General features: G+C 34.8%; 1 protein-coding gene and 2 long non-coding RNA genes across 3 annotated transcripts; 1 reads left to right on the top strand and 2 right to left on the bottom strand.

Moving 5' to 3' along the window:
* Positions 1 to 7,728: 7,728 nt before the first annotated feature.
* On the bottom strand, positions 7,729 to 14,995 carry LOC149779762 (uncharacterized). Its single transcript, XR_016415427.1, has 3 exons — positions 14,895 to 14,995; positions 10,548 to 10,629; positions 7,729 to 8,707 (listed from the first exon to the last, which is right to left on the bottom strand). It is a non-coding gene; the product is annotated as an uncharacterized LOC149779762 (long non-coding RNA).
* A 102-nt stretch (positions 14,996 to 15,097) lies between these two features.
* On the top strand, positions 15,098 to 67,315 carry LOC149779761 (uncharacterized). The gene is made up of 3 exons (XR_016415710.1): positions 15,098 to 15,181; positions 46,278 to 46,397; positions 67,000 to 67,315. It is a non-coding gene; the product is annotated as an uncharacterized LOC149779761 (long non-coding RNA).
* On the bottom strand, positions 56,036 to 79,439 carry LOC149779760 (uncharacterized). Its single transcript, XM_089940618.1, has 5 exons — positions 79,346 to 79,439; positions 75,244 to 75,297; positions 73,510 to 73,575; positions 72,861 to 72,947; positions 56,036 to 59,249 (listed from the first exon to the last, which is right to left on the bottom strand). Exons 1-5 carry the CDS (start codon positions 79,386 to 79,388, stop codon positions 58,234 to 58,236), a joined length of 1,266 nt encoding a protein of 421 aa, XP_089796744.1. The 5' UTR covers positions 79,389 to 79,439; the 3' UTR covers positions 56,036 to 58,233.
* Positions 79,440 to 121,896: the final 42,457 nt, after the last annotated feature.

Below are 121,896 nucleotides of genomic sequence, written 5' to 3'. Positions count from 1 at the left end.
GAACGACCCATCGGTGCAAGTTTGTCAATTAATTTAAGTAAAAGTTAGTTTTGCTGTGTTTATATTACAATTTAGGACATATTGCGTGACACAGTCAAGTTAAGCAAGAAAGTTATTATCAAGTATATCTCTGAATTAATAGTGTCCGGTAGTAAAAAAGAATTGATGCGATATTTGGGCATAGCAGGATATTATCGGAAATTTTTATCCAATTTTTCTATTAACTCTGAACCCCTGAACAATTTTATAAGAAATGAAAGTTACATTGGTACGACACTTGTCAGAATGCCTTTGATAAATTAATGATCATACGTAAGAGTGCAGCAGTTCTTCCAGCTGCAAATTTCAGTCAATTATTTAAATGTCTATTGATGCAGCTGGTGTTGGGGTTGGCGGAGTATTGATTCAAGAAGAAAAAATGTTCTGAATTATCCAGTGTGCTATTTTTCTAAAACAATTAAACAAGCACCAGATACATTCTTCTATAATTGAGAAGCAATGTCTGACTTTGATATCAGATTTGCAACGTTTTGAAGTGTACAGTAGTTCAGCTCCTTTAAAATAAAAAACAAAAATCGAAGATCGTTAAGGTACAGTTTGATTTTGCAGGAATACGACATTGACATTAGGCACATCAAGGGAAAAAATAATTTGATTGCAGATACACTTTTACGTGAATTGAAGTACTATATAGCTTAATTTTGTATAATATTTTTTGTAATTCATAAGACGAATTCCTGTTTAATTTTAGTTATTATAGGCGTATTATATTTATATTTGACTAATATGTAAAAGAAGACCTTTGGTATAGAATTTTCTTTTTCTTTATGATTTGAGTTCTTTTGTCAGAATGAAAAAGGAGAAGTTTTTTTATTTGCAATAGTTTATAAACTTGTTTTCGTATTTTTCGGCTTCTTCTCCTTCTCCGTGGTAACTATTGATGTATGATCATGAATCAAGAGCTGGACTTAGTAACATTTGTTTATTGTAGGTACAGAAGAACCCGACGTTTTGTGTTATCCAAGTAAGGATGACACCATACAGCTGTTGACATGGAATCAACTTTAAATCAACAAAACATGAACAGAGAGACTTAAACATTGACAAAGCAACTGCTACTATCACTAATTGATACATATATCGCCTTAGGCTTTTATATATCGCCTTAAGCTTTTATATCGGTGCGACTCGAATATCCTATTTTGTATATTCTGTACTTTGCAATGCCGTTAGAAGTCAGCTAATTAAGCTCAACCCTATGTTTTAGACGCAGGTAATTAAACCTTCAGTTAGGGCTTTTTTGGGGTGGGTGGGTTATTATTGTTATAAAGGCAAGAAAAACATGTTTAGAACTGAAATAAATAACAAACGAAACGTTAATTATTAAGTCCCTCAAGTCATTGTAATGGTACTCTTTCAACTAGTGCAAAATTATCAGATTTGGGTAAAATATGCATACATTCAACGTTATAAACCACTTTGAGTCCTGCAAAAGATTAATCATTTCTTTTATCCAATGTTTATTATTGACCAATGCATGATACAAATCTTCTCTAACGACTGTTTGTTTCATTACACTCCTTACTACAATGAAGCCACCTTTGTAATGTTCCCCAAGTGACAGCAACTAAATATTAATCCCCATTGGATTTACTTGTTAGAAAACAAAACGTTACAAACTAAGTTTGTTTCGTTTGAATATTTCTATTTTAATAGTGGAATAATAAAACCCATAAATGCCTGCATAAAATTAAAGTCAAAATATCTTCTATGCATACCGGTTTAAAATTTACAACTTATTTTAGTTTTAATTTCTTTCAATTGTATTCTTAGAAATAAATGGATGTCCTGGAAACCAAGCACATTACCATCATCTCGATACTCAAGTTTTGAATGAAGGACTTGACCTCTTTCAATTTCAGGTCAAGTTCTCAATCGCTGTCTTCATACGTTCGGTCATATTTGGCCAGAAATGAAGGTGATAGTCCGTTACTGTGGAATGTTAATGTCCAATTTTGTCAGGTGAATGAAATTATTTTAATTTCTTTTTCTTAACAACGAATTAAAAGATCATGACACGGTATGGAAACATAAAAGTACTGACAATTATTCAATAGCATCCTCACTGTTAATTCGCTTTTTGAGAGAAGTAAACAGGTCAATAAATACATGCATGAACAAGTCTTCTACATATATGGTATCTTCCTTGTTATCGTCAATCTGCTTCATCACTATTTAAATGTAGTAGTTCTTTCTGATTCACAACTGATCATGTATTATTACCATAGTCTCTTCATGTGTCTAGATCTACTGTCATCGTGCACAGTTTTACTTATTTTCCGGGATAATTCCTATTATCTGTATAAGGTAATTTCAAAGGATTCCCTAAACATGTAGCACGATTGCTGTGCATGTTGAACCACTTGTTCAATGATTCATCTAGTACATAACCATTTAAATTATGAAAAAGATGATGTACCAATAACATGGAATGTGGCGATGTGCTAACAGCATTGACATATTACCATAATACAATCCAAAATATCGTTGAATGAATTCACAATAATCCCCAAAATAGCGACTTCGTCCGAAACTAAAAGAGAACTTTAAAATTCCAGTTAATTATAAGAATTATTACCCTTCAGATGTCAAGGTAATAATGAGCCATTTGAAGTATAAGCCATTAATCTATGTGTGCGTTATTTGGATTTGTATCGTAGCTCTAACGGTTGTTCAGTCATATCTCTATGATGTCTGCAGTATGGCAGTTTATAGTGATGTCTATCACTGCGGCATCATGCATCAGACATGTAGCATCATGTCCCAACCAGTCACGTTATCCTGACACCAGGCCGACCAGTCCTTACTCGAACCTCTAAATGCTAAGCGCCAAGCGAGGCAGCTGCTAATACCATTTGTTATAAGTCTTTGGCATGACTCGGTTGGGGTTTGTCCTCGAGACCTCCCGCACCCGAGGGGGACGCTCTTACCACTTAAGCCAACGGAGCGGTCTAACGCGATTAGTAAAAAATTTACGAAATAATAACAGAACCATGATGAAGGTCAACTTTTCTTTTTAAAATAGTCTAAGTTGTCAGCAAGATTACGAATTTCCAATTGAAAAACCAATGTCCTAAACTGATATGAAAATTTAGTATATAATCATAGGCAAATGTTTGCAATATATCACGTTTATGAAATATATGTCATTAGTCTGTTTTGGCCCTTAACTCAACTACTGACCAAGGTCAGTCATACAATATACCATATCATCATTGAGAAAAGCAAACACATAATACTAATTAAATAAACACAATAATATTTAATTTGCATTGTGTGATTGACATTTATCCATACTTAAAGGTAGGAGTTGGGCCTACATGTTAAATGGCACGTAGAATAAACTTGTTTAAAAGTTTGAGTCCTGGATACAGCTTTGGTTCTGACCTTAAAAGTAATATCAACACATTTTGATTACAGTTGGATGGAAATTTTCATTAGGATGGCAGAGTAGTAGGGATCTGCATAAGATTATTTATAACTTACACCTTTATGGAAATGCACTTTTACCCTCATCCTGGTTCTCAAAATGTGTTTTCGGTTTTTATATTAGGGTTGACTATATTGGAATTAATTATTCCTACCTTAACATCCTAAGTTAATTCTGTATTAATGTTGTGTTTAGTTTTTAATTTGGGAGGTTTTATTTATTTAGTTATTGGAATTTATTCGGAACACCATTGGAATTCTTCCGGAATTCTATACTGTTGGACTTGTGATAGAACCTTTAGGACAATTTGCGTTTAACACACAACAATAAAAGTTGTTTTTAAATTTTCCCTTTTTATCCATGGAAAATAAATTGCTCGTTGGATTATACAACACGTGATGGTTTTCACACTTATCTGTTGCTTAGTTTACGACCATCGAGTCGCAACGGAAGTCAACCTTTCTCATGTATTCATTGATGCATATGGATTGTCAGCTAGTTACTTAGCTAACCAATTACTTAGTTAGCTTGTAGATCCTGATTATGTCGTTTGGTCTGAGCTAATCATTTGATGAGCTACTAAACCAACGTTTGGGTTATGCATATTAAATAGCTGATTTAATAATGTAAAATAATAAAGATCGCTGACTGGCCAAACATAATTACCTTTTACAGTAAACTTAATCATTGAGAAGAATGATATTTATAGTAAATTTGCTTGAGCCTAAAATCATTTGCACTACTGGAAGAAAATGGGGAGATCTCATCTACATCGCATTATTATGGTGGGTACCTGCTATGGTTTTTTGTTGTTGTTGCAAAATGGCTAAATCATCATATCATTTTCAGCAGTTTTTAAAGTTTCGTTTTTCATTAGATAGATCTTTCATAACATACATATTCATTTACGACATGGAAAGCAAAATGAATCGGAAACATCAAACACCTACAGTGATTTGTTTGATGTTCCCAACTTCTTTAAAAAGGAATGAATGGGGCGGGTGAGGCTGTTGGTGAGACAGAAAGATTGAAGAGTGCTAAAAAACAAATGACTCGCACCAGTGTCTGCTACCAACCAGCTGTCACGCCAATTACTAATAAAACGTCTTTCCTTTTGCCTGTGCGTTAGGACCAAACACATAAGGTACAATCCGGCTACTTTTGAAAAGAAACAAGGATAACTCAGCGTGGTACCTTATAAGTATGGGATCCATATGGAAATACGTTAACAAGGCTATAAACGAAACTATATTCAGTAATAGAAAAGCCCTCTTGAAATATAAAAAGAAGGAACCCATCTGTCTTATGTCCATAGACGTTACTTTCCACCCAGATGTCCCAAGCATACCGCAGATGTTCGAGAAGCATTGGTTTAGAAAGTTTGTGGCATATCTGTCATGAAGTTCATATGGTTGTGGGCCGTTTACATAAAATTCTAGAAGAACATTCTAAGACGTGCCAAAGTAACTTCGAAAAAGACCATAGCTTCAGGAGCGTATCCGAATCTGTACGGCAGAAGTGAGTTTTACTATCAAACTAAAGTTAAGAATGTAAAGTATATCCAGAATCTGTGTCATTCAATATGCTTCCGGGACAGTTGATTTCAGAAAAGGAATGACTGACCATAAAAGCCTTATTCAAAACAAATTCAACTCGAAATTCCCATCCGCAACAACTCAACTGATATTCAGTAGAGTTTCTCCAGATGCAACATATTGAGTCTAACTCCGAGCGCGGAGAACTGAAACACACACGTCAGGAACAATACTTGATAATGCAACAGGAAACTTACCGGAAATTCGGCTTATATGAAAATATCTTATATTCCCAATGTAATCGTATCATATTTTCCCATGACATCAGATTATCGCAATATTTATCCAAACTAAAATTCCATAACTGTTTATACGAATTATTATTATTATTATTATTATTATTATTATTATTATTATTAATCACGTGTTTAGTATCAATCTACAACATTCTTATGACATATTTCCTTTACTATGTCCTGTACAGAAAACTAAATATTTTGTAGATGTTCAATATGTGGTCTAATCGCTCATTTTCGTCAGGTGCGGTTTTCTTCTGATGTCCTCGGCCAGGAAGTAAGTCGAAACAATTTGGTTATACGTACGATTAAAACTAGCGTTACATTGATCACCCTATCCTTTGGTTATTGTTATAAACTTTGCTAATCTGATAGCAAGATATGTAGCTTACTCATATGAAGAAGACAGTTTTCAACGGTTTCTTATTTATTGGTTCTATTATTTAAGTCATAGAAGTTTATTACACTGTTTATTCAAATACGTAAAATAGATCTGGTTTGTTATATGTTGCTTTGATTGTTTGTTTTGGGAGTTAAAGTTGTTTAAGTCCCTTTTCAAGAGCTTGATTGACTCGAAATGTTGAGAAAATGCCTTGTGATCACACTGTCCCGACATCTGGGCAAGTTCAAAATTACCAGGTATTTGCCCGTAGTCCTCCCCCCACCTTAAAATAAAATTAAAAAATAGAAAAAGGAGAGAGATGTTGTTGGTGCGGCTGGGGTGGGTGTAACGATCAGTTAATAATTGTTTATGTTATGCAAGGTTTGTACTCTGTTATCTCGCCACAATACAAATATATGAAACATTATTTAGAGTTTTTATGTACTGCATTAAACTATAACTGTTCGCAGTTTCTATCATCAATCGATCATTCATTTTACATAATATATGGCCTGTCTGAGATGTCCGCCTTGTGGCCATTGCCAAGGTCAGCTTCGGATTCGAATAAGCTAATTTGCTGAGTCCCTCAAAGGGAGATCACCTGTGAATGAATATTAATCCTTATTACACAACTGGACATAGTACACAATTAATTTTACTATATGTTCTCTACATTTGTTTCTCAGTACTGACCTTTCCACTGTGTGACAATCAATGCAAATCATATGTTAATCTAAAATACCTTCAAAGATGACTTCACGGTGAAGTTCTTGTCAAAGGTTGACCTGCTCTTTTTTTAGATCATTGACTCTCAACATAACAGCATGTAACCAGAACACGTATTTCACTTCCGGATCATCACCAAGGCTTTATTACTCACTGTGCACTGTCGCCAAAATACATACAGACAACAACACCCTGAGCTCATATTATCAAGAATAAACAGTTACCTTTAAATCCCTACCAAAACTGCATAAATAAAACTCTTCTATCACCATCAAAATGAGAGAGGAAAAACTGTTCTAAAAATAGACTAGAACTACATTCGTGGGTACTGAATTGGAAGTATTAATTGTGATGTAATTCCAACTTGTCTGTCTTTTATATCAAATATTCAATGTAATTTGCTAATCACGGTGAGATTTGCTGAACTTGTAGAACTTTAGGAGATTTTGAGTTTTAAAAATAATGAAACTAAATTTCATTGTTTTAATTTAGGGAAAATAATTGATTACTGACCAAAAATGTCAGATTTCTTCTGTTTTAAGGACAGATATAAAATTAAAACTTATGAGTACAGAGAGGATAAATTGGATTTCAGATTATCAAACGAGTATATTTGGTGTTCACTGGTGTAAAACAGGATGCAAGTAATAAAAACTAGAATATTTATTGCTGTATCCGATCTCATATCTTGGATAAGGAATATGTACATTGAGCTTTATTTGCATTTTCATGTCACATTCAAGATACATAGAATGTATTCATGTTTATACTGTCATGCATTCTACATTCCAAATACATATTCTTGTTAGGCATAAAAGATGTTTTTTTATATTTTGGCAATAAAATTAACTATACTTTCCGTGGAATGCTGCAATAACATTTACGAAGAAGGTACAATTGTATATGTACATTGTGCCCGACCCTTTATTTTCTATGCCTTCAGAAATTAATTTTGAGCAAAATATTTCAAACTAAATCGCATGTTCCACATACACACATACATGAAGACACACACACACCGTTCGCCAATAGTACTTACTCGAACACTCAGTTAATAACTATCGATGTTAAGTATGCTAGACAATTATTTGAAAATGTATTTGGAAATAAAGGCTTTGAGCATCTGACATTTGAAACTATGGCAGGGAAACGATGGACATGAGCCAAGGGTGAATCCCACTTGTTGATATATATCCTAAGGAATGAGGATAACACATAATTGTAAATTTTACGACGTTACGAAAGTAAATATCATGCTTTCTACAAGTCTGTGCTCGTGTGCGTCTGATTTTCCGTGTTTATCCTAGTGTTAGTATGATCTCCTGTCTTTTCTGTGTTTAAACGTTCTTTAACTATACAAAGTTTGCGTCTGAAGTACTTTTAACAGCATTTAAAGAGTCTTCGATGACACCTTTCACTCTTATAGAGACATATTTCACTTACGATCCAATATATCATGCACACAACTGTATAGACATATATCCACACTTTGATTTCCTGAATCATGTGGACAATTTTAAATATTACAATACCAGTTGAAGACAATACGACGAAGACAAACCTCCAACAAAACCTTTTCTTCCGCTTACTGTGATATTCATCGCACCTTCTTTTATGTTTATATTCACGACATGACCAAAGCAAAAGGATTAATATAGTGAAGAAATAAACAACTACAGTCGTAATTTCAACTATGATAACGTTGTCAGGACTTAATAAATTATCGTGTGCTGTCGAGATATCGTCGGTTACGAGCATAAGGGCAACAAAAGATAAACGGATAGCTTGCCAGATAACTAGAAAAATCAGTGATGTAAAGAACTCAAATATAGCACGAACCTGATGACTCACTTGCGTCCCAGTTACCGATCCTCTGCAAAAGTGCTCACAATTGTTATAACATACGCAGTAGCTTTTTTGACTTTCTATTAATGTTCTTGCCTGAATAATAACATTTTGACCAGAGTATTTTGGATGTTTATATGTAATCTTATAGATTTTTTGATTCTTAAATTTAAAATTTCATTGGAACCTCCAGCTCTTGTGCAGCACGTTCTAACCCTACGGTAATGTAACAAAGGGACTTGAGCTTGCCCATTTCCTAGGTCTTTAACTTTGTCAACATTTATCTCATCATCATGTGCGGTGCCAATAATCGCATGGTGGGAGAAGAAATATCGAACACAGCAAATATCCAGGGGATACGTGATGTGGTCTCCCTCTTCTAAATCACTAACGCTATTAACCACACTTTCTTGCTTCACACAAGGACATGTCCCTGAAAAATTCAAATTATATATATATGGAATATAAATTTTCGAGAAATACTGTGTATTATTGTTTTCTTCACTGTTCTATCCGATGCAAGTTTTATAGGCAAAATAACTCCCTTCATAGTACATCCGAAAAACAAGTTCAGCATGTAATCTTTGTTTGTGTACCCTGATCATTAGAGAGTGTCTGAATAATGTTATGTATAATTATTTGATATTATGTGTTGGATTTATTTCATGATTATATGATAAGTATATCTTAACTGTGTGATTGATCTTGGTCAATAATCAAGCTTAGTTCTTACCTGACTAATGTATTGTTATTTTGTAAACAATGTAGTACATAGCTAATATCTCTGGATGACTTTAGATCATATATTAAGATGATTATTAACTGGAGGCAAGCATTTTTGCAGATGTTAAGTTCAAGGTCTAGATTTCTTTAGAGATTAAGAATGTTCTAGAAGCAAGATAGTTACGAATTAGATGGGAAAACCATCTTCATCCGTACTATGTTATTGTGTCTTACCTTTATCTTTTTTCCTATGATGTTTACGTCAGACTTACTCGATTCGATATTAACATCCGAAGTGGAATCAGTCTTATTGTGATGTAAGTTTTAATTTTAGAGGATAAATTTGTTTTCATTATTTACTGGAATTACAGATTGTTCAATATTTTCGGACTATATCACTATTTTGGGATTATTTTAAATTTATTCGAGAATATTTTGGACTATCGTATTATGATAAATCAAGACGGTCGACAAATTAGCACATTCGGAGCTAGTGACGCATCAGCACATTCAAAACTGGAATTCATTCGGAATATTCTATACTTTTGGGCTTGTGATAGAACTTGTTTGACTGCTTGGAAATCTATTCACAATACTGAAAGTTCTTTATAAATTTTCACTTTGTATTCTAGAGTTACAAATTATTTGTTGAAGTTTACAAAACTTCTTTTTGTTTTTGTTCTTCTGCGTTACTTAGATTAAGACCCTATAATCGTTAAAAATACACGCAATTGTAGATTTTGGTTATACTTAGTTTAAATAGATTCATATATAGTGTTAGCATGCACTGAAAATAAGATTTAGTCGACACATATTTAACTTAGTATTGGCCCTCTTCCTTACACATATTGAAATATCTATTCTGTACTCATCATAATAATGTATCTCACAGACCCACAGTCTGCACAACAGGTGCCCACATTACACTTCTATCACTGTAAGTTAGCCTACTTGGAATATTCTGATAGTTGGTAAAATAGCACCGAAGTATAATGTGACTATTTTCTCTTATTTCTCTGCGTTCATTTGCAGAAGGCAAAACATTTAATTTGTTGCTTAGATTTGAGTACAGGAATATTATGCAACACAGACTTTTCATATTGGATATTGATTCGTGTAGGCGTGGAGTCATGTAGGTGTGGAGTCGTGTAGGCTTGTAATCGTGTAGGCGTGGACTCGTGTAGGCGTGGAGTTGTGTAGACGTGGAGTCGTGTAGGCTTGTAATCGTGTAGGCGTGGACTCGTGTAGGCGTGGAGTCGTGTAGACGTGGAGTCGTGTAGGCTTGTCATCATGTAGGCGTGGAGTCGTGTAGGCGTGTAATCATGTAGGCGTGGAATCGTGTAGGTGTCGAGTTGGATGCACAATGCTCTAAATCTCTTTTATAAACGATACAGTTTGATGATTAGGATGATATTTTGTTTATTAATGGTCGGTCTAAACTCTACGTTAGCGATACCTGTCGCAACGGACAACTACTTCTTGCCCTACCATTTGGTAACTGTTTTCGAACACTGAATACACACCGTATCTGCCTGGAAGCGGATTAATACCTGATATTAGCGGTTGCTGATTTTCCTGGTCCATTGAAGCAATGAGTTTTACAAGCAAACAACGTGTTAGTCTTGATGTTCGCTGCAAAATAATAAATACAATGTCTCGAGTTTTTTCATTAGCCTTTTCATGCAAGTTGCATTGTAATTGACATAACCAGTTATGTAGATGTAATAGTAAGGAATAGTACGATGGGAAACACGGGTCATAAAAAAATAAACACACACTCAGTTTTATACAATTAAACAAATAATATGTAAAATATAGGATATTAAGCTCACCGGTAAAATTATATTTTAACACTCAAGTGCAGATGAATGCATTTTCACAATATTTGTATCCGAGAATATGGGTAAATGGAAGAGAAAAAATAAAGTTAAAGTTAAAATGTATTCTTTTATTACACTCCTTACTTACCACTCACGCGCAATTCCTGCTATGGCATTATTCAATACTTTCTAGTTAAATAAGTACAGTTACTCCAATAGCATATACAACACTAATTTAAAATGGAAAAAGAAGAACAATACCATCGACTTCAGGAAACATTAATTTTAAAAATCCAAATATTTTCAATTCACGAACATAATCGTTGCAAAATAAAACCGATCTTCTTCTGAAAAGTGTTTGTTCGATTTAAATCTTACTATTGAAATAAATGCTAACATTCTGGTACTGAAAGCATGCGGCACAAAATATTTAAAATTCTTGATGGAAACTAAATGATGGAGAAAAATGTATTTTGTGACAGAAAGGTAATAGTTTTAGAAAATCATAAATGTAACAATGCCAATACTTGTGGTATCAAGTGAAATATGTTTTTTTTTCAAAGTCTAGATGGGAAAAATGTATGACCAAAGTTGGTTATGAGAGAAAATTTGCAGATAATTAGATTGGATCCAAGCACAATAACATGGTTATAAGCAACACTAAACCTGGCAGCAATAAAATAAAACTGAGCAGTAGAAGGAAGGTTTAAATAAAACAGAGAGTGGGGTATCGTGAAACAAAAATACAATTAAACCGTACTCGGTGTATGAAGACGCTGTTTTTGAATCATTAATCAAAGTGGCAAAGGTTGACGTTTTTCAAAATCATCGATTCGTTTTAAAGGCTCTGTGAAATGTTGAAAAATGTGTAAAATAAACGATCCAAATGTAGACGGATGCTTTCTTTGATTGTTTACAGTACCAACAGATAGTATGACATGTGTAGAATTTTAACAAAATGATTTGATGTCATTTTTAAATGGCACAGAAAATTATTATTTAAGACAGGTTTGCTAAGATCTTGAAAGTACAGTTGCTTACACATAAGTCAATCAATTGTGGGAATATTTTAAACAAAACGCAAGGAACATAGAACATACTAAACTAGGAGCGCATGTTGAACTGAAAATTTTAGATAGATATTAAATGATTTGAAGTTAAATAAACCAATGATGAATGCCTCCATATTCAATAATTTATACAAAGGAATGGTCGAAACTAATATTCACTGTCTTAACAATACGCTTAAGGACTTATAACCATTTGAGACAAAGGAATAAATTTAAGCAAGGAGAAAAGATTCATATAAAACAGACTTGCAGATTCACTTAAGCGAACTATAAACCTTTAAAGATTTTTCATTGGTAACAATCATGATTTGCTTGAACATTTAAAGGATATCGGGTTATACCTGTAAACACTTTTGGTCAAAAGATTGACTTTGTATTCTGTAAAGGTGTATGGTGATTTGATGCCCAGTCTTACGACGAAACCATCACAACTTGGAGACAACGTTGAGTGCAGAGAACAATAGATATTGACGTAATCATCAAAGGTAAAATATTTCAATTTAGTGAACGTTTAATGTACATTATGCATGCAAAGTCTGGACAGCAAATAACGGAAAGCACTAGGTGGATGATTGATGTGAAACAGTACGTAGATAAGAATCAGCCAACCAGAAGAATCCTATCTATAGATTTTCCTGAACGAATTAATACATTATACACGTGCATAAATGTTTTATAAAATGATCTATGTAATGAGGTAATAACATACGAAATAAAGGCGAAATCTATATTTCATCCAGCAAGGATCTGATAGTAGATCAGCTTATGAAGCATTCAAAATATAATGAAAATGGCAATTAGATGTATAGATAGTGTATCTTCATGACAAAATTTCTAGAACAGAAGGAAAAATGATGACAAATTCGTTGAGATTAGGCATTCGGAATATTGAAACGTGCACTATTTTGGACATCAGGAGATATACGAGCAAGAATATATTGCTCGTTCGGATAGATCTATGAAATATATCTACTACCAAAAGCGTAGATGCCTTAAAATTTGTGTCATTCAAACAACTCGAACATATTAATGATTTGTGATATTACAGTTCAGTCTTCAAATATTTTATATTCTTACGACTATTGGGCAAAGAAAGAAATTTTAAAGTTCCGTGACAACTTCGATTCGTTCTGAAAAATCTTTTTGAAATACTACTAACTTGCCCCAGAATATTTTTGCCGTGCAAATGAACTAGCTCATGATGCAGGGTATGATGTGAAGAATTGAACTGTTGACAGATCATTACATTTTATTGCAAAAGGCGAATAGAGTCAGAAGTGGTATTAGCATGGTCTCACATCGGCATGGTCAATCATATCACCGATACAATTCATACATGTATATATCAAAGTCCTTCGCTGTGTGTATAGGAAACAGTAACCTAAATAACTCGGCTATGCGCCAATTCATGCTCGTAAAAACTTCAGATGGATAAGTAAATTAACAAATTAGATCGGTAGAGAAGAATTTGTTAAGTAACCTCGATATTAATGATACTTTTTAGATATCGAAACATCTGCGCGACACTTTCAAAGATCAGTTCTTTGCTACAGATTTATTAATTCGACAGTAAATGGCATATCTCCAAAAAAAAAGAAATTGATAGCTGATAGCAAGTAAAAGAGGCCTTATCTACCTAGTTGAAGGTATACGTTACACACTAAGTATATATATATATATATATATATATATATATATATATATATATATATATATATATATATATATATATATATATATATATATATGATACATTACACACTAAGTATATATTTATGATATATTACACCATAAGTATAGAAATATGATGCATTTAACAATAAGTATAGGTACATTACACACTAAGTATATATATATATATATATATATATATATATATATATATATATATATATATATATATATATATATATATATGAGAAATAATAGGAAAGTTAAGCGCTGCTTATGAAAGCTGGATCAAAAACTTATATAGACATGAGTTATTTTATAAGAACTGGAACGTTGGCTAAAGATATGCACTGACCTGAGTACCTGCTTGAGACATAAAGCCTCCAATTATTTTAAAACTTATGAAAAATAATGTTTAGAAAGAAGATGGAAAACTATATATAGAATTGCAACAATGTAACTATGACCAAACTAAAACACATTTTCTAAGTTTAAAAATATATCATTTGTCAATGGAATACGTATTTGAAAATGACATGGTGACAGTCAGTCTGAAAAACAAAGAGATCAAAATAACCAAACTTAGTTTGGCATTGTTACAGTTACCTAAATTGTTGATACACACATTTCATTACATCAAGTTAAAGAATCAAATGCGGTGGACAGAAAACATTGACTTACACCAACACAGAAAGCTTATTCCATGTTCAAGAAACGCTTGTTAGTGCGTAACAAACATAAAATACCTAACCGTTGTGCTTAAACATGACCATGGCGTTTTCTCCTTGTTTGCACGGTAAACCTATATCCACAACAGAGCTAACACAGTGTTCTTGTTTGTATAATAATAAGCAATTCAACTTGGATGGAGAAATTGTTGTGAACTTAATGAGTGCGTTTATAAATTGTAATTTGTCACTGTACAAAAGAATTTTTTTTTAATAAGGCCAAGCTCCTGCTTAATTTAATACATTAAATATAAAAATGGGGACCATCACAACCTTTTCAAAATCTTCTACGCGGTGGTAAGATTATATTTAAAGTTTAAGCGTAGTTAATACATATGCAAAGGAACTGTATCGGAACAAGAGCGAAATGAAAGGAAGGAAAATATATTATACTGTGGGTTAATACCCTATGAAATGACAAAAACTAAATAAACTGAGCTATGTTTTTTAACACAAGATTAAAGAAAAAGACTTCGACAAATAGTTTTGTTGCACATTTAGGTGACCCATTCCATAGTTACTAGATTACAAAAAGTCAAAATCATAGAGTGATTCGAATTTAACGACTGTCAAGTATTAGTAAGTACAGGAAACTATGATACACCTACCTCCCTTTTGCGGCTAAATTTGGACTTCAGTAGGGTACAATGCAGAGGATTTCAAATAGTCCTAATAAACACCATGAAGCTGATATACTAGTGGCCATAACCATAAAGAATTTAGAAAATTTGGGGACGGTCTGTACCTGGTCATAAGTAGATAATACCAGCATGTCGTTACAAGTAATGACCTATTTGCTTTGAAAGCTCTTGGCAGTCGGCGATAACATCGAGCAGGGCAAACTTTATTTACTTTTAACGTGACTGCTCAATAACCACTCGCTTTTGAAGGACACGTAAGTATATCATAAATGCAAGTCGTTCAAAAAAGCAAAATACATTCTACTGAAAGAAAAAGTATAAAAGAAAGCTCATATAAGTGAAATCTGGAAAAATGAGATAACAGATTTTTATAATATTTCCTGTTATGTATATTTACTCACGGGATAGTTGGTCTGGAATAACATACTATTTTCTTTGTTTTTCTTCATATTTGTTGCAGTATTTATATACATTTACTGTATGATGCCATAATTATCAATAAAGCATTACATCCCTTCTACTGGCTGCCAGTTGTTGGGCGAATAGGTCGTACGGAGAACTTATTTCTTCTAATGATGTATGCTTATATGTTTTGGTAACCGGGGTCTATACTTTTTCCGCAGTTAGTTTTTCAACTGGATTGTATGCAAATGTGACATTTACTATTTCGCTATTATATAATAAATACCCTCGGGAAACCTCCATGACCTACATAGATCAGTGTCATTTGCAGTTGTTGTGAAATTTACGGTTGACACTGCACCTGCAATCGTCACAGATTGAGACAATTACTGTTTAATGTATACAGCAACTAAGGTAAATATTGTTAATATTTACAATATTCCCCCACAGTTATTCTGTTCTAGAGATTGTGGTAATTACATACATTATTTTACTGAGATCAATAGTTTCTCCAGTATGTTCGCTTTGATTTGTGTGGTCTAACTGTGCAGACGCCCGTTCGTCCGTGCAATTTTCATCTTCAATACCCTACGAGTAGAATTAGCGTATATATTCCTCTATCTACCCAATGCATAACTATCTAGCTGTTTGAATGTCTGCTTATGCATATATTTGCAGTTTGTCCCATTACATTTATGCTTAACAGTGTAGTGTCAAATATTTTTATGTTTGGTGTATTAATTGCCGCAAAAGTGCAAATAACCACTTTTGTCTTCATTCAAGCCTGAATATACGTTCAGAAATCGATAGAGTTCATCAAATATTAATTGCTGTTTGAACATGATCGATTCAGTCCTAAATGGTACATTTTATAGTGTAATGAAATTTTTTAAAGCACACAATAAAGCAATGATATACTTGTAACATCAAAAGATTTATATCGGATTAAAAAATGTGTATCGAAACTGTGACATTTTCGAATGAGACGACCGGAAAGACACTAGCGATATTTCACTATGATCGGCTGTACGTTGTTTGGAAAATCTGCCGTTTGGGTTTAGACTCGTTAATCCTCAAGATTTAAAGTTCAAGAACAACGAGCTGATATTGAACCATTTTATCTGATGGATAGTTATTTTATAATACCACTTACTGATTATATTTCGATGTATGTATTATACCACCTATGGAGTATGTCACTTATAGATTATATATCACGTACTGATTACAAAACCAGGTCAATGAGATGTTGTGTTGTTACCTTTTCGATATTGCTTTTGTACTTCTAGTTAAATAAAGGCTCTGTAAACGCACACACACACACACACACACCACTTAGCGCATTTGAGCCCAAACCGATGACGAACGGATTCAACGTCTATCTTCATGGTTATCTGTGTAAACACCTAATAGACATAATATGTGTATACTCTTGACGTGATTGCATGGCCTCTAGAAAGTTTGTAAAGTTCATGTTTGTTTCTATTGCACAGAAGTGTTGATGAATATGAGAGGACACAAATAAATTATATCAATTATATACACTTGACTTTTAAGTTTGAGGATATGTTTTGTGTTTATTTTGATGTTTTTGTTTATTATAAAAAAAGTCTTTCCGTTTGCCAGTTGATTGGTTGATTACAGCTATGCTGCCATATTTCAACACCTTTACAGTTATTTGTAGGACGTTAAGGCAGTTGAGACATAACAGGTATCGCTGAGATTCGGACACATGACTTCTCCCTCCAGAAATCACGTACGCATAACATAGGTGTTAATGATCCAAACAAGCCAAGCTAAATTTTGATCTATATGTTACTTTTCAAATTTAGAAGTTTATGGTATATATTATTGTAGCAAGACAAATATTTTCAGACACATCATCTTAGTTTAATTTGGAAAGATGGGGAATATTGTTTTTGTTTCTTCCTACAATTTGTCCTTGTGTATTTACACAGTTGAACTGGATAAAGGAATCTTTTACCCTACTTGTCATATGTTCGAACGTTTTGGTATAATAACGCAAGCCATGATGAAATTGATATGCAATCTATGAGTGGAAGTCGAGGGTAGAATTTGATAAAAATCATATTGACACTTCTCTCAAACAAGGTTATGTTTCAGTGGTGATCTGACAAGGAACATGTTTACACTGGGTTGGTGGTTTGGGAGACCTTGCCTATTTTCGTCACACATGCTTGAGGGTCAGCTATTGAGTCGTGAAGTATTTACTAGAGAAAGATGAAGGACAAAAGGTTAGCTGTGTTTATTCCTACTGCACTGTTTTGTCTCGCGTTTTTGTTCATATTTCTGGTTTACTAATATTTGGTCAGTAAACATGGTTGGTAAAAGTGACAAAAATCATATCCCGAGAAAATAAAATGTGCTGTTTCAATCCATTAAATGGCAGCTTCATCGTTTTTTTCCCTATATTTCTTCTTTTATACTACTACTACTACTATACTACTTTATGTATAGAATGCAGCTCATTTAGTCAAGAACTACTCTCCCCTGAGTTCTTTTAAGATAATGGTATAGTAATCAGCATAACAACGATAACAATTACACATGTTAGTAAGTCCATAGTATTATGAATACTGGAGCTTTTCATAAACTTCATGATATCATAAATGCCGCAGATTGTACACGCAGTTGAGCTTGTTCCACAGAAATGTATCAGAGTAATGGAATCTGTTCTTAAATTGCACTGATCATGGTTTTGGTTAATTAAGCTTTCCAGGCGATGTTGATCTCAACAGGTAATATGTGGAATAATACCTGAATAAATCCTGTATAAGGGTTTTAAGGTGAAGTTGAAACCATACACAAACAAACAAACAACCCCCACCCCACCCCACACTAAAACCCTTAAGTAGTTTCCACACACAAACTATCAGACTATCAGATTTAAACAAACTATTTGTAGTCCAACATACTATCCATCACATCACTTTTACCATCCCACACCGATACACAAACACAAAGAAACAAACACACCAAACAGAGATAAAACAGCCATTGTTTTCGATGGCAATTACGAAAGAGTATCTTTTCTAGGCATGTCAGACTCCATGAAAGAGGCATATGGTTTTCCCTATATTCCTCCAGATCACCAGTTCTTCCACCATCTTCTTATGGGACTAGGAAGTTTACCTTCCCCTTCTGTTTCACCTTAGGTATCCAATCAGGATCACCCATCTTTCTGAATTTCGCCTGAAACTTCATTCATCCAGCAATAACATTTTTGATAGCTTCCAGTTTCTGTTTGTTCTCTTCTTCTTTTTTTTCCTTAGTCTATGTAGTCCTAATTGTCTCCACATCGCTTCTCATTCGGCTTAGACTACACCACTGAGCCTCTGATTGATCGAGTAGTTCCCAGTGTCCACCAGGATGCCTACTGCTTCTTGTAACGTTTATGTCATTCTATTCACTTGCTGGATGGACGATAAATGATACGACTGACGAGTGCGTCGCTTATTATTCAGGCACGAACGTGAAGGAAAACTTTCTTCACACAAAATACGTGTCACATAAAAGAGCAAAACATCGTATTGCGTGGACTTTCAAATAACTATATGTACAATTTCTTTATGTACAAAAACACTATAATCTACACAAAAACATACAGGAGAAAAGAAAACTATCCATACACCAAACCTAAATAAAATCCACACTATCACCCAAATGAAGTTAGTTTTTATAGATACACCACTAACACCTACATACAATCACATTATTTAATATGGAAAGAGATCTTTGTTTGCGACAGACATACACAAACGTATGCATGCACAATTTGCGGAAAAATGAGTCTTCTACCGTCAGTTCTGTTTTGCTCTTAAAAGGGTCATTTGTTCCTCCAGTGCACTTGGTTAATGCCCACACCTCTATGGTCGAACACCACACACACACACATACATGCCAATGACCCAAATGATTAGTGAGATGGGGAATGCAGAGAGGGGTTGGGTGACGTCAGAACCTCAGTCATTTGTTTCAGAGACTATGACATTTTTTTGCATCCTTTTTGGCCGCTGTGGTCGCTGAGTTTCCCACTCTCGTCGCTTCTACTCTAACTCCTAGCCCCAGTCCTTTGTCTGAATTAAAAGGTAAGGTTCATACGGAGCATGTCTAACTACAGGCCTGACATGACAGATGGGGCGCATCAGCAGGATTATGCCCTTTTGCGTTCTTTCAATTCCCTCTTCTCCTCTCGAGCAGTTTTATGTGTCTGAACACGCACGTGATGGAAACCATCTCTTACACAAACTGCAATACACACCACATACAAGACCACAACGATTGAAAAGAAATTTAGCACTGACATCAAATAGCTACTTGGTTGTACATCCAAACAAACTATACTGCAACAAGCAAATATTATACAACAAACGTATTTAATACTCTTTGTTTTCACAAAATGCGAAGAAAAACACATACATACAAATACCGTCACACAAGCAATGTAGTAAGTGTTTATAGACGCACCGATAAAACCTTCCATTCAAACACACATTAGAGAAGGGAAAACAGTTTTTCTTCGGGAATTAAAAACAAACAAACATACAAAACAACTTTTGGGGCAAATAAATGATTCGCTGTCATATGAATTTGGGCGGCCCAGAAAAGGGCTGTTTTGTTTTTCCCGATTCTTCCGGATCGTATTTAATTCCCGCGAGGATGGTCTTGCATCACAGCAGGCTTCGCCCACGGATACGGCCTGCTTCTATGCAAGGAAAAATAAAACTTCTTACTGTCCACTCTGCATTCAATGTAACCTCCCTGTCTCTGTTGGGTCAGCTGTGCCTTCTGCTCTCGAAATTTACGTTGCCAATAACCTTCTATTCAATTTGTCTTCTTCCTCCTTGACAACTTCATGGAAGACCTCTTCTATGAGATTTCGTGCCATTTTCTACTTCCTTAAGTTCTCCAGTTCTACAGGCTTTTGGTTCAGGTTTTGCCTGATACGGTGCAAATGCAAGTGGGATTAGTTCAGATTTCCTGACTTGGAAGGCATTTTGTCTGTTGACGAGTCAACTATGGTGGCCAGACTGGCGAGCGCACCGCTTCGTATTTCTGATGCACGGACGCAATGGAAAACATCTCTGCGACATTTTGGAGATAGCGAGAAATGGAAAGGATATATTCATTCAGTTTCAATCAAAAACAACATACACTATTTTTTAATTTTGAACAAGTTTATTCCCATGAGAAAGCTTCTCCATCATACAAATACAGTTCGACCATTTAATAATTATGCTCAGCAATTTATTTATATTTACAAGACTGAGAACGTTGTGAAGTCAAACTTGACTTCCACTGATCTAGGTCATTTGGCTGGCGATGCACATTATGTTTCCTAACTAAAGAGAAAAGATAACCATAATTTTCAAAAACAATCTTTCTACTTTATCATCGTTTCGAGCATACTCTCTATCAAAGCAAATCACAAAATCTCCAAAGAGATATCCAAGATTGTATTGATAAAGAAAAGACATTAAATATTGTCCATCCACCATGGGATCTGTTCCTTGTAATCTCACATTATTGAATCGAGTCCATACTACATTTCTCTTCATTAAGCCACTGATGTGTTCTTCCAAAAGCTATGATCCATAATAATCGAAATACGCCACACTATGATCGTTGTGAAATTAGACGGCCACCCAATGGGTTCCTCGATGATGACTGTCGTTGGTGTTGATGACAAAGGCTTGAGGAATATCATCTTTATCACACACTACAGGATTACAAGAAGCAGTGTATGAAGTGTGCGTAAGAAGGCAAGGGAGTTCCCCGGTATCGACTTCTCTTTTACGTTTCACTTGTAATAATTACTCATCATTTCAATTCTAACGTTTGCCTGAAAATGTCTGTCAGGGGTCTACGGTCCTTTGATGCATTGGACCTCCGAAGAAGCCAATGAAGTTCAGTAATAGTCACGCAAGTCTTTATATCACTGATTCATCACGTTCTATTCATCCTAATAATCTCCAAAGTTTTATTCTTGGCTTATCATCGTATATATTTGGTGTTGAATCTGACTAAGATAATCGTTTTGACATCCAAAACAATGTTCGTGTGTCTAAGCTGTAATTTATGTTCAGCCAGGTGCTCAGCAAAACAGGACACTAAATGTTCTAGCTTTCTGGCTTCTCGACATCATGGCTGTATCTTTTTCTTTTTCTTGTTGCGTTGTAAAGAGATCATCATCACTCAATCTTCAACGAGGCGAGGCATTCCAAAGAGAGTCCGAATTCTTATATAACGTTTAATGGCTATAATCACTTCTTTCAAGCTGTTGATTTTTATAGTATTATTAAATTCGACATACAAGATCACATTCACCGTGTTTTCTGGAGGTAGAGGTTTCGCACACTGAAGTTTCAAGCGAGGTTGTCCTGATATTATAGGGTGGAAACATCCCTCATCACTGACTTGGTCAGAAGTGAAATCAAAACCTCATTAAACATTGCCTCGTGCATAATCGTCGAACGAAACGCCTTGGATGGTGATGGTACCTAATTGACATATGGCTTCATACACGGAAGTAGTCTTTTATATGTGAGTTTCTAGCCCAAACCTTATTTTGCATTTGACGAGAAAACGATTTCTACTCACCTCCATTGCCCCCTCAAGGTAGTCGAAACAACTACGAAGACAGTTTTTCTGAGGCAACACAATTTTATTTCATAACCGTTTACCATTCCAGGACATGTGATGAAATTGTTAAACAAATTAGAGTTCGGTCCAGAAGCACCGTTTATATAAGACTACTCATATATTTCACACAAAATTGCTAGAGATATCTCGAGATATTTTTAACTTCGCAGCTTTTGCAATAATATAACACTCATCGTCATGACAGATCAGATACAAATTAATTTTACTGCTCATTAGAGAATCTTGTTCTAACATTTTGATAAAGTTTCCATGAGAATATATTGTCTTATTAACGTAACAGTTTTTAGCTTTCCTCTACTAGAAGTTTTGTGTATTTGTTTTGCAATATTGAATTATAAAGATTATCAGTTTTACCGAGCTTTTTTGTGATCATAGCATATTTATCAAAATATTCCGAATAATTATTACAAACAAGAGACAACTTTATCTTGTTTTTATTTTTGAATACGTGCTATATTTCTCTTTGTTAAGTATAATTGTCATATGCTTATCCTGGAAGAGAATTTTCTTCATCTTTAACGTGGTATCTTCCACTGCAATATCTTCCATTGTTTTGCATATTGCACACAAACTTTTCTGAATGTTGATTCTCATATTTCAAAGCTCTATTTGCTATCATATCAACAAGTAAATCGTATTTGACTAGTAGTTCTTGTATCATATCTAGCATGACGAACGTTTCACCTCTGAGATAAGCTCAAAGTTGATACAATATTTTATTGTAAGTCGCTGTCGGAATTATACAAGTCGCGTTCTTGTTCTCATATGTTGGCTCTATGTTTTTGTTGATCGCTGATATCACAATACCTGCTTCTGACACCATCACCAATAATGGATTTGCTGTTCCTCCTACTTATGCTATTCCTGCTGTTGTTTATACAATCGGGATATAGTTTAACACGCGTATGATTCTGTTGTAATGTTTTCTGGCGCGTCTGGTACAATAAAGTTTTTTATGATAGTATTTATAATATTTGATCATTTCGTTGGTGTCCTTGTGGGAGAGACTTGATGGTATATGGTTGAAGTCGATCACATATTGTTGCAGTCATTATTGATCTGAGCTAACTGATTTTAATTTTTCTCTTTTAATTGGTTTCAAATTTAAGGGATATTTTACTTTGATTTGTTCATCAAAGGTAAAGGTTTATCAGCTACTGCTTTATCTTCATAATCATCATCAAACCTTTTTATATGAATCTCAACAGCAAACGTGGATCAAAATTAGCGGGTATTTCAATAATATTGCTTACATTAGCCTGGTAAAGATCTTTTGTTGATTCGATTTAGTTTAATGCAGATCTTAAATAATCAATATTAATATTGATATGCACTAGATGTTGTGTATGTACTGCATATACTGTTGAAAAAGACAAAAGACCACGTTTATCAGTGTCCACGTTGATGTTTTGTACCTTTAGGGTTAGATACCAGACATTAAAACTTTTATATTTTTATATTTTGTTTCCGTCAGAATCTTAATAGCTTCATATTTATTGTCTTTTAGTAAAATCATTTTATAAAGATTAAAATCTACCCCGACATCAACATGTTTGATACTTGCTATATCATTGAGTGTTGATAAAAATGATCTCTCTCAGCATCTCTCTCAGCATCGTTATAAGATTCAATCGCTGACTCAACTGCTATCAGTACCGCATTTATCTGTTGCTCAAAATATTTTTTATATTCGCTGCTCTTCAACCAATATTACATATGATGTAGCCTGTCTATTAGTGTCGTCATGATAATCTCGAGTAATTTGTTTTGTCAGGATAGTCTATAACTAGCTCGCGAAATATTATGCATTTAGCAAAACTGTCACATATACTGCCATTTTTTGTTAGACGATTTGTTTAGTTCTGCTGGTGCATGACGTTCATCAAGAACGTTTTTATTCGATCTTGTTTGTTTTGTTTTTATAAGCATGATATTTTTCTTTTACAGGGTCAGATCTATTAATAGTGTTTTAAATTTCTTTTTTAATCTCTAACAAGGTCTTTATCAACATAGACTTAACTTTTAGTCTCTTCTCTTCGCAATCGTTTTGGTGGCTGTATTTACTGATAATATCAAATTCTCAGATAGCTGTTTTTAGCTCTGGACCTTTCATACATGCAACTCTGACAACATTGTCTTCGTTATCTGATAAACCAGGTGATTGTAGTGTTAAACATTTCATTTTAGCAATTATACTTGCTGCTAGGTCTTCTTTTGCACTCTTTGGGTCTAGTTGATCAATATTAGCTACCACCAATATTTCTATTTCAGGATTTAAAAAAACATCGTAAAGCTCTTTTGCAACTCTAATTAATATAATCACCAGTTGCGCTGTACAGAGTTATCCATGTAGTATCATCTGTTGATCCCTCTAATCTCCATTTGTATATGCGGCCGACACCAGCATTTAATCGTCCTCGTAACTGAAACTTCCAAATCGCAACAGCTGCTGGAGATTAGATTTTTATCCTAAATATACTTGTTTCTCCACATGTTGTCCACTCGAGACCTCCTGATACAGCGCAGTTAAATGAAAAATCAAAATTGGGTTATTCCCAGTGTATTGTGTTGATGCTGTTGCTGTAAAACCCCAAGACGTATTATTCGAATAAAAAAGATGCGGAATATAACCGACGTTACTACGAACTCGTTTCGTGATGCCAATAATAACACTATCTACATATAGTTAATTTTCAGCAACGTGAACACACGTTGATGTTATCTTGCAGACGCCCATATCAACGGCTCTTGTGATTATGCAACCAGTTCGTTTAACGTAAAAAACAGTAGCTGATGTACCTAAAACAGCAACTTATTTATTTGCTGCCACGTCGACGTAGAATTCCTTTGTCGGATCAAATGAAGATACTGGATATGTTGTTGTTATCTTGTTTGATCCAAGGTTTAGCGTGCCTGCCATTATGTCTCTGTATTTTGCTACGCGTATTGCGGTATAACCAGTGTTCATATCATCCACAAAGTTCTTGTTTGTAAGACTTGCTGTTGTTGTTGGAAACGCAGCTGATGTCACCCTGATGACGCCCATGTCAAGAGTACACGTCATTGTGTTTCGGGATTTTACAACAAAATTTTGTTTAACAAATTTTAGGTTTGCTAATTGGACAACGGAGTATTGTCAAGTTGTGTGATGTATATCACCTTTCCACCCAAGTCTAACGAACCTGTCAATGATCCTCTGACAAGTTTTAAGTACGCTGTCAATGAACCTTTCAAATGATCATAGGATATTGCTACTGATTGTCCACACGGATGAAAACTCTAGATAGTCCTGTTATCTCACCATCGTTGATAAATAATATCGTACCTGACACAAAATCACCAGATTTGCTTATTTTTAAATTTGCCACCGCATTTAGTTGATTATAACTTACCGCCTGCGTGATATCAGCGTCGTTTAGCAAATGTGATGTGCTTAGACTTGTTATATTGTTTTTGTTCGCGTTGATGTTCTCGGTCATTTTTCCACCTGCTAGTGAAAGTGTTTGCATATAAAGGTTTTGTTGTTGTTGTTGTTGTTGTGGGGTTTAACGCCATTTTTCAGCACACGATAGGATATACATGGTGGCCAGTATTAATGGTGGATAAAGAACCCTGGAAAACCCTGGAAAGCACCACCGACCCATATAAATGTTTGGTTAGTTGATTATAACTCACAGCTTATGTGTTCTTGCTTTTGACAGGATGATATTTTGTTTCTAGATATAACACTCATTGTCCTAGCATGATAAAGATGTAATATTTCTTAAGATAATTTGTTAGATCAATATCTTTTGGTATTTCAGTTGTATCAACAGATGAACTAGTGACTAATGCACCAAGTTTTGTGTAGTAGTTCATGTTATTGTAATTACTGCTGACAAAAGTTGGTGCATATGTTATATGATGAGCATAATAAACTTTGATACCGAACGAGTAACAAAAATTAAATACAATTTACAAGTTACCAGATTATCATCACCTAATAGTAGTACGTACTGGATCTAACAAAACAAACGTGCCAATGAACTTGCTACTCAACTACATATTCAAGTAAGATCAGGTATATATTAAAGCGATCAATACTCAGCAGGAAAAACACTATTTGCTGAACGAGTCCAATAAAAAAAAACTACTGTATGAACTTAGTGCCGGCGAAGACACATTTGTTATAAGAACACCTGAAGATCTTGTTCCTGTTTCAGAACTAGACTCAGACGAACATAAGAGTATTATATTTGATGACATTCAGTTGAGCAATGCTGTGATTGACAATATTAAATCGTACGTTTCATTGTCCAGGAACCAAAGGTGTAATGCAATTTATCTTTAACAAGTTCTTTTTATAACGTTGATCATTTTATTAGAAGAAATAATGCTTGTTTTATATTGCTTAACATATTTGACAACATGTAATTGCATAATATACGACGAGAACAATGCGGTGTTGTTTGAATGGACAAATGTGTTGAGCTGTATCAAGAGGCTGCTCACGGTAATCACAGTTTTTTCTTATTCAATGAACTTGCCAGAGATACCAAGTATATGTTTCGACGTGGAATTGACAAGTTCTTAGATTGTTAAGAAGTATAAAATGAATGTGTGTTTCACAATGATGGACAAAGCAAGGATACATCTTCTAAAGAGTATGTGGCTACAAAAGCTGTGTTTAAGAAATAAGTTGAGCAAGAACGTGCTGGACAACAACAAACCTCAGAAGAAATTGAAAGACACTTTAAGCCTATCATCGAATCTCAATTTGGAAAGCAACACATTATCTATTAAACGTCACAGAAGGATATAGAAACAAATGAAAGAAAAACGGCTTCGAGGAATACTTAAAAAAGGACAAAAGAAAGTTGCTGCTGATATTATTGCAAAAACTGCCTATAAACTTGAAGACGTAAATCAATCCCGCCATGATAGTTCAAAACATATTAGGTTTATCGCAAAGTAACAAATTGAACTTGCAGAAAATTTAAGATAGTTCCAGGATGTAACGACTATGGGATCTGAAAAATTTATTTTAAGGGAAAGACATATTAAGAAAATGATCAGCAAGTTTATACCATATTTTCCAAACGACTACTCAGATTGTCTAAAGAAAAATAGGAATAATATCGACAGGATAAAACAGCTCTAATTTATCGTAGATGAATACGATGATGATATTTCACAGTTCGAATCTTGCATTGATGAATTAGATTTTGTTAGGATTCGACCGTTGATGATGACAATTATTTAAATTTACCGAAAATTAAACATTTGATTAGAATGCTGTTAATCTTGCTGAAATTCGCATGAAAGGTGTCATCAAATTATATCTACAAATTACGAACTAGACCGCTACAAAAAATCGTTTGGTATATTTTTTATCTGAAGTTTCAAGTAAAAAATATTCTAGAGAAAGAACAAAAGTATTTTCTACTCGTCTGATGCTTTCCTTCAAAAGGTCTACCTCGAAGTAAAATAACAGTTTGAACAAGATAAAAAAGACGAATCTTATGACTCCGATCCTTTATTCAAATCCGTTGAAGGAGATGAATTAAAGATCTTTAACTCGGCCGCTGATATTATTGATCGACTGATGTTGCTAATTACATCGAATGAAGCTGGAGATGTAAGTACAGAAGTCGACAACGAAATAGTTGACATACTCGGTCATCTGAGAGCGAACGGCTCTTTAACGACATATGAATATTATATCTTACACAGCGACTTAATTTGCTAACGCAAACCTAGTGTTTGTAGAATACCAAGCAGTGGATCGTTTTAACAACTGAGTGCAAATTACTCTAGTTTTATCTGCGAATAACAAATAAAAATGTCGTCGATGACGCTGCCACTTGATTTGTCTCTGACAACATCGAACAGCGCAAACGTTTCCGTTTTATTTGTAATCCTAATATTGAGCTTGACTCTGGGACGTAAGCGTATCCAACGCAACAAAGGATCGGATTAGTATCAGCTACTGTATCGTACTATATAGCAAATTTCAATGCAGATATCATCGGCGATTTTACGTTCGTGGTGAAAATCAACGGCATCATTGATAGGAAATCTGCTAAGATACCACATGGCGCATACATAGTCACAGATATCAACGAAACGATGCAACATCTTATAACTGCTAGAAGTAGTGGTATATCATCAAACAATTTGAAATAATTCCAAATTTGTAACAAGCTACGAGCAAGAATAACACTAAAAAACAAATTGCGTGTCGATCTTGGCAGAGAGAACGCAATCGGATCATTGTTTGGATTTAATAAAAAAAAACAATACGGATCAGATTCGCAAAGAGGGTCCGGTGCGACATTGTCACATGACAGTGAATCACCCATCAGCATCACATATTTAAACACAATCCTGATAAATTGTTCTAATGCAACTGGGTCATACACGGTACGAGGTAGCCAAGGGCAAACAATTATTTCGTTTAGTCCTGATGTTTCACCTGGTTCGCTGATGCAAATAAATCCGCGAGATAATATACTATCGTATCAGTGATGAAAATCAAATATCGTCTATCACATTGACACTTACCAATCAATTAGGTGGTCAGATTGACCTTAACAAGGACATTATGACTTACTATTTTCATCTGCGGTGGGTCAAATGACAATAGTGAGCTAGCTCACTTTAGTCAATTTTATCAGAAAATTTGTATAACGAAAATGAAACAACTAAATATTTATCACACAAAAATAGCAGGTGTTTTTTTGAACATGTTCTCAAAGATAATCGAAAATTTACATAGCTGATAAAATTAAAGTTGGACCTGGTGTACAAAGCACCCTAAGCGGTCTCATATACATCACTGGTAACCATGATATATAACAGGTTATTTCTGAAATAGCACCATCATCGGAACTAGCACGTACTATGTTAACAACAACAAAAAATAGTATCTCTGGCCGGAGAAAATATTATTAGAAAGTTAATAACACGAACTGGATCTAAACAATATACTTATGTGCTTTATATGGTTTGACGCTGATACTGGATCTCAAATATCTGTGGATGAGGTTCGATTTCTTTACTAGATATTTCATTTTAATGTTAGAAAGCACATCGAACGAGTTCTTGCATCAATCGCTGATATGAAGTCACATGGATGTCGGGAATGGTTCATGTTGCTCCAGCCGTTGTATATTATGCATATGGTTTTGTAACTAAACGAAAGGTAGTTTCATTAAAAATAGATTTAAAAACACAGTGCGTTCCAGGAATATTAACAAAATTAATTCTAACACAAGGACAGATGAACACAATACTGAAAAAATCTTTTATACGCGATCTGTCAGTGTCACAAATAACAGCATTGCAAAATCGAAAGAGACACTTGGTGGACCAATAGGAACAAAGATAGCTACTTTAGCACTAACATTATTGGCAAAGATATTTACTGTGCTATGAACGTTGGGTATTGCTGCAGCATCAGGTGCATTATCAGGAGCAGCACAAAAGATGTATCCGGTGACGAAGTCAGCGGTTATGGAATCAAAGAGTTGCTGTAAACGGATTGCAGAGGCATCTTAATTTTATCTGATGATGTTTGTAAACAATGCCATTAACGCGATCAACGAAAGCGCACAGGAGAAGAAAATAACATCAATCGCGGACATACCGCAAAGCTATCAAGGGCTGGTTCATATGTACGCTGCTTGCAGGGAGAGCAACAAGTCTATTACTGAATTTATTAGGGATGGGACGCAGACTGCAATCACGCGCTATTCAAAGACGGACTCCGATTTATCGAAGTCGGGGACGAGGATTAATGTTACCGAGAACATCTCCAAATGAAGTTCAAGCATATATTTTGTTTCTAACAGAGGATACCGTTAAAGGTGGTAGACGTCAATCACGCACATCAAATACGCATTGATTGTCGTTGATATTGCAAGTAGTTATAAAGAAGTAAAACCACTATCAACTAATAAAGCAGCTGAATTTTTATCTGCGTTTGAACGAATTTATTAACGAGGACCCTTGCGATGGCAACAGTTGCTACAGCATGATCCTGGCAAGGAATTACTTGGTGCAGTATCATCGCTGAAAGGCATAACGTCAAAATCAAAAGAGGTAATACCGCAATTCATCGTGGTCAGGCAATTTAATCGAACACTTGCTGTCCCATTTTTTGTTGTTGTTGTTGTGGGGTTTAACGCCATTTTTCAGCACACGATAGGCTATACATGGCGGCCAGTATTAATGGTGGAGGAAGAACCCGAGAAAACCCCGGAAAGAACCATCGACCCACGAGAAGCTACTGGCAAGCTTTCTCACATACCCACATTGGCTGAATCCTAGACTCGAACCGCCGCAGACAGAGGTGAGATGGCAGTGATCCGTAACGAAGAGCGCTTTAGACCACTCGGCCACTCGGGGCCCCCCCATTTTTTGAATATCATTATGCAAATAAGATAATTCAGAACGACAAGATATCACGTGAATGGGTTGCTTGACCGCCAAGTGTGATAGCTGCGTCAAATAATGAAATTACTCGTGCAATTGCGATGAAACCTACCAATGCAATCACAAAAGTACATATACCAATACACCAACACAAATCCCGCTAAAAACAACCAGTACTAGATAATGTGACTTTGATGTATTTATATGAACATGGTGATTTAAAATGTGGTAAAACAAAAAGCGACTGATCATATTTGATATTTGACGACACATAAAATTTCCCGCTTGGTAAGACCCACGCGTAGACCTGCAATCTACAGATTAGGTTCAAGTGAACAATTACAAGTAATTCCTGAAGATACACATTAACCACAGCATTCACTTTTGTGAGTTAGCGCCTCGTCGAAGATTCCGCTCAAAACAGGTCAGCATCACGTTTTAGCGTGTGACCAAGACTACTATTATTTTTATCTGCAGTAGGTTTTGTGCGATTATTATTCAAATACTGCCATAACATTATTATGTTACGTCACGCGCAATGAGTATTTTGTCCTTGTGTCAGCGTTATGATAAATTCAGGGTCGAAATCAAAGTCGTGTTTATTCTGTTTGTCACACTGCTTACATCTAATTCTTTTCTTACTACAACATCACTAATGCTAGCTGTTTGATTTTTAAAAAAAAGTCTATTGCAACCCTACGCAGGTGAGATATTCTTCTGACTCGAGACACTGCGAGATGAACTAAATTTGACCCATCAATACGATCATCAACCATCCAAATATTAGTATCATAAATAGTCAATGCTTGTGACGAAGGCATCGTTATAGCATATCTTCGAGTCCACGGATTTTTATCCATCGTTAACGCACTCTCAACAACACTGACAGGATTTAAAACAATATCATTTAGTACAAGATTTTGTTTGTTACCACAACCTGGAATTTCAACGTCGATATTTAGTCGTTTGGTATCTGCTGGTCCATAACATAATGGAACGGGTAGATAATTGCTGTTGAAGTGTATCACAAACTATATATCTGTGTGCATCTATCAAGCCATCTGTTCTCCAATTGTTCATACGAGTTACTGAAATTATTTCGCGCATTATTTCACACTGAATTTTACCTGTTTGTAGTCTGATTAATGTATTAAACTCTCTTACTTATGGGTCAAGCGCACTATAAGCATCACTCAGTTCCTCATAATAATCACAAAATTCCTCAGCCATTCATGTGGAGACAATCCATTAAAAGGTGGCGGTTGACTATGATCTTCATATATTATTGCAACAGTAATTTCGTCAACAACTAATCAAGAACTAATTTTAAAGGTTCTAAAGAAACGGTACATATTTTAATTCTGAAATGTATTTTTCACCCAATCGTTTAAGAGTCCATTTATCACCCTTCTAGCGAAAGAAGCTATGATAAGTATTAGAATTTACCCCTCGCTCTTTCATTTCGCTGGCGAGATTATGTGTAGGTGTTTATGCAACCATATAAAGTCCACGAAATAATTCGAGCACATGTGTTGTTTTACCAAAACCACCTGCTCCCTGTATATAAACTGTTTTATGTTTGGCAAAAGGATGATATAGCGATGGTGATGATGATACTCTCTCTTGAATATTTTCACAATAAGTATTTTTACACCTTACATCATAAATGTGTACTTGTTCTTTTGTCACTCTCCATCCAGCAACGATGATTCAGTGTAGATATTTAGTTGTTTTAACAAATCTGCATGATTCTTATCGATACAAAATGAAAAAGTTTCTACTCGAACGACTAAATTAGGAAATCTGTTTACCCTCGACAGTAGATCTATTGTAACATACGCGAGCATCGAAGATCTTAAATGAGTTTACTGTGGTGAGTCGCCATCAGTGTACCTCACAATAGTACCTAATTTAGTTCCATTTGACAAGAAAGATGTTTCTCGGCTAATATATATATATATATATATATATATATATATATATATATATATATATATATATATATATATATATACTTTTAGTTATTTTATCAGCTATGGTAAAATCTAATTCAGCATCGTCAATAACTAACCTACAACAGCGTTGTTTTTGTTTATATGTTTATGTAACCCACCTTGAGTAAATGTTCCAATTATCTTTGTATCGATATCATTTGCTTGTTTATTTTCATGATCAATCTTATCTTCATCCTCAAACAGATCCAAAGATCATTTGTTTCGCCTGGTATCCAAACTTGTTTTTGTAGACGATACCATATCAGTATTTCACGCACTGTTAACAACGATGAAATTCTTGAATCAAGCATGTATCATAATAATACTGTTACTGATGGTGCCCACATTTGTTTCTGAAAAATGTTTGCCAAGCCAAACATAACTAATTGGATGAAGACTTTCAGCAAACCTAAATGATGTAATTCGTGCAAAAACCGTTACGTTAAAATTTGGTTGAGATCTATTTACAGAAACTTGAATTATTACAATGGTTGGATGTCCAAATCTCTTAAAATTCCGGTATAACAAGCTGCGATATCAAATCATATCATATTTTAAAATCGTATCTGGTATTGCATACTCCACAATGTCTATATTCGACACAGCTTGATATTACATCATCTAGAGATAAAAACCGAGACGGCTTCCATGAATTTTTCTCTCTGGCGAAATGAGCTACGACTGATGGAACAGTAAATAATTACAAAGTAACTATTCATAATTGCTGGTATATTTTAATGCAAGATCTTTCATTTTTGTATGAAGAAGCTCAGTTTGATAAATAATCACTGCAAACTGATCATATCTTCTTTTTTCTTCAATTAAAATATTTTCATTAGGCATTGATATCTGATTATATTCATCATGCTTTGAGCTTTGGAACAGATATATGGATACAAGATCACTTTTACTATCCTGATTAATGAATATTTCCTTCATAAAATTGGACTTTTTATTTCTCGAGGAAATATTGTCACCGCCCACTCATTCTCATTATGATCAATACTACCTATCGAGGCCCCTTTTGATTTATATTTTCAATCGGACAAAGACTTTCCGGTTATTGTTTTTACTATTGATAGGAATTTTAGTTTCTATCCCATTTCAGCAACGTCTTTGATTGAAGCTCCAATACATCTAACTGTTTCTGCCCCATCATTTATTTTTTTACATCTCAGATCTGATAGTTTATTTCCACGTATCGCATTTTTTAAGCGTCGTTTAAATCGCCCGGCTACACAATTTATTTTCGAACATTTCATGGGTCTGAGATCACCAGCGCTAAGTTTATCATTTATATATTGCATAAATAAAAGCAGTCAAATGATACTCTCGTTCATAATATCGTTATCAATCATGTCGACATTCATTAAGTCAATACCATTCAACATTCCTGGCTTGGAATTTTTATTTAACGTAACAATATTTTCAGTGTGATGTAATTGAACAGGATCATTTTTGTCACGGATAATCCAAGTATCGTCTACTTCCGCAATAAATTGTAGCATCGACAACACCTACGGAATTTTCTATGATTCAGAATGTTGACCACACATGAGCTGCACCTTCGTCACGAAATTCTTTCTTGGCACCCATACTACTTTTAATAAGAGTTTCCATCGGATCAACCAGAGGTCGTCTCCGCAAGTCAAGTCAGGAACAAATTTTGACTTAGAAGGTTCGCTTACAAATAATCTCTCAAACTCTTACATATTATAATTAAGACAAATATATATTCAAATTGAAAAATAATTATGCATGTATGTATGTATGTATGGTATGTATGTATGCATGCATGCATGCATGCATGTATGTATGTATGTATGCATGCATGCATGCATGCATGCATATTTGTATGTATGTATGTATGTATGTATGTATGCATGCATGCATGCATGTATGTATGTATGTATGTATGTATGTATGTATGTTATTATGTATGTATGTATGTAAGTTATTATGTATGTATATATGATAGTATGCATGCATGCATGTATGAATGTATGTATGTATGTATGTATGTATGTATGTTATTATGTATGTATGTATGTATGTATGTATATATGTATGTATGCATGCATGTATGTATGTATATGTATGTATGTATGTATGTATGTATATGTATGTATGTATGTATGTTATTATGTATGCATGTATGTATGCATGTATGTATATATGTATGTTTGCATGCATGCATGCATGTATGTATGTATGTATGTATGTATGACTGACTGACTGACTGACTGACTGACTTGATTTTCTCTTATAAAGAGATTACATCAGATTAAACAAATTCATGATAATACAAGATCATAAAATAAAACAGAAAATTGACAAAAATACAATAGTAATACTGTGTCAGCTACTGTATTGACAAAACGAAATATCTCAATACCTGCAATTATGCAAATCTGCAGTCATTTGGCGGAGCAAGGCACTAATCTTTTAATAGTTGCTTGATGATGATAATATTTCGAAAAGTTAATACGTCTATAGTGTTATGTGCTTAACATTAAGTTTGAGATAGTAACGAAAATGAAATGAAAAACTTAGGTTGCTAAGATAAATATTATACATAACATAGGATTATGAGACACATCATAGACGAGAACGCAAGCATGATATATACATGGTCAACTAATGCATTTACAAAATGAGATATATAAATACAGAAAACCATATAGAAATCTCTTGGAAATAAACATAAACAAATACATAAACAAATACATAAACACACACACAAACAGCTGTCATACAACAAAATTTGCGGATTTGACAAGAAGACTTTGGCCTTTAATTGTTTATTTTTAATGTTAATTTACTACTTACTTTTTATATCATGTTAGAGCATGTTAGTTGATAGTAGGGCACACATTTTATTGTAGAATGAATCTATGCTTTTTGCGGTCACCAACATGAGCCTATCTGATACATCATCGTCAATTGACGACATGCAGTCAACCCTGCTTCCAAGAAGTGTCTCCAACAATATATCGTCTTCTTGATTGAATAAGTTAACCCCGTCTCTCACTTCTAAAGAGTCGATCACTCTCTCAAAGAAAACGTTTCGTTCCTCAAGCAGCATTTCGCAACCTAAAATAAGAAGATGTATGTATGTATATGTATATGTATATATATATATATATATATATATATATATATATATATATATATATATATATATATATATAGATAGATAGATAGATAGATAGATAGATTGATAGATAGATAGATAGATAGATATAGATATATATGTATGTATAAAGATGTATGTATATATATATATGCACATAATGACTCAAACAAAGAATAATTGTAGTTCGCTAATGATTGGCTCTACAACTCCCTATAACAAAGGTTGCATAACCTAATTCGGTGGACTTCACCTACAAACTGTACAAAGAGGATAGTCGCAGAATAGAAACCGAGTTAGTTTTTGGACTAAAAGAATAAGAAAAACAGAATGTGAGAAAGATGGAAATTTATGAAATAAATTAATAAAGAAAATTACATGATGTTAAAATAGAACGATTCTCTCACGATTTCAACATACGATTGACTCAAATCACTCTACACAACATTCACACATTGAAAATAAACCAAAAATATGAAATCAATATGAAGTACAGATCCAAGAAACCTCATGGACTGTACATACGTTTCAAACAGTTATAAACCAACAAGAGAGATTCACATAATCTGAAATATGAACTCCGATTAAAATTCAAAATAATCTTATGAACACAACTAAGATACAAAAAATAATCTTATGAACACAAGTAAGATTCAAAATAATCTTATGAACACAACTAAGATTTAAAATAATCTTATGAACATAAAAATGCAATTGGACCAATAATTGAATCAAACGTATGCTTCCACACCCCTTGTACAGTCGCACGATTCCTTGGGTTGGCCTACACTCTTATTGGCCGCTTGCGCCCTTTATGGATCCACCACATGTGCAGTCATACGTATACACGTACAAACAGCATACAGCTCCCATTTGAATTTGCTACGTATACGTAAGTGGAACAGACATACATACATATTGACAGCACGCAGCCTTAAATACTCTGGAAACTCGACAGCTCTAAACAGCTTCAGATAGCTTTAGACATCTCTAGTAAACTCTAGGCAGCTCTAGTCATAGTTACAGTCACAATCCCAGTGACAGTCACAATCAGCTACAATAAAACCAAATTGGTCATAATAATAGTTTCTGTAAAATCTCTAGATATATGCTAATACATTAACCTCTAATGGTGACTTGTAATTCAAAGTTCAAATCGGCGTTGTAATAAATGCATTATTTCGCGATAAGACATTACAAAACGAATAAGCTTCGCATATCAAATGTAATGTAAATTTAACACTTACCCCTATAGCTGGAGAACAATGGAGATTGCACAGTCCTTGACGTGATCCAAAACGACCTGTGTTGGTTTAGAAATCGATCTTACTTAAAGGTAAAGGAGAGTGAGCAAAAGTCAGGGTAAAGTACCCGTGCATATCATGTTATTAATGTCCCTTCGTCGCAAGTAATTTCTGGCGAGGTACCTGTTAATTCAATCGCTTACCTGGAAAAACACTTATTCACCCGAGATAAGGTTGTACGCAGGTACAACGAGAAATAGTCAAATAGTTCTAAGGCAAAACCAAGTTATTTTTTGTGCCTAAATCTGTGACAAGGAGTCTAGGACCAAAACCGTGTTTGAATGGTGGTGTTGGGGTTAGAGAAGAAACGCAGTTGTGTGTGGAATGTGGTGGTAAAAAACAGAGAGCTGAAAGGATATTAGGATAGAAAATAACACCAGCAATAATGACAGTCATAAAATATGCTGAAGAACATCTCGCCAGATTTGCAAATAATGTTTCACCAAAACAGTAATATTATTATAGAAAATGGATCAAAATATTTTGTAAAACATCCTATCATCAAAAATTATGAAGCATCTCACGATGGTGTAATCAGGAACTATCAACTAAAAAATCACACATTTTTGGTTAAATAATGGTGGTTTCTAATGTTTGGTGTTGATGGGAAGAACAATTATAACTCTCAAAGGTTCGAGTATGGGTGTTTTTACGGTGTAATCGAAGACTATCTTGTGATCGATCATATTATTTTAAGTCCAAAACATAACTCCTTGGGTAATTTACGAGCTATTACACAATGCCAGAATTGCAAATTTGTTGCTACTGGTAAACTGTGTAAATTTGTAAATACAGAAACTGGAGACGTGTTCGATGAACGAACGCAGCCGGTAAAATATTTGATATTTGCATGCCTACGGTTCAGCGCGTCGCACATATTATTGACAAATCTGCGTCTTCGAAGAAACATAAACAACAATAACATTTCAGTATTGTGAATGGAGATAACGCTGTCAAGGAAAGCTCTCTCCGACAGAGTATCTAAGTATTTATCGAGTTTGTTATTGCGTTATATTTATTTCACTAATTAACACGATTATTTATTTTTTGTATCATTAACCATTGTACACTAATTTAAATATCTGTGTGGCAATTAACATAGCACAGTTGAAGAAAATGTTTTACTTAACTGTTCCCTCCCACGAAAACACCCCAGACTGATTGGAGGAAAATTTCAGGGTGCCTTTTATAGTCATGATAACGCCTTCGCAGAATTTTTCAGAAAATTAGGAGATTGTACTATTCTGAAAATTATGTCGGTTATTCTGGCAACTCGATCAATTATTCTGGAAATCATGTCGGTTATTCTGGAAACTCAGTCAATTATTCTGGAAATTCTCTCGGTTATTCTGGGAACTCTGTCATTTATTTTGGAACTCAGTTATTCTGTAACATTCAGTGTAAGCGTTATCATCACTATAAAAGGTACCCAGACGTTTTCCCCCAGTCAGTCTGAAAGTGTATTCGTGGGAGTGAACAGGTAAGTAAAACTTCTTTAATAATCTAGGGCTAGTGTTATCGATATGCTACACAACTGTGTATCGTCTTCTTTGAGGAAGATAATTTAAATATATTATTCTATATTCAACTATGAAAATATTAATGCTATTATTTTTGTAATTAAAAATTAAAACATGACGGTATAAAAATATGTGATGAATCGTATCCTGAGAAAATTATTTGTAATTTTGAATCATTAGTACAACGACAGTTTGACGATATACTACAAGCAGAATACCAATTTATTAAGCTGATTCAGCAATCTATGTTTCAATCCTTGCTGACAGTCAAAGAAACAGGAGTTGAGAAATTCGTATCTTTCTTACGCGCAATTGAAAAAATTCGATCAGAATTATCTTACGAATATGAAACGAAAACAATATCAATATACGCGTAAGACAATTGAGAAAGATTCTGTCAGATCGTGAAAATAAAAGCCCTGTCACCGGTCACCAGTGAATGTGAAAATAGTGAAAACGTCACTAAAAGGATTTGCGAAAGAGAAAGTTATGGCAACAGCGAACGGTTCAGCTTTGGCCTTGGGTAACGGATTATGATGCGAACAATGACAATTCTGATAATTTAAATTTGTAAGTGAGTGTAATAACAATGATTCTAATATTTATTCTGATCATAATATTTATCCTTGACTTTGCAAAGGGATTCCGATTTATTCTGATAATAATATTATAATCTGATTCAAATTTGTTTTTTATTTAGAATATAACAAAAATTTTGACTCGAATTTATTTATATTCATATTATATTATTATTCTGATTCAAATTAATTTGTATTCAGATAATAATATTTATTCTGATTCAAATTTATTTCTTATTATTATATTTCTTTTTATTTACATTATAAGATTAATTTTGACTCAGACTATTTTATTTCTGGTAATACTTATTCTGATTCAGATTTATTTCTGATAATAATATTTATTCTGATTCAGTCATTTAATTATTATTTTTAATTTCGTTTCCCAAACACATTATGAAATCAGTCCTATAATTATTATTTTTAGTAACATTTACCCCAATTGATTATGAAAATAGTAATGTAGTTATTATTTTTCAGTTTCATTTACCTCCAACAAATTCGATAATCAATGAAGAATAAATTTTTTATTTGTATCCTGATAATATTATTGATTCTGATAATAATATTTATTCTGATAATAATATTGATTCTGATAATAATATTTATTCTGATAATAATATTTATTTAGCTTATAATATTTATTCTATTAACAATATTTATTCAGATGATAATTAGTATTCTGATAAAAATATTTACTGAAATTCTGAAATTAATAATTTTTTATTCTGATGATAATATTATGTGATTCTGAAAATAATATTTTTTATTCTGAAAATTATATTTATATGTAATTTTCCTCTTTCAGTAGGTTTTAACAATTTTTTGAATACCATATACCTCATCAATTACAAAATCAGTATCATACCTTTACTTTACATACCTTTTACCCAATGAAATTATAAAATCTGACTTTAATAATATTGAGCAGCATATGTCCAATCAAATGTGCTAATCAGTGAAGAATAAGATTATAATAATTGTTCTGATATTTATTCGGACTCAGATTATGATATTTATTATGTAATTTTCTGTTTTCAATTTTTTTAGTACGAATCACCCCATTAAATTATAGAATCTGACTGCTTTTCATGATTTCAAGTACCATTTACCTGAAGTATGGACGGAAATCAGTAATGAAAATTTTTTTTATAATCATTTGTTTCTTGACATATTCAAGGGTAAAATAGTATTATTATTTTTTCTGTTTTCGGTGAGATGTTTTTTATTATTTACACCATCAATTGGATGAAATTCTTTGATAATCTGATTTTATTTGTGTAATATACCCATCAATTTGTTGAATCTAACTATTAATGTGAAATAATATTAATAACAATAAAATCTATAATAAAATCATTGAACATACAACTGTTAATGAAATTGACTAATAACTGGAAAAAATATGGGTAATATACCCATCAATTTGATAAAATTGTTCCATAATCAGAAACATTATGAATAATATACCCATCAAATTATAAATTCTGACTGATAGTCATTAAAATAAATTCTGTTATGCTATATTTATTTGTTCCTTGACAAATAAATGGTGAAGTTTATATTATGTAATTTTATAATTTGTTCTGTTTTCAGTAGGATTTTTACAATTTCAAGTATTATATACATTATCAAATTATAAAATCTAACAATTATTTTGTTATTTGAAGTACCATCTACCTCATGAAATTATACAATCTAATTTTCGTTATTTTAAATGTCATTTACCTGAAATCTGTACGAGAATCAGTAAACATAAATTCTGTAGTATATATATTTAAATTTCCCCTGATCATCAAGCAAGATTTAAAATCAATCACTAACGAGAAGATTTATGCTTTTACATACAGATTCTAATTCAAAATTTCATACCGTAAATCAAGCAAATATCGGGATTTGTCAGTAAGTTTGAATTATATTCTTGATAATAGCGGATAATGATATCGCAAATAAACCGGATTAATGGGTTATCGTACGTTCAAATATCCAGGAGGTACTTGAGGTTTAAATGCGTATAAAATATATCCCTGCTGAGCCTGATTAGATATTTCAAGAACTATCTTATAACTGTCATCATTTGCATCACATGCAAGATTGACTCCGACCGTTGATGTTATAATAACAATACCTGGCGAAATATGATGACATCCGCCTTACGGATTATTGTTATGTTTGAGAATAGTTGCTCTTGGGCTATTTTTCTCCATAACTCGACGATTTTCAGAAGTTTTCATTCATAAGATCGTTGACTGATTTTTTTAGTTCGTCGGCGTTAAATCCTGATATTAGAAATGTTGGTAAATCTGCCTCAGTTATTTTATAATAATCGAAAAATAATTGTTTACGGGGTTTGCTGGTAAATTTATATCGTCCGAAGATAACAGACTCCATAATAATCAAATTGATATACTCAAGGTCTAATGTATCTTGATACAGATGTTGTATCGATCCAATGATTTGTTGTTTTACACCATTATTGTAGTATTGCGTGCTACTAGAAAAAAATATAATTTGATGCTAATTTTTAATTCTGTTGGCACATGAATTAATATATTCTTCGTTAGTAATTCAGAAAAATTAAGTAAATCTTCTGGCAGGATAAAAGGAACTCTAACAGCATTTTTAGTAGTATGTAAAACGTTTGTTTGGTCAGAAACTTTTTCATCATATTCAAAATAATAATATATACTATTTCGTGCATATTCTTTTTGATACTCTGGATCCCTTAAGAATATTATTTGTCCGTGAAGAATTCGTCGCGTCGTGGTTCTGGTTACCTTGCTATTCCGGTGGAATTTCTGGCCTTTCTAATACGGTTCTTATCGACGATTGATATATATCTACAGCATAATCTAGCGAGTTTATTTCAATCGCGGCTGATAACGTTGGTTCGTGAACAGTAATACTTATTGTGGATTCTATTTTCGTAATAGATTTAATTCTGAGCTGGAATTCAGCGTTGATTTCTTTAATTTGATAATTACCTGTAAGTATACTCATAAATTGCCAAATTGCCAATCGGGTGTTCCGTCTGGTTTATTTTTATTTGCAAATATCAGTTAAATTTTGCTGGCAATCCACCAAATGATATGGAACTAATATTTGGCCAACTATGATATACACGTAATTGTGCTTGTGCTGTTTCATTCATGCGAATTGCAGTTCAAACGTTGACGCTGAACTTAGGATTGGTTGAGCTTGCTGATATCATCCAGGTTTTTGACGGAGTTGTATTAGCGACGATCTGTTGTAGCAATTCGTTCGACCCTGACATCATTGTTATTATTATTATTATTATTATTATTATTATTATTATTATTATTGTTATTATATTATTATTATTATTATTATTATTATTATTATTATTATTATTATTATTATTAAAATCAGACGTAGATGCTAACAGTCATTACCTCTTTGTAGATTTTAATCATTTTTGTGAACTTTGCATGTGATTTTATTATTAAGACTTGATGATATCAACGAAGATAATTTGGAGAATACTAGCGTCGATGTCTGTAATTTTATTATATGCTCATGCAATTTTGTATTTGTGCACGTACATATTTTGTGCGATGATATTAAGAATACCAGCTATTGTTGTAGCTGAAGCACAAATTGTTATAATTACTGGTGATGTCATTGTTAGTGTTGACAGTAATACGAAGGTTCCAGCGATAACAGCAGACTCCGAATACACAATTATCTCACAAAACCACACGCCTGCGATATCTTTTTACTTTTACTGTATACTCGTCAACGATATTTTTCAGTTTGGTTTGCCACTCACATACTCGATTGTATCTAAAACATTGAACGTTGATCGGAATGCTCATTATATTTTAAGTAGGCGGAAATTTAGCTACTAATTCAAGACATCAATAGTAATTCAAGCCGAGTTTTTTTTCTCCATCGGGTTCCACAACCAATGTATTCTCTTCGTTTTGCTGCAACATCAATTACACATATCCAGGAGATCCACCTGACGGAGTAGATTGTGGTAGATATCGCAAATATAGTAAAGCCAGAAATGTATTGGTTTCAAAATTTCTCATACGTTATTTGATCAGATGGACGTCTATATTAAGAGTTGTAATTGTTTATACACAACATGTACTTATTTACATTTCAAGTCATAAAAACAAAGGAATTATTACAGTTTTGATTCATTCTTATCCGTGAATTAAAAGTATATACCGTTGCTTTTTAATTTGAAATATATTTTCGATAATAAAATTAATAATTGTACCTACCTGATATTAACTGGATTTGTAGGAGATATTTCTTTTTCATGTTGCCTTACTATGGTAATATAAGAATTCATTTAGCTAGCGTACTGTGTTGTAATTGTGAGTTCTAAACTTCATTCTACTTTCTTGTCTTTCTTTGTTCGAATAATGTTTTGAGCTCTTCAGTATCTTGGTTTTCTGTGTTACTTTCTTCCTAACATTTTATTCCTTGCTTTTGACTTTTCTCTACAGCTATCAAATTAAGTTCCTCATGACTCATTTCATTATGATTCCTTATTTTACTGAATATAAATCCTATTCGACGTACTTATGACAGACGTTGTGATTTCATTCAAAGTGTCTTGTATATCAACATTCCCCTGAAATTTTAACCATAAATCTAAATACAGAAGCTCCAATACATCTAAAAAAGACAATAAGTCTTGCTGCTATTCCGGTTTCTCCCGCTGCAAGATCTATTCGCTGTTGAAACAATATCCATCTATGCTCACATATTACCCGTTATACTGTATATATGATCTTAATGTGCTTAATTTTCACCTTTGTAAAGTTTAATATCATTGACCATATCATTCTAAATATATTTGATTTATACAATTCTCGTCTAAACAGATTGATTGGATTATAGAACTTATTACTGTTTGAAAGAATTATCCAGACTTTATTACTTTCTACTTCATCATCATCATCATCATCATCATCATCATCATCATCTTATTATTATTATTATTATTATTATTATGCAAACAAAACAATTTTTAAATTTTCTTAATAAAGCTGCTTTCTATTAGAACGTATATAACGTGTATTATTTTAATATACAAACAACATGAAATTAATCTTACGGTCACCATTTTATATACAAGGTACCATATACAGTTCCATAGCTGATATATCATAAAGATAACGGAATGATCACATGAACGCTTTGATTTTACAAACACTTTTAGATGACTAAAGCACATATTATCACCAAATTCTTTCCTTGTGCACGCAGATTAATAGCCGAATTTAGACGTTTCTTGTTTGCTATTTCCCTCCGAAATCAATCGTACCTTCTACGTCAAATATAAGGAAGAATAGCGGTAGCTCAATAGTTAGTAAAGAGGACTTGCAAAAAAAAAAGGTGCTGGAACAAATTCTGCCCAGACCTGCCACGGTCTGCCAAAGTGATGTTTTTCTGTACAAGGCAATTTTGTATCTATTCTGCCTTGTGCTCATATACCTTTGAACACCAAGCCAAGAAATATAAGCAAAAAGACATCAATCAAGGTACATAATATACGACACTTGCAAGGCACACACTGCCGTACTTGAATCCTGTAAAAACGCAGAGGTCGATTGCACCAACAACACTCAGAAAGCTAATGCTTACCGATCTTGAAGAAAATATAAAAAGGAGACACCGTCTAAAATATACGAGAGAGAGAGAGAGAGAGAGAGAGAGAGAGAGAGAGAGAGAGAGAGAGAAATGTCATGTGTGCGCTATTCTTTATTCGAAGACGAAGTTGAAGTATGATATGTACATATGTCAAAACGTTTAGAATGATTAGATACGTAGGAAAGAATGACAGAGACAGACAGACAAACAGACTGGCACAACGAAAGAGATAGATATTTAGATAGATAAAAAGAAGATCGTTGATCCGCTTAGAAAAGTTTTTCATTCACAGTTACTAGTTTCCATATTTATGTCTATAAATTAGATTTCAGGAAACCTTCTTTACGCTTAGGTGTGTATATAAGAGCTACATGGCAACGTTCAATGGTTAATATGTAAGATAAATATGTTGAAAGATCAACTGGAGGCTCATAGAGCTTCTTATACGATTAGACTAACCAGTGCTATTAAATAATATCATGAAATTATGAAGTTGGAATCGTTCCCCAGACATCTGCAGGAACACCTGAATTTTAATATGCTTGTTTCTCAGCCCCTATAACTTACATTTACATTGAAGGAGAAAAACCTGCATAAATGTAAATGCCAGCCGATCTTTAGCTGCGGTATCCTTATGTATACATGCAGATACGCTGTGCTAACACCAAAATAATCTATAAATATTAAACATTCATTAGCTGCTTGTTTGTATATGTGTTTGTGCGTGTGTGTTTATGGAGAGAGAGAGAGAGAGAGAAATAGCCCCACAAGTCATACAAGAACTGTTATATTCCCTGTGATAGTAGTTTAAATTCAACATAGCCTGGAACGATGTATTATTGCGGTACTTAATGTTGTTATCGGTAAGTATTAAAACCGATCTGTTGCTGCTGCATTGTTACGAATAGTGAAATTTCTTTGACTTTTCCTCTATCTTTTCCTATTAAAAATCTCTCTCTGTCCAATAGTGTAAATGTAAATAAAACCACTTATGGTTGGCTGACCCAGATTACCGTACCATGGGAGAACAACTCTATTATTGCGGTATTTGCCTAACTTAAGTATGGTAGCACACACATATTATAATAAACATATATTTCAACTTATCGATAAGATGGAATGTCCACGCTTGCACTGGTTGAATATGTCCACAATAATAAATGATACAGTGATTAAAATGAATGCACTAATGTCAGATAAGTTGAAATGAGATGAAACAACACCAGAGATTAAAAATACAAAATATATATAACTTTGTCTGAATTTTAAGTACAATGTGGGCAAAGAAATCTATATATACAGATGAATCTATTATTAATATTATTATTTCTGAAATATGCCTGATTTTTAAAAAGTTTAACTGTTAATACTCCCTATTTATGTAAGACAAGTATGATCATAAGCAACATTTTGTCAATTTTGGTCCATATCAGCTACAATGGAATTAAATTTCAAGCATAACCTTGTTTGGACATGTACATCGCCATCAATATATGACCTATGCACATCAAACATCGAACGATACACTGAGTATATTTCGTAATCAAGGAAAATGCATATATATTAAGTTTAACGAGTTTTATATCTGATGATCGATAAAATTGCATACACATTTCCAAAAAGTGATGTTCATTACTTTTTTTAAATGTAGCATTTGTTGACATTTTTGAGACAATTGTTCTCTGACAGATTTGTGTCCTTCCTGGCTACAGCTTTACATCTGTGAACAACGGATAGACGGTGCGAATTCAAAACTATTCGGGTAATCCTGTTTGCTACGATAATACAGCGGCCGCGATAATACAGCGTGTAAGTATAACACCAGCAGCACAGGCACGTGTTGACTGATATCTCTCCTTTTCTCTCTGAATCGATCTCTTTCTGTTTCTGTCTCAGTCAATAGTAATGGTCGAAGACTGAGAGTCAATTTGATCTACAGTTGTGGAAAGTTCGAAAGACACTTGGGGGACGATGGGAATTTAACATGTGAAAGGCACATGGGGTCAAAGGAAAAAGAACATTGGTTAAGTCAGGGTACTGAATGCTAGGGAAAAAATGGAACAGTGTTACAAGTGGACTACCTCAATCGGATGAGACCTTAGTAACATTGTTCGATTGATCTTAATGCATGTTATTGTAGTTATGTATGGGAAATGTTATGCTAAATGTGACCATAAAGTTTATGGGGACAGCAAATTTTTAGTTTACGGTCAGATCAAAATAAAATTACATGCTTCACTAATCCACAGGAACGTTACAAAGTTCAATCAGAGCGTGAAGTCTCTCTTGCAGTCACAAGAAAACTGTGTGTGACGTCACATGCAGTATATATATATATATATATATATATATATATATATATATATATATATATATATATATATATATATATATATATATATATATATATATATATATATATATATATATATATATATATATATATATATATATATATATATATATATATATATATATATATATATATATATATATATATATATATATAGACGAAAGACGACGAAAAAAGAAAACTATAGGAACAAGTAGTGAATAGAAAGTGTGAAGGAGATAAGAAGGACGATGCATGTCAAAATCTATCGATGCTACCAGACATGTTGGCAGAGGTAATATAAACTTTTGAGAAAATGAACACAAATGGAAACGTAGGAGGTGATAGTCCATTGGAAATTTTTCGGTGGATTGCTGGGAATTAGTAGACTCTAAGATCGTCCAAAATTTAATGCTGCTTTTCTCATTGATTATCGACCTGTTACCCACAACGTGACACAAGAAATGAATTCTTACAGCGAGAACAATTACCAAGTGTTATTTTTATTTGATTTAATTTATATTTGGTTTAATTTGATTGTTTAATTGTTTGTATTCCATTACATGCTGTTGTAATGTAACTGTATTTCTGGAATAGAGTTCAGTTCTGACTGCTATTTATTTTTAAAGCAAACAACTAATAATATAAACTTTGTATCTAACGTTGACCTAGTTCCTGACCTTGATTCAGAACCATTGAAGGTTTCTAGTAAAGACCTTTTTACATTCTTTATCAGAGTCAGATTCATAAAGTGGAATCAATGACATATCTGACCTACATGTCAAAATATATGTATCAATTAGGTATTTCCGTAAGATTGGCCCACATTCGGGCATATGTTTTCGGTGTAGCCAGATTTGTTATTGTTATTTTGAGAAATAATAGTCATTCTTGCCATAACACTTGAGAAATCAAAGTGTTTTATGTAGTATACAAGTTTAGGGGCTAATTAATATTCATTTTTGCGAATTATGTGCATTCCAAGAGATTATTTTCCCCTGAAAATAAGTGTAATTTAAATTAATCTTTGGACAAAGACAGTTAGCAAAATGTATACAGAATTCAAACTGGGATATTATTTTCTGTGATTCAACAAAGAACTGTCGATACATCAGTACGATGCTGACAGTATCATAGGTCATCGACTTAAATTTTGGATTTCATCTGGATTCAAAGCTCAGTTTCATTTTATTACTAGGAAAATTTTTTTTAATCTTGCATTATTGTGGATTTGATTTGTAAAACCCATAGTTCATTTTTCTAATTTTTACATTTTTTGTCGGGAAATTGATTATTTGTTAAATTTTACATAGCTTTTAACTTCACTTGTTTCGTGGTACGTTTTGTAAGAGCCTAAGCTCGTAATACAAGAAGGATACCAAGTGGTTGAAATGTGGGAACAAATGTACGATTGACGCTTGAAAACCAGTAGACTTTAAGCGCATCATGGAAAGTTACAAGCAGGTGGAAGCTATAGACCCAAGCAGCAGTTTATATGGAAGACTTACGAATGCCACATGCTTGTAGCTTCACTAGGACGAGGACTAAGGAGAAGAAATCAAATACCTGCACGCGTGTTCACTGTGGCCTTGAGTGTGCGAATATTGTCCATACGAAGGATTGGGCAAATGGAGTGATGCCTCCCACCGACTTGTACCATCCCGTACTAACTTACCATTGCCTGGTCATCCTCACTGAATCGTGTAAGGAAAACGTTTAGGAGCATGGACGGACGAAAACCCCGAAAACAAGATTCTGAGTTTTGCAAGCGGCGGTATAAAAAACTGCGTATACGATAACGAGACAAACGACGAGTATTACACATCAACTGCAAAGTCAAATGATTAACGCTGAACCATCGAACGAGTCAACTGGTGACCTTTCATGTGCTGACAGAAGCTTTGCAGTCTGGAGAGGATCAACACTTTACGGTGACCACATACGAGCCGCATATAATTGTACGGTTTCCAAAAGAATGTATCAAATAACAGAAACTGGTGCAACTTCCAATCCACTTCAATTTACCGCAAGGACACGCAGATATTAGCCTGTATATAAGGCTTCCAAGACCGACACTTCATTAACGAGGAGAAATACAGAACATAGAAATATGAATTCTCTCGCATAGTCCAAAGCGAACGAGTGGTACACGTTTAGTGATTAATGCGAGTGCGATGTTGTGCCTGGATCTCATCGATGCTATAGTTTGCTACATCATCGACAAAGCACGATACGATAATTTATCTGATGCTACAAAAATAGAAAGGGATGATGTGCGCGTAATATCCTACAGATGCGAAAGCAATGTCTCTCACTGTCGTCCTCTTTGCCTCTTTACTGCTACTCATAGTCAACGTGATAGCGCCCGTTTACCAACCTAAGGATCTCACCAATTCCTGTGCAAACAATTATGAATGTCATCACCTCTTCTACAAGAGTGTGAGTAACTAAGAACATTCAGAATTTTCCTGACGTGGGTATAAAAGCTTACCACCATGCCACGACCTTTAACATATTCCGTAGAAAGACTTCATTGAACAATATTCATGCCTTGCAAGATTAACAAAAATCACAAGATCGGTTTTCTTTGAATGCTGGATGCCACGTGGCGTGTGTGTTAGTGGACTTAGTTGTTGGGTTTTTGCTTGCCAGCAGATTCCTTGTGGACTAGTTGCGATTAGTCCTTGAAACTACACCATGACGACTACACATTTAAACGTGACATAGATACATATTCTGTTAAAAGCATTACGCTCTCATAACGCTACCTCTCTACCTCTATGTGAAGAAAAGACCGAATGGTTAAAGCAAAACCCACTTAATCGATTGAGTACCCCAACGCATCGTGTAATGGTACAAATAATGACATTCGGCTTAAATCATCCTTCAAGACAATCAAGAAGAATCTATCGTCGTAGCGGAAGACATTCCTCTCGAGGACGATGGAATTTAACTGACACGAGTCAAACGCATCTGGTCATTCTATACGATATCTTAAGAGACGACGACGAAGAAATTAAACTTTGGTTTACACGTGAATGGCGTCATCGTAAGGCCAGTAACATTTATGTTACACAGTATTTGTTTCAACGAAGTCAAAGCCATTGCCCCATCCGTTTCAATGTCCATTATGTGGTCTTCCTTAAAAGTGCAAGATATTAATCTCAGTTTTGAACTCTTTGGCCTGATAATGTGTACGACGATGCCACTCAAACACCTCACACATATATACTCGTACATTTTAAAACCACTACGCCAGATTTCGTAGCCATCTATTTCACAATTGTTGCCAAGAAGGAGGGCCATTCATTTATGACTCCAAATAAGTATGAAAATAAATTATAAAACCTCCGATACTCCACTTCTGTCTCACAATCTTCATCAATAATTCCATTCACTTTCATCTTCCAGTCATGCTGATTCGTTCCTTGGACATCATCATTCGCGAAAGACAATCCACAAATACGTGCTTATATTTTAGAAGCCAGTATCAAAGAAGCTTTAAGATGTTTTACGGCGACAGAGCATTGTATTATTTCAATGCATCATTTCCAAGCCTCATTAAACAAATCGCATTTTTCACAGAAATAAAAAGTTGTCTGGTCATAACTATCATATCCCAAAAATGATAATCAAGCCAAACTTAAAACCATTTAGAAACGTGGAGGTGGCATTTCTCGAGGAGGTGTCTTCATGCGTGTGCTCTTAAGATGGGGAAAAAAAGCCACATCAGCCACATCAAGAAAAAAGCTCTCAACCGAAAACGTCATAAGATTAAGAGTGACATGATCAAGTCACATGTGACGAAATAGAAAAGCCCCCCTCCCCAAAGAAAATTCCCAAGAAAGCAGCGTGTACCTGAAAGAGAGACAGTGCTACTTTGAGAGCAACACTACTCATTGAATATCACGACAGTCGGCGACAATGTCTTCAGCAGCTTCTTTCACTTCGCCATTGCTCGTGATGCCAGAGAAAATCGATTTATCACGCTACTTTTCCAATTTGATCCTACAATGTGGAAACCTGTTCCTAAAGGAGCTTGTTAGCGACATCATCACCCTCTCCTTCTTCGTTAGCGGCAGCGGTGTAGGCTAGAAAAGTATTCTCCCTCAAGATTAAGATCAGAGAGAGAGAGTGGGAATGTTACATAGGTTGTCGGATTTATTCAAACAAGTTCTATTACGATTTTGTCCATTGCAAACGCCAAAATGTCGAGTGGTGCCCGCCGTGAAGATGATACGACGTAACGACAATAAGTGAAGACGAATTACAGTGTCAGGTGAGCCGCTTGGATGTTGCTTATATGTTTTACTTCTGAGAGAAAAAAATATGCCACCTACAGGAAGTGTACACCATCACTATTCGTTCCAAAAAGGTACGGTTAAATCTTTCAACGTATTCAACTCTTTCACCTGAAAGCTTTAGATGAAACATTTAAAATGACTCAGATGACAAACTACTCAGATGACAAACTAATCATCACAACCATCACCATCAGTGACCGACACGGGCGCTGGCACACGGATATCAGAAGAAGACGACCCTCACTAACTCTTTCAAACACCGTCGGCTCCCATCCCCAGTAAGAGTGCATTGTTCTTGTTGACAACATATCCCACTCACCAAAGATTTGGTTAAAAAATGAGGTCTACTTTTTTTTAACAGAAATCCAAAAGCGAAAATGAGAGCCAGAAGTGATCAGAGAAAAGAAAAAGCAAATGATCTCTTTGCCACCAGTACACATGACTACTACACCTCTGGCACGTTGGACACGTCAAGCGTTTTCCTAACCGACGAACCCAATATTAGCTTTAGTGAACAGTGGGTGACGTATTAAAAAGAGTCCTGATAGAGAATATTTACTACAATCCTCTCCATCCTACGGGTAATTGAGGGGTTCCAACATTTTAAGGTGCTACCAAAATGTCACCACAGGTTATACGAACCAATTTGCCGAAATGTTTGCCAGACGACGCTCAAAAGTGGAGGATATCTATCATCGATGACAAGCCGATTGAGTCCACGTGTTTTAGTTGGCCAAGTATAATTGCGGTTACAAATATTTATTATGTGTCATTGACGTTTTTTCCAAATGTGCATGCGTCGTGCCTTTGACTTTCAAAACAAGCTCCAAGTTAGTGCGAGTCTTAAAACTGATGTTGAAACAAAGCGGCCGTCATATGCATTTTCCGGATGACAATACCTTGATCATCACTTTTGTACTGAGTTCTATAATATTTTTGGTGGAGAAACTACTAGGGCTATAAATTAATACATCAACAGCAGCGAGTAATTCTTCACGCACTTTAAATACCCTATCGAACTAAACGAAGATATGAGTTTATGGTTGTGTATTGTGATGTTGTGGAGTATAACGTGCTGGGAAACACATCAGCGCCATTAGAGAGAGTCATTCCTTTCAAAGTGGATTCTGCATTACTGCATACGAGGAAGGTCAAAAAATATATTAAGTTCACCACGAATTGTTACATCCTCACTATTTTCCTGTCATTACGTCGTATCACGACAGTATCAGCATTAATATAAAGATCTTGGACAAAATATTTCATTCTCGAAAGAAAAAGTTACGGTGAAACTACATTGTAGAAATTTTCTAGCGCCTTTTAAGTCATTTGCTCTGTACCGAGGAGTCGCTCGACAACTAGGACATGGTTTAGTAGATGTGCTACAATCTGCGTTTTGATCGATGGCCCCATCTTAAAACCGAAGTTGACACAAATATTTAATGCTTTGAGAGATGCCAATTTGATGCAACATAAAGCATTTCTCCAAAATGTCGAAGCCTGATTAGCTCCCTTCAAACATTTCTTTTATTTCTTGTTCAGTGAATTGGATTTGTCCTTGAAAAAACAAAATGGTCATCAGCAGCATGGATACTTACTATTACCGTACGTGCCTTGAAAGTACAAGTTCAACGATACAGCCGTGATTGAAGCTGATCTTCACAATGTTGGATTCAAAGACTGTCGAAACAAAATCAAACAAGTACGCACTTTAGAACTGATCGACCATTTGCATTGGGATGGGTGGTTGCAAGACGAGGTTTTGATAAACGAAGTGTACGTCAGTCTGAGACTCAATCAAAGCAGTACCATTTTTGTTTTTGATAGCGAATGCGAACAGGTAACAATAATCATCAATGAAGTCATACTCTACATGCGACGTGTGGAGGTGTTTCAAAATGTGGGAATAAACGAGATAAATCTTACTATGAGCAGAATGTCCGCTAAGTATCCGATAGAACGAGTTGAAATGAATACTTGCACCGTTACCGCTGTCTCCGATCCAAGATGGAGGATCAGCTTCTAAAAGAACAGTTGCATAAACGTTTCCTAATTGGCATCGTTAGCAATGCAGCCTTTGACGAGTCCAAGAAAACCTCTTTTCGATTTTCAAGACTTCAGTGACTAAAAGATCGAAATCAGTCGAGATGGCCAGCCCATGTGTACTATGACATTCGAACCTAACTATGCACATAAGAATTACTTGAGATCTTAATTTTACCGAAACGAAGCCCCCGCGTAGATATGTACAAACGCTTGTCAAATCATTATAATGGTGGTTACGATTTGTCGCTTTTGAATTCATTCCTGACAATGGCAGCGACTTTGGACAACTTCCTTTTTAGTTTCCTACAGCACTAATCAAGATGGCGAACGTCATCTTGAATGCAGAATTGGATAATACTCTGGAAATCAACAGATTGAGATAAGCTACTCTACACTATATGAAGCTATGGAAGAATATCTACCATATTTGGACTGTGGAGCCTCTTTGGAGACGGAGGAAGAGTTATGTCTTTGATAAAGAACAAGAAGAGAAAGAATATACTAAAGAACAAAAGGTCCGATAGACTTTCGTTATGTCGAGATGGCCAGAACAAAAAGAACATTTAGTCTCCTGTTTCGATAAGCCCCTGGCTGAAATAAATTACATCTCTGACCCACAAATATTGTTGTGGATGTGACAGCGATCATCCCTGTGAGATTCAGCATGAAAGATATATAATATGAGCCTTGAAATAAAATTGCAATGGTATGCGGATGACGCTTAGGGTCCCATCTCCGAAGAGAACGTGTTGCATCAGTGGTATAAAGACGTATGTGATTATTCATCCCCTCCATTAACATCTCTGGAGATCCAACGCATCAAAGCTCTCTTTCCACAAAGAATGGAGACAAAGGGTAGAGACACTTACTTTACAGTCATTTTCAAAGAAAGTGTCAGGTCTATATTGTTGACTTTTTAGCATATGTGAAAACAAACGAAAAAATCTGAGAAAATCCTGCCTTGTTTGCTAAAGATGAACCTCCTAATTGCGATCATAGAGATAATCAAGCCAGTGTTATCAACAATGACATTAATCAACCAGGAACCCACTGTGTCGCCGTCTACTTTCCTAAAGATCACAGTATGGACTATTTCGATTTTTATGGATCGCTACAGTTTTGGAAGACAATATCATTGTCTTTATTATAAGAAATGCAAAACCGGTACGATTCAATATTATAAGACTGCTAATTTGAGCTTGTGAGAAACAGATTCCATTGTGTGTGGACTTTATTGTGTGTTTTCTTCAACGCAATCTTAGATATCTCTTAGAACAGTGAATGTTCTAGAAACGATTATAATATTGGACAATGGTTTTGTGAACATTATGGTGATTTTTAGTCTTTAGCATGGAAATGTACTGTTCACTCATGGCAAAACAGACCTAGATAAGTGGAAGTCCCATTTGACTCCACAACGTTGTCAACCTTGTTAATATGTTCCTGTTTAAAACGTTGTTAACTTTTTGATTTGTTTTAGAGAAGTTCCTTGTTATAATAAAAAAAATTGTTTTTTGAAAAATTGGTTTATGTTATATTTTTATCCACACTGTATGAATATATGTACTTTTACTTCTCTGTCCCCCCCCCCCTTGGTTGTATAATCCATGGCATTTCCAGAATCGCAGAGATGATTTCTGTCGCATCCGCTCTTGAGACATATATAGCCACGAGCTTGGTAGTATGTCCATCCATCGCTGTCTCGTCAGCCAGTAACATTCCTTCTAAGATAGTTTAGATAAACGAAACTCACGTTCATTTGCATCGTGTCAGGCAAAACCTGATTCAGAAGTCTGAAGAAATAGAGGATGTAAGGATGTTCAAAGTGGGGTAAGTTCTGATAGAAGAAATATTCCACTAAGAACTGAAGCGAGGATAGAATGGATAGAGAAGTGTAAGAACCGCAGCAGCAGAGAAAAGAGCAGATTTGTAAACTGTCGAGGGGACACCAAGCAATTTTGCTTCTCCTTAAGCATCAGAAGACCTAATCAAGTGGGAAAGCCTGCAACAAGTCTTGGAGTCTTTAGTGGCAAAGGATTCGATGTTTTTACTTTTAGCCTGGAAATTGGTGATATCTTCCAAATTGGAGGGGAGTGCCGAGACACGATGTATCATGCACAATTGATGTATTTATTATTGTTTCCAAATGGTAAAAGTTTTCGCTCTTTCAAAAGTTCCGTGTTTATATATCCTTCGCAAAGTACGACTGCTCTAGGTTTCTTGCGGAAATGGTATTATTCTGTTCTTTTCTGTCTAGGTATTCCTCTTCAAACATTTCACTTCTAAGAGTCATGCCACTTTTTATGTGATCTGCGAAAGGGATCCGTACATCTCGAACGGGCAGCCTTTTACTCCTATTGCAGCGTGCTTAATCATGTCTGTTTTACTATTACCGTGACCAAACAATGTCAAAGGTTTGATACATCAGAGTTAAGGACTGTTACATGATTTAAAATTATATATATGCATATATATATATATATATATATATATATATATATATATATATATATATATATATATATATATATATATATATATATATATATATATATATATAACACCTATTAATGAGCAGCTTTTAAGATGCAACCACAAATATAATTTAGAACGTGTGTGTACTTAAGTGAAATGCCTTTGTTGAGATATACTCAGTGTCATTAACATATAAGCAGTACTGACTATACGTTTGATAACAATATTTAAGGAGCATGCTACCTTAAAAATATTGATATCAATGAATGTATTGAACAATGAAATGGACATGAGACAAGATACAATGTAATAGCGACAGGAAGAACAAATTGCATTACAACAATAAAACTACTACTACTACAACTCAGACTACTACTAATAATAATCTGAAGAACAAGAAGAAAGTTATATAATTTTATGAATTAGTCATGTTATCTATGATAGATTTTCCAAAATGTTCGTTTAAGTCAGTCACTTAGTTTACGGCTTTCCATGTGAATAAGCAGTTTCTTTCTATCCTAACAAGATGAAATACATTAGTCCACTTGTTCAGTATTTGGTAATATCAATTTTTCTCTAAGGGCGTCGTTGCCACAAATACAAAATCAATTTGAGTGAATCTCTTCAGCCATAAGAATAGTCAAAGAAAAGATATAAGTCCAACATTTCAACAGTGTAGGCTCCAACAAATCACGGAATCTGTGATTCATAGTTATGAATTGGCAAAATTTATATTTCAAAACTGTCACTGTTTACCTCTGAGGCCCATATCCTAATATGTCTTCATATTTATGCATTTCAAATGAAGATCTCGAAACTTGTGCATTTAGATTTTGTCTATCATGTTCGAAAGAACCATCTGTTGTAAAACATTTCCAAGTATGCATATTTATTAAAAAGCTCCAGCTCTCAACTGTCAAAGAAAACTATATTATCATCTGCTTATCTTCCTCCGTTGAGAAAAGCCATAACTTTTGTTTTGTTTGTATTGACGTTAAGGCGCAACTGGTCACATTGAGCACTCAGAGCAGATATGTCATTTTGGAGACTACGTTTAGACTCCATATCTACATCTTAGACACCATTGTTAGTAAATGCATTCTCAGTGCTATTAATAAAAAAGCGATAGTCCAGGTTCCTAGTAATATAAATCTGGATCTAGCTAGTAATTACGCATCTAAAATTTTCAAATACATCAACAAACAACAAACATCTGTTTTTAGATACATATCATGTCAATCTCCGAATTTATTCAATTATTCTTGATCTCAGACTCGAGCGTCCTTCTGGCCCAGATGCATTTTTCTTTTCTTTTTTTTTTTTTGGGGGGGGGAAAGAGGTGAGGGGCTGGGGATAAAGGAATTATAAAAGTTTGTATTTGTTCTGAGAAAAGTAGGTAGGGGGTTTGAGACATAAACCCCCATTTATTGTACAACTGATCATCCGAGCAGCCATCTATTGAACTTTTTTGATTTTCTGTTTTTAGATACTGAGAAGAACCCTATAGAAGTAAATTATAATAGTCCATTCTTGAAAGTACTAAGGAACCCAAAAGTGTTTTAGTGGCATCAACCGAAAGAAAACTGTAAACGGAGCTGATGCATCTCAACTCCAGATATGCAGCCTTGCATATATACATTATATGTTTGTGTACTGTCAAGAGTGAGATCTAGGTTTCATACTTACTGTGAATTTAATTTTAGTATTGCTGATGATTATTGCTTGAAGTAAAGGATGTGAATGAGAATGTTTTTGTGTGGCATTCAGGATGGTGCCAGTGTTCTCATTCACGTGCATCATGTCATCCATGACTTACAGCAGAAATTGACCTCTCTATGCCTTGGAAAGTAGTTTCATCTTCATTTTGGTAGCTAGATTTTTGTATATTTTACAACTGGTTCGAAACCATAAGTGGATTCATGACACCTGAGAACAGATGAGTTTATAGAATGAAGAGAACAGGCCGAGAAAGAAATCCTTATGGAACAATAAAACATAGATCAAATGGGCTAGAATGTTTTCCATTTAGGGGCACACATTGTGTCCTGCTACATATTTAACACTTGAACCATATTGAGGTTGTGCTGTGTATGCCAGATAGATGTTATAGATGTTGGAGATGGTGAATTAATATATCATGGTCTATTGTCCATGGAATAATATGTTAAAACAAGCCACGTGTAACTGTCTATATAACGTTTGATAGAAAACTATTTCAAAATGTGTTTTCAAATATAAGTTTTGTGTATATACATTTGAAACTATCGCAGGGACACGATGAACAGGATGCAAGCGTGATTCCCAATTGTGGATGGCTATCATAATAGTAACCTATCAATAAAATTTGATTTTTTCCCAGCGGGTTTGGAAAAGTTGTGTGACGGACATGCAGACAGACTGACAGAGAAATGGACTGAGTGATGATAATATAAACTTGCAAATTTAACGATATTAAAACACTAATGCGAAGCTTTCTAAACTTCTGTGTTCATGTTCGTCTCTTTTTCTGCGATGATTCCGGCGTTAGTCTGATTTTCTGTCTTTCCTGTGTTAAATGCTCTTTAACTTTTTTATGTTTGCATCTGCAGTACTTTTGGCAACATTTAAATAGTCTTCGCTGACACCTTTCACTCTTATGTAGACAAAGTTCACTTACCATCCAATATAGTATACATAGAGCTGTATAGCCATATATACACCCCTTGATATCCGGATTCATGTGGGTAGCTTCAAATATTGCAATGCCAATTAAAGACAATACAACGAAGAAAGACCTGCAACAAAACATTTTCTTCCGCTTACAGTGATACACATCGCACCTTCTTTTATGTTTATGTTCCCAACATGACCACAGCAATGGGACTAGTAAGATGATGAAATAAACAACCACAGACGTAATTTCAATTATGAGAACGTGGCTTGGGTTTATTGAATCATTTGTTGCTGCCGAGATATCGTCAGGTACGACCATAAGGACAACAAGAGCCAAACGGATAAACTGCCAGATACATATAACAATCATTGATGACAAGAACTCAAACACAGAACGAACCTGCTTACTCTCATGCGTCCTAGTTACCGATCCTCTGCAAAAGTGCTCACAATTGTTATAGCATACACTGTACGGTTTCTGGTTCATTATTATTTTTCTTGCCTCTTCAACGACTACTTGACCAGCTTGTTTTAGATGTTTATATTCAATCTTGTAGATGTCTTGATTCGTTAAATCTAACGTTTCCTTGGAATATCCTGCTATTGTCACCTTTTCTTTTGTGTTCCTTCTAACACTATGGTAATGTAACAAAGGGACAACAACTTGTCCATCTTCTAGGTCTATAATTTTGTTATCATTTGTTTCACCATCTTGTGCGGTGCCAATAATCGCATGGTGGGAGAAGAGATATCGAAAAAAACACCTATCCAGGGGATAGGCAATATGGTCACCCTCCTCCAAATCGCTGACTTTACTAACCTTCTTTTCTTCGCTCACGCATGGACATAGTACTGCAAAATTAAAATATTTATTTATGAATTTATAGATTTAATTTTGTATAGTGTGTTAGTTAGGTTTATTTTATTTGTTTTCTTCAATATATGCTTTTGATCTCAATATGAATCTAGAACTTTGACAATCCTCTATGAAATGCGGGGTCCACCTATTATTTACGGCATCATTTTAACAATAAATATCAAATTATATCTAAGATTTTATTTTGCATGCACTGAGAAAATTCTAGAAGGTTATTTTACATTACGTAATGATCTTTTGTATAGAAACTGTTAGTTGTAACCAGACGCCAGGGATAATTTAGTTACGGAAAGTGTTTTCATTCCTGCTTTAAGATCTAGGAGAATCAAATTCTAATATATCTTGTGCATTTTGAGGTGGAATTTATTTCCAGAAATTATTTACTTCCAATGGTTGTTGCCTTTCACTGTTTTCTTTTACTTATTTTAAGGGCATGGACTCGTAACACTTTATGGAATAGATAGACGTAAATGTGAATAATACTATAGATTGTTAATGTTGTAGTCGATGCAAGGTTAAGCTGCAAAAAATAACTCACTTATCATCCACGATCGCTTGGTAATCCATGTTCATTTACTTTGTGCCATGGAGAGTGTCTGAACACACATTATTGTAGACTTTGGTTACATTTAGCTTATACATATATATATATATATATATATTGGCACACACTGGCAATAAGAGTTAGTTAATAATTATGTAACTTAGTAATGAGCTTGCTTCCAACACACATTGAAATATTGATTCTGTATGTGGTCATAATAAGGTATCTTATAAGCCCACAGCCTGTTCAGAAAGTACCCAAATACAACTGTGGAACGAAAAACAAAAATGCAGCAATGCATAATTACCCAAGATAACGTGAAATCTATGATGTCGCAAATACTGATAATGAGATTAATGATTGTGCTAATACTGATATATAATTAGAATTAAAAAAGGTTTTGAAACATCCATAAAGTGCTTAAGATAAGGTATTAACGTTTTGTTTTGAAGAAGCACTGTATCATTTGACGTCCTAACAAACCATCCCACATATAAAGAGGAGGGAGGTTGGGTGGTAATTGGGGGAAATTTGCCATCCATATGGTCTCGATTGATGATCAGTTTTATAACTGACCAACCCGCACAGTGATGGGAAATGAAAAGCGGCCTTCCATGATTTTACTGTTGACAAATAATTTTCTTTGAACATTATTATATTATTAAAAAATATAGCTTTATCTAGATTACAATACGAGTGTGCCTCCTAACCAGATATTTACCGCAGAGTTCCAAAGAGACATTGCATATTTGTCTCATTGGTATTTTGAATACAATGTGTAAATTCCATGAAAAGTGTACACACAACGACGACCAAGGTTTTTGTAGATTATTTTGTGTCAGTTCAACTTTAAGGTTTGATCAAGTCCAAATTCTTTCAATCCCTTACCCAACGGATTTGCAAGTAGTTTGCTCCTTTCATTTGAGAGAGAGAGAGAGAGAGAGAGAGAGAGAGAGAGAGAGTTGGAGAGAGAATTGGGGGACTATACAATTCCTACTTGATCTATATAGTTCGTGTCTGTGTTTAAAAATGTTTTGTTTGAAATTGGCAACAGAAACGGTCATGCAAAATTGCATTTTGTCATAGACACGGAATGTAATACATTAGCCCCCCACCCTTATCGATATTAGTCATTGCAATCAGTACTTGCTGATAATGATGCATTTATGTTCTCTGTTATGTTCTCTGTGAAACTGAATTTCCGCAATTAGAGGACATAGTTATAAGTTGTGGAAGTGACCCATGCCACATCCTTCTCGTGTGAAGTCAAGTCCATGCAAAACAATTTCATTCATAGCATAGGTGTACACAGTTATAGTGTAGTGTTAGAGTCCTACAGGATCTCAAGTACTGCCAGGAGTAATTTTGGTTTCTAATGGCCTGGTACACACAATATGTCATTTCTCTCTTCTAAAATCTCCAGCAAAGGCTGCATTGCTGAAGATCAAAGGAAGAGAGCATGGGTAACTGACCCTCTAACATATAATATTCGATTGGGATCAGCATCTTAACTTTGACTTCAACGGCTCCCTTGGGTCACTTGGTGTTGTTTCTGGGAAAGGTTTGATAAATCTCGTTTCCTACTCTGGATAGTACTTCTGCATGCTGCGTTCATATTCTCACTTTTACTGTGCTAGATTTCGAACATTTAGCTTTAGCCATAAGATGATAGACAGCGTGAGACGTACGAAAAATACTTGTTATGCAGATACAGGTCCAAGCGGGGAAAGGCGCTTTGTTTTTAGTTTACGACTTTGCGTGATGATACAAGATCGTAGTTGTGTGGGCCTCTAAATCCTTCAGCGTAGTTTGAATAGCCTGCGTCAATGAAATCTTTCTTGTTGAACTTGACTATTCTATAAGGCTCCCACACCTCTCATAGTTATAGGTGTGTGTTTTGGGCTTGTTCTCCATACGAACGTAACATTTTAGCAAGGCTCTGTAGTGGTGTAGGTTGCTGCCTAGGTTTTTATTAAGGTGCAATTCCACTTCAGTGAATAAAGAATGCATGGGAAGTCCCACTAGTATCTTGGGTTGGATATGCATTTTCGTTTTGACCATTTTCACTTTTAAGTACAGATAACTGTTATTCCGGTCGATATATTGTTCAGTTGTCCTTTGATTTCGCGTTGGATATAAACTGAAATTGTTCATTAAGAACATTGATTAAAATCCTACCCACAAAATTATTCAATTATCATTTTATTAACAGGCATATAAAAACTATTGACTTTTGTCCGAACCACCTGCAATGCTGACTAGTTGCAAATGTCAAAGACTCTTACGATTTTGTGTTAGCTCTTACGCCTCGTTCTTGCTGCTAATTGGATGGAGGCACAATGCTTTGTTGCATGTGTGATATGAATTTATAGTTGTTTCATTTTTTTCAAATATCTCGATTCTGTTTGGATCAGTCTATTTAACGCACACTCACTAGCACAACTTTAGGATTTTGTCAATCCATCAGCACGTTGTGGATGATTTGCTGTATTTGCGATAGGACATAGCCTTTTGCAGCATGCAGTCCTCGGTGAACAAAGGGCTTAAAAACTGACTGGGCATTACGAAATACCTCTTTGAGCTTATTTATCCACTCTGTGCCATTGTTGTTAGGGCTCTATTATGTACAATGGATGCATGATTTACAAAAGACTAAGGGGTAGTTTGCGAAAACGTAGTTTCAGCAATGCATTTTCATTGACGAATATTCTCTAAAATGTCATTTATGCTAATATTAACTATGTCAATATACGCTGTAATTACCAGAAAATAATATGAGGAACAACCTATTGGTGTACGGAATGCGTGTATTGTCCTTCATCGTAATCATCTTAATAAGAGACACTCTCTGTAACGGAGCAGCTGTGTTTCCCACCAGACTGTATTCTACATCACTCCATTCGACGTGGGATCAAAACTATTTGACGAATATGTTGTTCGTATTACCTTTTGCCTAATGAATTAGGTAAATGTTTTAACCACAATATCACACAAGCTCATAAAAGATCTGGTGAACAAGTTAGCCTTCTAAAAGAAATTAAAAATTGGATAGTAATCAATGTTCAAACTTATCTTGATGTTGTTTCTGTTTTGATTGACTTGGCTCTGGCTAATGTTCTATATTTCATCAATATATCAGCAAAAAGACAACCGATACAACGCTTCAGTAAAATTATTCTAATCACTAAATGAATTACTACCACAAAAATAAAAAAGGTTAATATTTGGTGAGACGTGTTTCATAATATACGCATTATTATTTTGTTTGTGATCCTTGCAGTTATGGTAATGAGAAACATGGGACGAGTTGTAAGAACATTGTCATGTGTTTATTTATATCATTTTAAACAGCGTCCTACGAATATGGCATCCATGAGTCAAAACAAGGCGGATATTACCTTCAGTTATTAAGTCAAATGAAAAAAATAGAACCAGATATGACTGTAATTTACAACAAAATATTTTTAAAGAATAATGTTTACACTAATTCTAAAAGTAAATATGTTGATGCATGCAGGAAATATTTACTGGAACCCGTGAAATACAAATGTCCTAAAGGAAATATAATTTTGAATTTGGTGAATTATACACTGAAGACCAGCAGCAATGTGTCTTGCTATCGACTTTCTAAACCTTATATTTTTGTGGTAAAATATTCCATGCAATTTTGGCTATGGAAATTTCTCAAAAGAAATAGATTTATTTCTAATGAGCTCTTGCCGTTCTGTATGTTCATGCCGAGACAACACCTCATATTTTGAAGAGGACGGTCAGTTAGCTAATATTTTATTAAATTATACCCTATAGCGGATGCAAACATAGTCTCAAATAATTTGTTTAAGAAAACAGAGGAATCGTATTATCTCTAGAGCTAGAGACAACACACTGAGAATGCAATTAACTTAAAATTTATTGTTGATATTTAACAAAGTGCCACCTAAAATATTTAATGCTCCTTCAAAACGTTCGACAATTCTAAGTTCTGATTCAGGCTTTGTCGTTTTGTCGATGCCTCTGGATACATTCAGTACCTTTGTCTGTTTGCAGACGATCTCGACTAATTTTTAAAAAGCATTCAACATCGCTTGTGCCAACATGGAACCTGGTTGAGATGTCCAAGGCACACCACAACCAACCTTTGAAAGCGCATCGATCATCCACTTTACAACTATTATGTCTGTCAAACGTGTACGTAATTTATAGTTGCATTCATTGTAGTACATTGTTAACGCGTACACATTCAGTTTGCTTTTACATCACGATGCAAGTGTGAACTTATTTGTATCCATATTTGCCTACAAACAACTCTATAGTGATTAAGCCAACCGATTTGTATCGCTTTTTCTATGTGTTTCTGATGGTTATTTTGGTTCCTTTACTTCTCCGATGAACAATAGGAGCTGAAGAAGATAAAAAAGAACATTTACTGTTGGAAATCATTTCAGCATCAACTATTGATCTAGATTTAAATATCTGGTCGCACTTGTGTGAATATAAACGTTGTTGCAATATTGTTTCTGATGCTTGTTCATCTGGCGTGATTTGAAAAATCAGCCAGCTCTTCTCTGTCTTTCTGTTTCAAACCTAGATTTGCATTGAGTGTTCCCAACTGTCTCACAATAAAGGCATTCATCGTAAAATTCGACAGTATTGTGGAATTTGTTTTGCATTTTAAGGAGCCTTGATTTCTCTCAGTTCTTAGGTGAATGATCCTTGTTGAAGGACATGTACGAATAATCGTCGAAAAGATGTTGAAACATTGAAAATAGAATGCATGTAATCGTTCTTTGAAGCCAATTTAGTATTTTGGTCTGGATGTGTATTTCCGTTTTTGATCAATTTCATCTTGAGGTACATGTAACTGTAATTATATAGATACATTCTTCAGTTTGCCCATTGATTTCATGCTGTATATGTGTAGACGTAGTAATATACGACACTGGAAGACATTTTACCCACAGAAATTATTCCATCCTTATTTTCGTATCAGGTAGGGAAAATGTATTGAATTGTGCAATCACTTGGAATAATATATATGCGTCTTCTTTGCTATTTAAGTACTTTGTAATCGAATATGTCAATGTTTCATACTATTATGCGTCTCTCCTTTTTTTGCCGCTAAATGTATGCTTTGTTGCATGTATGCTACGAATTTATACTAGTTTCTTTGCGTCTAAATAGGTCATATCATGGGTGGATTAATGTATTTAACCCGCACTCAGTAACACATGTTTCGCATTTGAGTTTGTCAATCCACCTTCATATTGTTGATGAATTGTTGTAATTGCAAAATGCCTTAGTATTTCCCATTAGGACGTCCTTGGTGATCAAAAGCTAATAACTGGCCCAACAATACGAAATACCACTTTCATCATATTTGCCCCGCTGTGCCCTTAGCGTCGAGCTTCTCCTTTGTAAAGAGTTATAAAGGACTCGATGATTCTTTGAGAAAGAGTAATTTCACCTTGGAATTTCTTTTGACGAGTATAATGTTTTGTCTGAAATTTCCTTCTCTTACATTTGCAATGTCAAAATACGTTGACTTGAATAATACTCACTAATAGGAGTCATTAACAGCAACGGAGAGGTTGCGTCTTTTACCAGGCTGTATTATACTACATCGTTCCATTCAATGTGAGGTAAACAATAGTTTACGAAAATGTTCTTTTTGATGTATTTTGGCTAAGGAAGTAGGTAAATGTTTTAACCCAGAACAGCAGAAACAGGTTCATATAAAATATATGAACAGAGCAATGCTGTCGAAAAAAATAGAAAATATAAAAGAAGATATTAGTCAATAGTCAAACTTTTATTTTATCCAACGAATATATGTCTAAAATGATCGTAAAATTCAGTTGAAATCATATTGACCACATATCATGCACCAAAGTAATTTCCTGCTTGAATTGTCGTTTCTCACTGATTGGGTCTCTCTTTGGCTGCTTTGTTCTTGTAACCTTTTTGCTAACATTTTCGCAACGCATTGAATATATTCCTTGACTCGGGGTATCCACAAGGGGCTTTGAGAATAGAGGTGATGTCGAATAAAATTGATTATTTATAGTCAGGTCATTCTTTTTTTATGGGGGAGGGGGTAATTGATTTCAAAATAAATCCCCGCTGTGTTAACACTGTGTCATTTGTTGCTGTTGCTGTTGCTATTACTGACGTGGTCATTGCTAACGTTTTATAGTTCATCGATTGCATGGTAAGAAGACACTACACTACGCCTGAGGAAAATCATTGAGAGTTTTTGTATCACCTTGCTTAAAACTGTATTTGCTGACAGCAGTTTTATTTCACAATAGATCACAACTATCGGACGGCAAAGCATTGTGTTGGTTTGTGTCACACTTGCGCTGAAGATACTGGGAAAATGTGGCATGAGTTTTAAAAACATTTACGCGAAATATTTGTATTTTTATGCATTGACCAAGGAATCTGGAATTCAAGAATCACAACAATAAAGACAATACCTTCAGGAATAAAAATCTTTTAAAATATATTTTGAATTAATTATGACTCTAATTTACACTAAACTTTGATTAAAAATTGTTGGTTGTATATACTATTGTTAAAATTAAGCAGGCTGTATATGTATATATGAAACATTGATCGGAAACAATGAAATACAAATTTATTAAACGAACAATTTGATTTGGTACATTAGAACATAAAGACCGACAGCGATGTCCATTTCTGCCACATAAAATTAAACAATGTCTGCACCTCAGATAGTCGCAAGTAAAACGCGTGGCATAGAGCTTTGGCTAGGAAGGTTTTCTCAAAAGAATTAGAATTATTTTTTTATGAGCTCTGTTCTCTTTGTATTATTATGGATGCACAGTCATCATCTCGTGTTGGGGCATTGTCATTTAGCTAATACTGATACAAAGCAAATGTAGTCACCCAAATAATTTGGGATTTGGGAAAACAATAGGCAAATATTATAGTTAGAATCAGAGACAAAACAGAGACTGAAGATGCAATTAACGTAATATTTATATATGCAAAATTCTATATATGAATGGAGATTTAATACAGATAGGCCAAATTAGTATGTTGCTTTTAATTGTAATGTCAGGTACTATTCTTTTGAAACTTCAAATGAGATACGTTTAACAAAAGATAGACAAATTACAAACAATGAGTTACAGAACATATATTTATTCTCTTTTCAGGCATTTACCGCTCCTGTGTCCAAGTGGTTAGAGCGTCCGTTTCGGATGCGGGAGGTCGTGGGTTCGATCCCCGGCCGAATCATACCAAAGACTTACAAACATGGTACTAACAGCTGCCTCGCTTGGTGCTCAGCATTAAGAGGTTAGTGGTGGGACTACTCGGCCTGGTGTCAGAATAACGTGACTGGTGGGAACTGGGTAAACATCATTTGCGACATTGCATTTGGTTTCACCGATCCGTTCCAACCCAACGGAAGGAAAATGTTGTGGTCTATGTTGCTCTAAATCTGCTATTTCAGTAAATACCTCCACTTCATTATGGCTTGATACTTCTCCTGAACATGTCAGTTACTGCAATGTGGCAATTCATTGTAGTATTGTAAACTAGTAACACATATTATCCAGTTTCAGGCTGTCATTTTTTTGATGCAACTTGAAAATCTCGATGGAGAAATTATGTGCCTTTCTCCGTTACCAGACGATATTAACTACTTTGTTCAAACGTAATTCGCAGAGCGTGTGCTAAGATTTAACACTTTTAGGGTGTTCAAGGTACAATCCAACCCACCTTTGAAAGCGTATCGATCATCCAATTAGAATTCATTCACTGTGGCTAACGTCTAGTTAGATTAATATTGCATACATCGTAGTACATGATGATTGTGTACACATTTCAGGTTTGCTTGTACAACCATATATACAGGAAGTGCCAATTTTGACAATCAAATCTCCCTATTTTATAAAATTATTTCTGCTTCTAAATATCCTAAATAAGGACTGAGCAAGGTCGCCCATGTTGCCATAACCGTTTGATATCACTTTCTAGAAATGTTTCCCTTACATGCAAATCTGATAGCCTTTTGATTTGATTTTTGTTTTGTTTTGTATAAAAGAGCGCGATAATTTATTATCACAGTGCCCAGAATATGGTGACATTGTGTTTTGCTTTGTTTGCAACTTATATCACATTACCGAATTTCCATTGGCAATGAAGTTAACGTTGTCGTGTGAAGATATATAGAAAAATAAATATTGGCATTTTTATCCTGCATTTTTATTTGACATTTGACGTAGTATTCGTTGCAGTCAGTATGTTTTCATACATAAATACACCCGTGTCCGTAAAGCAACATATTATGTTGTCTATGGTATGAGCTAACTTAATTTCTACAAGTTGGGAACATAGTAATATGCTGTGGAATTCAGTTAAAATATGTCATAGTCATACATAACATAGTTGCTGTAGCATGTCTCTGATACACAGTAGTATTAAAGTATCAAAACAGTCATATAGGATCTCAGTTACTGCCTTGAGGAAACTTCTAACGGCCTGGTGCACACAGTTGGACATTTCACTCTTTTAACATCTCCTTTAAGGTCTGCACTGCTGACCATCATATGGTAACTGACCCTCGAACACATGATATTGGATTTGGGATCAGCATTTTAAATTTATTGACTTCCACTCCTGGCATGGGTAATTCGGCCATGTTTCTGGGCAAGGGTTGAGAGTTTCGTTTTCTATTCTGGGTAGAACTTCTGCAAGTTACATTCATATTCTCGCGTTTACTGTGCTTGATTTGGAATAGTTTGCTTTAGACATAAGATATAAGATGAACGAAAGCACCACTACGATTCAGCGTGAGACGTACATCTATTCCGTTTGCCAAATAATTGTCATGCATATACAAGTCCAAGTGGGAAATGCCCATCACGACTAATGATACATGATCGCAAAAGTGCGGGTCTCTAAATCATTCAATGTAGTCTGAGTAACATGCATCAATTAACCTGTATTGTTGAACTTGCCTATTCTTTCAGGCTTCATACAGGCATGTGATATTAGCTTTTCCGTACGAACGTAAATTCTTTAGCAAGGAACGGTAGCGGTAACTGTCCATGCTGTTGCTGACTGGGATTTTGTCCTTTTGCAAAACTCACTTCAGTGAATAAAGAATTCATGGAATTGGTTTCGGAAGCGACACTAGTATTTTGTTTGGATACCTATTTTCTTTTTTGACCACTTTTACTTTAAGGTACATGTTACTTTTATTTCGTTCGATATATTCTTCAGTTTGCTCTTTGATTTAACGTTAAATACGAGCTGACATATTAATTTAGGACAGTGGATGAAATTGTACCAACATTAATTATTCCAACCTATCACGTTCTGTCTGAACCTTTTGCTTTGTAAGTGTTGAGTAGTTGAAAATGTCAAAGTCACTTACGATTTTGCGTCTGCTCTTATGTCTTGTCATTGCTGCTAAATGGATGTGGCACAATGCTTTGTTGCACGCGCGTTATGAATTTATATTTGTTTCTCTGGGTTCGAATAACTCGATTCTGTTTGGATTAGTCGATTTAAAACGCACTCAATAACACATATTTATGATTTTGTCAATCCGCTATCACGTTTGGAATATTTTTTTTTTTTGTATTTGCGACAAGGAATAGTATATCGCAGCAAGCAGTCTTAGGTCAACAAAAGGATTAAAACTTGCTTGGATAGTATCAAATACTTCTTCGAGCATATTTATCTAAACTGTAACCATTTTGTCAAAGGCTCTTATCTTTACAATGGATGCATCAGTTACAAAAATCCTTGGGATTGTTTGCGAAAGTATAATTTCAATAAGGCATTTTCACTGACGAATATTCTCTAAACTTTCCTTTATACTAATATTAATTATGTCAAAATACGCTGTAATTACCAGAAGATAGTATGAAGAACAGCCTATTGGTGTACGTAATTAGAGTATTGTATTAGGTTCTACCATGATGCCCAATTGCCGAATACTCTTAATCGCATGGACATTTTATTATATACCTTTTTATCCATCTTAAGGCTTGAATGCCAAATAATATTTACCCTATTTACACATTATAACAAATGGCATACCATCTTGACCGTATAAAAACCCAAGAAAGAGACAAAAATCTAATTTAACAGGATATCCCATTTCGCAATAAATGGCAAATAAGTAAGCATTACATTTCCCGTTCGAGGCCACATAGGCCCATTAATATCCAATATATGTGAATTTTATTTATATCACAGAAGGTAGACCCATCATTTTATATATCCCTGTAGACAGAATCATAATGTTACAATGATACATTCCCCCCCCCCCCCAACAGACACATTATTCTAAACCCATTATAACATATATTTTCCTCATGGGTTAACAATCCACATACTTAGTTTTAAAGTAGGATTGCGTTTTCACAATAAAACACATAGATATGGCGGCCTAATACCCACCCACGTCCAACAAATGGCAACCTGATGCCATTGTATCCTTATGTTCTAGGATCGGATAACCCTGTTTCAGCACAAGATAACCTTATTCCCCAAACTGACGTCCTATGTAACTTACAAATTTGTTATGTTTCTGGCAACATATGTCTGAACTAAGTGTAATTGAGGAAATTGTCTACATCCGGGAGATATTGACATATTAAGTAGCATTGATTTTTCACCTTGGGTGAATTATTGCCATCTCACAAGCTGATATCCTTACAGTACTTTAAACTAATATTATTAAATCTATCATATTAGATCCGGTAAACAGGTTTTACTTGAGATATGAGATAATGTTTATGCTGATGGACATGCAAGACTGATTGTTGAGAAGACATTAAAGAAAGTGTGCATAACTTTGCTTTAAGTTGGAAACAATTTTCTCTACTTGACTTGAAATGAAGACAAGTTCATATCCACTGCTCTTTTTATACCACTTAAAGAGGGGGTATGTCTGTATTTTCTAAGGACTCACTCTCTGTATTAATTCAACTCCCATAGTAAACCTGTGCAAACACCATATAACAATTCAATAACTTCAAAAGTTCTGAATGCTAATTTCAGAAATGAGTTTTCCAACCTCAAGTCAGGAAAAGGACTTAAATTCCACCAATAAAACAATTTCCCTTTTTCCAGTTAGAACTAGAATACGCTCTCAAATGATTCTTTATTACTAAACTTTAATTTAGTTATCAACCAATCTTATGCAGACAAACCCATATTGACTCTATTTTATCTTCACTGATTTCAAGACTGGTTAGCATTTTTCCATATGCTCTTAGTCCTATATCCAACCTTGGTTTACTAGACAAACCAAGAATATCAGTAGAATGCATATGTTAAATGTGCGCATAGTTATGTTTGGCAAAGATTACGTTAGTGAATATTAGATTATATCGTAAGCTCATATACACCAATTATTGCAGTGGTGTATTTCAATCAATATTTAAGTATTTGAACTTCATTTCAGAAAATCTGAAAAATATTAAAAATAAATCTGTCCAGACAAGAGTTACCTTTATAATATCCCCATGTACCTATCTTGAATTTAAGACTGTGATATTCTATAAGATAAGCCTTATCATATTATGCAATAAATGAGTATAATGTCAATGTGACCATCTAAATGTACATGTAAAGGAGATTTAAATAACATTCCCCAGGAACACATATATTTTTAAGCTAAAGTAACATGGTCATTGCTCAATTAAAATGCTAAAATTGAAGTCCAAACATTCAATAAATAAAATTGATGGGACACAAAATGATGAGGGGTCACCACCATTAATCATGGTGGTCTAGTCTTAAGTGATCATATCTGGAGCATAATGGTTCAAAATCCAACTAGGATATAACACATTACTAACCTTAATTATTCTATAAATGGCATATTGTATAAACTTTATATTATCTGAATGCAAATCACTCCATCTAGCATAGTTACATTTACAGTCTACACACTGCACCTGCCCCCCATTCCATGGTAATAGTTGCCATAGTTGCCATATCTGAAAGTTTGTTTATATATACGGACTGTGCATGGTCAACTATGTGGACATACCCAGTTGATTTATCTAGTTTTGAAGGAATATCAATTCATACAGATTTGTATTCTTGTATGCACATTTGATACCGTTTAGATTTGATTTTTGTGTTATATTGTATCAACATAATTGATTGCGATAGTGCCTAGAATGTCAAGGCATCAACTTTTGGCTCTGTTTGCAACTTATTTCACCCTACCGTATTTGAACTGGCATTGAATTCATTTTAAAATGTATAGAAAAATAAATGTGGTTTCATCCTGTCATCCTTGAAAAATCTCGTAACAAGATATCTTAACTATCTGGCCATCAATTCCGACCTCTAATATATAACCATGATAGATTACAAAATTTGATGCAGAATATAGACATAAATCTAATAATAATTTTACAATTGTTTGCTTTCTTGATATGCATATACAATACGTGAATATATGCAAATATTTGAAAACAAGTTGTAACCTTCTGTCTAAACGTAACACACTATAAAGAATATATTAACGATCGTCACAAATTTCAACAATTACAATTATATTTAAGGAGACTTGTGCATAAGAATAGAATGACAGGCTTATGTTATCGACACACAAAAGCAAACCGGAAATAGGTGTATATAATGTGTCAACACAATATAAAAGTCAGCATAAATTTAATACCATTCGCACTAGGTATAAATCTAAACCTATGTTTATCATATCGAGCTTGAATTATTGTTGGTGGAATATTATACCCAGATGTTTGATACCTTTATATTATACGAACATCCAAAGAAGAACCAAAAGACGCTTGAAAACGTATGTTCGCTTAGGCTGCACATGTAAAAGAAACTGCTGTTTTTTAATGTTGGGGAAGGGGAAGGAGAGTGATTTATAAAACTTATGACTGGATGTATCTGATCCAAAAGCTTTGAAACCTTCACCAGGAAAGAATCTAGTCATGTACCCTGAACCGTTTAAATTTGCAGGGTTAAAGAAATTCCGAATCTAATATTATATAAGGAAAGGTGTACTAGGTACCTTCTGTAAGTCTTGGAGATTCGGTAGGATTGGCCACAGTCGAGTCATCTGGTTGACCTGAAGAGGTTGGTCCAGTATTATTCCCTTCTGAAACGAAACTAATTCACTGTTTTCACTTTTCTTTCAAAAGTGATATCCTATTTTTGGGGGATTTTTTGTTGCATGTATGTATGTATGTATGTATATGTGTGTGTGTGTATGTATGTATATATGTAGTTATGTATGTATGTATGTATGTATGTATGTATGTATGTATGTATGCATGTATGTATGTAGGTATGCTGTAGGAACATGTATGTATGTAGGTAGGTAGGTAGGTAGGTACGCATGCATGCATGCTTGCACGCGCGCACGCAAGTACGTACGTACGTACGTACGTACGTATGTATGTATGTATGTATGTATTTATGTATGTATGTACGATGTATGACCATATATATATGTATGTATGTACTTACGTACGCATGCATGTATGTATGAATATATGTATGCATGTGTGTATGAACATGTTTATGTATGTATGTATGTATGTATGTATGTATGAACATGTATGTATGTATGTATGTATATATATATATATATATATATATATATATATATATATATATGTGTGTGTGTGTGTGTGTGTGTGTGTGTGTTTGTGTATCACCTTTGTTTGTCACTTTAACTTGACCATCATTAACGCTCTCATAACTTGGATTGTCGAACGCATTTACTGTAAAAAAGAAACAAATTATGTTTTGTTTTTATATTAGTTTAGCAATATTCCTCAATAAGTATAGTGACAGCGAAGTAAACACACTTTTCAATATACTTTAGGTTGTATGATAAGTAACCAAGGCTGTGTACTAGGTGTTTTTAAGTTTGTATGCTTGTGTCAATAATAGCAATTGCAAAATAATTGCAACCAGCACGATAATGTTACAAACTTAGACCCTACAATCTGGACGGTATGTATTTATTTCGTGTATTTGTTTCAAATAAAATTAAAATCAGTAACAGAAAGGTCTAGCAAAATTGCATTTTTCTTTGACAATGAATGCACTCAAAAGATGTTGATAATTATGCATGTGTGTCCGTATTTTTAACATGTTATGTTGTCTATGGTATGAATAAACTGAATTAGCACTTGAAGGGGACATAGTTATATGCTATGGAAATGATCCATGCGATATTCTTCTAGTGTGAAATCAAGTCCATGCAAAACAATCTCATGCATAGCATAGTTGCTGTAGGATGACGCTGAAATACTGTTGAGGTGTAATATCAAACAGAGTCATGCAGGATCGCAAGTACTGCCTTGAGTAGATTTGGCTTCTATTGGCCGGGTACACACAGTTTGTGGTTTCTTTTTTCCATCATCTGCATCAAGGGCTGCATTGTTGGCGAGGAAATGACGAGAGTATGGGTGTATGACCCTCGAACACATAATAGAAAACGCGTCTGCACCGAATTATTTCCAATCGGCGCTTTCGTTAGTAGGTCAAGTTCGGAAATTACTGTTCCGTTTGGAGCCCCTAATGTAAAAACTATGGACATTACTAACATTACATTTCAAATTAGTGGTCACGGTGATCCTTGAGGCTAAATGTTTACATCACATTTCCTATTTGAGCCTGAGTTAAGACATCTATAGTTATTTCGAAGTACACTTCCATCAAAACTGTATCAGAAATTCCAGACTACTGCTGTCGCGTTTAAACTGTAGATACTTGATATGTCTGTCAAGAAAATGGATATTGGGCTAAGTGCACAACCTGAAGGAAATCGAACCTCTACGACAGAAACAAGAGAAATAAGTAAAAGTATACCTACTATAATTGTCAAGAAAATGGACATTATCACATAAAATGTCACAATAAAGTGATGCAAGCAAACAAGACTGAGCGTTCAGAATCTGAAATAGATGAATAACCCATTCCAGTAAAAGAACGTTAAAACTAACTATCAGAAGAAGCAGCACTAAACCCATTTCAGCGCAAAATGAAAACGGAATACTTTAAAATAAAAGCGATGTGACTGAAATTGTTTTAAAGCTACGTTAAAAATCCAAGTCAAACACATACAATAACCCCTCTACAAAAATGAACCGTAAGACAATTATAGTATTCAGGCTTAGTTAACAAACAAAAAGAGTGTCATGGTTATGAACTGCAATATTTTTCAATATTTCTGAATAAATGAATCATCTTGAGCTATGGTTGAGTTCGCGTTAAAGTTTCCTTTCTCCAGTACTTAGTTCATAAGAAGCATTCTCATATCTTGTATCACAATCCATATATATATATATATATATATATATATATATATATATATATATATATATATATATATATATATATGTGTGTGTGTGTGTGTGTGTGTGTGTGTGTGTGTGTGTCACCTGTGTTTATCTCTTGACCTTGAGAACCATCAGTGCTCCCATAATCTTGTTTGTCTGTAAATAGGAAACAATATATGTTTTGTCAAAAGGCTGTATATTAGCTTAGAAATATTTCTCATTATGTATAGTGACAGTGAAGTAAAACATGTAGCACATTTCACTATACATTAGGTTTTAAGGTAAGTAACGAAGGCTGGATACTATGTGTTTTTATGTTTCCATCCTTGTTTCAATAATAGCAATAACGACATAATTGCATCCAGCACGATAGTGTCACTAACATGGACCCTACATTCTGAACGTGATGTATTTATTTAGTGTTTCTGTTTAAAATTATTTTGTTTCAAAATATCGGTAACAGAAAGGTCTTGCTAAATTGCATTTTTCTTTGACAAGGAATGCACTCAGTATATATATATATATATATATATATATATATATATATAGAGAGAGAGAGAGAGAGAGAGAGAGAGAGAGAAAGAGGATATATATATATATATATATATATATATATATATATATATATATATATATATATATATATTGAAAGTGAGGTAAAGCTTCGGATGTATTATAATTGGAAGATAGAAAACAAGTCTTGACTGAATTATTTCCAAACGGCGTGTTTTGTTAGTAGGTCTAGTTCGAAAATTACAGTTCCAGTTTGAGACCCATAATGTAATAATTATGGCCATTACTAACATTACATTTCAAATTAGTGGTCACAGTGATCCTTGAGGTTAAGCATGTGGATATATTTACATTACATTTCCTGCTTGAGCCTGAAGTCAGCAATCTATAGTTATTTCGAAGTACACTTCCAACAGGACTGTTAAACAAATTCCAGACTACTACTCTCATGATTAAACTCAAGATATTTGTTATGTCTGTCATATAAGATATACTGGGCTCCGCAAAGTAAACAACGTGAAGGAAAAGGAACCTGTGCGACAGAAACAAGATAAATGAGCATAAATACACCTGCTAGAATTGTCAACAAAATTGACATCATTATATAACATGTCACAATAAAGTGATAAGAAACCCAAACAACAACAACAAAACAAACAAACAAAACAAAAAAACAAGAAGGAGCGTTCAGAATCTGAAATAGATGAATAACCCATTCCAGTAAAAGAACTTTAAAACTAAATATCAGAAGAATCAGCACTAAATCCATTTCAGTGCAAAATGAAAACGAAAACACTTTAAAATAAAAGAAGAATTTTTAAAAAATAAAAACTTTAAATCGATTATCATTCGCGAGAAGATATCAAGAAGAGTAGGTTTTATATCTTAATTTGGTTATTTTTTTATTAAACATTTTGGATAAGATATTAAACCACCCAAACACACACCCACACTGTAATCAGATATTTACAGACAGGAGTTCGGAAATACATTTCTAACAAGACTTCGTTTGGCACAAATTATATCTAATGTGTGCGATGCACAACTTCTATATACTTCTAGTTTGGACCGTTTCAAACCTTTACAGATTCACACTTCAGTTATTCTTGCAGACAGAAATAATTGCACGAACAACATATTAAGAGTACATATAGTGACCCTTCTGGATGCGTGATGTTGGCTTTTGTTTTGTCTACTTTAAAGTATAAACAAAATGTCATTTTCTCGCTCTGTTTTTGGACTGGGCAAACATTTATATTCCATGTGTCACGAAAAACAACTGACATTAGATATGCTTTTTCAAATCTTTAGCACGAAACTATTGTTCTGCAAGCCAAGTTCTGCCTAAAGATTACGAATTTGACAAATGTAATACAGCTCCCAGCAAAATTGAACTCCTATTATAAGAACAAACATTTAAACAAGGAAAAAGGTGGATTCAATAGAATTCTTGTTTACGAAATCTAGGTTAGCAAATTTGAAACATTTTTCAACGAAACTGATCATGTTCAATGTTGATATAAATGTACTATTTTTCCTATCTTTCATTCTCATTGTACTAGAGTTGTATGAATTATGAATATGAAAAAGGTATGGTTATTTTTTAACGGGATATTAATGAAATTATATAGAGAAAAGTACATTAGCTTTCTTATAAAGTGATTTACATAAGATTTTCTGCCCCGTCTCTTCCATCCTACACTGGTTTGTTAATAACTAGTGGGTCATGGTCACTCTAAACACTGACATAAAACGTAGATATGTCATGTTGATAGAACCTACCTGGGTGCTATATAGTAGATCAAGAGGTATTGCTCAGAAAAATGCAAGTTAAACTGATGCATTTTTTAATATTTCGTTTCCCCGTTAGGAGCCTAAGCGCCTCGCCATGTTAAAGTTATGCTAGTGTCCCTTCGACTTACTTGTAACATTAAATCACCACAACGGTGGTCTGTTACGGATAGATTATCTACACGTCCATAGCAAATCAAACCTCCATGTACATTTCAGGGTTGGGAGTTGTGCAGTAGACAGCGAAATGAGGCTTGGAATATGGAACAATATGCCGAAGAAGCCAATTTTGTTACAGTGATAAACGTCCCGTCAAGCAGATCCGGTTACAGATGTAACATACACGGGTTTGGCACAAAATGCTACCAAAGAGTATATTGCTTAAGTTCGACCTTATTTCAACTTGAACACATTCGCTCTTTTCTTTTACAGAGAGTTTGACGAAAATACAATTGACTCAGTCCCTTTTTCAAATGCGAAGGTGCGTTTGGCTACAATTCCTTTTGGGGTTAGAATAGGTTGTCAGTGTTTTAAGTCTCGGATAGACAAACGTGAGACACAGTCCCTGTCTTGATACATCTTTAGTTTCACGTTAAAATTCTGACAAACTAACGCAAAAAACAAAAATACTTTCCTTTTGTCTGTCATTGACGTAGAAAACCACATTCTACCCGATGTGGCACGAACAACTAATATTGGTTCGGTCACTTTGGAAACTTGATTGGAAGAATGTCACATTTTTCCAAGAAAAATCTTAAATTAGACACGCCACATTTTCCCTGAAGTTTGACACTGTGACAAAAGCAGCGCATCTCCTATCGCAAATACTGTTCAAAATACGATAATCCAAATTTTAGAACAAGCGCAAAGTACTTGGTCAAGGCTTAAATCAGTGTTTGAAACCTAATTCTAGTAAAGACTTTAACCAACTGCCTGTAATAAACGGTTGTCTAGCGTGAACGAAATATTGTTTTTGTATCAAACGTTTTTGCCTGTAAATTAGTAAAATCGATAATGGCCAGTTCGAAACAGCCTCAGTTTCACTCACTTATGCAACATTAGCACGACGTTGAAAATGATTCAATGTGCGAAAATTTGGTAAAGCGGGAAGATAAGTGAGAGAGAGAGAGAGAGAGAGAAATGTTCAAATATCAAATTAAACATAGTCACATTATACGCTGCCTTATGAAAAACCGTAAATGTTTGATCCAGTGAAGTCTAATATTCAGTTTAGTGGAGTCTTTTCAATAACCTTTGTGGATTTTAAGTAACGTTATTTTTGTCAGCCTGCCTGCTAGTCTCGTGATGTCATCTTCGTCAAGAATTAGGAGTAAAAATACTTTCGAGTTGTGACCCCTTTATAATACAACTAACTACACATGCAATATTTCAAAAAAGATTGTTGTGAACATCACAGTGCTTAGTCTATTATTTTGTCTAGGCAATTTCACTGTTCTTGCTGTAACGAAAACAAATTCCGTCTTCATCCTGAGATTTATAGGCGAAGTATTCAGCCACAGTATATATAATGTATTCATCTGACGAAACCCTCAGCGAACATGACACGGATGAATGGTTCGTCAAATGGCTCCCCAATACAAGATATATAGGTGTATATTATGGATAATTTATACCTTGTAGTATACTTTACGTGTAACATAACTACATATTTTACGGAATTATATTGGAGTGGTTCTGTATTAATTAGAATCCATTATGATCTTCGCACAGCATTTAACAATTCAAAATAGTATTATTGAAATATAAAATTAGCTATATCTGTTCCAATTCTTGAGGAACTCGTACGCTAACTTATGGTATAAGAGTTGATGAAAACTGTAGTTTTGTTTTATATTTTGCTTCTATCTGAATGACATCTTGCAATTTTTTATAGTAATACCTGCTAATAAATTCCTAGCGGGGTCGTCGTTGGGCTCATCCATTATCAAGCACTCGTGGATTCAAGCACAATATTGTTTACCTTGGTACTCACTGTAAAAAATAAAGACACTCTCTGAGATACAATACATTTACTTTAACAATTCAAATTATATATAGTTTTTTATTATATTACTTCTAATACAACGGGATATATCAATGTCTTCTACAATTTAAGTTCACGCGCAACACGAGGCTTAGCATACACCAGTTCAACACTTTGCACCAAATTGTGAATTTATGTATGACATTTGTTTATCTGACTGTTTTTTAACGAAATTTTAGCTCACTTATTATTAAATTTGCGAGAATAACGGGTCTCCGTTCAGTTTACGCTCATAGAAAAAGCTTATGTTTAGCGCCCTAATTAAAGACAAAATACGGACAATTGTCTTCCTAATTTTATCGTCTAAAGTCTAACATACGTGTTAGGAATGAATTTTTCAGTACAGTTCATTAAAAGCATTTTTTTCTTGTAAAACAAGATTGTATCATTTTAATAAAAATCTTGCTTTTGATGTGAAATTGTAAAATCCATCACAATATATAACGCGTTTCTTGCTTCTTGATCAGTAATTGTTAATTTAGAAATAACATCTTCTTTAAGTCATAGATCGTACTATTTTGATATTCTATTTCAAATTTAGTAAAATACATTTCTACCAAATATGTGTTATATTAGTCTCAAATCTTGAATTTTATGCACTCTAGCCTATCGTGAAGTTCATATTAATTCGTTCATTTGTATATATATAATATAATATTCTAAAAGACAGAAATTATGCAATTGTGTGAAGTTGGCAAGCTTGAAAGAGTATTATAATTTTATATGTATTTCTTATATCTGAAATGTAAAGTCTATGTGCAATAAATAATAAGGCATTAGTCCGATTCGTCAGAACTCATCAGGTTCGTCTTGCTTACAGAGAACCCGTACCTTTCATTCAGCCTTCCTCAAGACGTGGAGCCTATTATGTCTATATCAATGTTTTCAACCTAGCTAGAGTTTAAAAGATCTCATATTATTAGGTAATTGTTTTCAAAACAATATTTATATCTTCGTTTACGCATACTACAGATTGTACGATTGATAAATCCATTGGAAAAGTTCACATATAGCAGCAGAGACGGCGAAGAACCTCTAAATGGTTCACCCGTATTTTCGCAAAATACGCCTTCTTGGGAGATCGTAACAATCGCGACAGTTTCTCAGTATCGGACATGAGTCGACGTTGTTCGCCGAACTTCATAGACTCAAACCCCACCTACTGGTTATCGCGATTACCAGCGATACCACTATGGAAAATATGCGATTGTGTCGGTGCCAATTTGGAGGCGCGCCCTCTTTGCTGCTAATCAATTAAAAATTATTATATCATAATATGGTGCATCCAGAATCTTACACAGCTAGCTAGCTAGAGAGCGACTAGAAGCAATAATTTTTTTATACCTGTCAGACATGAGTTCAAAAAAACTTTTACAGGCGCGGCAGGAAGCACAAGTTGAGCACGCAGCGAAAACGGAACAGTTATTTAAACCCGTCACTGCGGTTACTGGAAAGGTTTTAACTGCTATTAGGAGGCCTGAGAAATAGAAGACGGAAGGGGAGGAGGAAGAGAGTCTTATTCAAGTATTAAAACAAACTGCTGAAAAAATATCTGTAGCTCAGCCTCAACCTGAAGGTGCCGTTAGTGATGAACCACAAACGGGAAAAAAGGTAATTGGTTTTATTGATAAATTTACTGAAAAAGGTATAGCAGCAATAAAAGAACTTCAACCACTAAAACCCAAGGAAATGCTAGAGTTTGGTGCGTTTGATCTGCTAGTTATAGTTCAAGAGAAAGTTTTTAAAACCCAAATATGTTAAAAGTGTAGGCCGTGATAAATGGATTGATTGGGTGTTTAAAATAAACCGAAATATTGGTCGAATAAAGAAATGAGAAGCATTTTATAAGACCTATTTATCAGGAATAAACAAATATGATGAAATGGAGCAGGAAAGAGAAGAACAGGAACAACAAAAACAAGAGCAAAGGAGACAAAGAGAGCAAGAAAAACGAGAAGGACAAAAACGCAGGAAGAAACAAAACTGCAGGAAGACCCCTCCTATCCACTTCTTCCATCTCAACAGCAAATAGAACGACAACAATTTCAACCCGAACCTCAACTCAGGCCCGAACTACCATCACAACCTGCGATGATGTTTACTGAAGAAGCTCTTGAAAATATTACCTCAAGATCATCACGGGCTAAATTAGTCAATATTGCTGTGAATTGTTATAATGCTTGAGACCAATATTTGAAACCTGAATACGTTGAAAGAGTAACACCTAAGGATTGGCCTGCTGTAGCATATTTTGCCGTTAATAAATCGCATATTGACCCAACAGATCCCAATTACCTAGCATTTACGCAAAGTATAGCCAGAGTAAGGCAACGATCATCTCAAAGTGAAGTACCCGGTGCTACTGGCAGTGGTTTGGGAAGTGATTTTGTTTGTCCTGATAATATTTTCAATGACGTCCAACGGTTAGAAGTTCTCATAGGAGGAAAACGAGCTGAAAATAACTAACCAGAAAAAATTAATGAAGCAGCTGATATCTGTCGACGATTATTTCAAGGTGGTATCATGGATACTAGTATTCACCAAGAGCTTATCGATGAACTCGTTGATTATTACAGCGATTAGATAAACAAATAGCAAATATAATAAAATGGTGATATACAATAGACACCATAGACCCGTACAGGTCAGAGCAGTAAACTCACGATTACCAATCTATAGAGCAACCTACGGAGATGGACTCGGTGATGTTGTTCAGGGGTTATTCGCGGGGTTAACGCCAAAAGTGGGTCCTCTTGCAAAACAATTATCAATGAAAGATATTAATGTTGTTGGTGAAAAAAACCCTGGTGCAATTGTCGATGTTGCTGGTAATGCGTTCTCGGCAATCAAAGAAAGACTAGCACGATTAATAAGACGAAAATCACCGCCACTAAAATTACCAAGCACTGAAATTATGCCGGCGGATGTCAGTAAGGTGATAAATCAAGCTGCAAATCAGAAGCTAGCAGCTCTGATAGATCAGGGGTTAACGCAGAAAAAATATAACAGCGAATTTGATAGCAGGGAGTGGACTTCGTGTGCGACGACGATAATCACCATTTGGAAAATAGGCAATTGTATAAGATGTTTAAACACATATCAGACCCAGCATTTAACATAGACGAGCCGGTCCAAAAAGATATATCAGTGCGTGATTATCAATTTTATTCCTATGACGCGCGACAACCAAATCAACGGGGACGTATCGAACTTCAAGTTCATGATACAAGTAGATATATTTTACCCTGTGAGGCGTTTATTGAAGTAGAAGGTGTATTTGTAAAGTCGAATGATAACACATACGGTCCCAATGACCGAGTTGGTTTTGTCAATAATGGAATTATGGAACTGTTTAGTAGCGCCACATATATGATTGATGGAAAAAATATCGAATCCATTCAGAATGATGTTGATGTCACTACAACAATAGTTGGTCTAGCAAGATATTCTGATGAGTACACAAGATTCCGCTGTCTCATATCTTCGGATTTTGCAGAGATGTTAGAAAGATCATCTTTGGATCTAAACACACAGTTGTGCATGTAAGAAAAGGTAATGATAATGATGCGATCTGCCGAGGAGCTGGTGATGCTGGTAAAGTAGATATAACAAAACTTTCACTGTGGATGCCGGTATTAACTCCATCGGTCACAGAAGAACCGCGATTACTCTCTTTTATGAATCAAGGTGGTAAATCATTGCTATCATGGTTAACAGTAACAACAGACGCCATCCAAAGTTTCGTCAAAGATGTATTTACTTGGCATATAGCATCACAGATGGGTGTTTCTGCGCCACGACATATGTTTTATTGCGCTGCAAGATAATCGTCGGGTGAACAGTCAGGAACGTTGGCATATGATATTTGACAAACTCGACGTTACCGAGGTTTCGTTGAGAATAAACGGACAACAGGAATCGTCTGAAGATATATCATTAAGTTTTACACATAATCATGTGGCGCGCGCATATCATCGCTGGCTGACATTTCTGGCGCGTAATACAGATATAGATACTGGGACGCAAATATCACAGCTTGATTTTACAAATCTGGGTCTGATTTATTACTTTCCGCTGGAGCATCTTGATTTATCCAAGCAAATTGTCGTTGATATACATTTTTGATCTCGTGTTGGTGCCCCACCAAAACTCGCGGCTGGTCCGCCAATTGTTTATGGTCCTTACAGAGCAATCGCGGTTATCCTCAGTGACAAAGCAATGTTACTCGAAGGCATTAGTGGTCGAATAAGAGTCGTTCATGCGACAGTGGAAAACATGTAGACAATAAGACCAACCGCGTTTATTATAAAAATGTCATATAGTCACGTTAATGTCACTCTCACTCCCCGTCAGGCGAAAAAATTACAAGCGAAAAACGCGAGCGCATGGGGGACAACGATAACACTAAAACAAGATCAAATTGCTAATGTTGGCCCAAACAAGTTATCGTTGACTAAAACCCAACTAAAATATTTCAATAAAGCGAAGCAAGCAGAAATCGGTGTTCAACTTGATTTCACTCCAAACGCGATCATCAACATGATTAAAACCGGTGGTATATTTCCACTCCTCGCAGCAATAACAGCGTTAATAGCTGCTGATGCTCCAGCTGACGCAAAAGCAGCCGCGTTAGGTGCTGTTGGAAGCGCTGCTGGAATGGCATTAAAGAAAGCAACTGGAAAAGGATACAAAAAAGGGAACGTGTCTAAGACTTCCAGGAACTGCGCCCTCATGGTATAACAAACGCCGTTGACGCCAATGTCAAATTTTGATTTAATCTCGATGACAGTGATGGTCCAGGAACTCACTGGGTTGCTTACGCGATACATCCACGTGGAATAGTTTATTTCGATTCGTATGGGTTAGCAGTTGAATTTCCCATTCCAGTCTGGTACTCAAGTCTACCAACACAAGGATTAACCTATCCGCCAATATGTGGCCGTGAAGTAGTTAATGTGCTTGCAGCGGCATCAAAATCAAACCACCTCACAAAGTTGTGAACGAGTATACCGCGGACCGATTTAACATTTAAAACAATCCCTAAAGAATAATGGTAGATATTTATGGAAGATCTCTCAGCGAAGTAAAGAGTAAAAAGCGCGGTGATATAGATTTATAAAAATATGCGACCAAAGATGAAATCGACAATCTTTTAACGTTATCCGGGATAGACCCAGATGAGGCTGTTATTTTTCAGGACCGACATGGCAAGCTAAAAACCAGCAATATCAAAACAAATGACATAGTTCGCAGGGTTCTTGGAGCTACCCCGGATAACATCCCCGTGTTTACTGACAGCGGAAAAATCAGACTCAAGTATATCGTTTACAACCATCAGAGATGAAATCATACAGAGAGTTGCTAATCGCTTAAAAAGTACCGGTGACACAATGACAGGTGAAATCAACATGAACGGAAACAAAAAAGTGGTTTTAAGAGATCCAACATCCGACGAAGACGCAGCGACGAAAAAATACGTAGATTTAACAACGTGCCGTTGACTATAAATTATCACGTTGCGGGCCGAATATGACGTTCACGTAGGCGATTTTGCAAGATTTCGCAGAAATTTTCCAAAAACCGGTGAAGCAATAGATAAATTCTTCAGCACCCCGCTCACCGTTGACGCAAAACTTTCTGATATCAAAACTATCATTGACATAATCAAGAAAACACAAGAAGATATTGTAAGTGGGATTCCTGAGATTGTTAAAAAAATTAATCTGATTAAAATCCCACTTGGAGTTACTCCCGGGCACATTACTAACATTTTATACTCGGTATCATCTGGATTCGCAACATGGTCTAAACAAAATAATACTATCAAATATACCGCAAGAGTCACTGGAGTGTATAGACTGTCTGTGTTCAGTGTGCTGCAAAATTTGAGATATTTACAACATATCCGTGGTGACATTCCACCGACAAGTTTTCCGGGCTTGTGACTATCATATTAAATAGAGGGACCGAAGAAACATTTATACTGGAAGCAGCCGACAAGAAATTAACCGCAACATCTTACTGGTGGTGTTTGGAATTCGTAACTGAAACACCTCAATTGGTTACTGCGTAAAATAATAAATGACCCTGACCGCGTCAATGACAGCAGAGTTAAATGTCCAGCAATATAGATACGATCAATTACGCGAATGGCAATCAGAGTTAAAAACCCTCATCGACAAATACACAACAAAAGCAGAGAAATATAAGCGACGAGCAGTCATTGTAGATGTTGCAGTATACTCGGTATCCGCGTTAGTCGGATTTGCCAATTTTGATAGGGTATTTACTAGTCAAAATTATGCAAATCGTCGAATTTGCTAATTCTGATTATGGAAATCGGCTGATTTGTTAATTCTGATTGGGCATTTACTAGTCAAAATCGTGCAAATCGTCGGATTTCACAAACAAGTAAACAATTTTCTTTTTGTGCATGGGTAACAGTAAAAATATTTTATTTAGATATATTTTGTGCACATCGACTGATTTGCTAATTTTGATTGGATATTTACTAGTCAAAATCGTGCACATCAAAGTCAGAAATGATTTTTTTCAGGATTTAGTTGATCGGATATATTTTTACCGTCATGTTCTAATTTTTTAATAGCAATAATTATCATTGATATTTTCGTAATACATTATTTAGTATATTATACATACCAACTATTATATATTTAAAAGAAAACTTTTTAAATAGACCAAAAATAAACAGTAACTCTGATGAGCGGTTATGAGTCATGGATCCTCGCACTGGCCCGTGTGTCTTCCATGAGACCCTTTGTTTGAGACTTTTGTCTTGTTGAGACCTTTCTAATGGTCTTCTCGGCATCCCATAATCGTTTCTTTTTGGCCACATTCTTTCTGAATGTTTTACTGTTGGGTACCCATGTGACTTAGAGCTTATGCATCCACGCTACTGTTTATTTTGGGGCGCCAGCGAAACGAAATGTTAGAAGGCTGTTTGTGCCATTTTCATGCACAGCCCCCCGCCCCCGATCAAACCCCGGGTGCGTAAAACGTACTCATCACGGTATTTGACGTGATGAGAGGGGTGTACATGAAGCTGCTGGCGCCCCAATTATATAGAAAAATCCTATAAATCGGTACCGTCGACAAAATGCCCGTTACGAGATTCGAACCGCCGACCCCCAGAACGAGAGTCAGCCGCGCAAGGACTGCGTCATGGCTCTAATCTACTGATATAGGATTTTAAAATTATTATATAGTTACCCACAGATCGGTTTCTGAAAACAACGTATATTTCTGCACTCAAGATAGATATAACAGCGGTTTCTGAACAAAATATATAATAGCGTGTTCTGCCTTGATAATATTGGGTCTGAAATACATGTATCTCTTTGCGGATCTAAAAATAACTTACTGTTGTGCAATGTGTAACAGTAGTTATTTTTCTGTTGGTGAGTCAGAAACCATAAATGTCTTTGTGTGTTATTAATTAAGAGGTAATTAATTACGACGTAGATAGTTAATTAATTAATTACGACGTTGATAGTTAATTACGACTACAACTACGGAGAAAACTACGTTAGAGAATTGTCTCCCTTGTTTCATGTCGAAAAAGAAGTCGTATGTAAATATAATTTTCTGAACAAAAATAAATAAGTAGTTAGTGAATACTACATCTTAGCTCTCTCTTAATGATATTTGAAAATAATTGTTTGGTTATATTTCTTTGAGAATGCGGATTTCTATATATTTTCTGCTACTTTTTTACTGAAGGCATGCGAATGTCAAAATATTTGTCAGCTGAATTCATTGATTGAAATATTCTTTCTTCGCCAGTATCTATGTTGAAGGATTTAATCCGCCTCTTTCCAATTGTTTTATATTTACCAGTTCGTCCTCGTGCAGAATTTTAGCGTTGTGTGATAGCTTGTAAATTTTGAAGAAAGTTGTTCTTAGTGTTTCCATCAATATGAGCGATCACAAGACTGTCTTTGATCTCTTCAAAGAAACATTCGAATACACAAGGATGACAGAGATAATGTTTCCTGAAAACACCAAACGTTAGATAGCCATGAGTATTAGTTGTACCAACTGGTTCCTTCAGCCGACAATGCCTAACAACACCATTACGATTTGCTTCATAATCCTTGATGATGGGATGTCGGACAAATTCTTGATCCATTTATACAATAATGTATTTGTCTAATTTATAATTTGTCTGAAAACTTATTTAAATAATCCTCTTCACGTTTTATAATTTTGTCACTGTCAGAGTCATGGTCATTATTTTTTATCATAATATCTTTTGAGTTCCCTGTATCCCTTACCACCACAAGAACACATAATCGTGTCTTGCCCCGGACTCCGACACCACATCGGAGACATGGTATTGGTCCCAAGCTTCCATTATGAACACATTGTGAATGTTGCCCGCAGAATTCTTTTACACAGGATTTGCCACATGGAGTCACATATCCTACCTTAAACCATTTACATTGATTAATTATATATAATATTTTTATTTAAATGTTTGTCTTAATTATATATGGATGAGTTTGAAAGATTATCCAGAATCAAGCCCTGGAAAGCTTCTAGATTCTATCTTGACAGACTAACCCCTGACTCGCGGAGGCGAGCTCTGACTGATCTGATTGATATTATCAGGGATGTCAAAAAAGAATTTCGTGATGATGGAGCATCTCACGTGTGCTCATTCATAATTGTACGTGATGACTCTGTCATTGATGCTACAATGAACGATGCACGAGCGAAAATGATTATCGATTACCTCAATCAGAAATATCTTTTCAGAATAAAGTTTATTGTGCAGGCGGATTCCGATACGTGGAGTATCCGTGACAAACGTGACCCTGTCCTTGCTAATGGAAAAACCGCTGTGTTAAGTAAAGATTCCAAACCAGGAATGTTAATTGGGATTGACAGACCATATTACGCTGGTTCGTATCCTGTGACCGCGGTTGCTTTTGCAATTTAACATCTAAATGATAGACCTAACATTATTGATCTTTCCCGATGAGATTTTCAAAGATGAATTGTGTAGCCGAGCGAGTAATGGAATATTTTACAAATGCGAAGCGTGGAAACGGTTTAACTGATCTGCGACGTGAAAAAAAAAACGAAGTGGGCTGAATCGGTCAAAGATAGCGGAGCGTCAATAAACGATGACGCTGAGTTATCAAGTAAATTAAAATTTCCAATGGTAGTAAAAACGTTAACGGGAGAGGTTTTATATGAATCAGCGAATAAAAGAAAGGGAACACCAATTGAAATTATTGATCATAACGCTCACGCTTGGACCTCCGCGGTAACAATATTTCCACGAGATCGTGTCGGGAGATTTTGCTTGTCAGAGAACTCTGGGGGTGGAATGTTCGATGCTCTCAATCGGATAAGTAAAAACGATCCCGTGTCAGTGTGGTTGTTTAAGTGTTCTGAAGATGGTGAGTATGATCAATCTGTAAGACCGAACGGTAATTTATATCGTAAAGAATCTCTGCATGAAGAAATGAGAAAACTATCGGAAAAAATATTCAGAAAATACTGCGCAATTACTAACTAATTGTTTTACAATTCCGTCAGTTGCTGCCCACGCCGCGAGAGAGAGAAATTCGCGGAGACCAACACGCGCTGAGTCCGTCGGAGATGTTCAGGCTAGTTGTATCGAATATGGACACGGCGGCTTGTGGAATACCGAATATAACCACGCTGACCAATCTCCGTGGACGCTCTGATATGCGTTGACAATTCACTCATCACAAGGACTGACTATCACTGACACATTTGTTTGGATCGTTCATGATAGCATCGAATGGTCGAACTTAATTTACTTAGCGGTGTCCAGAGTCCAGAGTCAGACGAATATGTCAACTACGAATAATTATCTTAGATGAAGTCAATATCCGATAAAATTAGCGACCATGACAAGTGTGACAGCGATATAATAAAAAAATATTTAACTGGTTATAAACAAAGCGACAAAAAAAAAAAAATAAACGCTATTGTGATCTCGACGTTGAATTTATTAACACGCTGAAACAACAGCAGAATAATCATTGTGCGAGCTGTAATTGTGTAATGTTATGGCAGTATTCGAGTAAACACCCAGGATAATTTACCGAAGACAGAAAAGATAACCATCTTTCCTTGGTCATACACGAGAAAATGTGATGCTGACCTATCTTGAGTGTAATCGACGTCGGGGTGCTAGTTAAGTGATCTGGGCGGTAATTGTGTGTCTTCGGGAATTACTTGTAATTGTTCACGTGTAAATCCACGTTGAGGATCAGTTGAATCCAGTCTGTAGATTGCGGGTCTACCAGTAGATCTAGTTATACTAGATAACTTGTGTGTAGTGATGCTCCAGATAGGATCAGTCGCTCTTTTTTACCGCCTTCAAGTTCACCGGGATCATATAAATATCTCACACTGTCCTTGCCCATCACTGGCTGTGTTGAAAAATCACGTCGTTGTACGGGTATATTCTTTTTTGGGTAATTGCGTTAATAGGTTTCATGTTTTATGTTCGAGTAATTTCATTATTTAATGCATATATCACGCTTGGCAATCTTGCGACCCATTCGCGAGATCTTTTGTCCTGAATGAATTCCTTTGCGTATTGATATGCAAATAACCGCTCAGCAAGTGTTCGATTAAATCGTTCAAAATTGCCTGATCAGGGTGAATTTTCAGTATGTCCTCGTCTGATGGTGACGTTATGTTGTTTCATCAATTACTTGTAATTGTTCACGTGTAAATCCACGTTGAGGATCAGTTGAATCGAGTCTGTAGATTGCGGGTCTACCAGTAGATCTAGTTATACTAGATAACTGGTGTGTAGTGATGCTCCAGATAGGATCAGTCGCTCTTTTCTTACCGCCTTCAAATTCACCGGGATCATATAAATATCTCACACTGTCCTTGTCCATCATTGGATGTGTTGAAAAATCACGTCGTTGTACGGGTATATTCTTTTTGGTAATTGTGTTAATAGGTTTCATGCTTGTTGTTCGAGTAATTTCATTATTTAATGCATTTATCACGCTTTGTAATCTTGCGAACCATTAGCGAGATCTATTGTCCTGAATGAATTCCTTCGCGTATTGATATGCAAATAACCGATCAGCAAGTGTTCGATTAAATCGTTCAAAATTGCCTGATCAGGGTGAATTTCAGTATGTCCTCGTCTGATGGTGACGTTATGTTGTTTCATCAACGATGTTACTGCGCCCTGAAATTCTTTGCCAGGATCAACTTGTAAAAGCTGTGGCCATTGCAAGGATCCACGTTAATAAATTCGTTTAAACGCAGAAGCTATTTCATTTGCTGTCTTTGTTGACAACGATGATGCTGCTTTGTATCTAACTGCAACGTCAACTACGGTGAGCACATACTTGTATGTTATTTGACGTCTTTGAATTTTAACGGTATCATGTGATAAAAATAATATATCAGCTTGATGAACTTCATTAGGAATACTAACATCATAATGTGCAAAGTGAATTTGCTTAGGCGGTGGTAGCTAAATTTGCCATATTGCCTGTTTGGTTAATCAATTTTTAGCAGTAACACGTGTGACTTTTGTTGCTTCGGTGAGTTTACTAATCGCTGCGGTACCCTTCCAGTATCCTCTTGGGGAATAATAAATCGATTCCATTTATAAATTACCAACACCTGGCGCTAATTTACCTTTCATTGCAGATTTTATTAACCAACTAGCTAACCTATCCTTGAAAGATTTATCAGTGATGGAATTTAGTGCATGAATTAATTTTACATCTGCGAGATGTCAGTGCTGCAGATCCTTACTTCGGTAAGCTAACTCTGAGCATGACACACTTTATCAACAGCGTTTATTGGATACTCCCCTGGTTTTGGTTGGTCTTATTTGTCAAGTCTGATATGAAGTCGGATTCCAGGGCAGCAGTAATTATATCCTGGAAGATGTTTTTCCGCTGGGTATTTAGTCCATGGAGCCCCTGGTAATTTTCCTAATTTTGCTGCAATATAACCTCCGTGTTGCTTTTTTTTACTTGACTTTGGCTTACCGCCCGAGGGAATAAATTTAATTTTTTTGTACCGCATCGTTCACACTTACCCGTAACCGCTAATCTGTTATTTTTTGTTGCGATGGTTGTTAGATGACCTGTTGGGGTACGCGCCCTGCATTTCACACAGTATAAATCCATATTCCTTTTAAATATTTTCTACATGAAAATCACTGACTTTTCTGCAACAAGGAAACGAGAACCAGTTAAGCATTATGCAGCGCTACCAAATTCTGTTCGTATTATTATTATAGGTCCATCTGGAAGCGGTAAGACGCAGCTGTTACTTAATTTAATAATGAAGTGGATGAAATGGGATAAATTATATTTGGTAGCACCTTCGGTTGATGATCAACGATGCTACGATGTAATACAGGATTTTAATAAAAGCGCAAAATCGTTAAATGAGAACATAGACGATGTTGTTGAATTTATCACTGATATTAATGAAGCACAAAGTATTGATGATATTGATGGGTTTATTAACAATTTAGTTGTGTATAATGATGTAATGCTGGATAGGCAATCAAATCCAGCTAGGATATTCTCCAGAGGTAGACACAAAAACACAGATGTGATTTATGTAACCCAGCGGTATACACAAATTCCTAATGTGATCAGCCATAACTGTAATATTTTTACTGTGTTTAACGGAGTTGATACGCACACGTTACGAACTATTTACCAGAGATGGTGTAGCGGTGAGAAGGACATAAATAAGTTCAAAAATTTCTTTCTACGAGCGCAAGCAAGTCCGCACAGATTTGTAACGATAAATTTACACGACCCTCGAACACGGTATCGAGTCGGTCTAGATACAATTTTTTGATAATAGCAGCAGAGAGGGCGCACCTCCAAATTGGCACCGACAAAATCGCATATTTTCCATCGTGGTATCGCTGGTAATCGCGATAACCAGTAGGTGGGGTTGGAGTCTATTAAGTTCGGCGAACAACGTCGACTCATGTCCGATATTGAGAAAAAGTCGCGATTGTTGCGATCTCCCAGGAAGGCGTATTTTGCGAAAATACGGATGAACCATTTAGAGGTTGTTCGCCCTCTCTGCTGCTCATATTATTTGTCCTTATATATTGAAGAGCTTATTTCAATACAAACAAGCACAGTTTGTTTGCTCTGATGTGTTGATATGTTTGCGATGAAAACCAACGAGTAAACAACATGGTAATGGTTAAGCACATAATCGAAACACTTCATATTTTTGCACTAACAAGTGTTTCTTGAACAAGAAAACTACTCGAAACGTTTGGCCAACTTTATCCAACAGGAGAACAATACAATCTACGTATCGTGGGAGACGGAAAGAAATAGCAGTAGTTTTTTATTTAAAAAAAAAAAAGATGTTTTACATGGTAAAATATAAAATTCAATTAAAAATGTCAAAAAGTATTTGAATATTGCTTTATAGTTGAGGAAGTAGTTAGGCAAATATCATTTGCATTCCAGTCATATATGAAAAGAACAATCATTATTATGTGGTAAATCGTTTACAATATTATCCATAAATCAGCGAAATACGTGATGGCTGATGACGGTGTACACGCATTTTATGTCAATAAATATATGGTTGCAAAATTCATGTTTAGCTATTGTAATTTATCAAAAAACTAAACTGTTTTGGGTTCCGAACGAATTTCAATGATGTTAAGAACAAATTTCAATCTGGAAGGTGCTGATGTGCCAGTAACATTGTATATGATGACGTGCCGATAATCTTGATGTCTCATAACGATATAATCCAGATTGTCTTCGAATAAGTTCTCAATAATTCTAAAATATAGATTTAGGACTTAAGATAATGTGCACGTTGTAATTCCAATGAATAATTAAAATAAGTAAATCCTCTTTAATTATAACTGAACAGAACTAAAAGGCTGATTCCACTAGACAGGTGTTAACATAGGAATTAGTATTCTGATACCAACACAGTTACATAGATTCCCCTTGCCCTATTTATTGATAGCTATTTTCTGAAAATACTGTCAGTGTAATGGAACTTTCCATCTAATTCGCAAACAAGTTTTGTTCTGTTTACTTACATTTTCATAGCCAAATTGTTAAAAATCAGTCAGACCATAAAATGTTAAGATGGAAAACAAAGGTCCTGTTTTCAAATTTATAAAATAAATTTGCATAAATATTATCTTAAAGTTTAGCCTACATTCATGTATAAAGTATTATTTGATTTGTATTGTGTGTTAGCTTTTGTCCATGATTATAAGTTATGTATACTTAATTGGTATTGTGTGTTCGACCTTTTTCTATAATTGAGAGTAGGAACTTTTCCTATCTTTCTAATGATCTTGTTTATAACTAACATGCCACATAAGTAAGTTTTGACTATAATTGTAAATTATATAAGACTGCTAACATACCAACACTGTTCCAGTCTATTGGTACGTCAGAACATTCTAGATTAAAATTCATTTGGAACATCACTGACACACATCTGGAATACTCTATATTTTGGACTTTTGATCAAACGTTTAGAACTATTTGGGATTTTATTCACACTACTGTCGGTTATTCTTGATTTCTGACTTTTTATTCTAGGGTAATAAATTATTTTTGAACCTTACCAAACGTTTTAATTTTTGCTTCTTCCGTCATTTAGTTGAAGACCATACAATTATAAAAGGCCACACTTCTGATTTATACAATGACACTAAATTAAACAAAATGAGAAAATCAGCTTTTTCAAATTCTTACACACTCGGAGGTTAGACGATATTTGTACAGAAAACATTTTCTTTGCATGCAAAAAAGAAATGCATTTGAAAATGGGGAAAAATGAAGCAAAGGAGACGTAGTCTACTGTGGGTTCATGCCCGATCGAATAGCTAATACATACATATCTACTGGATTTGTAGCAAGACTTGAGAAAAAGGCTTATGTGTATTTGTGTCTTACATTTAGTTGACGCTCTCCATAGTTACCAAGTAACAAAAATAAATTAGAGAACACTTCAATGTATATGACTGTCAGATATCAGTAAAAACATTGAACTATGCTTTATCTAACTATCTTTTACTGCTGGAATGGGAACCTCAATACGGTACAATGCTGAGGGTTAAATAAATCCTAATGGCGTCTTGAACTGGAGCAATATACAGATTCATGACTGTGCAGAATGTAAGGAATTTGAGTGCAGTCTGAACAGGGTCATAGCTTTATAATACCACCAGGTAGGTGCAAGTAATGACTTCTTTGCCTATAAAACTCTTGACAATGGATAATAACATTGACCAGAGCAACATTTATAAAATACCACCTGCCAATGTCTATAACGTAATGAGATATGTAATCTTATTTATAAAATACCAACTGTCCATGTCTATAACGTATTGAGATATATAATATTATTTATAAAAAACCACCTGTCAATGTCTATAACATATTGAGATATGTAGCCTGTCAATATCTATAACGTACTGAGATATGTAACCTGTCAACGTCTATAACGTATTGAGATATGTAACATGTCAATGTCTATAACGTACTGAGATATGTAACATGTCAATGTCTATAACGTATTGAGATATGTAACATATCAATGTCTATAACGTCTTGCGATATGTAACCTGTCAATGCCTATAACATATTGATATATGTAACCTGTCAACGCCTATAACGTCTTGAGACATGTAACCTGTAAATATATATAACGTAATGCGATCTATAATCTTATTTATAAAATAAAACATGACAATGTATATAACGTATTGAGATGTGTAATCTTATTTATAAAATGTCACCTGTTAATGTCTATTACGTATTGAGATATGTTATATTATTTATTAAATATCACCTGTCTATTTCTATAACGTAATGAGATATGTAACTGGTCAATGTCTATAACGTAATGAGATATGTAATCTTATTTACAAAATACCACCGTCAATGTCTATAATGTATTGAGATATATAACTTGTCAATGTCTGTAACATATTGAGATATGTAATCTTTCAGAAAATGATTCAAGCTACAATATACTACGTCCTGACAACGATGTTATACCTCCTTCATAAAGAATGTCGTTATGGTATATGAGTCAGCACTGACAGGCATGACTATATGTGCAGTTTATCCGGGTTCGAATCTCATTAGAGCACGAATTTATAATTTTCTAACCGGGAAAATGATGCTATTTGTATCGTATTTATATAAATTATCATAGCATTATCAAGCATTATCATGTAAAATACAGGTATAGCACTCTGTGATGTGCTAAGTACATATTTGTATTGCTCTATAATTAGTTCTATATACCTTTATTTCTGACTTAGGAATCCATATTAAATGTGTGTACAGATGATAATTAATTAACAGGTTGATATGATGTTATATCTGCTACGCTCGGATGCCTATACCACCGACACTGTAGTATAACTTTTTGGTGATGTGTCATGGTCGAAATGGGTATATATATCTTACCTCTGCTAGTAGAATTCCACTTCAAAATACCTGGTGTAAACTTATGCCACAACTTTTCTGTGGGTATAAGGTGTCACAGAATGTAGAAGTGACTTTGTTTCCTCCGTAAAATTGTAGAATCTTTCCATGGCGGTTTTTATTTGGTGATTTACGGCGCGACAACAACAGTAGTTGGTAATTAAGACTGCAGAGAAATTAGTGTGTTCAATCTATTATCTCATGCATTAATATTATTTACTTCGTAACATTGTTTTCTTTTATGTTAGTTCATTTTACATTCTCTTTTATATCAATATTTGGCTTTTTAAATCGATACTTGCTTATTGTCTGTTGAGCGATCCATTCTTGTTTCAACGAAGGCAAGTGACTCGTCTTGTAGTCTGTGAGCTTGCACAAAATACATCAAATAAAAATACACAAATGTTATATATTTCAAAAACCCTAACTAAATCGAAATCAGTGTAAGACAAGGGCATTGTTTCACTAGGAATAATATGCACTAAAATCCTCTTACATTTGCTTGTATTAAAGTCCCATTTTCAGCATAATGCCACACGACTGTTAAACCTAGTAACTAAAGTTCGATTCCCCGTATCTGCATGGGGTCGTGGTTTTAAATGTTAAGTTGTCTTGTCGGTGGACCACACTATCTTCCATTAATTCTAATGATCACTGCAAATTGTTTTATTCATATTTTGTCCACCATGTATTAAATAATAAGTGTATTAAAATATTAAGCATTAAATTAACTTTCTAATAATTTAGAATAAAGAAATATATAAAGTGGGGAACAATGCTTGATAGAAGCATCGAAACGAACATCAAACAAAAAGACAATTCTCGCCTATATATCCGTCCTGTCAGTCTTCTTGGACTTGATTTTTAAATCGATTAATCTCCCCCCCCACCCCCCCCAAAAAAAAGAAATAAAAGAAATGAAGAAGAAAACTACGCTGCTTAACAGTTATCCCGCTACGAACGTATTCAGAGCTGATATGTTGACTCCATCCATTTAATGTTTGATGATTACACATAAAATGAATAATTGTGCCTGATACCATATTGGATATAATTATATTTATTGGGGGGGGGGGGGCTTTATTTTTAACTCTCTTTCTACACACTTGGAACGTTCATGAACTTGAGATATAAGTGATAAGTATTGAAAATTTAATTTTGGAATTCCAGCTCAGGTTTCTTATTCAGTTTGTCGGTTATCTAGAGACTGTCTTATTTCAGCTTCTTCACTGTTTAATGTAGGAGAATAAAGCAGATGTTCCCAAAATGGACGTTTCTGCATCCTAAGGGGCGGTGGGATTACCGAGGATGGGGGCGCTACTGCTGAATAATGCTTTGTACGGGGTAAGGTAAGGGGGCCCTGAAGATAACTAAAACGTTTGGGAACCACTGGAATGAAGGAAAGTGGACAGCACGACAAATATTGAGATTCGAACAGATAATATCTCTTATAAAATCCCGGTGCGTATACCACAAGCCTACTGGATAAAAAACTAACAGATGACCAAATATTTGATAGAATTTACTCAAAGAACATTAATATAGGCTTTCCCTCAAATGTGATGTGAATGGGATTTATTACCACATTTGTGTAAAGGTTGCTGGATTATATTCCAAACATGACCACGATTGTTATATATACACAATACAAAATTTAAACACTCACCAAAATTTCTAAACGTTTACACAGCTTGCAATCATCAAAACGTCATTATAATTAAATGATTAGAAACATATCAGTTGCCCTCATTTATACATTAGACGTACTGACCAACTGACTTCAAATGGAGTCATTGGCTTTATCTCTTAATCCTATTTTCATATAATGTAGTTTGTAACACGTATGCGTGTCGAATGTATCTGATAATTTCAGTAAAACATCCCTAGAATCATAGTGATGTTCTTTCCAGGTACTATATGTACAATCCAAAACATCACTGGACGTAAAGCCTCTATTTGTTGGTAGGATTTAAACGGCAGCGATTTTCCATTTTGGAACTTTGTTTCCTTGAAATAAACTGCCCCCAATCAAAGGCTTTGTTAATACACTTGTATTTCAAGGACAAATAATGTCGTTTAAAGAAACTTTCCTCAGTCTTTTTAATTATCAATAAATCAACAAGACGTGTATTATGCCTACACTCAATTCTCGTCAACACTTTTTTCCACAGATGCAAGTTTTGGTGTTACATATATATTAAGAATTGAAAAATGAACTGGAAAAATCATACTAAGTAGTCTTCTGATGCAAATAAAAAAGCAAATTCTATAATTTGAATTGATAGTTCCTGGGTCACTAAGTCACCTGCATATTTAATTACAATTCTACTCGAGCTTCTGGTTACGGAGGCGTTCTAAATCGAATCGTGCTGTTAAAACTAAACTAAAAGTATACGTATCAAATTGTTAAAAGAACAACCGGTGTCGACTTCGCTCAAATCTATTCCAAAATGTTCCACAAGACAAATCAAAGTAAAAGTCACCAACATCAATAAAAATCATATTTATCTGATGTCTATCATTTGGTATTGAACAGCCGCGGTTACAAATATTTGTTTTCAATCATCGACGCGTTTGCAGAATCAGTTTGTGTAGTTCCATTGACTTCTAAACAAGTTCAGAATAAGTGGGAACTTTCCTAAGTTGGTTTTGAAGCAAAACATGATCGTACTCACTCTACTATGGCAAACAGAAAACGGCAGCAAATTTCTGTGTCAATCCTTGCAAACTGAAAGCATTAAAAGGCACATTCGGTTTCATACCATCAGCAGCAGAGAGGATGAACCGACCTCATTGTATAAGCGTTATTTTGGTAAACTAAGGATTATACAACCACGAAAAAATACTCCGATAACGTGACACAAAAGCATCTAACCTTTCAAGACCTTCACTATGGGATATTTTTTAAGTTACTCTTTTTCGCGTCGTTCTTTTCGAAAAACATATCGTAAGTTTTACTACGTTGACGCCTTATCAAGGTCACACCCTCTCTGCTGCTATCCAAAAATTGTATCTAGACATATACGATAACGCGATCGTGGGTCATGTAAGTTTATTGTTATAAAACCATGATTAATTATTGAGCCTGACTAAATAAATTTCTAAACTTAATTATACCCATATATCTGCTGCACCAAGTCTGATGAATATTTAGCAGAGTATGTGTATCAACACCATTAAACGCTGTAAGAATATTGCAGTTATCTCTGATCACTTTTGATATTTGTGCATATCGCTGAGTAACATAAATCACGTATGTGTTTTTGTGTCTTCCGCGCGAGAATATTCTAGTTTGATTTCACTCTTTATCCAGCATCACATCGTCGTATACAGCCAAATTATTAATAAGCCCTTCGAGGTCATCTAAGGATGGCGCTTCACCGATATCAGTAATACATTCAATAACATTATCACCGTTTTCATCCAACACTTTTGTGTTTTCATTAAAGTCTTTTAGTACATCATAGCATAGCTGGTCATCTAAAGACGGAGCTACTAAATACAACGTATCCCATTTCAACCATCTCATTATCAAATTAAGTAACAGTTGTGTCTTACCAGGCCTGTCTGGTCGAATTTTAATCATTCGGACAGAATTTGGTAATGCTGGATGATGCTTGACTGGCTCCTGCTTTCGTGTTGCTGAGAAAACAAGTACATGCTGAGCGTTTGTTTGGATATCAGTATGCGAAGGAAATAATTCAAGATACGAGATCTCGCGAATGGTTTGTAAGATTACTAAGTGTGATAGCTGCATTAAATAATGAAATTACTCGAATAACTTCTATGAAACCTGTTAGCGCGATCCAAAAACAAACATTTACACCGTACAACGACGTGATTTTTCAAAACAACCAGTACTAGGTAATGTGACTGTCAGATTTATATATGAACCCGGTGAACTTGAAGTTGGTAAAAAAGGAGCAAATGATCCTATCTGGAATATTACGACACATAACATTTACTCTTCCCCCAGCGTTGAATCTAAGATAACCAGTATTCTCAACAACACCAACTGGTTTCCTTAGTCGGCAGTTTCTGATTACATCATCACGAGATGCTTCATAATTCTTGATGACAGGATGTCTGACAAATTCTTTTTGCTCCATTTACATATAATATTTTTGATCTAAATTATAATTTGTCTTACAAATCTAGCTATGTAATCTTCAGCGTTTCTTATAACTTTATCGTTAGTAGAGTGCTTGACAGTGTCACGGTTGTTATTTATTTTCATAATATTGTTTTAGCTCTCTATATTTTTTTACCACTACATTGCACACACAACTGCGTTTTCTCTCTAACTCCAACACCAACCGTAAACACGGTTTTGGACCAAGACTCACTCTCCTTACGCTTTGCAAATGCTGTCTGCAGAAATCATTTATGCAAAATTTGTTACAAAGAGTTGAAGACCCTGTCATCAACCACCTGCATTGATTCCTTATTTGAGTCATTATATATATATATAATATTTTTGCTATTGAAATACTTGTCTAAAATAATGGAAGAATTTGTGAGATTATGCACAATCGAGCCCTGGAAAACTTCGTTTCGTGAATCCAGATTCGATCTTGACAGAAGAATCGCTGACTTGAGGAGACGAGCTTTGGCTAATCCGACTAATGCTAAGAAGGAATTTCGTGATGATGGGGCATCTCCCACTTGTTACGATTATCACAATTAATCGCTACACCAAAGGTGTCAACAAAGTCATCCACGAAGTCATCGATGCTACAAAGAACGACGAGCAGGCAAAAAGATTATTGATTATCTCAACAATCAAAGATACCTTTTCAGGATAAAGTTTATTGTACTAGCAGAAACAGATTTCGCTGAGTGGATTTTTCGTGACAAACGTGATCCTGTTTTTCATAATGGAAAAACCGCTGTGCTAAGTAACAATTCCAAGCCATGAATGCTGACTGGCATTGATAAACCATATTACTAACGAATGTATCCTGTAACAACAGTTATTTATGGAATTTATTAGCTAAATGATAACCCTAACATTAATGATCTTACACCAATGAGATTTTCAAAGCTGAATTGTGTAGCCGAACGAGTAATCGAACATTTAACAAACGCGATACGTGGAAATGGGTTAACGGATATACAATGTGAAAAAATAAACAAATGGCCTGAATTAGTTAAGGATTCCTTAGCTACAATATATGATGTCGCTAAGTTAGAAAAAACACTAAAATTCCCAAAAAAGTAGCAACGATAACAGGAGAGATTTTACACGATTCTAAACATTATAATAAAGGGAGCTCCCATAAATATGGCTGATTATAAGGCTCACGCGTGGACTAGTTCATTAACAATATTTCCACGAGATTGACCAGTAAGATTTTACCCTTCAGAGAACTCTGGAAGGAGAAATATGTTTGATTTTGTTTAGGAAATAAGTTAAAACGATCCTGTATCAGTATGGCTTTTTAAGAGTTCCGATGATGAAAAACATGATCAAGTTGTACGACCTAACGGAGAAATATATCGTAAAGAATCTCTCCATGAAGAAATAAAAAATCTTGCGCAATAATTTTCAACCGAGAATGCTGAGCAATTATTAAATAATTGTTTCACCGTTCCGTCAGTTGTCACTTTGAAAGAAATAAAAAATTAGTGGAAGCCTACACGATTTGAATTTCTCGACATTATCTCGGTTGATATGGTCGCGTGTTATCCGGGAAGTTTTCTTGGTTACGGAGAGTGTTCTGGATATTTTAAAAGTTTTGGACACCCCACACACGAGATGACAAGAGTATCGATAAATGGACCTCTACCTGATTTTGATCTAACTGGATTCGCTCGTATTGTATCATTTGAGTTTGCTAAAGGTCTTCATCCGATCTGTTAAGTTTGGTTTGGTAGGCATTTTTCAGAAAAACGTTTGGCACCAATAGTTTTATTACGATATGTGATAGTCAAATATTAATACCGTCTTCAGACCGAAGTTTGGTTACCACCACCTGATGATGATAATACCATAAAAGATCTCGGTAGAAGAATAATCGGTAAATTTATTCAAGGCGGGTCATATGATAATAAGCTATATGATATACGATTAATTATAGACGATGTTGAATATGATTTTATAATCGTCGATACAACAAAGAGAGATATATTTGTAAGTCGAGAAAACGCTTACGTGTCTAACGGGACACGATTAGGTAGGTACAATTGTTGGTTATATTGATGGTGATTCACCTCAGTTTACTCAATAAGATCCTCAATGCTCGCTTATGTTTCTATAAATGTATTATCGATGATAAATAGATTCCCTACCACCGCGATCATGGTTGCAACGGATCCATTCTATATCGAAAAAAAGATTCAGAATTACTAACTCAATTTACAAGTACTGATGAATCGTGGGGTGAATGAAGAATAAGACAAGAAATATTATATAAATATTCTGAATCCGTAGATCTTGAGATTACAGATATTTATTAAAAAAATAAACATATATCAGAATTATTGTCTGCGGCATCTGTGTATGATCCAGTATCCAAACATAGCTAAACGGACCAGGAAGATCAGGTAAAACAACGCAAGTTATTCAATTATTTCGACAGAATTCATATGATATGGATGTTTTAACACCTACACACAGACTCGCAAGAAAAATGAGAGAACGAAGAGTGCAATCATGTACTTATCATAGCTTTTTTCGTTGGAAGGGAGACTCATGGACTCTTGATCAAATGGGAAAGAAATATATTCCAAAAATCATCATTTGGCATGAGATATGTGCAGTGTCGCTAGATACATTAAAAACGTTTCTCGATTGGCTATTATTAAAAATTACAGTTGTGATAATGTGCGGTGATCATCGTCAACCACCGCCGTTTGTGGGTTATCTCCGCAAGGGTGGCTAAATAATTTTCTGATTTATTACGAGGAGATAACAGGTGATCATAGATATTTTGATGTAGAATTAAGGGAGTCTAAGAAATTAATCAGACTACAACCCAATAAAATTCAATGTGAAACATGCGTAAAATAATTTCAGAAACTGCTATGAAAGATTTTCTGCAAGTGTGGAGACCAAATGATTTAATAGTGGCAAGTAAAAAGATAGTTCGTGATACACTTCAACAGCGATTATTTCAGTTGCATAAAGAAATTTTTTCAGATCTACGTGTACCATTGTGTTATAGATCAGCTGATACATGACGACAGAATATCGACGTTAATATACCAGGACAGACTGAGAAACAGAATCTCGTATTAAATAATGTTATTTTGGTTGAAGTCAGTGTTGTTAAAGATAAGACTCCATGGACACTGAGATACGCGATGACAATTCATTCATCTCAGGGATTAACTATTACTGATACACGAGTTTGGATTGTCGATGATCGTGTCGAATGGTCAACATAGTTTATCTCGTAGTTTCTCGAGTCAGAAGAATATCTCAACATACCTTCTAACCATCTCACCACGTGGTGGGTGCCCGTTTGCACTCTCCCGGGGTTGATTTCGGGGTCTTTGCAAAATTCTTTTGAGCGTAGAGAATGACTCCCGTGCATATGATGTGCCATTCATAGAATTATATATATTTGTAATATGCTATATGTATTGTGCCGTCCTTTCAATTATATATACCTGAAACTGTAGCGTTTTGTGAGCTATAAATCTCACTGAAGGGAACCCCACAAGAATATTCAGAAAGAATGTCGGCCAAAAGAAACGGCCATGGGGTGTAGAGAAGACCATAAGAAAGGTCTCAATAAGACAAAAAGCTCAGAAAAGGATCGTGTGAAAGACACAAAGGCCAACAGAGACCCAATTAAACGATCAACATGCTAAAGGGTACCCACAAGGACATTCAGAAAGAATGTCGGCAGAAAGAAACGGTCATAGGGGGCTCAGAAGACCATAAGAAAGGTCACAAAAAGACAATAATCCCAGAAAAGGACCCTGTGAAAGACACAAAGGGCACTGAAGGGACCCAATAAAAATACTGCTCAGCATGATACGGTTTATTTTTTCTTTTTCTTTTAAACGTAAATTTATTATGTAATAAATTACGAAAATATAAATGATATTATTTCTGCTACTGGGGCCCCGAGAGGCCGAGTGGTCTAAAGCGCTCGCCATCTCACCTCTGTCTTTGTGAGTTCGAGTCTCAGCCTCGGCTAATGTTGGTACGTGAGAAAGCCTGCCAGTAGCTTCTCGTGGGTCGGTGGTTCTTCCCGGGGTTTTCCAGGGTTCTTCCTCCACCAATTATACTGGCCGCCATGTATAGCCTATCTTGTGCTGAAAAATGGCGTTAAACCCTAAAACAACAAAACAACAATTTCTGCTACTAAAAATTAGAAAAAGACGGCATAAATATATCTGGTGAACTCAATCCTGAAAGCATTATTTCAGATTTTGAAACATTACAAGAACGTAAATATGAAGGTGGATACACGCTACCATCAGAATACAAATTTGTAAAGCGAATTCAAGGGGCTATGTTTCAATCGTTGGCTACAGTAAAAGAACGTGAAATGAATGATTTCACTATCTCTGTCGCAATAGAAAAAATAGATCAGAATTCGTGAATACGAAGCAAAAAGACAATCAATACTCACATAAGACAATTAAGAAAAATTACGTCAGAAACTGTTAGTGGTACTGAAATTTGACGGTAGAGTCATTTGTGGAAATGAAAGTGAAAGTATGTCAGATTTTAGTCGTTCTCTCACTGATTTTAGTCGATATATCAGTAAAAAAAAGTATTCATCCAATGATTTTGTCAAGGACTCTGTCAGGGATAAAACTCAAAGGCGGAGATTGGTTGTTTTACTGTTTTTAATGTGCCTAGATCTCTATAACTCGTTAGTGGCATTTTTCAGGTATGTTCTGTTCCCTTGATTTTCTCAGGAGGAGACGATTAAAAATCCTCGAAAATCGTAGATTTTAAAGATTAAAAATCGTTAAAATTTCACATATAAATTCAGACTCAAAACATCACCAAGGTCAAATTATTGCTCCTGTCAGTTAGTGTGAAATTTATTCTTCATAATAGCGGATTATGACATCATAGATAAACCGGATTAATTGGTTCTTGCACAATCAGATATCCGGGTGGGACTTTACGATGTAAAAGTATACAAGATATATCCTTGCTGTGCTTGATTTGATATTTCTGTGTTTGTCTGATAGCTGTCATCAATTGCATCACAAATAAGACTTACCACGATCGTTGAGGTTATATTTACAATTCCGGGAGAAATATGACAACCTTGTCCGTATGGATCATTATTATGCTTGAGAATACCTACCGGCGGGTTTAGTTTTCTCCACAACTCGAGTATTTTAGGGAGGTTTTTGTCGATAAGATCAATGATTGATTTTTTAGTTCGTCGGTTGCAAGTGATGGTATTTCAAAAGTCGGTAGTTGTTGTTCGGTTATTTTGTAATGATCAAGAAACAATTGTCTTGACGTTATATGTTTATAATCTCGTATATATGACTCGGCGTTAATATCTTTATCATCACTAGCGAATACCGTTTCAACAATTATTTTATTAACAAATTCGAGATCTGATCCAAGTTGGTTTAGATGCTGTATTAACTCGATGATCTGTTGTTTTACATCATTGTTATGATGCTGAGACAACGAAGGAAACAAATTTTGTAAATCTGTAAATGACTTAGAGTGTTCGGATTTAATATTGTTAAAATAAAAATTGCACTTAAATAACCTTCGTTAATAACTGAGATATTGTTGGTAGCACAAATATATACATTAACTATCGTTTTAGGAAGCCTCACACTATCAGACGCAATAAAATATTCGTTACGATCTCTCCAAGGAATCAAAGATCGATATTCTGGCAGTTTCACAAATATTGTTGTGTCTGTGTTAAAATCCCACTGCGTAGGTTCTGGTGGTCCTTGATATTCAGGTGCAACATCAGGCCATCCTAGCACTGATTTGATCGATAACTGATATATATCAACGACTTAATCAGGTGAATTTATCTATATTGCGGCTGATAGCGTCGGCTCGTGTACCGTTATGGCTATCTTGGATTCCCGACCGTCACTGATTTAATTCTTCGCTGGAATTCATCGTTGATTTGTTCGATTTGGTAACTTACGGATGGAATTCCAACAAACTGCCAGGCGGGTGTTCCATCATCATTGTTTTTATTTGAAAATAACAACGAACTATTTGACTGCAGCATACTAAATGATCTTGACTGGATATTGGGCCAACTGTAGTATACTCGCAACTGTGCAAAGGCTATCCCCGCTACTGGAATCGCGGTTATGAAAATTAATGCTGAACTCAGGGTTAGTGGAATTTACTGTTATCATCGTGGTTTTCAACGGGGTTGTATTTGCGACTATCTGCTGAAGTAGTTCTGTCATTATTTAAATTTTCATTTTCCAAATCGGTGACTTCATTGTATATGTTAAGCATCACATCAAATTCAGAATCTAATATCGTTGTATCGTTAAGGCTTAATGAAATCAGCGACGACAATTTAGAATGTGCGTTCGATCCCTTGTGTAATTTAACAACATAATCATGCAATTTTGTTTTCGTGCACGTGGATATCTTTTGAGCGATAATATTAAAAAACCCAGCCATGGTTGCCGATGATGAAACACATATAGTCACAGCTGCAGCTGCTGTCACTGGTGTTAGCGCTGATAACACCACACCGGTGGATGCAACGAGTGTAGATACCGAGTATACAACAACATCAATGAAAATTGAACGTCTTCGGTATTTTTTTACTTTCGTTGTATAATTCTCAACGATGGTTTTTAGCGCTGTTTGCCATTCACGTACTTGATCATATCTAAAATTTTGAACGTCTATTATATTTTATACAGTAATCAATTAAGACATTTCAGTAACAAATTCCAGACAACACCAGCAAGATGTTGCATTTAATTTCCCATCATCTGCTTCCAGTATAAATGTTTCTTAGTCGTTGCTATTTAACACAACAGACACAACCCCGTAAAACTTCTCGGTTGAATTCTGTCAGGGATATGTAGTGTATCTACTAAATTTTGCATCGCTGAAGACAGACAGTCTGTACACACCAGTGACTTCCGTGGTATCTTTGATAGCATTATTTTGCTGTGACCAATTCAAGAATTCTGATGACACTGTGTATAATATATTGGTGATCTCTTTGTGGGGAATTTTAATTAGATTAATTTTGTTAACGATATCAGGAATCCCAATTATGATATCGTCTAGTGTTTGCTTAATTGTATCAATGCTCGTCTTCATATCGGAGAGTTTCACATCAGAGTTCAACGGAGTGCCAAATAATTTCTCTGCGATTTCATTAATTTTTCTAAAATTTCCCCGAAGATTTGCTAACGCATTTACGTGAACGTTATTTTCGGCCCGCAGCGTGGACAATTTGCCATCAACGGCTCTCCAGTTAACGTCTATATAATTGGATCTCTGAGCACTACTAATTTATTTCCGTTCATGCTGAGTTCGCCTGTCATTGTTTCACCGGCATTCTTCAAACGATTAGCAACGCTTGTTGCAATGTCATCTCTGATCTTGGTAAATAATATATTTGAGTCCCTGATTCAACCGCCGTCAGTAAATACTGGAATGTTATCCGTGGTAGCACCAAAAACTCTACGAACTATATCATTCCATTTGATATTACTCGTTTTTAGAACGCCGTATTTATCCTGAAAAACAACTTCATCTCGGTCAACTCCAGAGAGGTGCATAATAACAGCGAGTTCATCCTTTGTGGCATAATTGGACAGATCTATGTCGATTTTTTTTTTACTTTTAGTAGTATCACCGTGGGATATTCCGTAAATATCTAATATTATTTTCTTCGTCATTTTTCCAAATGGTGATCTAAATCAATGATTTCTCAAACTGTTGACTTGTATAATTATGCACAACTTTGTGAGGTGGCAACGATGATGTCTTTAATACAGCATCGAGTACAGCAAGTGCTTCACGGCCGCATATTGAGGGATCGGTTGAGTTTTGTAATGGTAGTGTTCAGTTCTAAGTTTTTACTTGTAATGGCGTGACATACTTGATAAATTCCTGCCTTGGAGCTAACCCATGCGAATGGAAATAAACATTTCCGGTGATCAATTGCCCATGATACCCAATGAGTTTCAGGTCCAGTGCTGTTATCGAGGTTAATAATACCGGTTTCAGTATTGTTTAGTCGTTGTGGTAATTGCATAAATCACATAAAAACACCTCTGAAGTTTTTATTTTTATTTTTAGTTGCTTAGCAGCATCAAGTAAATCAAAATTTGACATAGGCATAAAACCACTGGTTTTCAACGAAGTGTTCCTGGAAGTCTCTTTTCAGTTTCTATAATTACATTTGGTAATTACCTTAAATGATTTCTTCTATGCCACTTTAATTACCTGTTGACTTATTAGCAGTGAGAACATGTAAATACGGTTAAATAAAATAAATGGTGTTGCCGCAAAAAAAGAGATTTTCTATTAATCCTGTATGTGTCAGCCTTAGTGGAGTAAAGTGTATGTACTTAAACGGCTGAGTAATGTTTATTTGGCATTCGTAACAACGTTTTTGTTTGAGCGCTCTTAAAACCCCGATCATATATGTTCATTGTGTAAATCAATGACACAGACAATTATAGTCATATCTATGAGTTGTGTGTACTCGAGTATTTAGCAGTTAAAAATGTGTTTCACGGTTAATTTCCTTGTAAAATGTTAATGGTAATTACAATGGATTACAGATTGATTATCACTATATGATATGAATATGTTAAAGCATATGAAAATTAACAGATTTTAAAGATCTTCCATTAACGTATATTTTTACGCAGAGTATATAGAGTAGATGCAAATTGATTGGAAATATCTCGCTTCGTGATCACAGTGAACCTTTGCACATTGAAATGAAGACGATTCGATCCTGGTACAAACTCTTAACTGTGACTTAGACGACAGTATTAACTGTATGCTGAATGTATGTACCCTGAAAACATTTACTGATGCAGCAAATGCAAGATTTCTTTTGAGAAAGTTTGATAACCAGATACCAAACACAATCTGAAAGGCATTATGACTTATAGTGAAAAAAGTCGCCATTTCACCCGACGCAGAACAATTTATTTGTTTATCCGGGTTGTACGAAAATGGGTGTTTTGTCTTTTTCTTATTCCCCTACCCTTAACATCCCTGCCACCCATCTACCCACATGACTTACTGAGACTGTAAGCGACCGAGCAATGTCCATCAATTTTAATTATCAGACACGAGATCCAGTAATGGAGGGATGTAGAGTCTACGACGGATGTCAGTGCTCAATGCTAATACGATTTCATACTACTTTTAGATTTGGTTGCATACGGTACCGAACCCAAGAAACTCACAATGGCAGCTTCTGTTTCGATCGATAACCAGTTCTCTGCGTGAATCTATTTTTGTTTATCTTTAACATTTTGTAAATCCGAGCTGTTTCTTATTTGTGCTCGTAATTGTTGGTGAATTTCCATTTCCTCCAGAATAGTTTCAAACTCATCCTCACTGATAATGTTATCTCAATGGCTACTGTTCTATATAAATTTACTGATCGTATTGAAAGTGATATTTGTTGCTCAAATAATTCTGAATAATCATCTACTCTTAAATGCAGTCTCATCGAAATTAACTTCGTAGCAGCACCAGAGACACCGGTTACTCAGCCGATAATATCAATTGGTACACATATAATGGTTGATGTTACCGTGATTCCTGTCGCGCGAAGAACATAAGACGTTGCAGCAGCAAGACCACAAATAGCATCTATGACCAAACACTCCCGTTTGTAATTCACAATAAGCGCACTGAGAGTTCATCATAGTTCTTCTATTAATAACACAATAGCGTATTTTAATTGCATGACAGGCATACCTTGTACCATCATTACGCTCAGGAACAATACGCAAACACACTTCTAGCAATTTGCTGACACAGTGAATGATAAAAGAACCTTTGCCTTATACTTATATTTCTGGCGATTTTGCATTCTGGTGGCATGGAGCCCTTTTCATTGAAAATCACCTATTACGCCAGCACATTTTCCATCTAATAAAAGTCATTTTCCAATAACTGATACCCAAACAGGTACATTAATGATCGATTGCGTTTATTTTCCCAACTGATTCTCGTTAAGCCAGAAGTTCACTTCGTGATAGGACTTTATTATTGAAATACGTAACATGGTTAATTTTGAATTCTACCAAGTGTTTACAGATGTATCGATAACCATCATTTCGGCTACCCTAAAAAAGAACGTCAGAACGTACCACGTCATCATATCTGGAATTAGCACCACCGGTTTTCAGAAATTACATATCAAAGCCGGACAGTCTGAACAATTGTAGATGCTCACATGAAAAGTAATAACTCGGGAACAGCATACGAACGTTTTGTGAAATTGTAAGACCTGTGTCGATGTTTTGATGTCGGTTCATATACGCCCACAAATTGTGATATTCACGTCCAGTATGAGTAGTAGCTTCTATATAGTTAATCCAAACTTCTTCAGAATGTTCCTGGTGACCGTTTAACCGCAAAGAAACTTCACTCGCGACAAATATAATATTATTCTGGATTTGACTGTTATCTCGTAGTACGTTTTGAAACGCCACAAACAACACTTTCTGGTGCAGTAGGATCATTTGTGCGTACTTATTAGCCAAATAAAAACATTGTCCTGCAATATCAATTGGTGGGTTAGTGCTTGTGGTATGTGCGAGGAATGAAAACGTTTAAGTGATTTCAGACTTGACAAACGATAACAAACGTGTTTATGTAGTCAGCCACGGGGTTAACACATGCATCCACGAAGTTAGTGGGTCTATTTATCAGCACCACCTACTAAACGCCAAATTGCATTGTTGGAGTTGTTCTTACGAAACTTAAGAAAGTTACTGTGTGCTTGGCTCCAAATATAACATTGTGAAAATATTTGCAAAAAACCAAAAGATACCACAAAAACCTCAGCGAATTCCCAATGAGTTGTGATCTATGCTGTGCAAATCCAAGATTAATATTAGTATTAGGAATAGGCAAATTTTCTAAGCTGCATCAGCATCGCCATCAAAGTTTTGAATTCGTCTAATTATATTTGTTATACGATCTACAATGAAATAATGCCGTTGTTGACAAGTTCCAGTTGGGCATCACCGAATAATGCATCATCGTCCTGTACCAGTATTCAATCAACTTCTAATAGTACTTCACACGGAAGTAAAAACCTAGATGTGTCCAGCACTTGCAATTCTATTTTGTAATTCGAATCCCTTGCCGGATATGAATAGTACTGAAAATCTCGTTTTCTTCCATCCACTATTGCGTAAGAGCTTGCCGTTTAAATCCAGTATTCATTGTTAGATTTGCAATCACTGAATCTGACAATCCATAAACAGCATCACCGAGGCCAGTTCCCTACTATGTCTACGCCCGACTCTCATTATTATATTTAAATGTTAGGTTGATCTCTAATGTAGTGGTCTATTGTTAATGTTTCATTCCGCAGATCAAAAACGTGCCCTGCTTGATCTACAAAGGAAAATGTGTCAGCCGATTATTATGGCATGAAAGATACACAAGTACTGTTGGCGAAATAGATATAAAATCACATGGTTCCACGGTAGGTGAAATGCCATACAGTATATAGCTCTAGACAACTATTCCAGTCGTTTCAAACCTGCTTTCATAACTAGCACTGATGGCATCACAAGTAAAATTGACCTGCGTAGTTGATATTATCCACATAATGTCAGACCTGATATGATATCTAGTTTATTTAGGTCTTGAACAAAAAATTAGTTAATTTTCGGAAGTATCTTTGGGCCAACCAAGAACTGTTACTAACGATAACTTCCAATGTTAATTAAATACTGCGAAGATTCAGTGGCGATCAAGGGGATGTGAGTGTGGTGGTGTTCACGAATAGAAATGTTGGAGTCCTTGCCAGTCAACACCGAAATTCGGACATCATCATGGATCGAGGTAATGTGGTTCTACGACCTGCTGAAAACACAAATGGTTTGTTCGCGTGGAGACCACCACACGGTTGAGATAGGATATTAGACAAAATGTAATACACACGTGACGATGTTAGTGTGATCTCAATCTCATTTTCAATCTCTCTACTTCTAAACGCATCAAGTGTTTCTCATAAATGACCCCACAATTCACTGGTAATCTCCTTAAATTCCATTGTAAACTATTCAACATTCATGTATTAATTGTGTGTCTTTGATGGCATTTTCATCATATGGTCTTTATAGATGAGAAGTCTGCCAAGAACGACATGCATAGGATTTTCGAAAAAAAATGCTTGGCAAGCTTCTTCCTTAAATAATAGAGGTTGTATTTTCAGCTATGACTTGTACTTGGGTGCCACGTTTAGTATGTTGTCAGTTGCTTCATCAAGTTGATTGTTGACTTTGGCTAGTACACTAGTCTTCTTGTGATTCTCAATCGCCTCTGGTAAATACGTGACTCTCTACAGTTGCTTGTGTTGCTTTTTTGATATCCTTGTTACGTTTTGCTAACTATGAACTGGCCTTCTTAATATACTGGGCACGTTCGGCTATTTTCTTTGAGGGTTTAATTAGCGGAGCAAATGTTTGTTCAAACATGGTTGTGATGTCATCTCGTGCAGTCTGTCGTGACTACAACATATCTTTCACTTTTTTTGACTTTTACCATATTTTGAATCAATCCTTGCTGTTCTTTAGCGGCTTTACGGTGTCGCTTCCCAAACTCGTCTATGACATTACTGGCGGACATTTAATATAGGTTTCTTGGTTGTTACATTGGCGCGTGAGACATATCCGTGGCCAGACCCTCGTGATATTTACCCGTCAAGTTCCGGTCAAATAAATGTTGAGAAAACTAAAGTTCCTAAATTTGCTCCAATTGTGGTCAGCGGCACAAAGTCCAATGAATATTTCCAAGACCATGAAAGTCAATGCCACAAAATATCATCAACATTTTACAGTTGTCATGGATTACTTTTGGCACATATACGTATCATTGAGTCAGATGACGTAGGTGTTTTTGTGTCAGCCTCGTGAACATATTTGAGCCCGATTGATTTGGTTCCCAAATTTTCCATAGTCGTAAACAACACTTGTTTTTGTTTGTATCCGTATCGTAAATGCCCGGTGCTTCTTCAAGCATAGAAACTAAATCGATGGTGGTAGTGTTATTGCTTCTCAATTATCTTTTATAACTCAAAGAGTTTTGAAGATTTTTCAAAACATCATAACACGGCTGATCATTTGTGCAACCATGGACATCAGATCCCAGGATAGCCATCGTAAAATCATATTTAACGATAGTTTAGTTTTTCTGATCCAGCAGGGCTAATCGTTAGTGCACTAAATAAGTTTGGAAATACAAATCCATCACCATACTTGAACGTTTTAAGTGTTTATTGTGCAGAGAAGTCGATGACAGAAATTTTTTATATTTCTTTCAAATTGTTCTCTTTACGAAAACATCTGCGAATTTCCTTTTCCGTGACGCCATTGAAAATTACAGAATTATTAATACTAGTATGTCTTGATATTGTATGCTATATGGTGCCTAACCAAACATAGCAAATCCATCTATCTGAAATTCCAATACGTAATGGACAAGCAGAGATTGAATACACATGGAGCAAAGATCATGATCACCAGAAAAGCTGTGAAAACTAACGCGTCTCATACGCAGGGTTTAAAAAAGTTGGCGGTGGTAGTATCGAAACTGCATTAAAAAGTTTATATCTTAAATCACTGTAGGAAAAAAGAGAAGGAAAATTAATAATACTGCCTTATTATTTAGAGTTTACTTGTTAATTATATCAAACTGAATATTCAAAACTCAGTCTATATGTTAGAAAGAGCCAGCATCTTTGATTTCTTAAAATTAAAAGCTTAAATTATTACTTAAGTTCAACGCATCAATAATTTCCTGTGTTAAATGAAAACATAAAAATAATCATTCAGTGAGCTATCTGTATAAAACTGAATGTATTTAATTACTATTAGTCTGCATATTTCTACTGAAATCATCTTCGCTATTACGGTTCCGAAATGTTGGGCGGTACGATTAGATATTTCGGTACATTGTGGTAGTGACATCTATTGGATTTTATGCGCTGCCACCCTTTGTATGTAACGCCAACTAACCAACGGCGTATGAAAGTAGTGTATTGTTCATCGGCCAACAATGGTAGAAGCAAATGACTTCTAATGGATAAGTTGTATGTTTAATATTGAAAGTATGACTATGAACTAGAGAGAAGCGATTACAGGTTATTTTGAGGGAAAGGATGTATTTATGCAAATACTGTGTCGGCAAGGATGAGTCCAATCCAATCTTATATGAAATCCATTTGTAACAGTGTTCAGGTTTAAAGCATTCAGTAACAGTGTTCAGATTTAAAACAATCTAATTTTCATTGTATGCTGTCGCTTGACACTGCATCCAACGAAACTCAAAGACACGAAGCATTGAAATATCTGATCAATCCGCCTATATATATATATATATATATATATATATATATATATATATATATATATATATATATATATATATATATATATATATATATATATATATATATATCTTAATCGCGGGTAGCGTAGATATACTTTAATTTGCTTGAAGTAGAATATATATTCAGTTCTCTGTCTCTGAATGTAAGAAAAGGGGACACTTACTGTTCCTATACCTACGACCCATTGGTGAGTGGAAATTAAACACATTCTTATGTCCCGTGCGATATTGTTTTTTCTTTTCCTTGGGGGTGGGTAAGGGGTTCTTTTGTTTTGTGTTTTTAATTCAAATCTAAAAGGTAAATCCATATATGCAATAATGACATACGGATCATGCAAATGCACAGTATATGTAAAGACCTAGTCCCGATAATTTACACGTCCATGTTGAAGGTTGTACAATATTTCTTGAAGCAAACGCCAGATGCCGAATTCATGTTTTTCAAAGTAAGCATTAAAAGAATTGAAAAGAATGTATAAATAAAATTGAGATATTCCTATGCCGTATCCGATTATTTCTTTCCTCCAATTCAGAGCAAAACTCATATGTAGTTTTGTAATTTATTGCATATCAATATACTATTACGTACCTGATCTGGCGTTCGATATACCTGTTCAACCCATATTGCCATATCACATTCATATATTTGAAGATGGATCGATATACCTGTTCAACCCATATTGCCATATCACATGTATATGTTTGATGATGCTTCTGTGACATCCGCGTTTAGATATTTTTATGCGCAGATAATCGGACGTTTATTAACTTCCAGTTTAGAACACGATTTCTGTTGACATTTATTCGTATTCAGTTTAATTATTATGAATCAATTAAAATGCAATTTTACATTTAATAAATAGGGATATATACTACAACAACTATAGTTGTTGAACTGTTGTAAAATGTAATCTCTGCCGAAGTAGCTGGGACTGTGAAACTTGCCTCATTGTACCTTTCGTGTCGACAATAATATAGGTAAACATGACGCAATACGTCAATGAAATTTGAAAATACCATTAAGAAACTGTGAGCAAGAAAACTGAAGTTGTCTTTGCGATTGCTCAATGTTGCTCTCGTGGTGGCCTGTAAATTTAGAAGCTCTGTATGCCTTATGACTGTTGTCAGGGTATCGTCGTCTATCGGTCTTGATTAATACGTAACGAAAGAAGAAACACACACATATATTCAATTAAATTGTCTCCTGAGTTTCATTTCTTGTTAAAGAAGAGAACATTGCTATTCAAAGTGGATAAAAGCGCACGTACACGTGAAAGAGATTTTGTTGGCTGACTCCTAGTAGCAAAGGTTAGTTTGACCCTCTCTCCCTCACACACACAATATAATCTCCTAGTTGCCCATTTTCAATAGATTTATAAAACATTTTTTTTATATTTAATTTTTTTCTCCTTGGAATTAAAGTCTTTGGATGTAACAAGATTTACTTTGTTAGATTTTGGTGATAAATATTTGTCTTTGGACGAATTGTAAATATACTGAATATGTTAATCTAACGCACTGGTATCTGTAGAAAGTGTTACAATCATTTTTGGCCTACATTTGTTATCATAATTATGATGCAGTCAGCGATTGGCGTTTCCATCGCCATTGTTGTTTACCAATATCCATACGTAGCTCATTGAATGCAGCAACGTGTTACCATATAATGAAGAAGTCTAATTTTGTACTTAACTACAGTTAATACCGCTGGATATTGACTGGTAGCAACGACATAAACCCTATGGGACTGTTTATAAGAATCTGTAAATATTCGCTGCTATGATTTATTGACTTCTACCATCAGTCATTGCCTATTCATTGTGGTGTCATGAAGCTTAAATGGCATATGTACTATTCAAATGTTGCAATAAATCATGTGATAAAACAAGCATAAACGTTAGTTTTGTTCAGTAGGAAATATTATGAACCAGTCAACCTGTTATATTGAAATTGTATTCCCTTGTTTCAGTACAAGGTTTGCTTGCTCAAAAAAACGTCATATTCATCTCAGAAAAGTATTTGTTATGTTAGTGGCTTACCCGAAATGGTGGGAAAGTTACTGTGAAAAAAAGAATCTTCCACTCATATCAAAATAAAATCTTTAATTGCCTCTCAGTTTATGGTACTGGACTAATATACACAGCCTTTCCAGTAGTTTCATTATTCTGTTAAATTCCAGGTAAGCTTTACCATCATCGGAAAACAAAGTACTTTTATTTGTAAGACTGCCTAATAAAGGTCATTTTACAACGTGAAGCCATGGTAACAGATGGAGCAAACATTATTATCTCTCTTAGCCGGTGATCTCTTTGCATCGGCTTTACCTTCATTTCAGGCTATTCTGGAAACTTACCAACTGGCTTTATCACATTTTTTGTTGCCATGTTGTCTTTATTTTCCTAACGTTGCTGTCGGTCACACCTCTTAGGTGTTTCAGTTTTAACGAATGAAACTTTGGGTGCAGCAGACAACAACGACGCTAATGACCTACTCGAAGGTAAGGATTTTGATATGGACGTAATCTACTTGCGGTGGTGATAAGTTAGATTATTTACTTAAAATGTTTCATGTATTTCTTTGCGTTATATAATTTGAATCGTTCAATGGGAAGACATTCCTACATATAACTAAGTACGTACAGTTTGTATGGAAGCAAAATCGCGACAAGATAAAAAATAAAGTGTTAGATATGAAATGTTCAAAATACTTTCAGAAAAAAAAACAGTGATTGTTGGATTTGGACAATTTTAATTCTTTTAATAAAAGCTGGTGAAATTGTTGGACTTTGAAATTATGTATGCGTGTATGTATGTATGTATGTATGTATGTATGACTGACTGACTGACTGACTTTCTTTATTTCCTCTTCAAAAGAGGTTGCATTCAGTTATTTTTCATCATTTCACAATAGAGATAAGAACATAGTTTGACATTAACGGATTTACAACAAACTAAACGTGTAATATATGACACAATATCTAAACACACGAGTGAAAAACTAAATATATACGCAACAGGGATTAAGACAGAGCAAAAATGGAATTATTTACATTCAGCTGGAACGATTTAAATGTATTATCATGTTGGCTCTCACTCGGAACACTTGTGAATAGTTTAAATGTTAGAAATGAAATGGGTCAATTTCTCTAATTTATTGAACAAGCATAGTGTCAGATATCATTTACAAGTTCATAGTATGTATGTATGTATGTATGTATGTATGTATGTATGTATGTATGTATGTATGTATGTATGAATGTGTATGTATGTATGTATGAATGTGTATGTATGTATGTATGTATGTATGTATGAATGTGTATGTATGTATGTATGAATGTGTATGTATGTATGTATGAATGTGTATGTATGTATGTATGTATACTTATTATACAAGTATTCGTACTGTGGCAATGTCACACACAAAAATAAATACAAGTCAAAGGGAGGTTATACAATATTAATTTTAATATATCATTTCACCAAAGATCGTGTTATAACAACCCGGATTGTCGAAGTGTCAGACAATAAACTGGGTATAAACAACGAGATGTAATACTTATTATTAGCTGTAACCCAAACGCTATGAAAAATGACACGGAGAATTATTTTAAAAATTTCTTGAGAAATATATAACTTATAGATATACTTGAATACTGAGAGTAAACTTAATGATCAAGTAATTATAATGCTAATTCACGATTTTAACACTCAAAGTATTGGACTGAACCAAAAGGTCACAAGCTAATACTGAATTATTGTCGGGGTTAAATATTAAAGTTTGATTAAATTATATATCCAAAGAAATAGAGAGGATAACAAAACTGACTGTAACAAGTACACGATCAAATTGACGAACAGAACATATCATTTTACTACTTTCGTGTGATAAATTCACAATGATAAAGTAAAGAGGTATTATTCACATAGTTGTACAACACATTAGACATGGTGGTTAAATTTCTAAAATAGATACAAAATAGAATGCTAATCTAGATGTGATAATTAATAAAGATGTGGTGCGCAGTGGCATTGTGACATTTGTGATTTTGAGTGAGAACACACAGACCAAGTAAAACGTTGCAGTGCCTTTGCTTATGTATAGGATGTTCATGCCTTTGAGCCAGTAATTTCAAGAGACTAATAGTTTAGATACTTTACGAATCTTTTATTTTAAAGTTGCAAGTCTTATCTTTCGGAATAGGTTGCGGCAGAACAATACATGATGTTTGCTATTTTAAGAAGAAGAAAAAAAATATATATAAATTTTAAAAAATTTAACTACACGAAACACTGATGTTAGCGCAAATTTCGGACCTAATTTAACAGTGCGGCAATGTCCAGAGGTTCTTTTTCACCAACATCCCATTACAGTAGGTAACTGTTTACTGAGTGTATCAGAAATAGAGCGTGGAAAACATCGGTTACAAAGTAATGAGCCAAATTGACATTGAATATTTTGTCGAAGCGTCAGTCTAGTACAACTTTACTAGCGTATTAAATCCAGGTCAACAAGAGAACATAAGAACAGTGGTTTAACTGACATTGGTTATGCTGAAATACACAGGTAGGATAACATTTTTACCAAGGCTAGATAATATCAAATAGTGTGAATGATTGTGATAATCACTCGCCATAGTATGCCCTTAAACCTTCCAAATGAATTTGTATTAAAGTCGCCCTATTAGCCTAACGCCTCACCAATGTTTATCCTATGGATTAATGCCTGGCTTTCAATATGGAGAACGTAAAATTAATTCTTATTATTGGTGAAAGGTCATTCTTTAACCCACGGTTTCTCCAATTAATAATACTTACGATCATTTCAAAGGAATGTATTTGCACTATATTATATAATATATGTGTTAAAAATATTACGTTTGACAGTCATTTTCTCATAATTTCGAACATAGAATGCTATAAATTGGGAAGAAATACGCAAGGTCATGAAGATTAAACCAAAAGACAATAAACATCCTCCTTACTGGGCTTCTATTCGTGCGTTTGGACTTCATTTTTCGATAGGCCTCTACAACTTGTAAAAAAACGCTAAAGTAGTCAGAACTAATTTGTTGATCGCAACCCTTTAATACTTTAGGCATTTGGTGTTTAAACCTGAAGGGAATAATTGGGCCTAACTAAGACAAGAACACTTCAATCGGAAAATATGAACTATTTCAGTGGCTGGAAGTGCTGAACAGAGCATGTATATTTAAAAATACAAACAAAGAATGTTCAGCAGATTGGGACGTGCCATTCATGTGTTGTTAATTTAAATCTAAACTTCGAGTCATGTTTCATGTTCTGTTTGTTGGCTATTTGGTTGATTGCTTGATTAGTTGCTTCGCTTGGTTTGTCGACGAGTTGTATTGTTACTTGTTTCATTTGTTTATCATCATGAACTCCCTTTATGTCAATGTCTTTTCCTTTTACTGTAATTTAATATGGGAAAGGGCACATCACGACTAAAGGTGAGATTTAAACAAATCACCTATCTCTCAAAGTCGAGTACGAGTACTACAAGTGTTAAAGGTCTGCCAAAATAATAAATCTTCTGGATGATACTGTAATTAACAGATGATCAAACACTATTTGTAGGAATCTACTCAAAGAACGGTTATTTTGTTGTAACTTAGTTTTTCTTCAAACGTGTGGTGTATAAAGTTAACACAGCATTTATTTGAAAGTTGAGTGATTGCAATGAAATCGAGATTACGATTATTATACATTATCACGTGATGAGCAACAACGCTTTTCAACATTTCTGACCGTTTACATCGATTACAACGACGTTGTTCAATCTAACGACTAGAAGCAACAAAGTTTCCCTCTTCTACCATTGAGGTTATTTCACAAACAGACTTATCTCTTTTAGTATATATATATATATATATATATATATATATATATATATATATATATATATATATATATATATATAGGCTCAGTTGGAGAAAACATCTTATCGCGGTCTTTTTAAAGTCGAAGGTGTAGAAGAAATTTTGTTGACAAAATTGATGGTATTTGAATCAAAGCGATTGGTTTCGTAATAGGATAAACAAGTCATATAATTGCTGATTAGCTAGGTGCTAAAGGCCCTTACATTGCTGACAATCAGAAAAATGTAGGCATAATCAACACTCATTCTATTTCTGAAATTGCGTCTTTTTTATATACGGTATGCTTATCTAATAATTAGATTTTATTATCTAAATCATGAGTCTTAGCAGTTGACAGGATTTAATTTTTAATTTCAATATTTCATTGCAACTACAGGGTGAACATAAATTAATTTTTTTAGTCGTACTATAAATTCATTTAAGGTCATTTGGAATTTCACCATTATAATTCATTAATCATGATAACACATAAACTATTTCAAACTATTGGCACGTGACTTGATACAAAATTTGTTGGTTTTCGTTCTTTTCTGTCAGTTAGTTTAAGACCATCGAGTCGTGTGTATATATATATATATATATATATATATATATATATATATATATATATATATATATATATATATATGTGGAAATGTTCTGAAATTTCTCTATGTCTGTATGCTGTACTACTGCAAATATTAGTTGTAGAATTTGAACTGTTGACATTATTACATTTTGCTGAAAATCGCGGTTAGAATTAGAGGTGGGCTTAGCATGATCCCCAATAATCAAATCACGAATATTATCCACACATAGATGCAGACGTCAGGATACAAATGACCGAGATTACCATGCAACAATACCTAAATTCTTAAATATGCAGTTATTACACGGAAAATCCAGAGCGTAGGCTATACGCGAATGTTTACGGGTGGAGATCCTCAGATGAAGAAATTAATGAAACAAATTTGATGGTTAGAGGAGAAACCGCGCGGATGTTAATTGCGCATGGTGGGTTTAAAGTTGCATTTGCAGATACCAACATATCTGCGCGACCTATTATAGGGTTATTGTGTTTGCCCCAGAAATATTGAAAATAATTTCTGACAAAAATGACCCATCTTCATTGAGAAAGAAATTGACGAATAACAGTAGGTATGCGATACTTGCTTGATCTAAGATACAGTGTACACCGTATAGCAAAGATATTTATATAATACATTACAAGAACTAGAAGTGTTACCTGTAATTGAGTCAACAACTGAAATGTATCTTTATTCAACAGAAAACTTGACTAAAGACAGGCACTGAAATCAGTACCTGTTTGAGACAAAACTTCACCGATTTTGAAAAGAACTTCGTGAAACTTATGAAAACTTGACAGTTTGGGTAAGCAAATGTAAAATGTATATATTATCACTAGAATACAAATATATCCGATCGAAAACAAAATGCATAACACACTAATGAGATGATTAGAGAA

The sequence above is a fragment of the Sinohyriopsis cumingii genome, chromosome 17 (assembly GCF_028554795.1).
Source record: "Sinohyriopsis cumingii isolate HCF-2022 chromosome 17, ASM2855479v2, whole genome shotgun sequence".
Lineage (NCBI taxonomy): Eukaryota > Metazoa > Mollusca > Bivalvia > Unionida > Unionidae > Sinohyriopsis > Sinohyriopsis cumingii.
The sequence above is the reverse complement of the archived record's forward strand: the minus strand, read 5'-3'. Positions and strand labels throughout refer to the sequence as shown.

Excerpts from the sequence above, each read along its gene's own strand:
- LOC149779760 (XM_089940618.1), bottom strand. The coding sequence starts at position 79,388 with ATGGATGAGCCCAACGACGACCCCGCTAGGAATTTATTAGCAG. Across the intron at positions 75,298-79,345 it reads CGCTAGGAATTTATTAGCAG|ACAAACAAGATTATGGGAGC; the intron begins GTATTACTATAA and ends TCCTATTTACAG. Across the intron at positions 72,948-73,509 it reads AGTTAAAGTGACAAACAAAG|AAGGGAATAATACTGGACCA; the intron begins GTGATACACAAA and ends GTTTCGTTTCAG.